Source organism: Aedes aegypti, chromosome 1 (assembly GCF_002204515.2).
Source record: "Aedes aegypti strain LVP_AGWG chromosome 1, AaegL5.0 Primary Assembly, whole genome shotgun sequence".
Taxonomy (NCBI): Eukaryota; Metazoa; Arthropoda; class Insecta; order Diptera; family Culicidae; genus Aedes; species Aedes aegypti.
The window spans coordinates 101321492-101456737 of NC_035107.1; the positions used below are offsets into that span (position 1 = coordinate 101321492).

Below are 135246 nucleotides of genomic sequence, written 5' to 3' on the forward strand. Positions count from 1 at the left end.
CTATCGCGGCGCAAACATCGATTCGGACCACTACCTAGTTAAAGTGCGCCAACGACTCTCCGTTGTGAACAACATTCGGTACCGACGCCCGCCACGATACAATCTGGAACGACTCAAGCTACCCGAAGCCGCAACTGATTACACGCAAAGCCTTGAAGCAGCGTTGCCGGAAGAGGGAGAGCTCACCGAAGCCCCTCTTGAGGACTGCTGGAGTAGTCTCAAAACAGCCATTAACAACGCAGCGGAAGGTGCCATTGGGCTCGTGGAAGGAAATCGACGGATCGTTTGTTTCGACGAGGAGTATCAGACGGTTTTGGACGAGAAAAATGCAGCGCGGGCGATGATGCTACAGCAAGGCACCCGTCAAAACGTGGAACGATACAAACAGAAGCAAAGACAGCAAACCCATCTATTCCGGGATAAAAAGCGCAGCCTGGAATAGTTGGAGTGCGAAGAGATGGAGCAGCTGTATCGTTCTTAAGAAACACGTAAGTTCTACAAGAAACTCAATGCATCCCGCAAAGGCTTTGTGCCGCGAGACAAAATGAGCCAGGATAAGGATAAATCTTTATGTTGCGGCAGATCCTCTAAAAGTGTCACGAATATCAAGTCCCTACGCACCACCTATTCATCGATTTCAAAGCGACCTATGATACCATCGACCGCGAAAAGCTATGGAAGATTGTGGACGAGAATGGTTTTCCCGGGAAACTGACTAGACTGATTAAAGCAACGATGGATAGTGTACAGTGCTGTGTGAAGATATCGTGTGCAATATCGGACCCGTTTGAAACACGCAAAGGACTTCGACAAGGTAATGGTCTTTCCTGCCTCCTGTTCAATATTGCGCTAGAAGGTGTTATGAAACAGGCGGGCTTCAACATGTGGGGCACGATCTTTAATAAATCCAGCTTTGCTGACGACGTGGACATTGTCCGAAGAACGTTCCAGGTGGTTTGTGAACAGTATACCAGGCTGTAACGTGAAGCAGAACGGGTTGGATTGAAGGTAAATGCGTTGAAGACGAAATATCTGCTTGCTGGAGGAATCGAGCGTGATAGAGCTCGCATTGGTAGACGCGTGATAATCGACGGGGATGAGTTCGAGGTGGTGGACGAATTCTTCTACCTCGGATCATTGATAACGTCGGATAACAACTGCAGCAGAGAAATTCGAAGATGTATCATTGCCGGAAGTCTTGCTTACTACGGACTACACAAGACCTTGGGGTCTTGTAAACTTCACTTCCGTACTAAGTGTACCATGTACAAGACGCTGATAAGACCGCTAGTCCTCTACGGGCATTAGACATGGACAATGCTCGAAGAGAACCTGCAAGCGCTAGGAGTTTTTGAACGACGTGTGCTTAGGACGATCTTCGGCGGAGTAAGTGAGAACGGCGTATGGAGGAGAAGAATGAACCACGAGCTTGCGCAACTCCCGCAAAAATGGTGTTCACCTCAAATCCGGCCGGTACAAGGCGAAGGGGAGCGCACCGAGCTAGGTGGTTTGACCAAGTGGAGCAGGATCTTGGAAGTGTGGGGCGATCGAGAAATTGGAGGTTAGCAGCCATGGACCGAGTTAGTTGGCGTAACATTGTGGCGCAGGTCATGTCTTGAAGGACGTACAGCCAGCAAAAGTAGTAATCCGGGGGCAAATTGATCACTATTTTACAACTTTATGTTGTGTTGTCCTTCGGAATACAAATATTGTCAAATAAATTTCGACAAAATCAGTACTCCATTGATCTTTATCAGTTTACGTAATCGAATATTCATGAAATAATATTTGACATATCATAAAAATAGTTTTAATATCAAAAAAATAAAATGTCACTTTGGGGTGAAATTGATCACCATACAAAAAGGCAGGTTTAAAAATAAAAAAAATCCCCCTCTACTAAATTTGGGTCTCCTGAATCAGAAAATGATGTCAAAATTCTTACAAGTCGAGTATTTAATCATTTTATTGCAAAATTAAACTTTGAAAATCTGCCTAAAACGCCTAAATATAGGCAATTTTCATTGAAATGAGCACATTTTTTGAGAATGAACGGTTTAATGAGCAAAAAACTATACTTGTTATGCTGCATGATATCAAAAATGAGTTCAGTATTTCATATTTAAGCTTACACAACATTTTAGACACCTAAAGTTGACATGTAGGCATATCACCAGTGGATTGTTTAGCACCGACATTTCCAACTGTGTTGCTTACAACATCAAAAAGTGTGAATGTTTCTATGCAAAACTCACCCTACTAAAAATGAAATAGTTGAAAATCATCATTAGACGTCTATAAACTAGAAAACGTGGAATGTATGTGGTTCCAACGAAATCTTTAGCATCCTTGGGAGGAATTGTGTTTTTGTACCGACCTGATCAAAATCACCCCAGTGATAAATTTGCCCCCGGTTTACGGTAAGTAAAACCATAACCATTTTTTAATGACATTAAGGTTCGTTCATTAAGAACGTAACGCAAAAATTGACTATTTGCGACCAACTTCACCTATGACACACATTTTATATGAAATTTTTTTATATGGATCGTCACGCTTTGGTGACCGGGGGGCCCTGCCTCCTAAAGCGTGACATATGCAATAGATGACTTCTTATGCTACACAGCTGGTAATTAGAGATGATTGGGTCTCGGGTTTTCAAACCCGAAACCCGACCCGAACCCGAACAATTATCCGGTACGGGTCAGGTTCGGGCTTGAAAAAAGGTCGGGTTTACTCGGGTTTGGGTCGGGTTTTTTTTTCGGAACATAAACCACTGCGACCAATAATTGATCTATTGTAGTATATCCCGTGTCCTTTGTGTAGTGCATGTCGTTTTACTTTGTCACTATCGAGAAGTGATAAAGCATTCGGTTTTCTTACAGTTGTAATTCCTAACTTGATCACAGGAAAGGATTCTAACTGAAAAGATCCTACCCTTCGAAGAGTGTGGTGCATGCACTCCCCACAGGCGCGCCCCTTTATCAGGCAAAATCGGATCCCTCGATAAAGCCAAGAAATTACACCGATATTGTCCATGCATCAGAATCCTAGTTGTTACTTCTTCAAACTAGAGAACGAAATAAATAAATGATTAGAAAACAAATTGTTGAATTCGACTCATGTTTTTCCTTGTCTCAAGATCATTTTAAGGTCGGGTTTGGTGAGAATTGTCGGCCAAAGTAACAACCAGAAAGCTTCCCTATGCATAAGAAACGATGAATTTATCATCTTTTCGAACTCGGGTTCCATTCGGGTTTTTCCTTAGAAAACTTTTTCGAGTTTCTCAATTTTTGTCTCGGGTTCGGGTCAGGTCCGGGATTGAAGGAATAAAATAAGTCAGGTACGGGTCGGGTTCCGGTTTGAAAAATGTGAAACCCGACCATCTCTACTGTTAATATCTTTCATTTCTGTTTAAAATAATCAAACATTTCAGTTCAAGACACGCATGTCATTTATTTGCTCATTTGCTAATATCGAAACATTTCATTTTTTTCTGTATATCAAATGTTTATAATAAATCATATATTTGATGTTTTTTTTGCACAATAACAACTGTCCTACAATATGTCTTGCACTGCTTACTCAACAGTTGGAAGCAATGGATAAAAATGCACTCATAAATATTGAACTAAACTATTCTCATTTGAAGTCTAATGCAGTTTTGCTAACTGTTAATCATGCTTCTACCGAACGGCAATAAATACCATATAGGGGAACTTACGTATTCTCGGCAGCCTAAGCCGATGCCGCGCTTCTTTTATAATTTTCTCGGACATCAGCAGACAAATTCCGTATTTGTTTACATTTATGCGTTGCTCAATCCTCTATCGATTAACACCGACAGGCTTGTCAAAATGCTTTTGGAATCGTTGTTATAACACTGCGAACATCTCTTGTCAGTGTGACTATTGTCGACAGCCTCCACTCTCTTCGGCAACTTTCCCATAACAACTGCTGGTGAATCGCTTTGGCAGCTCCAATTCAGTCGCATTTTGAGGCGTGCTCATTTGAATTGATGACATTTCCGGCGATATCGTTTGTTTAGTCTCGGAAATCTCGCCAGAGGGAAGCGGGCAGAACAAACAATCATCTGAATGTTTCCACTGATGTGTTTCGATAAAAAAAATACTGTGTATTTGGCGTTTGCAATTTGGTTGCCGATAATAGTCGAATGGTGCCGAAGCCGTAAGTCTCCCTACATAAGACATATTTTAAACAGAAATTTACTAATCCCAACCACCTGTGAAACTGTTATAGAACAAGTAAAAAATAATAAGCCTACTCATGGAACACAATAATTGCTTTATTTGACTATCACCTAATTTGTATTAGTACAGGTGTGTCATTAGTTTTTTGTTCAATTGAAGCCGATGTAAAGTTATTTGTAAATTTCGGAGGTATTTCCATCGTTATTTTTTACAGAAAAAGTTGGGAAAACCTTTAGCAATTCTTATATAATAATCTAAGTCACCTGTCAAGTTCAATCGAACTTTTCGACCAAGGACAAATAGAGCTGTAGGTGGATCCGTCAGACTATTCAAATAATTTGTTAATTTGTACTGAACTAATATTTCTCCACTGGCGCATCTATCTCCGAACAGATATCAATCTCTAGTGTTTTCCCCGAGATAATCGAAAAATTGTGTATGGATATGTTCCGGATGAACCACGGGTGGTGGAGGAGGTGGACCATAGGCCTGGTGAAGTGGTGGAGGATGATGAGCACCACCTCCGTTGAACCACTGTCCCATCCAGGGTGGAGCAAAGTACGGCATCAGGGTTCTAACGTTGGACCAGAACAACTCGGACATAAAGTACCGACAGCTGGCATAAACGCTTTGGATGAAATTCATATACATGTGAAAGCTCGATGACATCGTGGTGGACATGAAAGCTAGGTAATGAGAAAGTGGTGTCCATAACGGTGGTGGCGGTGGTGCAATGGGACCGGGAAACTGTGGAGGATAAGGATGGTATGGGTTTGACAGAGGTGGGGCCGGAGGTTGCAGAACAGGACCCTGTCCAGCCGCATTCCATAGGTGATAGAATTGAGGGGCCGGAGTCATCGTCGTTGTTGGTTGCTGGACCACAATTGTGGTCAATGTATGCTCATTTTCGTGGCCGGAAGAAGAGCCGGATAAGCCAAACAAGTTACGCCTAGTTCTACGGTTGGATCTTAACTGCTATTCTACTGGAGGTAAAACGCGAGGTCCATATGCGTAATCACGGTCGTACAGGACCGATTGCGAGTGATGCAGATGGTGAGGTTCTACTGAGTGGAATCCATAATGAACGCCTGCTACCTGCAATGAGAGAAAAGTTATATCTGTAGTCATCTTCACTTTTCCGTACTTCAAAATTACGAAATTAAATGGGCTTCTTCTTCTTCTTGGCATTTACGTCCTCACTGGGACAGAGCCTGCTTCTCAGCGTAGTATTCGTATGAGCACTTCCACAGATATTAACTGAGAGCTTTCTTGCCAAAGTTGCCAATTTCGCATTCGTATATCGTGTGGCAGGTACGATGATACTCTATGCCCAGTGAATTCAAGGAAATTTTCTTTACGAAAAGATCCTGGACCGACCGGGATTCGAACCCAGCATGGCTTTGCTTTGTAGCCGCGGACTCTAACCACTAGGCTAAGGAAGGCGGCTAAGGAATTAAATGGGCATAATACTAATGTAATGCGTATTCCATTTAAGTTACAGTAAGGCTAAGGAAGCGTGGTGCTTGTGTTAAATTTCAAATTGTACACCGAAAGTAAATCGTATGTGTGTCTTAAAATGTTCATCTGAGCCAAGCGTGTCTGATGTGAAAAATAAGAAGCTTGCAATGTCGTATTCATTCATCTGAATGATGTATCACCAAACGTAGGCTCCATTTTGTCGGATATTTGCATACTTATTTTAAATCTCACCATAAGAAGCAGCAGTGAGGAGCTATGACGCACATAGACAGACACTTCTTTCTTCAAACTTGCTGCTTTTTCTGCTGCCAGCTAGGAATGCAATAAAATGTCGCAGATTTCCCATGTACACAGGGCATACTTACGCAAGGCTTACCCTTTTCAGTCCGTTGATTGATGCCAACAGCAGAGCGAGCTTTGCCATCAGGAATGCTTTGCCGCTGAGCGCTGCCAGGAACTGAAATCCCATCGGAATCACAAACATGCCGAACACCGTAACACCGAATATCATCATCGGTATCATCTGCTGTCGATGACGACGGTGGCGTCCTGCGGGAAACGGGATGAGAACAGATGGGATTTTTCATGAGTATTTTCCGACGCAGAACCTATGCCGATCGTCATCTTTGAGGGGTGTAATCTCCGCTTGACGTGTGGGGGGAGTATTCTACAAGCACCAATGACTATTCATAACGGACGGGATTGTCGGCACACGTTTCTAAGGCAAGCCAGTGTTGCATAATCGATGTTGCACATTTTATCTGATTTGCCCACCACACAGTGGAAAAACTGACCAGAAGCAGTAAACAATGCTGATGGAATCTGAAATAATTCAAAACTGATGTTTTTTTTTATTTAGACCAGTAGAATTGCCTTCAGATTTGTTGAAAAGTGGTCGAACGTCCATGGCGGAATCCGAACTGTTCATTGGCAAAAATTGAATTTTCGTTGATGTGGACCATCATTCTGTTCAAAATGACTTTTTCAAAAAGTTTACTGATGGAGGACAGCAAACTGATTTTTGTTCGGTTTTAAAATTGGTACAACCTTTTTTTATTTGTAAAAATATACCAACTGAAAACATTTGTCATATATATATCAACCAATAATGTTTAACAATAGTTCACACTTCAACCAAAGACTGATTTTCAAATTTTCGAGAATGCTCTTTTGATAGAGAATGCTTTCAAAACCCTGAGTAACTTGATTTTCAATTGGACTAGTGAGTCTCAAATTATAATTGTGCGCGCTTCCAAACTGCATAACAAGTTTTTGAGCTTTTTCAAAATTAGTTTCTAAACCTTTTTTCCAACTGTGCACCGCTTTGCGCTTTCAATTATGCGATCCATCTGGATACTTTTCAGCCCAGAAGCCAACCGACAACGATTTGCTGACTTTTAGATACCTAGCCCCGTAATCGATATGACGAACTGTTTCCATCCAAAGCCATCAACGTCATCGTCCGACATCCGATTCATAGCTTGCATAATTGACCGCCCATCGACGACACCGGTTGATAGTATTTAGTGCCATACCGGTGCAATTTCGATCGGCAGGGACAAAATCAAATTAGAAATACATAATAATGATTTGCGCTAATTGCATTTCTATGTCGCTTAAGGTTGTTTGCGCCGGAATGTTGGGCGTCCAAATAGCGCCAAGGCGTAAATAATTTACCGTGTCGGGAACGTGTAAATTTGCCGCCAAAATGGGTCATTTATAGTGCAATAAAATCAATCTAACGTCGAGTGTGTCTCTCTGGACGGATAAGGCAAATCGCAATGAATAAAAAAGGCTTGAACTTCATTGTCGTGTCGGATTGCTAGTAGATCTTGAGCAAAGTTAGTTTGCAATATTGGACAGATTTCTACCACTGCGAAAAATGTCACTCATTTATGTTTTATCCACAAAACAAATTGGAAGCGCCATAAATACGACAAACAAAGGTACCTTCAAGCTTAATAGCACCCAAATCATCCAGCTGAATTTCTAATTTAAATTATTTGCAGGAGTATTGTTCAGTACTATTTTACACGTACCTTAAAATTATTAAAAATGAAAATTCAATGATGGATCACTGCGGCGAACATATTTCTTGAATTTTGAAGAACAAAACGCCGGAAAGTAAACATTAATTTGATATTTTCAAATAAGTTATAATGAATTGCAAATGAGGGATCCAAATTAAATAAAAGTGACAATTAGGTCGATTTTGAGTTAGGTGTATTGAAATATTGTACTATTTTTAAGCTTTCCAATGATATTTTGAAGTGATATTTCCATCTAAAAAATATCATAGTTCGTAGAAGACCAGCTAGTTATGTTGGCTCCCATACAATTTGTACGTCATTCTCAAAAGCACGGTTTTGTTACTTACACCCATTGATCCCAACTTTCACTTTTGAGGGTTTCTAAGCAGTTTCAACCTAACTTCTAGTAATGGATTACCTCCCGGGCAGACGGAAAAATCAAAATCACAACTCGAAACGAACAAATTATGATCGCATATCTCAATTTGATATTGAAAAGATGTTCGAAAAATTTATAAATCTCAGCGCTTTAGCTCAATATCTGAAAATATGTAAACAAGATCAAAATTAGTTCTTTGACATGAAACAAAACACATGCAACAGCAAAATGGCGGGACTGAACAGTGTGACGTCAGGACAATCTCTAGAAGCGAAAGGTAGTCTCAAAAAGCGAAGAAAATCATGCTCTTATTTCTTTGTTCTTCCAACTGATAGGAATAGACGATTGGTTAGCATCCTTGTCCATAGATCTATAGATCGAGGGTTCAATCCTGGTTGTCGACTTTTTGATTATTTTTCGTCATCTCTCAGATCATATTTTGATATTGATTTGTTGGTCAATCAATAAACTGCCAGGTATTGTTTTGATCTTATAATAGCATAAAAAGATATTGTTTAATACTTCTCCATATTAATTTTTGATCTTTTATCTCTTAACTCCAACAAATCAATAGCTGATTATGATCGTCAGTAATTATTTTAGAACAACAAATTATGATCTTGGTCAACATTTTCCACCTGCTCGGGCTGCTTTGCTCTTGTCCACAGTTGATCAGCAGAAATTTTTTCGTTTTATTTTGTATGGGGAAAGGTATCTAACTTCAAATTTCTCGTAAATGAAAGTATTAATCGAAAAAATATTTGGTAGGCGTGATAGTCATTACCATTTCGTACAACCGGTACCAAATATTTATTTCAAAAAAAGTTCCAAATTTTGAGAAATAGGCTCGTCAGATGCATTTCGCCATACACATTCCTTCTTCTTGGCATTAACGTCCTCACTGGGACAGAGCCTGCTTCTCAGCTTGGTGTTCTTATGAGCACTTCCACAGTTATTAACTGAGAGCTTTCTTTGCCAAAGTTGCCATTTTCGCATTCGTATCTCGTGTGGCAGGTACGATGATACTCTATGCCCAGGGAAGTCAAGGAAATTTCCATTACGAAAAGATCCTGGACCGACCGGGAATTGAACCCAGACACCTTCAGCATGGCTTTGCTTTGTAGCCGCGGACTCTAACCACTCGGCTAAGGAAGGCCCCTTAGCCATACACATGGTCGGCGTAAAGTCAGAGGGGACCAAGTACAAAACTTGAGAAAATTGGATTATTCTCTCATTTGATGTGAAATTACCTTACCTTCATTACACTTTGACCAGATTTGTTGAATGCTGTAAACTACGAGATATATGTAATAAATTTACTTTGGATGATCAAAAAAATCGGTAAAAGTGTGCAGTCAGAGTGGACCAAGTGCTTATTACCATAACATCGAAAATTATACACGCGCTGAAGAATGCGAGGAAATGAAAAACATTTCAAGAGATTTGTCAGATTTTTCGACATGGAACGATTCTTCTACTTATCCATCAAAAGAAATTTATAAATATTACTCGATTCAATGCATTTGAATTTGATTTTTGACCATTTAACATATTTGGATGGGTGGTCAGAAATTGCAACAATTTCTGTGCAGACAGAGCGGACCAAGTGTTGAAAAGCAATAAACTGATTGATTATTGCATTTTTTGAGTCAATTTCAGAGTCCGATAGAAGGTTATGGTAGTTATATGGTATATGTAGCAAATGTCCTAGGACCCGCTTATTGGACCAGTATATTTTGGTCGGTACTCAAGATTTTCACTTGGTCCACTCTGACTGAACGCATATTTGAATATTTCTGGTCTTCAATGCCCTGACCCTGCAAAATCTTCATTTTCAAGCTATCGTAATGCCACTGATCTCGGGATTGTAGATATGGATTATTGAAGAATTTGCGAAACTAATGTCGAAGGCTCTTGATAATCTGTTTATTTAGATATATGCACCCAGTTTGACCATGCAAACATTATATGATCGTTATTTTCCTAGAAATTGTTCAGTCAGAGTGGACCAACTCACAGAACGGTGATCTTTAGTTCAATCAGAGTGGACCAAGTACACAGTGTCCATCGAAAAATCGTTTTATCAGAGGTTTGGATTATGATTTTTCATGATTATCACTTCACATTATATTATTTGAAAGTAACACAAAAATGTGTAGGAATATTGAACCCAAAATTTATACACTTTCAAAAATTACAGAGCGTTGTACTTTAAACCCCTTTTTCTCAAAATATGAAAAATGTCACTTGGTCCACTCTGACTTAACGCCGACCACATATTTGTCGTGTTACCTTTTAGTGATTTTTGGTGCATAGACGGTAGCGCATGTGTATTACGGTGCGGTGAGTAGCGAATCAGGTATTGTATGTAAACCATTAAAACCTTATCCAGAACATTAAACATAAAAGTTATAAGAGAAACTACCATTGAATACATACTATAGCATTAAAATTGTTTTCTGGTAAAAAGGCCCCCACAAGACTCTGGTCCCGGGGCCCCCACACTTGTATATCCGGCTCTGTTTTCGCACCATTGCTTCGTTGTAGGTTATATTCATACGCCCACACTGATACTATTGCAAAACTAGTACTACAAGTACAAGCAAACTTGTTAGCTGCAAAAATTAATTAATTTGAAAAATATTTTTTATCAACCAAAAATCAATTATATTTCGGTCTAAAATCAAATACCGTAATCCGGGGTAACATTGATCTTTTTTTTTTTTTTTTGAATATTTCTTAAATATTTTGTTTGAAAATAATGCAAATGCTGCAAATTTTTTATTTTTAAAACAAGTACTGCCACCCATAGGTCGTGGCTATATGCTGTATTTTGTTTTTAGAAATATTTAAGAATGTTTAAAAATATGTTTCAAGCGATTTTTTGATTAAGCTGATATGGGGTAACATTGATCACCTATGTAAACTACATTCGGTAATATTGAAAATGTCGTTACTTACGTAAATCATGGCCCCTGAAGCCGAATATGAAGGCCAAACGCTTACAAGTCATTTACTTTTTGAGTTATTTTAAAATTAAAAACACCTCGAACCACAGAATACGCCTAAAGGTAGGCAATTTCCTAAGGGAATTTTACATTCTTAACGGGAATTCGATAATGTTGCCTGATTGAGTATACTTTTAAAAGTTTTGACAACGGAATCGTTTTCGGCGATGCCATTTTTAGTAAGAATCACATTTTCCTTGCTCATATCGTTTGCAGAACTTATGTGAGACATGAATCTTCGGTAGTGTCATCCTTAACCATTAAAATCATTCTTTCGAAAAGTTGCCAAATTTACGCATGAAGTAAACGTAATTTTCGTAAAAATCTTCACTTTTATTAGCTCATGAATATAAGAAAGAGAAGCACCATTCATAATTTGGAAATGTTCCATCAATAAATGATAATACGAACTTCTTACAAGATGAGTCATCCCGATCAATTTTACCCCGCTGATCAATGATACCCCGGATTACGATACTATTTTTTTCGACATATGGTGAGCATTTCAGTTCTAATTGAATGAGCCACAATGAAAAATATGTGATTTTTATAAAAAAAAAAAATACAGATATATTGGACATGGTACACTAACCCCTACTTTTTAATGGGGCGGGATAAGTGGATCAAGTATTATTATCAGTTATTGGCAGACTGCTTACTAGAATTTTAATAAGTTTTAATATCCAAAAATTTTGTTTTCCTTTTTTTTTCATTCCCAGCTTAAATTTGTCAAATTGACCATAGAAAACTTGAATTAATCCACCTAAAAGTTTGTTTAACCTTTCTGGTATAAAAAAAATATAAAAGAATAATAATTTCAAAATTCACACGAAACTTTGTTGCAAAAAAGCAAGATATACTAATTTTCCAATTGTATGCATAGTATCGTACCTTATTTCACCGTATAAATTGTTCTAGACAGATGATACAAATATATTTATAAATAGAATAGAAGAATTTCAGTTTGTTATTCAAAAGTAAACAATATTTTTAAACTAATTTTTTACAAAAAACATCGTTAGGAATTTTTTTTTTTTTTCAAAGCCAATAAAAGCTCATTATGATATCGTTAGGAATAATTCTACAATACTTCTGTATAACTTATCTGTATAAATGGATGAATTTTCTCCAACTGATTCTAGTCACAATGTGTTTTTTTTTTTGTTCGAATCAGTGTGAAGTAATGTAAACATATTTTTCATTATATTTTGATTAAATAAAGATACTTTTTAATTTTAAAGTATTAAAATGCAACAGTACCAGCACTAATAACAAGAACGAGAGTAATATCATTCTTACTATACATAATTACACCACATTTGTTTTGAGAACAGACTTTTTTTTTTGGCGATCTACTTACTCCACCATGGTGGGGCAAGGGGATCATTTGGCGCAAATTTTTAAGTCCCTCATTCGCAATACATAACAATCAGAAAAATCGAAAGAAAATACAATTCGAAGTATATTAGTCCCTCATTTGTTATCCACAGAAAAAAGTTTGAATAACATTATTCACGTTAGCTGTACATAACAATGAAGTTCACTATTGATATTTCTGTATCCATTTACCTCACGGTACCTTACTGTTAACGCACTTGAAAAGGCATTTTGCGATGCCCGGGTGATTACTTTTCCAAATGGGCATAGAAAACCGTATTTTGACTCAAAGGGAGACTCGGGTGACTTGACCCCCAGTTTTAAATACGACTATACTGTTCATAAAAGCATAACTGTCCCATCCCCAACTGTTTTTCGAGTAAACACCTTTTTTCATCGCAACATTAATGTTTTAATATGTACTTTACTATACAAACTTTTACACTCTTACAACAAGTTAACATACTTGTTATTTGTGATAAGTTACGATATATCAGGGGATTTAGAAATATATATTTATCCTAGTGATGCAAAGGCCTCAAGAACAGTATAGTCATAATCTACACAAATATTTCTACATTATATTTAACTCCTTTTAATGTATTCGAATCCTCTGAGCAGAATCTCAATAGAGAAACTTAAAAGTAGATTGGAGTACCTTGTACCTTTTGATTCCGCCGTGGTAGTGGTAGTCGAGATATGCGTATCTATCAAAGATAAGCATTTAGAGTGGAATTAAAAGGTAGAAGGTACTCCAATATACATTTAATTTATATTTAAGAGACATTTACATTTAATTTATGGCAGAGAGGCTTAAAAGTGGAAAACAGAATCAAGTGAAATATACAGCTACAAAGTACGAGGAAATGGACGGGCTTGGGATTGAACCCATGACCTTCTGCTTATGAAGCAGAAGCGGGAGCCATTGGAGCATCAACCCCGTCTATTGGAAAGTGCAAAAACTTCTCGAAAAAAAATTGTATCTTTTAGTCAAAGTTGATGATACAAAAATCTTCTTATTTTATTATGTTAGCTTAATTCATATATTCGAAGGAAAAAATGTTAGTTTATTATTTTGGTTCACCAAATCCGAACTGCCATGTCTTCAGCTTAAACCCCTTAAAATGTCTTCAGCTTAAACCCCTTCCTTAAAATTTTGTACAGTGGTCCCATCGACCTTATTTGCCGCCGAACACCAGTTTGATTTAAACTGCTGCTCGTTTTCCATGGAGTTATTAGTTTTTTCTTAATTCCATCTGACCAAGACCAAATACCGTTCGATAGGGCGGAGTTCCGGGATGTTGGAAGGGTTTTGGTCTTTGGATACCAAAACCATGATGTTCACATGGTACCATTCGATCGCATTTTTCCTATAGTGGCAGCTCGCCAAGTCTGGCCAGAATAGCATAGGTCTATCAAGTAATAGAAGCAGCCACTTTTTTAGGCACTGCTAGACGTAGATCTCTCGATTGATGGTTCCCATGGTGATGAAAATGTCACTTTTTAGACCACACGTGGATATCACGTTAACATAGAAATACCCATTAGTGGATAAAATAGTACCCCTTTTCAAGAAAAGTGGCTTACCATTAGGCTCAACTCATTAAAAGAGTATAGTCAATTTTCACTCTTGCGCTCTCGTATAAAAATGGGTAATTGAACCCCATTATATTATGAACAATGATTAACAATAAAACTACTTCTGAAAGTACAGAAATCAAAAATAAAAGACTTAATATACAACGTATAACATTGATTTCGTATATTTTATTAAAATCATTCAATCGTTAAATATCTTCCAAAGTTTCCAAACAAATAATGAACAAAATTTTTGCATCAAAGTGACCACCTTAGAGACATCCGAACGCCAGATCCCCGATAAGTTATGTTACTTTATACATCACCCCGAACAGTGATGCGGTTCAAAAATGTCTTTAGCAACGAGATGGTAAGCTTCAAACAACGATAAGCTTTTGATCGGAGATATTGGTCATTTTCGGTTAAACACTTATTGCCAAAAATGCCAAGGTTGGTGAAACTCGAAAGAATTGCTAATCAAGAATTGTGCAAAGCCATAGCAATTTTGAGTACCGTAATTTCGGGTGAAATTGATCTTCTTTCACAGTTTTCCTGGTCTGTTTTCTATAATGTTGACTATGCCAAACAACTGAATGCAGGAAAACAAGTACGACGGTGAGTCTCATTAGCTTATGTACTGAAATTTTTTAACAAATGTGCTTTTATTGCAAAAAATCATCGTTAAAATAAAAAAATCGAAATATCTTTTTTCGGGGTGAAATTGATCACTTATCAATGCGACTTTTTTAGTTTTTTTAAACAAGAATCCGAATATGCTGGCAAAAGTCTTAACAAAACAATATTTATAGAGGCAATAAACAGTAAAATTTCAAGAAAACGCCTAAATGTAGACAGTTTCCTAAGGAATTTCCTGATATATAAAAAAAATCAAAACTTTTTCAACCAAACGAGCAAATTGATACGAATATTGATGATGAAATCTGGGTTGATGATATATTTTAAGAACCCTCAGAAACTTTCACATTGATACCATGTTGAAATCCCTGTTAATTACTAGAAGTTTATGGATGTTTGTCAATACCCTACCCTAAGTGATCAATTTCACCCGAATTTACGGTACCGAAAACTTTTCGGGAAAATGGGCTATTCGGAAAAACGAAGTATTTGGGGGACTTACATTTCGAGAACTGGCTTTCGTGAATGACATTCGGGGAACCGTCATTCGGAGAAAAGTAGCACAACTGAGGGAACAACATTCGATTAAAAGAAGCACTACTTGATATCGTTTGGTGCAAATAGGAATTCTTCATTCTTCAAATATAGGACTTTCTTATAAATTCTAAAACTGTCTTATTTCCTTAAAGGCTACTGAAAGTTGTTATAGTGAATGTTAATTTGGTTTGTGAGTGGATGCATTAATAACTTTATTGAACATATGACAAAAATAGTTGCAAAGTATTTAAATCACGTAAATATCTAAAATCCTTAAAAAGCAACAAAACTTTAAGAACAACTTATGATGAAAAGAAGGTAGAATGTTTTGTGAAAACTTCCAAATCATAATTTCCTAAACAACTTCATTCAAGCTCAACGTTCCCTCCAGATTGAGCGTTGTCTGTTCGATTCATTCATATTTATAAGATGTAGATATTATATTTGGGAGTCATTTGTAGCTATTCCAAGAATTAGATCTAGAACTACAAATTTGAAGCTTACTCCACAGACAAACAGACGGAACACTCACGAAATTTATATCGATCACTTATTTAACGATCATTTCAAATTCGCTATGATACAATACTCACAAACAGAGGTGCGCCCATCGTTTTTCTTGGTGTATGACGTTTCTCACTATCGCCATCTAGAGGTCTTGTTGCATGAAACAGTATTTCGTGCAACATGCTCCACAAGGTGATGATAAAATGAACTAGGAGATTTTGGAAGAAGTGAGAACTATTATCAAAAAATCCAAAAATGTGAAAGCTCCTGGCGACGATGGAATTTTCTACATCCTCATCAAGAAACATCCAGAAAGTAGTTTATCATTCTTAGTTGATACATTTAACAAATGATTTCAATTTGCATATATTCCTGACAATTAGAAAAATGCTAAGGTTGTACCAATTTTAAAACCATACAAAAATCCTGCAGAAGCTTCTAGCTATCGTCCAATCAGTTTGCTTTCCTTCATCAGTAAACTTTTCGAAAAGGTCATTTTGAACAGAATAATGGTCCACATCAACGAAAATTCAATTTTTGCCAATGAACAGTTCGGATTCCGCCATGGACATTCGACCACTCATCAACTTTTACGTGTAACAAATTTGGCCCGTTCCAGCAAATCTGAAGGCTATTCTACTGGTCTTGCTCTTCTAGACATAGAAAAAGCATTCGACAGTGTTTGGCATGAAGGCTTGATCGTAAAATTAAAAAACTTTAATTTTTTACAACATACATTGTTATAATAATTCAAAGTTATCTGTCAAATCGTACACTTCAGGTTAATTATCAGAACTCCAGGTCTGAAAGACTTCGTGTAAGAGCTGGTGTTCTTCAAAGCAGCATTTTATACAGTATTATACAATATTCTCACATCTGACTTACCTGAGTTACCTCAGGGATGTCAAAAATCCTTGTTTGCGGATGACACAGGCCTCTCAGCCAAAGGACGAAGCCTGCGTGTCATCTGTAGTCGATTGCAAAAAAGTTTGGATATTTTTTCTTCATACTTGCAAAAATGGAAGATTTCTCCTAATGCTTCCAAAACTCAACTTATAATATTCCCACATAAACCAAAAGCTCTTTATTTGAAAATTTCATGTAGACATTTGTCACGATGAGAGGAGTTTCAATAAATTGGTCAGATGAAGTTAAGTATCTAGGGCATGAGCCTAGAGCTAGATAAGAATTTAACTTTCAAAAATCACAATGAGGGCATTCAAGCCAAATGTAACAAATATGTAAAATGTCTCTATCCCCTTATTAGTAGAAAATCAAAACTGTGTCTTAAGACCAAGCTTTTGATATTCAAACAAATTTTCAGGCCAGCCATGTTGTATGCTGTACCAATATCGACTAGCTATTGTAATACCAGAAAGAAAGCTCTGCAGAGAATTCAAAATAAAATTTTGAAAATGATTCTGTAGCTTCCTCCCCGGCATAGTACCAATGAGTTACATAGAATATCTAATGTTGTAACATTGGAACAAATGTCAAATAAAATTATTAATAATTTCAGGCAAAAATCGTTACAATCTTCTATTGCCACGATTATTGCGTTATATATTTGGGTTAAGTTAGGTTAAGTAAATTGAATGCGTTTATCCTCTTATAAGCAGGTGAAATCAACCCACAAGTAAAAATTCCTAACTGCTAAGGCAAATGAAATGTAAAATGTTGTCAACAAAATGTTAATAAACGCTTAATCCAGTTTTACCAAATTAAGATGATAGTGTTGACTAACACAGAACACCTAGATATATGAAATGAATGTAATGTTTGGAATGATAGTAATACAAAAAATACTTTCAAGTTCACAAAACCTTCTTAGAGCCAAATACTGGTTGCGCTACTGGGGAGAGATAATGTTTTCCAAATGTTATTTTATCTATCCTATGACCACTGCCAATCCTAATCTCACGTTTTTTTAAATTCAATAAAAACAACGAAAATTTTCAGAAGTAATGTTAGCACTGCGTTTTCTTGAGCTACATATTTCTCACATCGTAAATCTACCACCAGCATTACTCACCTTCAACCACAGACTGATTATTCAATTTCCGATGATACTTCCACAGCCAGTTGTCTTCCTTCTTCTTGGCCCAAGTATTCCTGCCACCGCCAAAGGAATTCAACAAGTCAATCTGTAAAACGTGCGTTTGAAACATGTGATCCAATGCTCTCAAGATGCGTGTTGTCCATGGTGCACTTTTGCTTAAAGGGAGATCATGTACATCGTTTTGTTTTTCATTATGAGTAGGTGATGTTTCCTGATTATTGGATGCATCCACGCTATCCGTTGCACTCGATGCCACTGTTGCAGATCTAGGATAAAATGACATTTAGATGGTGAATTAGCTACATAGAATCCTATATTTCGCGAAATCTGATTTATAATGCCACTATATCGCCAACTTGGAGCGTTAAGTGTTTGGTAGTTACTTGGGAAATGCCACTCACGTTTCATGTTCATTCGTTACGCGAACCAAACTGATACCATCCACCAGGGGGATCTTCTTACGGTTAGCAAACTCGTCGACCGCAGTTAAGCTTTCATCCCACAAACACTGCCACCCAGAGTCGTTTTTCGACGAGCATATTTTCAACAAATCTTTCGCTTCCCAAGCCAACTGCCGGAAAGAACTTTTCCAAACCGAACCACCCAACACTACATCACCAAGCGGGAACAAGAAAATCACCAGAATCCACCAATTTCTCATCTTGACGAACTCCTCCGATCAATAATCGTTCATGATCACCGTTTCAATGCGAACTGATCGCGCCCAACGCCAATCTGGATAGTTTTATATGGATCAATCGTAACGAATTGGTACAGGCTATTCGATTGGATGCATCCGACTGATTGCACTTGACTTGGCGGGCATCCAGCTGAGACAGACAGGGCACATTGCGCACCTGATTACAGTTGTCATCGGACGGCCAAGAACTGGGTAACCCCTTTTTCCCGCTGATCGGAACTTAATGATAGGCGCGTTGGGGGCTGGTCTCAATGTGATTGCAGTTTTGGCACTCTTCTTCACAGCTGTCTTCCGTTTGTAGATCGGTAGAATTTCACATGCACATATGACACATATGAAGTGGGTAGCATATGGAGCAATTCTGTGAAACAGAAAATGCCTATATTGATCTGCACCTATTTATTTTTATGAATTTATCTATTGTAAATGTGTAAAGTTTTCTGAAAAAAAATTCTTTGAGCTAGTCTAATGAGCAATACTTTATATGGCCAATCCAGAGATAGCTGATTCTATTCTCGAACTGTTTGAGCATTTTTATTGTGAGACATTTCACATAGGGAATTATCACATAATTTTTTTAAATGTTATGCAATGACCATCAAAGGAAGACTTCCAACGATAAGAACCGGGTTGTCTCAAATTCCGAACAAGCTCATATTCCGAACACTCTGTTTTTGTATGGCGATTTGGTTGAAATATATCATCAAAATACCAGGATATGGGAGTCAATTGGAGTTCAATTTTAATGACTTCAAAGGTATTCTATACTTCGGGATTAGTGATGATTCCTTAGATCGAGGTCAGTAAAACTAATTCATATAAATTGATTAGCGAAATTAATCATTTGAATATGATTTTTTCGTGCTGTTCGGAATTTGAATCAAGGTTTTCGGAATATGAGACAGAATGAACACAATGTTCATCATTTCAATCAAAATGTTGTTCCATACTTTTACGCGAAAGCAATACAAAAACAAATTAAATAAACATTTTTATCGGCACACCCACCAGTTATACTGAAGATAATAAAACCATCTCAAATATCTGCTAATTTATGCCTATCAGATGCATATGAAGTGACTGTTGGCCTTAAGTGTTCGGAATATGAGTCAAAACAGTACTTTGGAGCATTGAACAATTGACAGGGATTCATGCCAGACATATAGGGTGTCCCAGAAAGTATGGGCACGACTTCACCATACTGGTATTTAAAGACTAGTGAAGATACATATCTGGTTTTTACACATATGTATACTGTACCCAACAAGAGTAGATTGCGGTTTTATAATGAATAATTTATTTATTAATGTTTTGATAACGTATCATTTCTTTAACGCATCTCTTATCGGTCTTGCACAAATCGCGTTATTTTTGAGCGACTTTGTTTTACAATTTTTGTTCTATGTCAGAAAGTTATTATACACAAATCTAAAAAAAATATATTTATCAGTAACGATATGATAATTGATCGGACTATCACTTATTCAAACTGAAATACTTTACCATGCAATATTTGTATTGGAACTAAGAATCCGATACCAGCCGTGGTCGATTTGAAAATGGTCAAAAACAAATCTTTATATATACTTTAAAACATAAATAAATCAAAAATTAAAGTTGCCTATCCAAGAGCATAGGAATTAACCTTTCGTAAATCTGAAATGTATTATTTTTATTACAATTTAAAATATCCGAAGAGTTATAACTAAACATATTTTACTAGTTATTTTTCAACAAAAACAAAATGTAGGGTCTGTGCTGACCAGATAAGCATTGATATTCTAAAATCAAAATTTTCTATGTAAACAATTATTGCATCAAACAAATTTATCACAGATGCTGGTCAAAATAGCCTATAGAAATATAAAAATATTTGAATGTTTGGAAAAGTACTGTGACTTTCATAATCAAAGTCGCGCCCATTCTTTCTGGAACACCCTATAGACTTACTTACTTACTTGATACATGATGAGCAACAGTTCATTGCTGTTGCGTTAAATCTACGCCGAATGAAGAAGCCTTTTCTATTGGACCAGGTCCTGGTCCAATCGGTTCCAGTCGCCTTGAAAGTTAAGCGACCTTAAATCCCCCTCAACCGCAAAAGGCCATCTGGTGCGCGGTCTACCACGGAGGCGACGGTCACTCTCCGGTTCTCTGCAGAGTATTTAGTTCAACTTGACGTTCCTCTGACATACAAGCTACATGCCTAACTCACCACAGCCTTGCCGTGTTTTATACGCTTACCAATATCCATTTCTATGTAGATTTGGTAAAAAGCCTGATTTGCTGCTGAACAAGGATCACCAAAGAAATTTCTCGTCGATTCCTTGCAGAAATTTTCTACAGACATTTTTTTTCAACTGCGTACTGCGACCAAAAAAATGAGCTTTCTTGATCGTTTTCTTGCAGGAATTACCCATACCGTTTTGATTCATATTACGGACACTTAAGGCCTCAATGTAGTATAACCCATCAGGAAGCATATAAAATAAATCAATCTGTATGATTCGTCGGCGCTATCGAGCCTTCAAAACACTTAACTTTCGGATGGTGGGTGAAGATTTTGTTTCTGATACATGAATAATTTTAAATGAACAGAAATGTGTGGACTTTCCATGATTCTTATTCCGGACGCTTCCTTACTTTTGACCCATATTCCGGACACTTTGATTCGATTTCCGGACAGCTCATGAAAATCATAAAAAGACAAGTCGAATCATTATTCGAATTTGGCAAACCACTAAAGAGGCGTCTGAAGCAATTGAGTAATAAAAATTTTCATAGATATCTATGGATAATGTTGATTAAAATGAGCCTCAAAATTGAGAACTTTTGAACGGCAAAAATTGAAACATTTCATGTGAAATGTTTCCCATACAAAGTAGAGTGTCCGGAATAAGAAGCTGTCCGTAATATGAATCAAAACGGTACATCAAGATAGGCCGAGAAATTACTTGTCAGCAGCTAATCAGGCTTAACTCGTGATTCATGCGACACCGCCAGATGCCATTGTCCAATTTACCGCCGAGTATTCTGCCGTTATACGCATAATTGTCCCATGTTCCAAAATATGCAATCGAGAAAAACGCGTTCAAAGATTGTAACACATTTAGGCCTCGTATTGACCAAGTGTGAGGTAAATTAAATTAAAATCTTCACAATAGTATTAAGAATAGCGTGTTTATTAGAGTCAAGAGTTTGTATTATGAGAATAAAGTTAATTTAGCTACGAAATTCAAAGTGGGACTGTTATGCCTAGAAATACTGGGTTTTTGGTGCATTTCTACGCATAACAGTCCCACTGAGAGTAGTGACCAATTATGTGCTAAGTATACTGCTGTAGATGACCGTTCTTACGTATAGATTGCACCAAATGTAGATGACGTATATCCTCAAGACTTTGTTAAGGCACCTTATGAACGCTCAAGTGGCATGTGCCAAACGGAGCCACGTATGGAGAAGTGAAAAAACAAACGATTTTATAGTTTGGGATGGAAAACGAAAGTTTTCTGTATGTGTGATAATGAGAAAATGTATGAGTTAGTGAAAGAAAGAGTGGATGAGTAAGTTAGAGAGTTTATAAGATGTAATAAATTCCTAAATCGACTCTTCCAGTTGCAGGTTTGACAGAAACTCATCTGCGAATTCAAGGTCATTCTGCAGAGTAAATATTTAACTCAAAATTCACGACACAAATCTTCACACGATTTCACATTTCTTTGGACTTGTTTGCAATACATATCGTGATATTTGATACATCGCAAATTAAGTTTTAGAACCACCAACATATTTGCAACTTGCACCGAAGAGCCAACTATGCGGAATAACCCAGTGTGTGACCAGGTCATCCTATTCTTCTTTTGACTTGACTTTGACTTCTTTCTTTCTCTTGACTTCAGCAAGTTTGGTATGTCGCAAGATAGGTCTCAGGACCGCCAATATAATGGCCACTTCCTCTGGGGAACAGGGTATCCAAAACAACCCGGCATGTTATCAAATCATCCAGGAACCTTTGAAATACTTCAGCCTTGATTTGAGTTGCCAGCTAGGTTTCAGAACCGACAGTTTAGAGGCCATTTCCCCGGGAAACCGGGAATTCAGAACAACCCGACATGTGCTCAAGTCATTCAAATACATTTGAACCAACTGTAGACTTGGTTTGCAAATTCATGAAAATTGATAAGGACTGTTCATTAAAGAAAGTGGACACCTGATTGTTAACATTTTGGTGTGAAAATTCCAAGGAAAAAATTCAAATTTTGTTTCAGTGTGTACTCAATTGTTTATTTTGACAGCAGAAGAAAGTTGACATCGAACAGTTGTAAATTCCAAGCGATAGGTCGGTTTAACATGGCGACACGCAGATTTATTCTGCACAAATGGTGTTCAGAAAAGCTGTCGTTCCGAGGTTTGGCTTAAATCGCGAAGTGTCCAAATTCCAATTTTTCAACACTGTAGCGAAAACAGATGCTTATGACGACGTGCAATACATCAGAACAGAAAAAATTGGGAAAAAAGTTTTTTATGGCAAGCAATTTGCTCCTGCGGTATGAAAAGTACTACATTTTTCACAACGGGTTCAATCAACGGCGAAAATTACAGAACTGAATGCATTTAAAAACGTCTTCTGCCCATCTACCGAAAGTATAACAAGCCTCCATTGTTTTGGCCAGGGCTGGCATCGGCTCACTATGCTTCAGCTACTTTGGAGATGTTCGAGAAGGAAAAAGTCGAATTTGTTAAAATATGGCAGATTCTACCGAATTGCCCATAACTATGCCCCATAACTATGCCCCATTTGGAAATATTGGGCAATAATCAAACAACATCTTCAGAAAGATGGAAGATAAGCAAGTTCCATGGATTTTTTCAAGAAAATGTGGTAAGCAACACAAAGAAAAGTTACGAAGAAAGTTGTGCAGAATTCGATGGGAGGCATCAAGAGAAAAGTCAGATCATTATCCAGGAATGCTCAATAAATGTTCAAACTTATGTGAATTTGGTCGAGATTACTTTAATTTCCATATATTTCAAAACAACTCATGAATTTGTTCGAAAATAAACAGTTTGCTTTAAAAAATACGTGTCCACTTTCTTAAATGAACAGTCCTTATGTCGCAAGCCAGGTTTCAGATTCGCCAATATAATGGCCACTTCCTTCAGTGAACCGGTATTCGGACCAACCCAGCATATGACCAAGTCATCCAAAAACGGTCGAACTATTTTTATTTGGACTTGGTTTGCTAAATCATAAAGTTGATTTGTCGCAAGCCATGGACTCGAAATTAAAGTGGTTACTGATTCTTCAAGTGGGATTATTTCAGTACTCCTCGTGATGAATCCAACATTACGGTGACGGCGGTTCAAAAAAATTGAAAGAACTGTGATTGACCCTGAAAATTCAACTGAAAAACATTGAAAAACGAATGGGAAATAATATTTTGATATCGAAAATTTCAATCAAATTTGACGTCAGACTCGCATGAATGACGAATGCATCCCGATAATTCAAACTCATAAAACAGGTTGTGTTCCACATGGGATGTAGAGCCAACGTAAAAAGATGATCAAAACGATTTTCCCAAACACCAGCTAATTCAAAAATGACAACTGAATATTTTGTTCAAGATTAGCGTAGCGAATTGTATAGTGTGACAATTATGCGTAGAAATACAGTAGTGGGACAGTTATGCGTAGAAATTCAACAATGGGACAAATTCACTTGGCTTGCTTTTCATTGAGTTTCTGAACAAAGTTAATTTTTGGTAAGTGTTTTCTAAAATTATACGTAAAAATAAACTGTTTGATGACAAAAAGTCAAAATGCACAAAAAGTAACATGGGACAATTATGCGTATAACGGCAGTATTGTCCATTCAAAACTCTCCGGTCGACCTCTTTCCAAGATTCGTGGCCGTACAGCGCAACCGGGAGAGTTAGAGTCTTGTTCTTCGCCTGTAAGCTACCGGACTTAAGTCCGGAAAAAAGCCCAACTCGCAGCTGCAATACGCCTTTTTAACATCATTTTTGCAAGTCACTTGAGTTTCAAGGTACAAACATTCTTCAACTACTTCAAAAGTATACACCACCTCAATACCAGCATCATCTATGGACCCACGATGTGCGCAAGCATGGGAAAATTCAATCACTCACCCGAACGCTACCGATAAAATATCTACAAAGTATCTGCTGCCCAGGCTTCTGGCACCACAATACTACCCCATGGAAAAAAAACGAGCCACCATCTTCGGTTCCCACTGGGAAGTGGTTCCCCAAGACAGTTTAATGTTAGTAAACAAATAGTCGTTTCAGGACAAACAATCCAGAATGGCGAAAAAATTGTGTGGGGGAAAATGTGTTTGGGACTACTTTATGCAGACACACAGTTGCAAACGCTTGTAATATTTGATTCTGAACGAAAACGATTTTTTATGGTGAGCCTCGAAAACAGTTTGACAAAATGGAAAATTATTATTGGTACGATTTGGCCAAAGTGAGTAATTACTCTTGAGTTTGATGCTCACTACAAAAACATGGCTACTTAGCAGTGGGCTGCTGCTGCCACCGAATGTTCAATGACTGCCGAACACTACTAGGGTGAGCGCAATCCCGATGAATCGTAAACGATTGAGATAAACCGAAAATGAAAAGATATACGGAGCGGAGAGAGCACCTATCCTCTCTTAAATTGGAGACACGAAAGAACGCGTTCGCCATTCGATCACTGAAAGCTTCCTGCGAAATGTACAGATTTTGCGTTCACTGAAACATTTCGCCTTGTGTATTACCAGTCAGTGAACTCTCAAATACGAATGCCACTCGTGCGGAATCGAAATGTAAAGAATCATTCGCTACAGCAATCGGATGTCTTTGGCACAAGGAGTCGGTAGTGAATCATTCTGTTGCCGTTTTTGTATAACTTGTCGCTCGGCGAACAAGAAGAAAGCGCATTGGAAATTGAAACACTCAGCTTGGTCGGAGAAACGGTAATCTCGCTCTTGACCGCTTGTGGATGTGAACGAGAGAAATGCAATATTCGAGTGAATGTTTCCCATGCTTGCTTCCAGCGACCATGTATTTTGGCTTTGGGGTGTTAATAATGAGGAGCATAGGGTGATGTGCTAGTATCCATCGTATTAAGCATTGATCAGTGAAAACTGCAATTTTCCCAGTATTGCAATGAATGATGCTGATACAAACCGATGCCAAACAATTCTTTCTCAAAACGGCTTTAGCATTGTACAATAACATTTTGATAAATCTTGATCTCTTTTCGGAAATAATGCAAAGAAAATGCATCTTACCGTATTCTCAGTCCGTCGTATCGTTTTCAACTCCGTCGTAATCAGTTTCCAGATTCGTCTCACAGCTTACGGCTCACTGTGTGTATTGAATGGTTAAAACACAACATGTCAGCGCTATAATAAAATGTTTTACTAGAATATATAGATCTACTGGCATCTCCCTCCATTCCTTCAGCATGATGGAATATACTAATTTCCTTTAAAATTCATTGTTCGTCATCAAAATTCAGCCCAAACATATGAACATTCATTTTGAATTCATTTTGACCGTACAATTATGGCATTTGCTCACAGTACAGCGAAAACAACACAATCAAAGGAACCGTATTTTTACATCGAGCGTCGCTCACACATTGATGCGCACAAGCTTTTTTTTATCAGTACGACGGATTGAACTTTGTTTACATTCTCAATTATACGCGGCGGTTGAGGAAATTTCGTAAAATTTGGTGATTTATTGAAGTTTTACGGCGTGTGATTGGAATGTAATCCTTCAGTGAAGAAGTACGAAGGTTTTCCATAGTGAAAATAAGTGCCCGGCGAAGTAAGTCACCCACGGGGGCGGGAAGAAACTTGTGTTGAAAAGTGGTGTGGCTCAGTCGATCGCTAAGCATTTTTCTCAAATCGTGTTCGTCCATGCGATTTCGGTGAAAATGTGCAAAATGGATAATTGAACTGAAGTTATTTATCGAAATACAGTAGTTCTATTGCATTTTTGGTGTACAAATGTACAAACCACAACAGCTTTCACAAAATTACACTTGGATAATTAATCTATGTTGCAGGCAAGTTTGAATATCCGCCGTAGTGGAACATTTAAAGTTTGATACGACGAATAGTAGCGCTTACGACGAAGAAGAACAAAACCCTATACGAATGTATGATGATAATGCCGTTCCAATGCACACAAGTTCTGCTTAATGCGCCTTCTAGCGCTATGTTGAACAATAGGTGAACGCTATGTTGAACAAAAAGCGCATCGCCCTGCTTCAAATCGTCTAAGGCTACGAAGAATGCTTGAAGCTCACCCATATAATTGATTTCGATCCTTCCAACGTTTAACGAATCAGTCTAATCAGCTTCACCGGAAAACCATGTTCCATCATAATTTACCCGTTTCTTTTCACTGAGTCGTACGCCAATCAATCAACATATGCACGGTGCTCCCCTGACCGTTATTATCAGAAAAAAATCTCAATCAAATCTGTGCTCACCAATCGTTTTCAATAGCTAAGCTGCATGTCTGGGCAGAATTTGAAAAACATCGTAGGGCCCGTTTTGAAGCTACGCCCTTTTGATTATATAAGTCCACAAATTCAAAGGAAATCTGAGATATTTCAACGGATTGTTATTGGCCGTGATTATCAGACGAAATAAACCAACAAAATTTTGTTCAAAGTAGGTGTTTTTAGTTGTTTGTAACCTCTGGGCGATGCTTTGAATGAGAAAATCGTCGAAGTTTTGAGTTACGCCCTTTTTGAAGTGTAACTATCAAAATCGCCAATTTCAAATGGATGAATTAGGCATTTTGATACCGATAAGTATGTTCAAATGTTTTCAATTACACAATGCACTTACATGGCGTCAAAGTCTTTCACAATTGACTGATTTTTCATAGGCTCAAGCGATATAAGGCATTACGGAGCCAATTTTAGCATGTCACCAAATTTGTTTTTATTCAACAATATTCTGGATAGTTTGGTGAAGCAATGAACTCACGATTCAGATTATTTAACATGCAATTTATGCTGTAAATCGAAACGCAAGTTGATGTCGGACTTGGATTTCCGGTTTTTAGTAGCAGGCAATGGAATAAAATGAAATTAACGATGTAGAAGGCAACGATACAAAATGGAAAAGAAATAATGCAAAGAATAGAAAAAGGGGCAAGACAGTGAGTAATTCAGAGTAATTATGGAGCTATTTAGAGTTACTCCGAGTAGCTATGAGCAATTTTGTGATCGAAAATTCCCACCCTTCAATCATCTTGGCATTTTGACAGATCCGTTGATCAAGAACAATAATACAATATCTAAACAACAACAAACTCCAGTCGAAAATATTATCAACCGATCGCGACCAAGTAATGTTTCTCTTCTAAAAATGAATGGTTTTGAAGAATTACCGAATAAAGTTGTAAGTGATCCCTTATTTATTTATACAATTTTAGTTTGCCTAATTTCAATACAATTTCATTTTCAGTAGGACTTATTTTGGTGTCGCATTCAGCAGAAGGTCGGAGATGTAGCAACCCATCTAAAAAACATCATAAATTTTCAACAGCTATCTGCCACTAAGGCGCTAGGCAATTTAACGGTTGAGGACATCGGAGTGATTGAGGAGCAAATGCGCAATGCAGTTTCAAGAGTGCGGAAAACAGCGGCTCATCATGGGTAATCTTTGAAAGACTATTATGGAAGCTACAGCGACGAGCCGGAAGGTTTCCAGTTTATCATCGGTGATGTAAGGGTCTTGCAGACCGTTGTTGAGGCCGTAAAAACTTGTGGAATTCATAAGCTGTTAAGCTTGAGCCCTATTTCGGGACAACAGGCAGCCTCCACATCGGCTCCAACAGCTTTAATAGATGACCACAAAATGCAGGAGTGGGATGCTCTCAAAACGCGCATCAAATTTCAGCTCTCCAAATCGTAAGTATACAATATATATCCTGCGTTCACTATTTTTTTATATTTTTCAACAAAACGAATTTTAATGCACGGTCAAATTTTTGAAAAATATCCCTTTTTCTTCCCGAATAGACGTGTTTTTTAACATTTCCTAATCTGCCCATTAAAGCATAACTGTACCATATGCATTTTCGAATCAGCGCCTTATTTCGTCGCAACATTCATGTTTGAATATGTACTATGGAAATGAAAATAAATGCTTTGCTTAAAAATGTTGTAGAAAAATATAACTGTCTTTGTATGAACTTTCAACCCAAATAGGAACTGCAAACGTGAATTGCGTTCAAGTTTATATTTTTTACTAATGGATAGAAGAAAAATTAGTTATCTGTGCGGTTGTGTTAAATGAATATTGCGTGTAGAAATGTACTATAAAATTTATGATAATAGTATGAGAAGTCGAACTTCAAACTTCGAGCGTTATTTTCTCAATACTTACTTTTTCCATATGGGACAGTTATGCCTTTATGGGCAGTAATGGTAGTGGTTGAAGTCCTCTTTGGAAATTAAAATTGGAAATTAAAAAGCTCGAAATGAAAAAAATCAAGTTGCTGCTCATGCATGGTCTAATAATAATGTATCAGTAATATAATAGTACTCTTTTAATTCTCACATCTCAGGGATGATGCTGCAGAGTCCACCGAGATTATCCATAAAATAGTTCAATCTTTGGACAAGGCAAACGCAAAACCGCAATTTGAATCAGGATCTGGAGGAAAATAGTGGCCATGGTTGCATGTCCGATTTGTGGCAAAGTAGGGTTTTGTTCTACTTCGTCGTAAGAGCTACTATTCGTCGTATCAAACTTAAAATGTTCCACTACGGCGGGTATTTCAACTTACCTGCAACGTAGATTCATTTTCCGAATGTAATTTTGTGAAAGCTTTTATGATTCGTCCACCTGTACACCAAAAATGCAATAAAACTACTGTATTTCGATAAATAACTTCAGTTCAATTATCCACTTTTCACTTTTTTACCAAAATCGCATGGACGAACACGATTTGAGAGAAATGCTTAGCGATCGACATCAGTCACACCACTTTCGAACACAAGTTTCTTCCCGCCCCCGTGGGTGACTTACTTCGCCGGGCACTTATTTTCACTATGGAAAACCTTCGTACTTCTTCACTGAAGGATCTCATTCAAATCACACGCCGTAAAACTTCAATATATCACCAAATTTTACGAAATTTCCCCAACCGCCGCGTATGATTGAGAATGTAAACAAAGTTCTATCCGTCGTACTGGGAAAAAAGAGCTTGTGCGCATCAAAGTGTGCGCGACGCTCGACGTAAAAATACGATTCCTTTGATTGTGTTGTTTTCGCTGTACTGTGAGCAAATGCCATGATTGTACGGTCAAAAGGAATTGTGTTCATTTGTTTGGGCTGAATTTTAATGACGAACAATGAATTTTAAAGGAAATTAGTATATTCCATCATGCTGAAGGAATGGAGGGAGATGCCCGTAGCTCGATATACTCTAGTAAAACATTTTATTATAGCGTTGATATATTGTGTTTTAACCACTCAATACATCACAGTGAGCCGTAAGTTGTGGGACGAATCTGGAAACTGATTGCGACGGAGTTGAAAACGATACGACGGATTGAGAATAAGATAAGATGCATTTTCTTTGCATTATTTCCAAAAGCAGATCAAGATTTATCAAAAAGTTATTGTACAATGCTAAAGCCGTTTTGAGAAAGAATTGTTTGGCATCGGTTTGTGTCAGCATCATTCACTGCAATACTGGGAAAATTGTAGCTCTCACTGATCAATGCTTAATACGATGGATACTAGTACATCACCCTAATACGGATTGTGCTCGACCCGCCCCGTTCATGGCCACTTTTCAATTATTTGCGACATCTGCACCGACATATACCAGAAAACGAACATCGTCCGAAAAAGAGAAAAGCAAATGACGTTGTAGAAGACATTATTGAGCCAGGTCTCTCGCAGGTTTTCGAGATCGATCCCTTCCAACCGGAAAATAGAACCGATTGACCTGGAAGACGCAGATTTTATTCCTGATGAAGTGAAATCAGTTGACCGTAGCTCATCTTACTGTCAGGTTGAGTATTTAAGCATTCACGACCCGCTAGAACAAGAAATGCTTAACATAAACACCTTAAATGAAACTTAACCTGAACCAACCACACCATCCTTCACGGAAAAAGCTCGTCTAAAGGAAAATGGATGCGAAGAAGGTTCCGACAAACGTTCGAGTATCATCGTTCGTCTCAGCATTGAACCGCTTGATGTTGATGATTTGGGCCCATATCATGGTGATGCTGAAATCAATACGTCATATGAAGATCTTCCTGCCTTCGAACCGATAATTGACATAGTTAATGGAATTCAGGATAATTATTTTGTTCAAAATGATGAACTTGATGGTAAATAACAAGAAATGCATTGCACATACAGAGCCGTAGCGTTGCCTTATGGCGAGCCTTCAAGTGTGTGACTTTGTCAAAGTCAGAACTTACAGTTTGGTTTAGAATAAGCAATGAAGGCCGATTTTCACACAAAACACTCAACTTTGTCATGCTGTAACTTAGTTTCTCTATCACAGGGCTGGTAGCGAGTCATTCTTTTAGTCACAAAACTTCAGTCAAATGTTACTTTTTTCGTAGCTATACTTGTTATTTTTTCAACCCTGTTATAGATCTTGTAACATTTGTGTCCAACATTTCCGTGCAGAATGTTTTTTTTTTCAGGATAATATCAGGTTCATACTCAGGATTCTATGTACATATTTTTCATGATGCTTTTTTAAAAATATCACCAAGTACTCACCCATTTTGGCGCCACGTAGACTGGCGTGTTTGGCGGGGACCAACCGCACGCTACGGCACTGTGCACATATCAACACACATTTGTATAATTCTTCGTTTAAATTTTAGAGAAATCTCAACCTATCGAGCATTCAGATAGTAATGATAATCACCACAATACCGAATGCAATAGTTCTTCGGAGTATTTAAAAATTATGAATGGTTTGCCTTCAAAAACTGAAATAACAAATAAGCAAGCCAGACGATATAATGCAATAGAAAAAGATATGTGTGCCTTCGAGTACCTAACTACAGGAAACGCCCATTATGAGTATTTACGTTCAAACATGGCGACAATGTCCAAGAAAACGATTCAAAGGCACATCAACGAGAAAACCATACACATCAAAGAAGGTATCATAAATGCAGAGGGTTTAAAAGCGTATTTAATTAAATACGGATTTCCATTAGCTGTTGTGTTATGCGAAGATGGAACAAGAATAACCTTTTCTACAGACTATGATTACAACGCAGATTCAATAACCGGACTCGTGGCTCCGATGGATTCGAATGGATTGCCTGTGAGGAATTTGTTTGAAGCGAACACCTCTCACAAAATGGCTAGCGACTTAAAATCCTATCCAGTGGGAAAATATGCCTACGTTCAAATGGAGATCCAATTGAGCAAAGAAGCCACTCCCTATGTTATATACCATGCCTGTTCTAATAATAAATTTAGTTATGATGATGTCCTCAATCGTTGAAATTACACAGAATCTTTTTTAAAAAGTCACGGTATTACTGTTTTGGCCAACGCCTCAGATGGCGACACAAGGCTAATGAAGGCTATGCGAATTAGAGACGGATTTGATAGACCATGCACACCGTCTCCATGGGGACCTTGGTTCCGAGTAGACTGGTTCAGTAAAACTCCGATCAATGTCCAAGACATGACTCACACGATCAATAAGCTTAGAAACCGCATGCTGAACGGCGATATGACGATTGGTAAGCTGATTTTATTTTAAACATCAATCAAAATGTAATACGGTATGCACAGACAAACGAACGTAATACTTAATGTTCATTCACAAATTACATAACCATTTTCGACATCTACCCACCCCCTCTTAATGCATTTTGTATGTTATATTTCAAGAAGAGCGCTGCAATATTATGTCCAGAGCGTTATGGAATTCGTTGTTGAGCCCTTAGTACGATTTCCTTTAAAATCCATATCGCGTTCAGTATCATAAGGGCGTATCTTCAGTGATCGATTTCTCATCGTCGATTTTATCTTTTGCAAATTACTTTCCGGGTGACTGTTTTTGACTGCTTGCTCTGTTTCACTAAAACGTACTTCGACGTGCAGTATCGTAAAATGTTCTGAAAATCTTTTAACATTCGTGATTTTCAACGCAAGATATGAAATGCAAAATGGATGTAAATTTCTTTGGTGTTACGTCCGTTTGTCTGTGCGGTAAAGCTGTACTTGAGCATTTCCTTAGGGATCGTTCAAATATCGCGTAACGCAACAGAAAGAGGGTCTTGCATAATGTTACGGCCCAAAACAAACTCGTGTGAAAGCTGTTGCGTAGGGAAGGCCTATAATTTTCAAATTTTGCGTTATGTAATATTTCAATCATCCCTTATATAATTTTGTTATTTCTCGTAAATGATTATAACTATGCGCTATCGATTAGTAAATTTTTATCTGAATTCTAGAAAACTATAAAATCAAGAAAGAGCATTTGAAACAACTTATCGAAAACCACAGCAAAGACAAGCATGGATTGTGTATGTCGGATATAAATCTTAAAGATAAAATGAAATTTGACTCGACGGAAAAGCTTTTGAAACTGGACTTAGAATACTTCATGACGCATGTGCCGAACAGCAAGGGTACTGTGTTGTTTATAGACCTTATGCGGCGCATGTATCGATCATTCAACAAGACTAAACATTTATTGAGCTGAAATCGAATTCAGGTTAACTTCTGCGTTCATGAGTCCTCTCATGGCGTAGTGGTTAACGCGCCCCAACTAGAGATCGGGGAGTCGTGAGTTCGATTCTCACTGAGAAGACGTGTAACTTTTTCGCAAATCTTCACATCAATTTGTCCATCTAATCCAATTGCAAATTATATGTAATGTTTAGCTTTTCGGTAGTTGTTAAGACTAAACATCCAATTCTCGAACGTATCGAAGATATCTGGTATATTGAATATAATAAAAAAACAACAAAACCAAATTTAAAACATAATATTTTTTCTAGGACCGTAAAACGGGGTAACTTTGATAATGCGAGTAACTTTGATAGTGCGTAACCCATCGCATACTATACCAAATATCATAATTTCTGTTAATCAGTTAAGTAAAACGAATGCAAAACTAAAGAATATTAGTATGACACTTCATGTAAGAGCGGTTTTCATTTAAATCAAGAACATTTTAGGCTATTTATACGAATTCAAAAAAATTACACAATTTTAGCATTTTCGAAACGCTTACAAACAATCTGTTGTACGATCACTATTTGATGTAGTTTTGAATAGTTGGCCACTTATCTTTGATAGCCTAATTATCATAGAACTTGAATACGGTCTCAAATCTCTTAGCGAAAAGCATTTTCACAAACCGGGACCATTTTTGTAATCTAAGTCAGAAATTTCCATATAACGTTAAACGCCTAGAGGTATGCAATGCCCTACAAATGTTCGTTATTCATTCAATTTTGTTCGAATCATACTCCATCATCAAAGTTACCCCAAAACAGAAAACCAACTTTCGATTATATGAAAAATTATATATCCATTCAAAATAAATCTTTTGCCAATTTATCGACTGTAATCGATAGCTAGGATGCCAGTACTTGTTTTAAAAATATAAATTGTAAATCTTTGAAACAGCATGCAAAAATATTCAAGTTTTCTTCGAAAAAACTATCAAAGTTACCCCGTTTTACGGTACCAGTTTATTCATAGTACGTGGATGGAGGAATTTCTGTAAACAAAAATACAACAACCTGGCGGAATGCATAACGCCAAACGCGTATCACTGCCTTGAGTTAGAAGCGCATGCACTAATTTTATTTATTTGCATATGTCGCGACAATAAGGTTCCAGAACAATGTATAATTGACTATCTATCCAGCCACCCATGCGAGAAATTGTTTCGAGAGTTAAGATCTTTGTCGTCAACACATCAAACCTTTCAAACAGTAGTTAACATTTCCATAAAAGAATGAGAAGAGCTAAAGAGAAGAAGCTAAAGAGGATATACATGACACGATGTATTTATGTATGAAAACCGCGATCGCATCAGCTACCCTTATATCGACGCCAAACAGCATAACCAATCTTTTTTTTTTTTCTTAAAAAGACACTGACTCGTTAATGCTTCCAGTGGGAATTTATGCCCTTTGAAGCAAGCACCACACTAGACAACGGACTAGTATGCAACGCCCAGTGGCACAGTCGAAAAACATTCCTCACGAAAAGTTTACCGGCCTGAGGCGGGAATCGAACCCACACTCCCTAGCACGATGCGGCTAAATGCCTGGTGACACTAACCGCACGGCTACGAAGCCTACAATCTTCTCTTGTTCTACCATCTAATGATGACATCATCAGGAAAATTGAAAAATGCAAAACAAATGCTGAACAAAATTTATTGGAAGTTGGAATTGAAAAGGCAATGATTGATCTAAATGATTCAGTTTGTAATCATGCAATAGTTCCAAGAATAGAGTTCGTAGGAATAGAAGAGAGTTTCGAAGAAGAAGAAGAAGAAGAAGAAGAAGAAGAAGAAGAAGAATAAGAAGAGGACGAAGAAGATAATGAAGTAGCAGGAACACTAGCAACACAGTTTGTAGGAGTAAAAGACTGTATCGAAGGTGTCGAGCACGAAGATGTTATTCAAAGTAAGGAACTTGAGGAAGCAAACTGTTGTCATCAAAGTGATGAATTTCAGAATGTTACGTTAACGAACACCTTAAATGAGGATTTAAGACCTGTGTATGATGCGAACAAAGTGTTCACCAACTGCGAGGAATTAAATATTAAGAACTCTGTATCTGGGCAGAAACATAAGTTCAGGATTTCTGATTCTAATGATCAAATTAAAAATGTTAAAAAATCCACATTTTTGTGGATGCTGACCGATGGCCGAAATAGATTACCATCGGACAGAATGAGAAGATTTCAGCAAAAATTATGTTGCTATTGTAAAGGACATATATCAGTGCATTAGTTTTTTGAATGTTTTATTCATCAAATGTTGTTAGTCGATGCTTGCTTAATCGCCAACTTTTATTATGTAAGATTTTAACGTGCAATAATTGATTATTTTATTTTGAAATTCAAATAAAAATTCTGAAAAGTAAACAGCATGTTTCTTGAACAATTAAACATTTCACAATAATCGCTGAAAAAAGAGCAGCTCTGATATGTTAGAAAAGATGTAAATTGCGATATGTCTTTGAAAAGTAAATAAATCGTTTGTTCACACGTCACGGTTTTATCTCTCGGTATATCATCGGCCACAATCAACACGGCCATTTACTGCTGCACTTAATTGGATGTTTTATTCAGGATCAATTCCAATAGCGTATAAATTGTGCCTAGGTCAGCCTTCACGATGACGTCGTCTTCAGCTTCATACTTGGATTGTTTGCAAGCTAACGATCTAGTGTCCAACATCTGCGTTACTGGTTTTACCATGTTGGTGTCCTACTGGAGTGATGTGGTTATCTGCAACAAAAATGATACAAAGTGATATGTAAAACATACAGCTGAATATTTATACATTCATAGGGAAGGTGTATCAGTTTCGCCCACCCTAAGTAAAAATATTGTTTATACATAAATCAAAAGACCATGCTCTGCAGATAAAATATAAAAACTAATCAGAAACTTTGTTTTTATATTGTGAATATTGCACCACTTGCACCAGTATTTGCCACGTTTTTAATTTCTATTCCTGAATTCGCCACCTACGTTGATTTCATATGGAGGGTGGCGGGCGAATGAGGAACACCATGGCGAAACAATGTGCAAAGCAGCAAAAAGTTTAAGGATTTTTTTTTTATAATCCGGGGTGGCGAATACCGGTACACCTTCTCCATATGGTTGTCAATTGTTTAGTGTTCGCTAAATTGCTTTAGCATGATACGAAAACATTCTTAGAAACCTCAAAATTTGCTCAGAAAATAATAGAAAAAAAATATTAGCTGAATCGGCAGTAAACAGGTCTTTTCTATAGGGCGTTTCAATTCTCCCGAGGCGGTTTTCACAGTCACGACTCTGATAACTCCATCAAATCCAGGATGCACTGCAATAATTCTGCCCAGCTTTCAGCGAATCGGATGAGTGTAGTTTTATAGCTATTGCTGGTTTGCAACGTTTAGTTCGCGCTACGCCACCTATTCCAAAAATATAGCAACCTCTGTTGCACAAGGTGAAAACTGCTTAATCGGTTCGATGGAATGGATACTATATCGACGTCTTGTATAGCTTGCAATGACGTACCAACAAGGAAATGCACCGGTGTCAACGGCTCCAAGTCATCTGGATCACCCGATAATGGCGTCTGTCTGCTGCCGAGAGTTGAGACAGGTCTCGACCTGTATAAGAAGCGTGGAAAAATCTCCTGTTGAAACAACGTTTTCACCAATCACTTTCAACAAATGCATTTTGAGGTGCACTTGGATTGTTGAAATGCCATTGAATCCTGTCCACGGCAAGTTGAAGAGTGACCTTTTCGTGGTGTTCATGATTTCTTTGGAATTAATTGGAAGAGTTCAGTTAGCTTGTTTCGGGCACCACGGAAATTTGAGCCGTTGTCGGAAAAAATATCAGATGGTCTTCCACGACCTGCCACGAATCGACGAAGAGCTTGCAGAAACCTTTCTGTTGGAAGGTCAGATACGAGTTCCAGATGCACTGCTTTGGTGCACATGCAAATAAAGACTGCGACATAGGCCTTCACGGCAGTTCGCCTTGGAGTTGGTCGGATATAGACGGGTCCGAAATAGTCTACATCGGTTTTAACAAACAGACGGGAAACAGTAACGCGTGACGAAGGCAGTTCACCCATAAACTGTTGAATAGTAGATGGTTTTGTACGGTAACATCCAACACACTGGTGTACTACCTGCCTAGTTACGTTTCTGCCTTCAAGTATTGTTGTCTAATTAAGAGTAGTTGTGGGCCGGTGTGCAGTAGTTTTTCATGATAGTGCTTCATGATCATCTGGGTTAGTCGATGCCGAGCAGGTATTACTACTGAATGTTTGGTGCCTTCCAGTTCTTCCGGGTTTTCTTAATCTTATCAGTCCATCCTTACGGGTGGTAAAGATTAGTTCATGTAGGGTGGAACCATCTTAATGAGACCTTGTAAAAACGGATCTTTCTTTCCCAGCATTTTTTCACTCTACAGCAAAGATTTCTCTTTGAATTATAGCATATTCTGCCACCCTCAATTCTTCACTTCTCAGGATATCCTTGTCCTGTCACATTTCTTTCGGTTTACGTAGAAGTTACGCAGCTAAAAAGCTGTCCGACGAATGAGGTCTGTGAAGGATCTGTTGCATAGAGAACTTGGATAGGGTAGATGTACCAATAGTGGAGGTACTAAGCGCGATTGAACTTCATTTAACCGCCTTAATTCAAGAAGCGCAATTAATGCACATGTTGATGTTGTAACGGGAAGTAACGACCATTGACTTAATGAGAAAAATGATTTCATCGTAGTAATCCACGGCATGTCAGTGAAAAATAATACCTCCACTATTGGTACACTGTTCCTTTAGTTGCGGTATATTTTTAATTTGTGTTCCTATAGTTGCGGTATCCGTTGTTTTCTTATGGGATCCTCCACTATAGGAACACTTTACCGCAACTATTGGTACAAGCAAGAACAGTTTTAGCAAATTTAGTGAGTTTTCATTAGTTTTCAAGCAATTTGGGCGCTCTTTTCAACTATTCCGCGTATCAACAAGCCAATACGTCGATTGGCAGTGTAGGATCTGTGGCTAATGGAATAGAATCAGTGAAAACGGCACTACCGCAACTATAGGAACACCCACAACTAAGGGAACACTTACCCTACTACTCGGCGTAGGTCCCGGCGGTGAAGCAAGCCTATTCCGATGGAGAGTTTCCCAACAGAGAAATATCTCCTGAAACCGGTAACGTTATGCGATGTTCATACTCACTTCTTCACCGATAGAGTGCCGAAGTCGGCCTAGCAATTTCGGTTGGAGTTTAGCTTCCGATTCACTGGCGCTCCGACGACTCAAGTCAGTGATGCGCTAGGTACTACTCGGAATATTCCTCAGCGGTGAATCTAATCTACTCCGACGAAAATTTTCCCGTCAGTGGAAGATCTTCCGAACTGATGCTATCCATGCAAATGCCGAGGTCGCTCCTGCGATTCCGGCGGAAGGAAACTTCCGGTTCATAGACGTCCCGACGACTTTTTGCCGGTGCTAATTCGCGGTCTTCTTAACTAGTCTCCGACGGCGAACACGATGCTGGTCGGTTTGGTGCCGAGGTAAGCCCTGCGATTCCGGTGGAGGAAGACTTTCGATTAGCAAGTGCCCCGACTTCCCATCACCGTTACTACGTAAGGCTCGAATTACTCCGCCTAGTCCATGACGGTGGATCTAGCCTACTCCGATCGTGGCTTGATACACTCTGGTCTTCTCGCCATTATTGTTGCAGCGACGATTTGCGTTATTGCTCTGTTTACCGGGATTTAGACCTGAGTTGCTGCCTCCGAGCATCTTGTTTCGCACTTCCGCGAATTTCGGGCAGTCAAAAACTACATGTTACGGTCTCTCCTTTATGTTTGGACAGTCTGGGCAGTTTGGTGATTCTGTGTACCCAACCTATGGAGATACTTTTTGAAACATCCATGACCTGATAGGAACTGTGTCAGGTAGAAGTTCAGCTCTTCATAGTTCCTATTCATCTTCGTCAATAGGTTTGAGATAAGCCGGTGGGTCCATCTTCCTTTCTCCGCGTAGTCCCACTCGTGCTGCCACCTCGCCATAGATCTGGCTCTGAAGTTTCTGACGTCTCTTCGTTGGTAGCACTCGATATCCTCCACCAAAGTGATGCGAATGGGGATCATACCGGCTAAATCGCATACAGCATCTGACGATATCGTTCTATACGCACTCGCACTGCCATCAGGCGAAATGCGGTTCTATTCTGTTTTCCGTGCCTTGCCTCAAGCAGGAACTCCATACCTCAGTATGGATTACGCGACATTAGCTAGCAGACGCCTCGTACTGCTGCTTGGACCGCTTAAGTTTGGCATGGCTCTCCCTATTGGAACCATTGCCCTTTCCGACTTTTCGCATGCGTAATCAATGTGGCTGATAAAATTCAGCCAATCGTCAATCATTACTCCCAGGTGCTTCAATACGCACTTCGGTGCAATCACATACCTTCCGACGTTGGCCTCCATCTGCTGAACCGCCTTGCAATTGCTGACTACCAGCACCTCTGTTTTGTACTGAGCTATCTGCAGTTTGATTCCGCTCATCCAGCCTTCGATTGTGTCAATTGTTTCCATCGCCAACATCTCCACTTCTTCCAACGTCTCGCTCATCACCGTTAGTGACACATCATCCGCAAAACCAACAATCTTAACCTTCCTGGGCAGCCGCAGTGGCAAGACTTCAACATACATCCCGTTCCAAAGAGTTGGACCGAGAATGGAACCTTATGGAATGGATAGTCGAGAACCTGCATTCTATGCAGTGCTGCGACAATGGCCTCCCAGCTGGTGCTGTTGAATGCGTTTTTCACATCTATTGTAACCAAGGCGCAGTATCGATCTTCTCTTCAACGCTTCCTCAGCACATTCGAGTGCTATTCGAATTGCGTCTACCGTTGATACTCCTTTGCGGAATCCAAACTGCATTTTCGACAGAGGACTGGCACGGCTGTCGTCCTGCATACATTTCGGCTCTTCCTCACATCGTTTTTGGTACTTCGAGTTTTGGTACCCACTTTCTGGTCGGTTTGCCCTAATTTGCTCCTGATTTCCGAGTATACGGCTCATGTGCTGCTAGTGCTAGTTTCTGGCAATTAAATATATTGCGTTGAATCGTCGTATTTGATGACACCTTTCTTCTTTTCGACATTTTGTTGAATGTTTTACGTATCAGTGAGGTATCATTGATGTCTCCGATCCAAAAAATCATATATTTTGTCAGTCCCAAAAGAATCAAAACAAAGACACAAGACGCCATGTTGAATCAATGTTGGGTAGCAAATTATTGGTTCATTTCACTCCTCTGATTTTCGACCACCTGTGCTCACTCTCCGTGCGCTTTGAGGATTATTCTTTCCAACAGTTTTCCGAGCGTATGCAGCAGGCAAATGGGCCTAAACGAGGCTGGATCTCCCAATGGCCTCCCTGATTTTGGCAGCACTACCAGCTTCTGGATCTTCCATATTCCTGGACAGTTACCTTCGTGAAGACACTTCTGCAAAACCTTCCTGAACATGTCCGGATATGCCAGGATGTCAGCTTTCAGCGCCACGTTCTGTATTCCGTCGTTAGACACTTGCCAGTCCTCGGCAATTGCTTGTGCGTCTTCACCGTACGGCGTTGGTGGCCAGGACATTGGAGCGTGTTTCGTGAAAAGACCTTCCACGATCACCTTCAGCTTGTCTGGGAACATCTCAGCTGGCGTCAAGTGCCCTTGACCCTTTCCATAACGACTTGATACGCATTACCCCACGGATTAGTATCTGAATTTCGGCACAGTTCCTTGTAGGATAGCAATAGGATTTACTGATCTCCCATTTGTGTGCGGTCCTAGCTTCTCGAAGTGCGGTCTTTCTCTTCATTTTCGTCTCTGCTCTCTGAGCCCGCCTTCTGGCTCAGAGGCAAGCAATGCGAAATGTGCGAAGCGTGTCATTCCACCAATTGCCGTCTGTTTCGGCTCCAGTTTTCGCGACATAGTTGCGTAACAAGTCCATACCATCCTTTGTGTTAGCGCGGTGCCGTCTCGACAAAGTACCTCAACGAGTAGTTCCTCACGAAGGCTTGCGTCTTCCACTTTCACTCGCTAGTTATTCTTCCCATTGTTGCAGAAGGGTTCTGTTGACCGATGTAGCAGTGAATCGCTTGATGATCGATCCAATTAATCGTGTGTCTCTAGTTAATTCCAGGTTGCTGAATCTGATACTGCTCTTATAATTGCTCCAGCACGTCACAATTATGAGCTACTGCAGACCAAAGTTGAATCAAATCCTGATTTAATTATTGTCTTCATAAAATTTAGACCAGACATGCAGAGAAGGACTTAATATTTCATGTAGAATGTATTGTAACGACACGACAGTCCGAATCGCGAACGGGGACAAGCAATTGAAATTCACCGATTAAACAATAAAACTTATTTATTTTCACTGATTAAATAGAGAGTCAATAATGGCGATGTTGCTCTCGTGGTTGCTCTACTTATTCTGGCACGTTCGCCGAGTGAAAGCATCGTCGGCGGAAGTGTTCTCATTGCGGTTGGTAGCGTCCAGTGCTGCCAGGTTATAACAGCTCTCCCTCGGGTAAGAAGTTTCTCCACAACGTTAGAGGTCAAGCCGAGTAGGTGGACGAATAGTCCTCCCCGAGCGTCGCAAGCCTTGATCCACCAACAAACCACCTGAACCCACTGGTCTCTGGGTCTCAGCATGATCCGCCGCAATGGATACCGGTGCAGTTGAAGATCGGAAAGGAGTAGCAGGTTTCGCGGTAACGTTGGGTGAAGATAATGGAACGTTTTCGTCATGTATATTGTCAGAGTTATGTTGAGCACTTCCAGTTCCAGAAACTGTAGGCTCAATCGGAGTTATTGCGACAGTATGGTCTTGCACATGTTCAGACCGGTCACCGCGTGCGGAAAATTCGGACGTTGAAGAGCTCGCAATCCCTTGGCCAATGCTTCGTAACTGGTTAATATGGCGTTTCCAAACACGACCGTCATCTAGTAAGATTAGGTAATGCAATTTACCTAGACGTTTCTGGACAATACCGAACTCCCATTTGTTGTCATGGACATACTCACGTGCGGATACCCTAGTACCTACTTCTAGCTCACGGAATCGACCTAGGGCTTCGCGAACATTCGAATTGCTGGACGGAATTATCAGATCTATACGGGAGCGGATTTGACGACCGTACACCATCATTGAAGGGGAAAGTCCTGTAGCAGGATGAATCATTTTTCTGTACGACATCAGTATAGAACACAACTCGCCATGAATTTGGGATCGATCACAGTCGATGGCCTTCAGCTTTAATTTCATTGTTTGAATGAATCTTTCTGCCTGGCCATTTGTGGCTGGATGGTAGGGTGCGCTAAGCTTATGAACGACACCATTCATTTTTAGAAACTTCGCAAATTCACACGATGTGAATTGTGGACCATTATCACTAACAAACACAGAGGGAAGACCGTATGTACTGAAGAATTGTCGACAGGCTCGAATCGTAGTTTCTGTTGTCATGTTCTTGACAATATGGACTTCAGGCCACTTAGAGTAAGCGTCTATGATGATAAGATAGTAGTACCCCATGAAAGGGCCTGCGTAATCCGCGTGTACGCGTTGGAATGGTTCAGACGGAGACTCCCAACAGTGATACGAAATTTTAGGAGGATTTGATCTAGTAGCCTGACATGAAGCACAATTGTTGACAAGATTTTCAACATCTCTGTCGATGCCTTCCCACCAACAATAGCCTCGCGCTAAGGATTTGATCCTGGAAACACCAAAGTGTGTCGAATGTAATTCATTGAGCACTTTCTGCCTGAGGGACGGGGGAACGTATACTCGAATACCTCTCATAATACAGTTTCTTTGCAGATTAAACTCTTCCTGATTGATGCCGAAGCGAAACCTGGCGTCAACCGTTCTACCGGATCTCAAACCGCGAATCAACTCTCGTACACTACTATCAGCAAGAGTAGCAGATCCTAAATCTTCCACAGTTAAGGGCAATGTTTGAATGGAGTTGATCTCGATAGCATCAGGCTCCTCAATTTCGTTTTCGGGATCAGTTGTAGCAACTGGCAGACGTGACATGGCATCAGCATTGCAATGGTCAGATGAACGGCGGTATCGAATACAATAATCGAAGTTTTGGAGAAAAGCAGCGTAATGTTGCATACGCATAGCCGTCATCGTCGGAAGTCCTTTACTTTCAGAAAATATCTGGCTAACTGGCTTATTGTCGGTCACCAAAGTGAACCTACGTCCGAAAAGATATTGATAAAACTTGCGAATGCCAAATACAATGGCATAGGCTTCTTTATCTATCTGCGAGTATTTTTGCTGAGTGCGAGTCAACGTTTGAGAAGCGTACTGCAGTGGTCGCTCAGTTCCATCCGGGAACCGGTGACTCAGTACGGCACCGACGCCGTAGGGGGAAGCATCGGTCGCAAGCACAAGAGGGAGCGTCGTATCAAAATGGACCAGAAACCGATCAGACTGCATTTCCTTCTTTACGAAATTGAAAGATTTATCGCACTCTTTTGACCATGCAAAAGGGACATCATCTTTGAGGAGATTATTCAGTGGATACAAAATGGTACTCAGATTGGGGAAGAATCGACCATAGTAACTAACGAGTCCGACAAACGAGCGCACTTGCTCTTTGTCGGTTGGAACCGGCATGCTTTGAATAGCATCTACCTTCGATTGCAGCTTATGGATGCCACATTTATCCACCGAGTATCCACAGTATTCGATATTACTCGCGAAAAACTCACACTTATCACGATTGGCACGCATTCCATGTGCCTCCAATCGTCTCAGGACTTCCTCCAATCTACGCAAATGAGATTCATCATCAGGCCCTGTAATACGAATGTCATCTATGAATACCGTGACCCCAGGAATGCCCTGCAAGATCTGCTCCATCAGCCTTTGAAACACAGCAGGAGCGGAAGCCACACCATACATCAATCTGGTTGGCCGATAAAGCCCCTTATGTGTGCTGAGAGTAAATAGCTTTCTGTCCTCATTCCGGACTTCAAGCTGTAAATAAGCCTGCGATAAATCAATTTTGGAGAATTTATCTCCCCCCGCAACAGTTGCGAATAATTCCTCAACAGTTGGTAGTGGATGCTCGTCTACGAGCAAATGGGGATTGATGGTAACCTTATAGTCACCACACAACCTCACCTTGCCAGCAGCTTTCCGAACTGGGACAACTGGCGTAGCCCAATCAGAATGATCAACTTTCTCCCAAACACCATCCTTAACGAACTTATCAATTTCGGTTTCAACTGCATTGCGCACAGCAAAAGCAACTGGTCTATGCTTAATGTACACTGGCTGTGTACCAGCACGCAGGTTGAGTGAAGCCTGAACCCCAACAATTTTACCAGTATTTCCGTTGAAAACACGAGAGTATTTGTCCAACAAGCATTTCAAAGTACTGGGAGTCGGTTTGCAAGAAAGATCAGTATGGGAAACAGAATGTACACCGGGTTTGAAAACGCTATTGAAATCGATATTCAATCGAAGCAACCAATCACGACCCATTATTGGATGTCTGTTAGACTCCGCCACATGTAAGGGTAATGTGAGCTCATCACCGTTCGACATTACTTTAACGAAAATTTTACCGGGAACGTTAATATCAGTATCGCAATAACTCACCAGTTTTGTCGCAGTCGTGTGGATAGGGAAGTCCTTAAAGTACCGTCGTTGATCGTGGGAACTGATGAGGGAAACTGGTGAACCGGTATCCACCTCGAAGGTCAGCGTCCTCCCATCAACCTTGAGATCCAGCATGAATTTATCAGCAAACCCCGGCGTGCTTCGCAAGTGGAAAACATCCTTAATCACGGTCGAGTCTTCAATATGGTGCGTAACAGCCTTCTCCTTGTTGCTACGCAGCTTGGATTGGCAAACTTTCTCCAGGTGCCCCTTCCGTTTGCAGAAATTGCACACTGTTGATTGATGCCTGCACTTGTTGGCAAAATGGTCTGCGTCACCACATCGATAGCAAGCCCGCTCCTGGCTCGCAGCCGCCGGCTTTGGTTTCGTCTTCGGTGTAAAAGGCTTCGCACCGGATTTCTTCTTCTTTAGCCTTCCGTGTTCCAGATACTGGATCTCCGTTTTCGTTGAGCCGTGCATTTCATCCGTTCCTCTATGGGACATTTCCATGCCGAACGCAATTTCCTTCGCCTTGACTAGTGTCAAGTCGCGTACCTCCAGTAAGCGGGATTGGATGGTACGATTCCGCAAACCAAACACAAATTGGTTTCGGATGGCAGTATCCAGGTGTGCACCAAAATTACAGGTCTGTGCAAGTTTTTCCAGATCCGTAATGTAGTCACACAGCGCTTCGTGGTCCAGCTGCTTCCGGCAGATGAATTTGTAATTCTCCAAAATCTCCAGTGGAGCCGGACTGTAATGCGACTTCAGCAGGGTAACGATGTCGTCGTACGTTTTGGTGTCCGGCGACTCGTTCTTCAATTTGTTGCATAAAACATCGTACGTTGAACCACCCATGTAGTGCAAGAGGTAGTCCCGTTTGTCCTCCGGAGCAACCTTGTAGATCCGGAACGAAATTTCCAAGCGCTCCAACCAGCGATCAAACTTGGCGGTTGCCGCGTTGAAGGGCTCGAAAGTGAACGATGCCGGCATTGCATTGCCAGCAACAGCAGCAGCATTAGCAGCAATCGATGTAGCTCGCGGATCGGGAGGCGCCATGTTGGCAAAATGAAATTTACTTGCACGCCGAAAATGGTCCTTTCCTCCTTCTCGTCGCCAAAATATTGTAACGACACGACAGTCCGAATCGCGAACGGGGACAAGCAATTGAAATTCACCGATTAAACAATAAAACTTATTTATTTTCACTGATTAAATAGAGAGTCAATAATGGCGATGTTGCTCTCGTGGTTGCTCTACTTATTCTGGCACGTTCGCCGAGTGAAAGCATCGTCGGCGGAAGTGTTCTCATTGCGGTTGGTAGCGTCCAGTGCTGCCAGGTTATAACAGAATGTAGTATGGTTTTAATAGCATGATAAGTGTTTGATTAAATCGATTTTTTCAACATACCTGTAGTCTCCAGAAAAGAATCTTTGTTGTTCTTTTATGGCAAGACACAGTACTTTTCTAAATCATCAAAAAATAACTTTTTAACATCGAATGTGTTATGAACTTTGTTGATAAGTATTCTTTAACACATAAAGCTTGAATGTATTCTGTGATAAATTGAGCAAATAAATTGCCATACAAGCTAGTAACCCAGACAAACAGAATGTACCCACTTATAACAACATCACCTTTTGTGTAATGCGATGCCTGTATGAGCAAAGCTTCACTTATAAGATGATGTGAAAAGGCCTTATACGTACAAAAGTGGAGGCGATATACGTGTATATTTCATATGATGAAAAAAAGCATACAATGCAAGTGTGCAGATTTTATTGCGTACTAATCTGTACCTTTATGCGACTTAATTTATGATAACAAAGTTGATTTGACAGCTAATATGGATTGATCCGACTTACCTTATATAAATATACGGGACGAAACGAAATGGACTCATAAAAGAGCGTTTTATGCGTGGAAACTCATCGATCAAACGAAAGTTATGCAATTTTTTTGAGTAAACGACCAGGGGATTGCTACGAGCACCTCTTTTTGTTGTCTCTTATAAAACGATAGCAGAGCTCACCTACACGAATGTGCATTGTTCACAACATCACCAACTAGCTGGGGTGAATGTGGAGAAATGAACCACGACACACAAATTCAACGCATAACTCGCGTGCCGTTCTGAAGAAAATGATTCACACTTCTTTTTTGTCTTTTGTATGTGGTTTGATTATCCCACGAAAGATTTGGGTTTATTTAACTTATTACCATTTATTAGCTCTAGCATATTTTGTTGTGCCCCATGCGTTTTGTACTGTTCTCCCTCGTATGGAAGGTAAACATTCGAGAAACATACAAGTGTGAGTGGAATTCGATACTGGAGTATAAATTATGCTCCCGATAAGAAGGCACAACTTGATCTGTAAAATCCCATAGTGAAAAAGTAGGACGTCGCCTCTCTGTAAACGACTTTGTTCGTTAACTATTATGCAACTTCTGGTTGTCTGGGAAACTTGAATGCAAGTGGACTGCAATCATTAAATAATGCATTTTCAACAGCCAGTATCTCAAATACTAGACATGCTATGATATTTTTGAAAACGGAAATAGATTTTTTGCAATTTCTCGTCGTAATATGCTGTTTTTCATCATGCCAATCTGTCATGAAACGGCCGACTTTCCTGCACTGAAGTACGCAGTGCGGGAATAGTAGTTTACGGAACAAGTTGCAGAATAATGATTTTTACAGCACGAGTCGTAAGTCGAGTTCTGCAACTAGTTACGTAAACTACTATTCCCGCACTGCATACTTCAGTGCAGGAAAGTAGGCCGTTTCATGACAGATTGGCGTGATGAAAAACATCCTATTACGATGAGAAATTGCAAAATAGTAGTTTACGGAACAAGTTGCAGAATGATGATTTTTACAGCATGAGTCGTACATTTATCCTACGAGGCATGCCGAGTAGGATAATTACGACGAGTGCTGTAAAAATCGAGTTCTGCAACGAGTTACGTACAACATTTTTTGCAATTTGGTAGAACACCACGAAATATCAACAATTACACATCTCTGAATAATTACAGAATATTGGCAAATCTTGTGGAATCGAAATCCGCACAAAAAAAAAAAACAATATAAATCCGTCTACTTCATATAAAACGCCAACTACACTGCGGAACATTTTTTTCATAAGCATAAAAATACCGCAATGTATTAAATTTAGGCTTGCTCTAGTAGTTTATGGAACAAGTTTCAGAATGATGATTTTTACAGCACGAGTCGTAAATATATCCTACGAGGCATGCCGAGTAGGATAATTACGACGAGTGCTGTAAAAATCGAGTTCTGCAACGAGTTACGTACAACATTTTTTGCTATTTGGTAGAACACCACTTGAGGGTATGCATTCACCATTATTTTACAATTTCTGAAAAATGGTTGTGTAATGATTCATTACGCAACTCAAAACAGTTGCGTAATGAGAGAGCGTTGCGTAATGAATCATTACAGCAGTGGTTTCAGTTGCGTAATGATTATTCCCGCACAGCATACTTCAGTACAGGAAAGTAGGCCGTTTCATGACAGATTGACATAATGAAAAACAGCCTATTACGATGAGAAATTGCAAAAAAGTTATTACGCAACTGAAATCAGTGCTGTAATGATTAATTACGCAATGCTTTCTCATTACGCAGCTGTTTTGAGTTGCGTAATGAATCATAACACAACAATTTTTCAGAGACTGTAAAATAATGGTGAATGCATTCCGATATAATTTCTGATACCCTCAAGTGGTCTTCAACGAAATTACAAAAAAGTTGCACGTAACTCGTTGCAGAACTCGATTTTTATAGCACTCGTCGAAATTGTTCTACTCGGCAAGCCTCGTAGGATATATTTACGACTCGTGCTGTAAAAATCATCATTCTGAAACTTGTTCCATAAACTACTAGAGCAAGCCTAAATTTAATACATTGCGGTATTTTTATGCTTACGAGAAAAATGTTCCGCAGTGTAATTGGCGTTTTATATGAAGTAGACGGATTTATATTGTTTTTTTTTTTGTGCGGATTTCGATTCCACAAGATTTGCCAATATTCTGTAATTATTCAGAGATGTGTAATTGTTGATATTTCGTATGGTTTCAAATCAGAAACACTGTAACAAAAATCATTGGTGAACAGTTTTAACAATCGATATTACTCTTCGATTCAACCTCTTTATTCATTACCGCATGATACCCTTAACCTGCCTACTATTGCCTGATGAAGATGAACACAGAGGTATGATTTGTGCACCGACCGTGACACGTCGTCACCGGTCAAACACCATCATCATAGCATACGGTTCGCCTCAACCGACTTTTCCCCGTCATGATGTTTGCTCTGTTTGGCCGTTAGTCGCCGCCGCCATCAGAAGGGAAATTTGCATGCCGAGCGAGATTGATGCTAATTTCTGTTGATCTAACCATCCCAGCGCATCCAAATCAGGAACCCCCGCATGACTGTGCTCGGTCAGGTGGAAACTTTATAATAGCCAACTGGTGAGCTTGTGATCAGCGATGAGTGAGTTTTAACGATTTCTTTGGAGCAATAACAGAAAACACAGAACGATGTTTGTAATACATGATATTTTATTTCCTTTCAATCAAATTTCACCAGCTGATTTCACTTAGATACAATCTTCAGGTTTGGTACATGGTATCAGCGAGATGTGACGATTAAACTTCATATGTACAGAATTTCCGGTCAAAAAATAAAACTGTTCCAGGTAAATATAGATACATCTTTGACTTCCGACAGAGTTTTATATTATAAAAACAGAAAAGTGCATCACAATTCTGTTGAAAATGGCAGATTAGAGCCTTTTATACACAGTTCGGACTAGTATGGTAAAGTGCTTGGCAAAAACGTTCGATAGAGATGACCTCGTATTACTAAGAAAAATCAACAATTGATTTTCACTGAAATTGAGAAGCTCATTGTATCATCATGTCTGTATATTTAGTGTATCGCATATGTGTGTCTTCTTACCAAGTTGTAATTTCAATTGAAAATAATTCCAATGGACAATGGAATGAAATGAGTCTAAAAAAATATATCACGTGAAATTTGAAAAACATTCACATTTTTACATGTTTAGAAAATAATATAAAAAAGCTGCAAAAGTATACAAAACTCAAGTTGCACTGCAGATTGCGTTGGCCAAAGTTACCCAGTTGTTACAGTATGTCGTTTTGTTCTTCTGTCGTTCCTTTTTATTTAGTTATTCGAGTGTTTTTTTATGTTTTTCCTGTTATTCCTGCTGTTCCTGTTATTCCTATTATTTCTGTTATTCATGTAATTCCTGTTATTTTTTGTTATTCTTGTTATCCTGTATTTTTTGTAATTTCTGTTATTCTAGTTATTTCTATTAACCCTGTTTTCCTAGTATTTCTGACACTCCTGTTATTCCTGTTTTTCCTGTTTTATCCTGTTTTTCCTGCTATTTCTATTATTCCCATTATTCCTGATACTTATCATTGTCGTTCCTGTTATTTTTGTTATTCCTTATTCCATGTTATTCTTTCAATTCCTGGTTTTTCCTGCTATTCTTGTTATTTTTATTACTAATGTTATTCCCGATATTTCTGATATTTTGTTATTCCTTTCATTCCTGTTGTTCCTTCTATTCCCAACCAATTAGGAAGTCAATGACCTGAACTGTAAAAACAAATCATCTCAATTCTCAACAAATCTTTAATCCATGTACAAAATGTTTGTTTCCATTAAGAATTACATGATTTATTTCCTGATCTGCCATGCTGCATTCCGTGAGGTAAATTGCGTTAAATACTAAATGCGTTCATCTATTTTTACTGTTCTGTATGTTTGGTGTTCAACTACCTAGATGTTTTAACTATAGTTTTTTTTTCTATCGCGTGCGTTTAAGATTCTAGTTTACATTGTGTCCTTGTCGTATTGCTACTGCTTTAGTTTCGGTCTGAAGTGTGCTATATCGGCTTTTGCTTGTTTAGTTATTTTTGTTCATTTGTATGAAACTGATTGGTTTTGATTCGATACTGATCTGTACTAAGTTCTGACTTATTTTAACTGCATTGTACTTACTGCTGATTAAGGTTTGCATTGATTGGTGTGAAGTTCTACCCGAACATAGGAAGTGTTTTGTAGCGTGCATAAGTGTGTGTTACAATTTTGGCAATTTTCTAGTTTATATGCTGGTAACAATGTGGAGCAATAACGTTCCGTCTTGAGGATTATTGCAGGCATTGGAAGGTTTTTTTAACATACTTTTTGAGTTTTCAGTTTACACAAATAGAGAAAATAAATAAACTTTCAAGGTGGACAATGAATTTTCAAGGGAATTCCAATATCTGCTTACTTAATAGCTTTTTCCACATGGTTGATTCATGTTTAATTACTATTGACCTCCAGTTATGCACTCAGTTCATAACAGAAGAAGTGGTCATAAGAACACTAAGCTGTGAAGGGAGAAGACTTCCAGTAAGTCATATAACAGTTCTAGAATACGATATTTTTATTCATTTTTATCTGAGCATTCGTCCGTCAGAAAGATTTCTAAGCAATCGTTTTCAAAAAACTTCATCCTATATCTTTCTAAGTATTCTTACAGTAGTTTCCTAGAGCAATTTTTCAAGAGTTCAGCTAAAGGAATTTCTTCAAGAGCTCATGAGCTATTTGTCAGAGTTTCAGAAGAAAAGAAGTTCATCGTATCGAAATTTCTGAAGTAAATTTTGCCCCCTTGATCAGTAAATCATAAAAAGTACTGAGATTTCAGCTTCTCTTAATAAAAGTACTGGTTTTTCGGTAACATTTTTCATTATTTACTGAATACAGTAAACTCTGGTGCTGATAGCACCGTAAAATTATAGATTGCCGAAAAATTTGAAAAGTCAATAGAATGTTAGTACTGACTTATCAGCATCAAATGAATTGTACCGAGTTTTCTTTAAACTGCAACGAAAACAATTATCTAACCATGTTTGTTATCTGCCAGCAGAAAATGTTTTTTTAGTAAGAAGCTCCTGCTACAGAATGTCTCTCCATGATTTTTTTTATAAATATTTCCATCCTGCCTTGTCGCTGCTCATGGTAAGTATTGGAATATCTTTCGACAGACCAGAATTGTAACGGTCAGCCGTTGCACATCGAAACCCGCACTGCATTGATCGAACTAGCTGGAGCTTAGATAGCACATCTGTTCTTGCAAAGAATTGTTACCTTTCCGTGTGCCAGCTGTTAGCTACTCTTCACAAGTCTTTTGATTCGTACGTTACGGCGCTGTAAAATCTGAAGCTGGATGTTGTTCGCAAGCGCCTTCTTGCCGATGAGCTCAAGGGCTTCGTGGCCGAGCAGTTAGTGTCGTCAGGCAGTGAGCGCATCGTGTCAGCTTGTGGGTGTGGGTTCGATTCCCTCTTCAACCATTGAAACTTTTCGTCAGGAATGTTTCTCGGCTGTGCCACTGGAGCATGCTTGTCCGTTGTATAGTGTTAAGTTACAGTCTGTGCAGCTAAATAGCTGAAGACGGTGTCCGTGCCTCTTTTTTTACCGACCGGGCGGATTCCTACCAAGAAAAACCTGCAGCATTTTACAGATCGAATCAAAAGCCTGGTAAGTTCACAGGAAAGTGCAACTGCTGCCAGAAGAAGGAGCACAAGGCCAAGTGTGAAATTGTAGACGGATGGGTATGCTGACGCTAACGCTGCTTCTGGAGGCAAGGCGGTGGCTTTAATGACCGGAAGGTACTCCCAAACGCAGGACGAGGAAGTGGTTTCCTTCAAGCTGGATTCCGGAGTATCAGACCACATTGTGAACGTGAACCATTGTTTCGCCGACCTCACAAAGCTGACGCAATCAGTCATCAGCAACGTGGCAAAGGACGATCAGTGCCTGATTTCCTGGCACCAAGGCACTTTCAAAGGTGTCAACAGGGAATGTAACTATGTCAGCCTGAAGGATGTCCTTTCCGTACCTGATCTTCGAACGAACCTGCTTTCTGTGAAGAAGATGACAAAAGCGGACCTAGATGTCACATTCACGAAAAAGGAAGCAATCCTGGAGCACGGTCGTGACCCGATTGCGAGATATCCTAGAGATGTCCTATGCAGAGAGGCTTTTTCGAGCTCGATCTCCACGTCGATACTGTGGCAGCCAACATATGTGGAGCTGTGAACGGTAATTTGAGGCATCGTCGACTGGCCCATTTGAAGAGCAAGAGTTTGCAGGCACTAGGCAAGCATGACATGGTCATTTGATAACGGTTATGCATACATGCGGGGCTTGTTGTTAGTGAAAGTGACTTCTGAATGGACGTGTCTCTCCAGCCATTCTGAAATGCAGCTATCACCTTCTAACTCCCGGACTGAAGCTTTTTGCAAAAATGTACTACATTTTTGCTGAAAACTTTTTTCCATAATACCACTGCCGGACAGTGGGCCAAATTCAAGCTTTCCTGCCTCGGTGAGCTCAAGCAATTCTTGGGAATATGCGTCGAAATGGCTGGTGACCACTACACACTCGATCAAGCCACCTACTTTGACAAGTTGATACAGCGATTCGGATACGACGAAGCCAAGCCATCCAAGGTATCAAACGAACCCGCGTACCTCAAGCAAAAGGAGGAGATGGAACTACCTACAAACGCCTCGTATCGAAGTTTGGTAGGGAGTTGCTCTACGTCGCGGTGAACACACGGCCGAATATCTGCGTCGCCGTTTCACTGCTTGGAAGAAATGTCACAAACACAACTAACCAAGATTGGACGAAAGCTAAATAGGTCCTCTGATACCTCAAGGTCACCAAAACCATCGTTTGCATCTGGGCTTCGGATCCGGCAAAACGGTTTGCTTCGTGTATGTCATGTCTACCTATATCAAGTGATTGTCGTTACACTATGACTCTGGTACCTTTTACTTGTTCGCACCTACTGGATTTCTGAGCTATAAATACTGCCTGCTAATATTATTTTATTCTTTATTTGCAGGATATAAAAGTGGCGACGAAGATCATGGAAACGTACGTTGGCAATTATCGTTTTTCTTTGAGGTGGCGAGTTTGCCAATTTTATTTATTTGAGTATGGCGAAATTGCCAATTTGAGTTGAACTAAATTGTTCTTTAGAGCTGACGAAATTGTCGTATATTGTGAACAGTTGTTCTTTTGCGTAGCGAGATATTGTATTGAGATGAACGGAATTGTTCTTTAGTGTTGACGAATTTGTCAAATGTTATGTTTAGCAGTGTGAATCCAATGGATTGAATGCTTTGTTGCAGTCATGAGCAAATGTGTGATTTGAAGATGAAATTGTGGAATTTTCTGGGCATATTTTCGATTGTTCATCGTATGAGTTATTGTAACGTGTAGGTGTCCTAAAAGGAGTTATTAGAAAGTTTCTAAAGGGAAAAGGACTGTCATGTCTACCTATATCAAGTGATAGTCGTTACACTATGACTCTGGTACCTTTTACTTGTTCGTACCTACTGGATTTCTGAGCTATAGATACTGGCTGCTGTATGGGCAGAAGGGGTAGACTTCCCGGACTGTGGACTGATTGACATATTATTTTATTCTTTATTTGCAGGATATAAAAGTGTACTGGACTGGAGATGAAAGCGACCTGAAGTCACATTCCGGTTTCCTTCTTAAAGTCAGTGGTGGTCTCGTCGACTGGGGAACACAAAAGCTATCCTGTGTCGCTCTGTCCCCAAAAGAGGCTTAGTTCGTCGCTTTGGCGGATGGATGTCAGCAGTTAATGTGGTACCGAAAGTTGCTCAACGACCCCAAGCAATCATCGTCCAATCCTATATATAGATCGTCGACTCAAAGCGTGAACGGCGTTCTAGGTACATCTATACGAATTATGCCCACACCAAGGATCTCCAGCAGCAGAGAGTAATCGAACATATAGGCGGCCCTCATGACGAAGCCGTTGGAACGAGTCAAGCTATAGAGGCAAAGAAATGCCATTGGCGGCAAGGAGCCATGCGAGATGTTGGTTAGCCAACGTTGAAAAAGATTTCGATTTCATTGCCAATCAACTAATGCTTATTTCAGGAGGTTGAGAAGCCGCTCGCACTGCTGCGTTTGATAAGCAATGTGCGAGCCCAACGCCCCTTGGCCCCGTACACGACAGAAAAAGGGGAAGAAGTAGCGAAGGTGACAAACGATGAGCTGGAAGAAACCGTAAAATCATTCGAGTCAAATAAGGCACCGTAACCCGATGGTATCTCAAAAGTTGCTTTAAGGTGAAGATGAATCGAAGCCAAACTTCAAATTTTCAAGAGCACGGATCAGGAGAACCAAGCATCCGTTTAAGCTGAAAACTTCGAATTGAAAAATCGATTGGTCGCTAGCTGGTGGCGGCAATCATCGCGGATCAGGACATGTCCAAAACTGCAATACAACGCTGCATAGACCAAGGAATCGGATGCATGGAAACGACAGAAATTGGTGCTACCAAACGCGAAGAAACCACCAGGTGACCTGTCGGCGTAATGACATATCTGTCTACTAGATACAACGGGAAAGATAATGGACGAATAATCCCAAACATGCTAGTACCATATACGGAAGGTGCAGACAGCCTGTGTGGATTCAGAAAATCAAAATCTACTCTGGACGCTATCTAGTCTGTCGTTCAGCTGAGGTTACAATCGAAAATAAGGGGAGCGGCATCCGTTACTGTGCGGTTGTTACTCTGGATGTTGAATGCGTTCAACAAGGCTCAAGGAGAGCCAGAGAAGCATTCAAATTACTGCTGGAGTTCCTCAAGGTTCAACCATAGGATCAATGTTATGGAATGCGATTTACGATGACGTACTTACTGAAACTGCTCCTTCCGATGGGTGTTAAGATTGATGGCTTCGCCAATGTCATCACTCTAGTGATCTATGACAAATAACATCCTTTATGATCATTTTCGGCGTTGTGAACTAAGTAAGCAAATATCATTCCCCCCAGAGAACTCATTACCAGCCTTCCTGTTCTGCAATATGTGAAAGTGTTCCTAATCAAATAAAAAACCTATCGAAAGCAAATTCTTTGTAAAAATAAAACAAATGCACTTTATTCTCTCTTATATCTTTTTCGTCAATTTTCCGGTGTACAAAATTTAAACTTTAAAAACGATTAATCTCACTCAAATGATTGATAACGAAAATCACTAAATCATTTCGGACGTTGACGTTTTGTGAACTAGTGAATTAAAATAGAACTATCACGCTCTATAACATTTCTAGACTAATAGCATCCGGCGTGCGTCACGCTTTCCTCCATATTGTAACTTCAATTCCTACCGAGCCCGGTAGCTCTCAGCGCACAACACATTCCACACACGTCCATCTCGATAAATACTCTTCGCGCGCTTTTGGCGTTCGTCCAGTCCAGTCACACCTCCAAGTTCACTCCAAGTTCTGTCGCTACCAGAAGAAGTTACTCCAACGTTTGTTACCTCCTCCGCGGCGGCCATCCTCTCCACCGTCGCCCGCAGTTCCCCTAAACCATCCAAGCAGGTTTCAGGAAGCTTGTTTGGCCGAGGGCACCTTCAAAGTCGACGCAAACCGCGGTAAGCTCAAGCCGAACTTGGTCTCGATTCCATTCAGCATCGGTAGGGCCGCCTGGTAACCACCGATGTGGTCCGGGTTCACCTTGGACAGTTCCTGTTTGGCCTGCGCCACATCCGAACCGGCCGGCCTCGAACCGCCAAAGTCGACGTACAGCATTCGCTGCAGGAGTTCATAAGTAACTAGCGTAACACCGAATTGAGGTGATGAGCGGAAGACTCGGGCTGGAAGAAGAGAAATTGAGATCCGTTAGGCGAATGAGTTCAAAGGATCTAGGATCTAGCAATTGACATTACCAACTGTTCCCTTCCAAAAGGCACGGGGTCCCTCTTCGGCCATGATTTTCCGGGCTGCATCGATCACCCCGCTGTAGGTGGTTTGTCCCGTACGGGCCACAACCTGGAGTCGCGTCTTGATCACATCAGCCGGGGTAACCAGGGAAGCAGCTGGAATACCGGCAATAGCACCGGCCGCCAGCAGTGTTAGTGGATGATTGTAGCCCTCTTCATCGGCAAAGGCAGCTTTTGTGTGAGCGTACATTGGGAAATAAATGGCAGAAAATGGCACATCACGAAGCAAACAAGCGCGGGCACCCTTGTACAGGCCAAAGAGACCCAACTCGCGAACCACATTCCAGGCTCGCACCTTGGCTCCGCCGGCGATTTCACCTGCTACCTGCAGGCGAATCTTGACTATTTCCAGCGGATTGGTGAAAATAACCTGGGACCCACCAGCCTGGAAGAGAGCAATCAAAGATTTATTACAGTTAGAAAACAAGCTTCTTCAACGAATAACTTACGCAAGCACCAGCAAGTATTTCCCCCCAACGTGGAATTTGACCCTGCTTGTCGGTTAATTTATCACGCACGAAATCGTTCACGGTCAGCTTGATGGCTTTCTCCGGTGCCACACCCATCAGCTGCGGCACCAGACCTCGGTAAAGCCCGAGAAAGCCTTCATGGCGGATGACCTGTGGGAGATGAAGACTGGTTACAAAATCACCACAGATAGAAACCATCAATACATCTTACCTTTTTACAACAATCCCACGAGTTCCGGTAGGCCACTTCACCGATGAACGATCCCGTTCGCTGGTTCTGCATTCGCGTCTTGACCAAATCGATTGGATAGACAGCAGTAGCACCAACGGCTGCAGAATGGGAATAGATTATTAGATTGCATTGCAATAATGTAGCTTAGCTGCTCGGACATCTGAGGTGTCGTAAAAACGGTTAAAATAGATCAATCGGGCGAAATTAATCAATATGATATCAAGAGCTTAACTTTATTCATTATATCTAGGTGTTAAGAGTTAGGAAAAACTATCATCCTTATGTGGTTAAACTAAAATAAGCTATTATGAACATGAGTCCAAGACTATCAATTTGTGTTATTTGTGCTCACGTAAGAACAACACGACATTCACGAAACGCGACGCGAGACAAGATATAACACTTATAGTTCTTACCTGGGAGGGAGAAACCAATACAAAATTTCTGTACGTCATAGTGAGCCGAGATTCCACTGTCACGAACTGTCACTGTGAGCCCAGATCTCAAACATTGGAGTAACATGGAAAAAGTGCGTAACTGATTAAAACACATTTTCGCATTTCATCAAAAGTGACAAAAATTGAATGAAAATCAATTCATACACATAATGCAAGTAATGTCACGTGAGCACCTTTCAACTGATTGAATAAAGCAATGAAAAACGCATCGTTTTACTTTTTCTAATGAGAATTAATATTTATTGCATAGAAAACTGTGGCGCTTTTTCCATGTTCGTCAGGAAAGATCGAAAGTACACAACAAAAGAAAACTAGCGGTTTTCCCCAAGCCTGCCTTGATTGTTGTTGGCAAGCTGGAGTTATCTTGCAGTTCAAACAAACGTTGTCTATATTTCGTGTGTAGTATCGGTGCCTCCCTCCCAGGTTCTTACTAACGTCAAGAAAGCTTAAAAATTACCTTTCTGTCAGACATAAAGGTAATTTTTAAGCTTTCTTGACGTTAGTAAGAACTATAAGTGTTATGTCTTGTCTCGCGTCGCGTTTCGTGAATGATGAGTTCTAGATACTTAATTTCATCTGATCAATTTATTGGAACCCCTCTCATCATAACAGAATATCTTAGGTTTTAAGGGGTCTATTTTGTAAATCGAGCGGTTTCATGTGATTCATCTGTAGTCATTGTTTATCAAAGTAAGCATGCATATTTCATATATCATCCGTCGACTCCCATAAGGCAATCTGACGTTTAATCACCTTTCTCTTTCCTGCATACGCACGCATATGGATTGTTTTCATAAGGAAACCGTTTCCGTAGAAAACAACAAACAAAAAATCCCATTTGATCTTGTTGCTGGAAAGAGAAGTATGCGGTAGCCTTATAGTAATCAAGTCACATACTGAGACGAGACTCGCGAAGACGGTCTTCTTTTTCTGTGATTGCTGAGTTTTTTTTCTTATTCCACTTTGTGTTTATACCAATTATGCGCATGCTGTTCAAACCCTCACATGAACCTCTCATCAAAAAATGATTGAGTTTGCATCACATCGAATCATAAATAGCCGTTTGAGTGAAACTTCATGCCAGCAAACGTAACAGACCATAGAAATAATTCGTCCCCTTGATGCTACAACTAGATAACTCGAAATTTGAAATTTTTGACTTCAATATGTCAACACATTTTTCTTAATTAGATCTGCAAAATATCCACAGGTCTTAAGCGTGTGATTCAAAATACACAAGTTAAAGATTATTTTTCAATCATAATCTCTGCGATTAACCATCACCTTGTTAAACGGTCATACTTTCAAAGTTGCACATCTCAAAATTTTGATTTTCGAGTTATCTAGTTGTAGCATTAAGGGGACGAATTAATCTTCTGTTTAGATTTATCAGCAACTTTGGAAAAAACTGCTTCGCCGGCTGTGGTTTTTAATAACAGTTTACTTTGAACACAATACTTTTCACTTTTTCAGCCATAAAAACGGTGGGCTGCATTTGACGTTTCGTGAGAGGGGAATCTGGGCTGCATATGACGGTGATATTTTTCCTCTTCGCGAGTTCTCAGGTCACATAGAGTGACAACTGTCAATAAAATCGAGTGACAGAGCCGAGTCGACGAAATTTTTGGTCGACAATGACTCCAGTCGAGTCGTTTTTGATCGACTCGACTTATAAAATAGGGCCCTAAATAAAGAGTATAAATGACACTTCTTCTTCTTTGCATTACATCCTCACTGGGACATAGCCTGCTTCTCAGCTCAGTGTCTTATGAGCACTTCCACAGTTATTAACTGAGAGCTTTCTTTGCCAAAGTTGCCATTTTCGCATTCGTATATCGTGTGGCAGGCACAGCTGTTAAATATCAAAATTTTGTGAAATTTAAAATGCCTATAGCACCCTCCCATGCGAAATATCGCATCAGCAAGTTTTGCTAACCGTTAGTAATTCGAAAAAGTCACCGAGAAAAACATTTTCCGATTACTTTTTCCACGGGAAAGGATAATATTAGCAATAGGGTAGGTGTACCAGTTATGGTCATAGTGGTTCCCTATTTCGCCATACGTGATAACTTGAATGTCTCCACATTTTGAAAAGTTTTGTGTGTTTCAACAGTAAGATATGGGATATATCTTGACGTTAAAACATTCAAAAAGATTAAAAATGTGAAAGTCATCGAAATTTCACATATAGCCAAATAGGGAACCACTATGACCATAATTGGTACATTTTTCCTATTCAATTGTCAAAGTCACGTGAGATTCGTGATATTTAACAGCACTTGTGGCAGGTGTGATGAAACTCTATGCCCAGGGAAGTCAAGGAAATTTCCTTTACGAAATTATCCTGGACCTACCGGGAATGGAACCCAGACACCTTCAGCATGGCTTTGCATTGTAGCCGCGGACTTTAACCACACGGCTAAGGAAGGCCCCCTTAAATGACACAGTGACCGTAAAAAAATATTTTTCACATCCCTGAGGTTGCTCAGGTAAGTCAGAAATGAAAATATTGTATAATAGTTATTGGTCCCAAAATGCTGACTTGAGGAAAAGGAAATCTTTTAGGCTGGTAGTTCTGAAGTGTGCGATTTGACATATAACTTCTAACCTCCAAAAGTAGTGCTTTTCAGCTTCGTAGAGCGTGCGACCGCACTGAGAGCTCAACGCATACTGAATTTCGTGCCGGCAAGCATTCGGCTTATAGGTATGCGGCTGTAGAGCGTAAGAACTCAGTATCCATAAACAATTCGCTCTCACTTGCGATCGGGAGATACAAACGTGAGCGTGTTGGGGGTTTGGCATCTAAGTCCGAAAGAGACATGGATTTGCGAAAAGAGATGTGTTTATAGTTAGTACTCGGATTCAGTTTGGCTTTCTATTCCGCAGAATCATAAGGTGTTCTGTAGCTTAGTTGGTTAAAGCGCCGGTCTAGCGTACACGGAGTCGTGAGTTCGAGCCTCACTAGAACGCGTATTTTTTCGCAAATTCATGTCTCAATTTGTCAAACAAACACACTGTGTCTTCTGATTGCAAGTTTCCAAATACAGTGCTTTTCAGTTCTGTTTTTGGTGTCGTCAATTAGACATCGGAATCTCTTCATATGCGATTCCTTCAATGTCTACAGGTTTCTCATTAACTTAGTACATCAGCTTTAGATTATACTTTCGCTGGGCGATTCGGATCTTACACAGGTCTTTCTGGTATCGAATCAGAACGTTCAACGGACGTAGAGTCAGCTATTTTATTTCCAAACAAGTCGGATGCTTCACGAGACAGTTTGTTTGATCTCTTGGCACATGAAAAGCAACAGTACTTACAATATACTCGGTACGTGGAACTGCAAATATCTCAACTTCATTGAACTCGCATACTCTCCGATGTACTGAAGACCCGCGGTTTCGACATCGTAGCGCTGCAGGAGGTGTGCTGGACAGGAGCATTGGTGCGAACGTTTAGAGGTAACCATACCATCTACCAGAGCTGCGGCAACACACGCGAGCTGGGAACAGCTTTCATAGTGATGGGTGATATGCAAAGGCGCGTGATCGGGTGGTGGCCGATCCACGAAAAAATGTGCAAGTTGAGGCTCAAAGGCCGGTTATTCGACTTCAGTATCATAAACGTGCATAGCCCCCACTCCGGAAGCACTGATGATGACAAGGACGCATTTTACGCGCAGCTCGAACGCGAGTACGACCACTGCCCAAGCCACGACGTCAAGATCATCATAGGAGATTTGAACGCTCAGGTTGGCCAGGAGGAGGAGTTCAGACCGACGATTGGAAAGTTCAGCGCCCACCGGCTGACGAACGAGAACGGCCTACGACTGATAGATTTGGCCGCCTCCAAGAACATGGCCATTCGTAGCACCTATTTCCAGCACAGCCTCCCGTATCGGTACACCTGGAGATCACCTCAGCAGACAGAATCGCAAATCGACCACGTTTTGATCGATGTACGGCACTTCTCCGACGTCAGAACCTATCGTGGCGCCAACATTGACTCCGACCACTACCTGGTGATGGTGAAACTGCGCCCAAAACTATCCGTCATCAACAATGTACGGTACCGACGCCCGCCCCGGTACAATCTTGAGCGGCTGAAACAACCGGATGTCGCCAATGCGTACGCGCAGCATCTTGAGGCAGCGTTGCCGGATGAGGGCGAGCTCGATAGGGCCCCTCTTAAGGACTGCTGGAGGACAGTCAAAGCAGCCATTAACAACGCTGCCGAAAGCGTTGTCGGATATGTGGAACGGAGCTCAAGAAACGATTGGTTCGACGAAGAGTGCCAGGAGGTTTTAGAGGAGAAGAATGCAGCGCAGGCTGCAATGCTGCAGCATGGTACGCGGCAAAACGTGGAACGATACAGACTGAAGCGGAAACAGCAAACCCGCCTATTCCGGGACAAAAGGCGCCGCCTGGAAGAGGTGGAATGCCAAGAGATGGAGTTGCTGTACCGTTCTCAAGAAACGCGAAAGTTCTATAAGAAGCTCAACACATCCCGCAAAGGCTTCGTGCCGCGAGCTGAGATGTGCCGGGATAAGGATGGGAGCATCTTGACGGACGGACGCGAGGTGATCGTAAGGTGGAAGCAGCACTACGATGAACACCTGAATGGCGCAGAGAACACAGGCATAGAAGGTCAGGACAGCGAAGGCGATGGCTACGTCAGCACAGCGGAAATCAACCAGCTCCCGCGATGGGGGAAGTTAAGGATGCCATTCAACAGCTCAAGAACAACAAAGCCGCTGGCAAGGATGGTATCGGAGCCGAACTCATCAAGATGGGCCCGGACAGGTTGGCCGCTTGTCTGCATCGGCTGATAGTCAGAATCTGGGAAACGGAACAGCTACCGGAGGAGTGGAAGCAAGGCGTTATATGCCCTATCTACAAAAAGGGCGACAAACTGGAGTGTGAAAATTATCGTGCAATCACCATCCTAAACGCCGCCTATAAAGTGCTATCCCAGATTCTCTTCCGTCGTCTATCACCTATAGCAAACGAGTTCGTGGGAAGTTATCAAGCAGGTTTCATCGACGGCCTCTCGACAACGGACCAGATCTTTTCCGTGCGGCAAATCCTCCAGAAATGCCGTGAGTACCAGGTCCCTACGCACCATTTGTTCATCGATTTCAAGGCGGCATACGATAGTATCGACCACATAGAGCTATGGAAAATCATGGACGAGAACAGCTTTCCCGGGAAGCTCACAAGATTGATCAGAGCAACGATGGACGGTGTGCAAAACTGCGTGAAGATCTCGGGCGAACACTCCAGTTCGTTCGAGTCTCGGCAGGGACTACGACAGGGCGACGGACTTTCGTGCCTGTTGTTCAATATTGCGCTTGAAGGTGTCATGCGGGGAGCCGGACTTAACAGTCGAGGCACGATTTTCACGAGATCCGGACAATTTGTTTGCTTCGCGGACGACATGGATATTATTGGGAGAAAATTTGAAACGGTGGCAGATTTGTTCACCCGCCTGAAACGCGAAGCAACAAGAGTCGGGCTAATGGTGAATGCGTCGAAAACAAAGTACATGCTGGTTGGCGGAACTGAGCGCGACAGGGCCCGCCTAGGAAGCAGTGTTACGATAGACGGGGATACCTTCGAGGTGGTGGACGAGTTCGTCTACCTCGGATCCTTGTTGACGGCTGACAACAATGTTAGTCGGGAAATACGAAGGCGCATCATCAGCGGAAGTCGTGCCTACTATGGGCTCCAGAAGAAACTGCGGTCAAGAAAGCTTCACCCCCGCACCAAATGCACGATGTACAAAACGCTTATAAGACCGGTAGTCTTCTATGGGCATGAGGCGTGGACTATGCTCGAGGAGGACTTGCAAGCTCTTGGGGTTTTCGAACGCCGAGTGCTAAGGACGATCTTCGGCGGCGTGCAGGAGAACGGCGTGTGGCGGCGGAGGATGAACCACGAGCTCGCTCAACTCTACGGCGAACCCAGTATCGTGAAGGTAGCTAAAGCTGGAAGGATACGCTGGGCAGGGCATGTTGCAAGAATGCCGGACAACAACCCTGTAAAGATGGTGTTCGCCACGAATCCGGTCGGAACAAGAAGGCGTGGGGCGCAGCGAGCTAGGTGGATTGACCAGGTACACCAAGACCTGGAGAGCGTGGGTCACAGTCGAGGATGGAGAGAAGCGGCCATGAACCGAGTGAATTGGCGAAATATTGTTGGCGAGGCTTTATCAAGATAATTGATGTAAAGCCAAATAAGTAAGTAAGTACTTACAATATGATTGAATATTACTTTTGGCTTCCTACCTGGTCAGTCTTCGAATAGCCATAGCGTTTCAATCAATATGGTTTCGCCCTGCTTTTAAAATTTGTGACAGTCATACAACTGCTCTGTATCACAGCCTACGTGATGAAAAAATATTGAGACGATACTACGCAAGGATACCCAGGTGGGTAGTCTTGACTCAGCAAGCCTCGTTGGATAAATGTACGACTCGTGCTGAAAAAATCTTCATTTTGCATCTTGTTGCGTAAATAACTATTTTAGTTGTACAATCGATCATTGCAAAATTTTGGCAAACTTGATTTTCAATTAAACTAGTGAGTCCTAAATTAGAACTGTATAGCAAAAGATCAAGCAATTCTGCAATCCCCATGATCAGCGAACCCCGAGCGTTAGAAGATGGGTTATCCCATTCTATGTGGTGACCACTTGTGTCCCAAAGAATCAGGCTTTGTGTATCCAAGTTTTCTAATATATCCATGAGTTGAGTTTCGAGATTCATTCCATTAGGCAGGTATCCCGAAATAACTGTCAGGGGGAAGGTGTAATCCAGTCTACTATTGGTAAATCGGTATCCAATGGGATAGAAGAGTGGGGGACAGATGACAGAATACCTATACCTCCTGCCCATAATTACATAACAGTAACATTCGCAAACATATCGATTCGAGAAATCGACGACTTAATGTCTAGTTGTATTTATATCAATGTTACAAATGCACCCGATTCTGTTTTTGCACGGATTTTTTTACACCGCCGTGCAGTTTCCATACATATTTTTCGTCATAACCTTATTTTTGTATGAAACGTCGAGAAATGATGTTACTTTTTTTGCACAGTTTTTGAAATTTTGAACTGAAAACTTTTTTTGCGCGGTACGCATCCCCCGTGCAAAAGCAGAATCGGATATATTTTGAAACCTAGAGCATAAACATCATTTCAAGATCATGAAACATTCTCTGTTCTATGATTTCAACTCAATGAAATTAAATTGTGTTGATATTTTCCGATAATATCTTCAATGATACAATTTTGCAGTTATTTTCACGATTTCATGGGATCAATCTTACTACCTGCTGTGATGCTGCAGCATGGTGTTTGCTCGAAGTCCGAACATCACATCAGTTTTCCCGTATTGTCATCCCTGCTCAGTAAAAATTTCTTTTGGTCTCCAGTTGATCCAATCCTATGAAACCGACGAGAATTTCGAGGAAAAAAATTACCGGAAATACAGCTTTTTGCAGGATCCCAAATGTGTAGACAAGGAAAGCTTGCATGCTCCGATCGGAGAAGATGTTGATCGACCATCGGAATCTTTGTTGATCCCGGAAAATTTGTTGAAGTCGTAAATGCACGTGAGAAGGAGATACAACGTTTACTCAAGGCGAAAAAACGTCGTTCTTCCCACAGAGTTAAGCTTCAGAGATGCGGTTGCCTGAAGCAGTGTTCAAAAAAGTTCACGAAGGATGAACGGATAAACGTAAATTCAAAATACTGGAACCTCGATGCTGTCGGACAAACAGGATTTATTCGAGAAAGAGTTCATCGAATAGCAATCGAACGGCGTACGAAAAATCGTCATAAAAAGGGTAAATTCAAAATTCATCGGTACCAATTCAACATGATGAGAAGTATTCCAAGGTTTTGAGGGATTGCCGTATTTTTTCCTAAATACGATCGGCTTCAACAGTTGAGGTCGAAATACATGCGGGTATGTTTATTAAAATTTACTATATATGTGTACTATTCCTTATAACTATTTGAATGAATTGAAAGCAATATTCCATACCGTTGCGTTTCAAATGACAATGACGATAAACCAAGTACAAGCCAACGAGGCAATTATAAAATCAATAAACTTATTATTGTTCAACGTCTATAATATGGCAAACTGCAATGGGCTGGTTATGTCGTGTGAATGTATTGTAATATACATAAACAAATAAATCGATGACATTATCCTTGTATTTTTTTTTTTTTTTTAGATTTCTTATCTTTGTAGAGATCTGATAATAGCTTTTTAAAGTTTCGTCATACCATCGATGGGTGATAATGGGTCTAGGGGGTGAGATTGGATCAAAACGGAAAAATATGATTTATGTAGATGAAAAAACCGAATTTAGTACTATACCATTTAATTCCACTAGAGTTTGTATCCTTTGACAGATACGCGTATTTCGACCTCAACTGTAAGGCCGTCTTCAGTGTCGTCGACTTCGAGTCGAGTCTAGTACACGACACTGAAGACGGCCATACAGTTGAGGTCGAAATACGCGTATCTGTCAAAGGATACAAACTCTAGTGGAATTAAATGGTATAGTACTAAATTCGGTTTTTTTCCCTTTGAGTGATTATCGTTTCAAATCTTTCTCAAAAAGGTATAAAACCTCTTTTTCTTTTCAAACAACGTTATAATAAGACTATACTAAGGCTCAAACGACATCAATCCATGGCAGAGCCAAAATCTTAAAGGTGGATTTTATGCGTATCAAAAGTAGTTACTTATTTAAGGTGATCCCCATCAAAAACGCAATAAAATGTCGGTTGTTACTCTTATGCGGTTACGGGCAGTATAGCAGCCGAGTGATAGACATTCTTGTTATTACGTTACATTTAAGGGTTCGCGTATGTTGCCTCCTAAAAGAGTCCATCGTTGCTGATTCTGTGGGGTTCTCGAATGGCAGACTAATTGGTTGCTGATCTCGGATAAGTAATTCGAGGTCCCCGATGTTGTTGTGAAAGCCATTCATGTTCCGTTGAATGACTAGCGGAGCTTTAGTAGGAAGCCTGTATGAGTTATCTCAAGATGAGTAGGAGAAATTGTTGTCAGGATTGAGATAAGCGAGTACCAACTTCAAGCAAACGTGAAATGCTGAAGAAACTTGGTGCTTCGGACTATTCTGCCTGGTTGACATGACTAGAACGTCCCGCTGTTGGAAAATGAGTCCTCGTATGCTTAAATTGTATTAAGTCATATAATGCCGCATCAGTTGTACCTCTTTCCGCCAAGGCTCGTCTTTGTGGTATCGACCAGATGCCGCTGGAGTAGTACTGGTACAGTGTTTCCAGGATTGTTTCTTAACCGGATTGGATGCTGGTTCTTGAACAGGCTGGGCTTTGATCATTTTCGAAGTCTTGAGTCCCGCGCTGTCCTCAGGGGGATAGAAGTTCCCTCCCTTGTCCATCCCTCCACGAAGGGCGCCACGGAGTGTTGGGAGTTGTCCGCCAGTTCCGGTGTGGTCATGACTTCTGCACTGACGGGGCCTCGACTGCTCGGTTACTCCGCCGGGGAAGTTGAAGTGAATGGTGGAAAGTTGACTGTCGTAGATGAATGCCAAGTCACGGTTGATGTAGTTGGCGTGTGAGTTGACACTAGACTAGTTTCCAGATCTGTATTACAATTGAAGTCTTCAATTGTACTTCGATGGGGTAATATTGAAGTTTTTCATTGGTGGTTCTGTTAATATTGTAAAGAATCGAAGGAAAATAGTCTGATTGTCTACCATTAACGTATCTGATACGTAACCGGATGCGTTTAGAATCGGTTCGTCTTCTGAAGAAAAATCAATGTGGATGTCGTGCAAGGGGGACTCCAAAGCAGGATCTGTACGTTCAGAAGTGGCTGATGGTGTAGGGCGGTTTTTGGTGCGTTTATTATGAGAATCAAAACTACCAGTTTCATACACTTTTTTCTTCGTAGGGGAATTAGGGGCATAATGGACACGTTAAACAAATGTTCTTTTTAGGACCATAAAATGGCAATTTTTTTAGTTTACCCTCGGCTAGTTTTCAAGTTTGATGTTAGTACGACGTGCTATATTCATCCATTTTAATAAAAATTAAATCATATGTCAGAAAAGCGAGATAGAAAATTGGGTCAAAAACAACGCTGGTAAAAAGATATCGGGGCGAAATGAACACTTGCATGAAATTTAGTGATTCCAATATATTTAATGACTGTCAATCGTTCCGATATATAAAGAGGCTCTCCCTCAACCATAATAGCTAAAAATAATCTTTCTGGGTTCGATACTTTGTTCAAAAATCAGATTCTTCCAAGGCCTTGCTTATATGCCAATTTGAAACTGAGAAAAACTTTAAGTCAAATTTCAAAGAACAATGGAAGCAAAAAATAAACTTTTATACCGTCAAATATTTCAAATGCAATATAGATTTCATGCAGTGTGTGAATTTTTGATGAAGTATGCATATTCTCAGAGATTCAGGGGGTGTCCATTTCGCCCCGTGTGTTCGTTATGCCCCTAATCCCCCTACTCTGTTTTGTGGAATTCAACTCTTGTTTTTTTTTCTTTTGTAATTTGCTTCATGGTGGAGCGGTCGATAGAAAGATTATCAGCAGTTCTTTTTGGGATGTATATGTCTCGAATGGTGGCAATTTCTCTGTCTTTTCTAACAGAGTAGACTCAAGGGAACGAGTCTTGTCGACTAGGTCTTGAATCGTACAATGTTCTTTTACCAGATATAGCCTGTCTTGCGGTGTGGCCTTATGCGCTGCTTGAGTTTTTCGATTGAGGCATCTTTATTTCGGACTTCTACAATCAGTGCTTCGATTTTGTTATCCTTGGTTTTCATATTAGGGAGTCGATGCCGGTTATGGACCCTTTACGTATTATGGACCCTCACAGAAAAACATAAAATTAACGCTGAAAGCAACCTTATTCCTATGAAAATCCACCGGGGGAACTTCGATCGCATTGTTAGTCAGCAGTTTCAGACAAAATATTTGGTTTGAGACGCATAAATACAGATATTTGAACAGTTTTGTAAATGAAACCACACAAGAGGGTCCATAATACGCATTTCCAGGTGGGTCCATAATAGGCACGTCGACAGCGAGCCGGATTACATGGGAATCAGATGGAGGGTCCATAATAGGAGGTGCCATTGATTTTGAGCTGTGATTTTTCCGAGCAGAGGACACAAGTCGGTTGGTGAAGGGTAGAAAAGGAGGGTTCGGCTGCGGATTCAACCGATGTGCACAACCGTACCTCAATGTGACTTGCATGGTCAAGATTGTGGTGGGTGTATTGAAGCGAATTTCATCTTGAGATTTGGTGATCCTGCGTATTGCCTTCACGCCTTGTGGTTACAGTTCTTCGAGTAGTTCCTTGTCCGAGTAGTTGCACAACTCACTGCAACTAATGACGCACTTTGATACATTGAAGATTGGGTGCTCCACGATTGTAATCGGGTATCCGTTGGCAAGCTAAGACATTTTTCACTTTCTCGACATGAGAAGTATTCCTTAGCTTCAAAACATATGAAGTGCCTCTCGTTTCAGGATAAGGTCCCTCCACCTTCGCTCCCAAGTAGCTTTCTACTGACTCTCTGAGAAGAATAGGTGCTGGGGGAAGAGTACCTTCCACGGCTTCCATCCTTAAAATTACCATTTGACCTTAACATTTGACTATGGTTACCATCCGGATCTCTCAATTCAAGGGTCCTTCGATGATTAGCTGGAACCGTATTCCAGATTGGAAGATGCTGTCGAGAGCTGGCAGACCACTTATTTCACTGCACGAGATGCCACTCACTAGGTGGTTTTTTTGCTTAGTTACAGACAATGGCAATCAGTTCTATTGTTTGCTTTCCAAACAGCGCTCTGAAATCAGAAGCTTGATCCGAGGTTACAGAACAATTAACGTACAGAGGCTCATTCTGGTATTGCAATGCCTCTTGTTAAGATCCAAAAGATTTGTCAATATTAAGTTTTGTTTGCAGAGAAACGTTAACATCAAGATTACTATCGATGTATTTATGTTTCATATGTATTCCAGTCGGCTCGAAAATAATTGAAAGTGGAGCTGATAGGATTGAGAATCGCTTCATGGGATATTTGAAATGTAACAGGGAAATGATCAGAATCAAAATCAGCATGAGTCAATCGTAGATGGATTTCTAGAAGAGGAAAAACATGTCGGGCTATCAGAGTATTGAATTGAGAAATATCCTGAAGAGAACTCATCAAATAAAATATAATGTAAATAAAATTCTGCCGTTGGAATTACCTTGAGAATTATTCGGTCATGTTTGGCGTTAAAGTCACCAATGACAAAAAAAAAATTGACTTATTGCGAGTAAATTTTTGCAAGTCAGTTTGGAGCAAATTAACTTGCTGTCCAGAGCATTGAAAATGCAAATAGGCAACTATGAAAGTATATTTACCAAGCTGTGTTTCAACAGAAACACCTAAAGTTTCAAAAACTTTAGTTTCAAATGACGAAAACAGTTGATGTTTCATACGCCTACGAATGATGATTGCAATTCCCCCACATGCCCCATCAAGTCGATCATTACGATAAACAAAAAAGTTAGGATCTCTTTTGGATTTAGATCCAGGTTTCAAATACGTTTCAGTAACTGCTATATGTACTGCCCAGGGAAGTCAAGTAAATTTCCATTACGAAATTATCCTGGACCGACTGGGAATTGAACCCAGACACCTTCAGCATGGCTTTGCTTCGTAGCCGTGGGCTCTAACTACTCGGCTAAGTAAGGCCCTAAATTTTCAAACAAATCTATGAAAAATTATTACTAAATTGAGTCTCAAAAATAAGAACTTTTAAACTGCAAAAATTGAGTGTGAAATGTTCCCCATACAAAGCAGAGTGTCCGGAATTTGAAGCTGTCCGAAATATGAATCAAAACGGTATGTACCAACCGTGATAACTATGAAAAATGATCAATCTCACCCGAATTTACGGTAATCCAAATTAAATGCATGAATATACTAACAAACTTACCTCCAGCAACGGAGCCCAGCGTGAAGCGGTAGGTGCTTTCCAGCATCTGGATGAATATCGACCGATCAGCAGGTGATTCCACGGCTTTAATTTCCGTTAGCCTAGTTGTGATATGTTTGGTATAGTGTTCCGGTGCAATACTGCTCAAATCGCCGTACACGATTCGCCTGTTGCAACACAACGGGGTACGGTCGTCGTCGTTGAATCAGATGACATGGTTCAAATTCAAGCAAAATAATTGCCAATGGGAGGATTTGAAATTTGAACAGAAAAAAAACATAAAAGAGAGTAAAAGAAATGAAGACAAAAATAAAGCATTCAAAGTATTAATTAAAGTTAAAATAACAATCATAAGGAACATTAGGATAATATAGCAGTATAGTGTTGATGAATGAAACGAGTTCATAAAAAGCGAAATAGAGGGGAGAAAATTTGAAGAAAATGAAATGAAAAATCTTTTCAATGATTCTAGTGATGACAAGTTTTTGTGCGAAAGATGAGAATCTTTACGAAAAGGCTTCCAATCGATTATCCTACATAGACATAGACGTCAAAACATAAAAATGAAAAACTCACAAACGTCTAGGTAAAAATCTAAATTTCAAATTTTGTGGTGCCTAATCGGAGGGATAATTTAGGTCTATCTGATAAGCAGTCTAATCGCCTAAACAAAATCTGTTCTGTCTCAAAAAGCTCTGAAAATGAATGAGTACTTTTGGTTTCGATTTGCTTTTGCAGGAAATACAGTTATGGGGCGCTTATCTGGTGCAGAGATAACTTGCCTATTCTTCTCAATTACTTTTCTACGCTTCCACCAAACACTTTTTGCCGCGTTCATCATTTATGAACGAAATAGTTTTGCCGAAAGCAAGCACCGGCATGGCAGCGTTTGAAGAGAATGAGAAACACAACGAAGAGTTATCATTTCGATCTTCAGCTTATTTAACTTACGGTGACATCGCTCTATAAGTTTAAATGATCATTTACACATGAAAAATATATACATGCACGACACCCCAAAAAAACGTGAGGCATCATTTGCTTTCCACCTTCTAAGTCACGAAGGGATTGCCTTGTCAGTCAACTTACCCCGTTTGATGGATTGCTCCCGTCAGCTGGAAAAGAATATCGATTTCCAGCGGAGTGATTTGGCTCATGGTTTGTGCCGACTGGAGAAGTTCGTCTTTGGTAATGGGCTCCGTTCGATTTCCTCCCGTTGCGTTCAGATAGATCCGCTTGATGAGCTCCATATTGTTTAGCAGCGAGTTAAATGCCATGAAGTAGGGAAAGCTGACCTTGTGTCCTTCTGTGACCTGCGGAAAATGAAGTTTAAATTTCTACCGATGTCTATACCGAGGGATATTTGGGATGCGACATAGCATGAAAACCTCCAAATCAGACCTCATGAGTTCGAAGCATAAGAAGAGTTTACATTTCCATTGTTCGAAGTGGACATAAATTATACCATCTAGGGTTCATTCACAAATTTCATAACGCTGAAGGGGGTGGGTGGGTGTCCTCGTGCTGTTACGGCTCATACAAAATTCGTAAAATGTTCATACAAAAAGTGTTACCAGGGGGTGGATGGGTGTCGAAAATGGCCGTTTTTGGCGTTATGAAATTTGTGAATAAACCCCAGATTTTTGTTTCATATTCCGGTGATTCAAGTATGATTTACTTCCAGTGCGAGTGATTCAGGCCTGACTAACATCATATTCAAACTCTTCAAGTCAGAACCACTTCATATCCTAGTGATTCAGGATTGATTGACTTAATATTTAAGTAATTCATATTTGATTCACTTCATACCCAAGTAATTCATGTCTGATTTCCTTCATATTTATGTGTTTCAGGTTTGATTCTCTCCACATAAAAAAAACATGTCAGATTCACTCTATGTTCAAGTAACTTAGAACTGATTCACTTAGTGTTCAAGTGATTCAGGTTTGGTTTGCTCCATATTCAAGTAGTTCACGTCAGATTCAATCATTTTCAAATTATTCAGGATTGTTTCACCTCATATTCAAGTGATTCATGCTTAATTCGCTCCATATCCAAGTGATTCATATCTTATGCATTTCATATTTAACTGTTTCAGGTTTGATTTACTTTATGTTCAAGTGATTCAGGTCTAATTCACTGTATATTCAAGTGATTTAGGATTAATTCACTTAATATTCCAGTGAATAAGGATTAATTCACTTCATATGTCCGTGATTCACATTTGATTCGTTCCATATCCATGTGATTTATGTTAGATTTGCTCCATATCCAAGTCAGACTCACTGCATATTCTTAAGGTATGAATTACTCGATATTCAAAAGGTTCAGGTTTGACTCGCCTCAAATTTAAGTCATTCAGGTTTGTTTCACTGCATTTCCAGTGCTTCAGGTCTGAATCACTTCATTTTTAAACAGTTTTGGACTGGTTCACTTCATTTTCAAGTGATTCATGTTTCAGGTAGGATTAACTCCATTCTCTAGAGATTCAGGGCTGATTTACTTTATACTTGAGTAACTCATTACTCATTCACTTCATATTGAAGTGATTCAGGTATGTTTCACTTAATTTACAAGTGATTCATGTCTGATTTACTCCATATTCATGTATTTCAAGATTAATTCAAATTATTTAAGTGATTCGGGTCTGATTTGCTTCAAATTTAAGTAATTCAGGATTAATTTACTTTATTTTCATGTGATTCTGGTCTGGTTTACTGCATTTTCAAGTAATTAGGCTATGCTTTAATTCTTGTTCAAGTGACTCAGGTTTGATGATTTTAATTTTCTAATTATTTAGATTGTAATCTCTTTATGATCGAGACTGAATCACTCTATATTCAAGTGTTTCAGGTCTGTTATACTTCATATTTAAGTGATTCAGGTCAGATTCACTTCATATACAAATAATTAAAGTCTGATTCGCTCTATATTCAAGTGATTCAGGACTGATTTACTACAGATTTAAGTGATTCAGGACTCGGATTAATTACGTATTCAAATGCATTCGGTCTGCTTTACTTTATATTCAAGTAATGCATGTCAGAATTGCTTCTTATTCACGAGATTCAGGTCTACATAACTTCATATTCAAGTAATTGAAGTCTGATTCATTTTGACTTTAAGTTGTTCTTGTTTTACTGCATTTTCCAGTGATTCATGTTAGATTCCTACCATTTCCAAGCAGTTTAAGGCTAATTCACTTTATTTTCTAATGATTTAGGTCTAATTCGCTCCACGTTCAAAAAATTTAGTACTAATTTACTTAACCTTCCGTTTTTCGTGCGGATGTTTATAACGACTACTCGGCGCGTTTTACTTTGTACAACATCCTTGGTTTAACATGTTTAGCATGAAATACCCCGCGATCTAGATTAAATGTAGAAAAACCATGTTCGACAAAGTTGTGTAGGATATCAAGGGCTGACATGCGGTGGTAATTTACGGAATTCCGCCACCAGGCGGTGATAGTGTGCATAAAAGTTTTGTTTGGCATATATCTCTGGAGAGTGACCAAGTTGTTCAGTAGCTCAATGGATATCATTATTTGAGCCAAAAATATTAGCCGTATAATAGCCTTAAGACCGAAAAGGCAAATTAGCGGGCTTGGCGGCATAAACAAATTACGTAACGCTGTAGGGGGAGGGGTGAGTAGGCTCAAGCGTTACGACTTATACAAAAATTTGAAATTTTTCGTACAAAAAGCGTTACGGAGGGGTGAAAGGGGACAAAAATTTCCAATTTTAGCGTTACGTGATAAATGGACACTGCCCTAATGGTTACTTGGGTAGTGAGGATTCAAAAGTTTCTGTTTTGCGGATATCTCAGGATTCTGACCATTTAGAAAGATGGGACCTTCGGTAAATTTGTTCAGTAACTCAAGAACTATCATTGTTCCCGGTAGTTGATTTAAAATTTTGCAACCATGCGGCACCAATGAACCTGAAACTTTTGTTTTGCAGATAGCTCAGGAGCCTGTCCATTTAGAAAGATGCCGTCTTGGGCAAAGTTGATTCGTAACTAAAAGGCTATCTCTATTAGTGCCTTGAAATTAGAGATTGGCTAAAATAATTATAGCCACCGAAGAACTTTGTCAAAGACACTATCTATTTAAATGGTCAGGATCTTGAGATATCCGCAAAACAAAAGTTTTATGCACACCGCCTTGTGGCAAAATCTCGAATAATAGCCTTTGAGCTGCTGAACATCTTTACCGAAAACGCCATCTTTCTAAGTGGCCAGGTTTCTGAAATATCTGCAAAACAAAAGTGTGTGACCAATGAAAGCCCTTGAGTTACTGAACAACTTTTCCGAAGACGCCATCTGCAAAATAAAAATAAGTAAAAGTTTCATGCCAACTAACGCCACGTATCGGCCAAATTCCGAATTAAATGAGGTACCATCGGATAGCGCGTCTGATTTGGATACTAAAATAAACCGATTTCAAATTTTAGTCTACTCGAACCGTATATAGTGCGTTCATTATGCGACTTCTATGTACATTTGTTGATTTTACCGCATTATAAAAACTGTCGAGTATTGCTATTAAGAAGGTTCTTGAGAAATACATTTAGGTTTGGTGTCAATAGATACCCCTGAAAGTTAGGAGACTAGGTATACTATGTGGTCGTTTTCCATAGAACATTAGAAGCCTTAATTCAAAAAAAAATCCATCTATTGACTTGGTCTTATACGACTCTAATCATTTTTGTAGCTAATTAGTTACTCATGCTGATTTTGATTCTGATCATGTCCCTGTTTCATTTCAAATATCCCATGAAGCGATTCTCAATCCTATCAGCTCCACTTTCAATTATTTTCGAGCCGACTGGAATATACATAAAACGTATGTTGACTCTAATCTTGATGTTAACATTTCTTTAGAAACTAAACTTGATATTGACAATGCTCTTGAAACTTTAACAAATTTCATTGTCGAAGCCAGGAGCATTGCAATTTCAAAATGTGAAGTAAAATTTGAATCCGTGATTATAGACGATGATCTTAAACTCTTGATCCGTCTTAAAAACGTGAGGAGAAGGCAATTTCAACGCACTCGCGATCCTGCTATGAAAATTATATGGCAGGATTTGCAGAAAGAAATCAAGAAACGTTTTGCACAATTAAGACACAAAACATTTGAAAATAAAATTTCTCAATTGGATCCTGGCTCTAAGCCCTTTTGGAAATTATCTAAAATTTAAAAAAAAACCTCAGAAGCCAATACCGGCATTGAAAGAGGAAAACAAATTATTACTAACTAATTGCAAAAAAGCTCAAAACTTGCTATGCAGTTTGGAAGCGCACACAATTTTAATTTAGGACTTACTAGTCCAATTGAAAATCAAGTTACTCAGGACTTCGAAAATATTCTAAATCAAGAAAACGTTTTCGAAAATGCCTAGGAGACATATTTGGAAGAAGTGAGAACTATTAGGCCGGAACAAATCTTAAAATCTTCTTTTGTTTCTTTAGAATAAAATGTGACGAGGGGGGGGGGTCAATAAATAATAAAATGGAAATACAGGTAAATTTATCATATTTTTTTGCATATGCTGCATAACAATGTTTTTACAACATGTATCCGCCAATCAAAATGTTTTGAACTGTTATCACGTCATTTTTTTTAATAACATTCATCGTACATATAACATTTTTTATAATTAGAATTTTCGTAACAACAATCTCCAGGTTTCTTGCCCATAATTTTGGATTTTGGTGGGAGAAAATACTAAATTGATAAAATCAACAAGAGCAACCTTCGGATTGTGTTTAAACTAGTTACAATATTAAGAACACTGCGAAATTGAACTTAGATTGTTTAAATTTTAATATAACATGTACGTAATATTCTTCAGGTTCTAAAAATATTTTCCTAGTTTTGAAGGAAAATTAAAAAAATTGGCAATGTGAGAAATATTGCCCTTCTACGCTCACTTGTGCAATGTTCTTTGCAAACCTTAGCGAATTTGAGATAATGTGTTCTGAAAAGCAGCATGGATGTCCTTATTCTACATTCAGTTTTTATATTTATGGAGCAATTTTCCCCATAAATATAGTTATATTTTTTAACGAACAATAGATTGAAAACGTTTACACATCACAATAAAGACAAAATATAGTAACACATTTGATACGCAGCTTGTGGATGATGATTACGCTTTCAATATTTCTATATCCCGAAGAAGAAGAATCCCCTAGGAAAACATGTATTCAAATAAATGTTAAGAACCACTGTATTCAACCAAACTCAAAACAGGAGCAGTTGAAGCGTCGTTCTTATTCTTGGAATTACGCCACAACCCAAGTTCTTAGCTTAGTGTTGTAGGAGCACTTCCACAGTTTTTAATAAAAAGTTTGCTTTGCCGAAGTGACCATTTTGTATTCTTATTTGTGCACGATACATGAGCACGGTGATACTTCATGGCCAAGGATCCTGGATCGACTTGGAACTGAACTAAAATACCTTCAGCATGGCTTTACTCTATGGTCATGAAAGTTACCACATAGCTAATGAAAGCAATTTACAGCATTTTCATGCTAATCATTCAATCAAGTTTTGTCCTAGAAATTTACCTCAATGGATTCACAACTATGGGACGACTGCAAAGCAATCTCATTTCAAAGGACACACTTTTGATCTTTGAAGCCCTACACAATTACCAAAAAAGTCAGCTCACTTTTCACACAAACAATTTCTATTTTCATTTTGGAAATTATGCCTATCGTCCATTATGCCTATCGTCCATTATGCCTATCGTCCATTATGCCTATCGTATTTATGCCTATCGTGCTTATAAAAAAAGACAATTTACACCGTCTTCAGCTATAGGCTGCACAGACTGAACATAACTAACAACGAACAACGGACACACAGAACGACCAGTGGACCAGTGAAGAATTTTTCGTTTGACGAAAAGTTTTCTCGGACTGGGGCGGGAATCGAACCCACACTCCGTAGCACAATACGCCTAAACGACTGACGCCGCTAACCGCACGGCTTCGAAGCCTCTAAATAACTCTAGGAATTGATCAATGCTTCTTCCCAGAAACATCTTTCATGAATTCAAACTGGTGTTCACCACTTACTTGGACAGATACCCGTCCAGCATATTTGCAAGACAGTTCATTAAGTAACAGAACATTCGTAAACCTTTTCTACGAATTTCAACGTTTATAAATTTTAACAATTTTTTCAATACATATTCCTTCTTTTTTCAATCCACTCGAGATAATTATATTAATATACAGTCGCATCCCTCCATCATATAACGACTTTACTATAACTATAACTAGACTATAACAGACGAGTTACTTTTAAAAATATTAGTATCACTTTTATATCATATTCTGATTTAAGCGTTAAATAATAGTAAGCAGTAGTGTATCGGCAGTTTGTCCGATAAAAGGCCTCAAAATAACACGTCTGTTTCAATGCATTAACTCTATTTTCCAGAAACCACTCACCGCCACTAGATTATCCTTGACGTCGGCCGTCAGCAGGTGTTTCTTCACATTAACCATAATATCCTGAAAATCGAGTGCCGAGATGAACCCGGACCCGGAGGTGTCCTTCATTCGGAACGCTTCCAACGCGCATTCCTCGTGAAAGTCATGCAAAAACTGTGAAAACTCCGCATAGTTGATCGTTCGCTGCCGGTCCTTGCCGAAGTAGAGCTGTATGAATGGACCGTCCAGTTTGAACGGGATTTTAGCGTGCAGATCTGTCTTTTTGAAAACATCGACAAACTCACTGTACGTCACCGAACCGTTACCATTGCGATCGAACAGCTGGAAGGCGGTTTTGTACAGGGCGTCCGGTGTGCAGAGCAGACCTTCGAACGCTTGGAACTCGGCAAACGAGATCAGCCCATCCTTGCTGGTGTCTGCGATACCGGCCAACAGTGTGACCGATTCCTAGATGAAAGGGAGGAAGTAATGCAAATCAATCACTGACCAAGTTCGAATCGAAGGTCACCTGACTTACCTCATTATATGATTGTCCGAGGAAACCCCTCACGAAGTCATCGCTGGTCATGTACAGTTCACCGTTGACTTCCTGTGTGGCATATTTGGTGAATATTTCACGAAGCTTCTCCGTCGAGCAACGCTTCAAATGCATTGGGCCCTGAAAAACAAACAAAACACGAAATGTTAGAGAAATTGATCGAATTGAAAGATTGCATCATCAGAACCGTTCTCGTTCGCGGCATTTTTTGGTGATTGCTAGACTGCACGATTGCTACTAATCGCTGCGCTGCGACAAACGCAACGTAAACCTAAGCGGCTAAATAAAACCTGGGCCAAAGTTTTCAACCGAAAAAAAAGCAAGATAAGACCAAACACGAAGATTTGCTTAGTCAGTAGGTTGGTATATGGGTGAACAAGACCCACAGCCGAATGCGTGATTCGCTTGCGTTCGAGATGATAAGAAACACGGATTGACTCTCGGTGGACGCTATCTATGTGATCCATCGCACAGCACAAGCCAGGGTTGTAGACTTGGGAAACGGTGATAGTATTCGGAAATAATCGTGAATTCTAGTGATGCTTCAAAAGTGAGTTAAAAAAATTGGAGTTTTCTTTATACAGTCGACTCTCCACATGTCGATGTTCTACATCTCGATATCTCTCCCTATGTCGATGATTTCGCAGGTCCCTTCATTCTGCATATGATTTCTCTCTATATATCTCGATATCCTCCTTATCTCGATCACGGCAGACACAACAAGGTAGGCAATTCCCACGTGTAAACAACGATTTTCCATCAAAACTTGACTTTCCATCGTCAAGCATGAGGCCTTGGGGATAGTAAAGGAGAGCAGGCTTTGCTTTCTTTTGCACTCGTTCGAGTTTGCGATAGGAATGACGTCACTGCCAAATGTCATTTTTCGGAGTATAATACCTTGCTTCTTTTTACCGTGATCTCGATATCTCCATGAGCCTGTGCATCCTATAAAACGTTTGACTTTTACTGTGCGCTCTGTTTTCAAGTTGCCCGTGAGAGAGAGCGAGACAGCACCAACACACGGCGCACAGTAAAAGTCATGAGAACAAAAGAATTTATGGCACGTACAAAGGCTCATTTCTCGATGTGCTCGTGTTGATTTTTCGTTCCTGATTTTCTCTCCGTATGTCGATATGATGAATATCATAGGTTACTAAACCAAATTAGGCATTCAAAACAAATTTGAAACGTGGGATGACTTCGAATTTGTTTTTCTAGTTACGGAGTTATTTTCAATCTAGTATCCATTAAAACATTGTTCATTGTCTCGATCTCTCCCTATCTCGATGGTCCCTTCGATATCGAGATGTGGAGAGGCGACTGTAGTGATAGGGAGAGATAAAACAAGCTATTCGACATTTGATTATTAACTGAGAAATTGAATGAATTGATTGATGCATTGATGATTATTTTTTTACTAATAAAATTGTTATTGGATTACGTATTTCTTATGGATCCAAAAATTTTTCCAAATATTTTGAATTGGTAAAAAACGAGCTGTTTATTTTTCTAATAGCTAATAACATACTATAAAAGTAATAACTGAAGCTTATTCGATATCTGGTTCCAAACTCAAAAGAGATCCAAACAGTTTCAATCATCATTCATAGACAACTGTTTCGTTATTTGAAACCAAAGTTTTTGAAGTTGTTTGTTTTGTTGAAACACAGCTTGGTAAATATACTTTCATAGCTGCTTATTTGCCATTTCATTTCACTGGGCAGCAAGATAATTTGATTCAAACTGGCTTGCGAAAATTGATTCGTAATAAGTCGAAAATGTCTGCCATTGGTGAATTTAATGCAAAACATCACTCACAGGATAATTTTCAAAGCAATTCCAACGGCGGAATTTGATCTGATGAGTGCTCTTCAGGATATTTCTCAATTCATTACATTAAGGGCTATCTTGCTATCTTATTGTTCCTCTTCTAGAAATCCTTCTACGATTGATTTGATCTTAACCGACTCTAGCCAACTGGTTACTCACACTGATTTTGATTCTGATCATGCCCTATTTTTTTGACTTAAACGGTTTCGGAAAGCCATCAACGGAAGTCGAGAATCTACCATGCTGATTATGAAAAATAATGTAAATTACTTTTGTTTAGGAAAATGTGATTCATTCGCGTGTGTCCCAAATTCCGGATTCGATAGCAGTTCCAGTGATGACTTAGCTAATTCCGATCAACACCTGCATGGAAGTAGCTAGCGGAGTAAATCTTTTCAGGAAAAAAAACTCACATTCCGCATGAAATTAAAAAAAGCTATTTGTAAAAAATGTAAACATTTTTGCCGCAAGTACAATGCATTAGTAAGTACAGTCGCCTCTCCACATCTCGATATCGAAGGGACCATCGACATAGGGAGAGATCGAGACATAGAACAAATTTTTAACGAATACTAGATTGAAAATCCCTCCGTTGCCAGGAAAATCAAAAACAAACAGATGTCATTTCGTCTTCGCAAATTGTTTTGAATCTCTAAAATCTAGTCTAGTAACCTTTGATAATGGGCATATCTACATACGGAGAGAAAATTGAGAACGAAAATCACATCGAGATAGGGAGATATCGAGATAAGGAGGATATCAAGATATGGAGAGTGAAAATGTATGCAGAATGAAGGGACCGAAAAAATCATCGACATAGGGAGAGATATCGAGATGTAGAACATCGAGATGTGGAGAGTCGACTGTATAATGAAACATAATTTAGAGACATTTATTATGTATGTGCGCTGCACATAAATCCCAATATGAACAACGTTTCCAAATTTATGTGCAAGACTTGTACAAGTGCGAAGTTTGATTGCAAAAATATTTGTGCAATTCACATATGTATATTCGACAAGGAAATTCATCTCAGTCTATAGAAGTTAGTTTTAGAAACCAGTTATCGAACGAATCTGTCGACCATCGACCTTCTGAGTATAGATGGAAAGTTTCCCAAAGACAGTCTGAACAGCTGTGTCTGAGCATTTATGCGCTAACTAACGATAGGTTCGAAAACACGATAGATGAGTTCTACGACAACCAAGATAAGGCCTACGAGATCAAGATGTCAAGATAGCCATCGCCGTCGGCATTGAAAATTATCGTTCGATGAAGAATACTTCGTCTGACCTGTTTTTAAAGTTGAAAGCCTTAACTTGTTACACACTGTATCAGAAGGCCGGCTCGAAAGCCACTTTCCCCGCCAATGGGGAGATTCGTGCCAAGTGAATAAAGGTTTGGACATTGAATTCAAGCTATAAGAAGCGCCCGTATGCTGGAAAAACGACATATAACATTCAACAGAGAACACGAATAAGGCTGTATAGAAGATGTTTTTTACAGTGGAAGAGGATTTTTTTTTATTTTTTGTTTTTTATAAGGGGGAAATCTGCAGACAGATCCCCTGAGAAGGTAACTCAGGGAATGCGGGGATGACGCACCAACGACGACCCGCTAAAACCAGCCTATGCACTGTGCTTGAGCAATTCTTTTAGAACTGCTGGAGAGGACTTAAAAACTCCTAACATACATAGCTACTGGAAGCGGTAGATAGAGCCAACGAGTCCTATTACGATACGGATCCCAAAATCTCGTCACTTCCAAACATGATTACATTCCCTAACACCAAATTTTTACGGTTCCTCTAAACTGATATACCAATAACAATAAGATAAGAAGATTATTATACTTGGGGTTTATTCACAAATTTAATAACGCCAAAAATGGCCATTTTCAACACCCACCCACCCCATCATAGCGCATTTTGTAAGAATATTTTCCGAATTTTGTATGACCTGTAACATCTTGAAGACACCCACCCACCCCCTTCAGCGTTATGAAATATGTTTTTAATTAACTATGAATCGTGGTTGACGGCTAACCAGCCGGGTGGAAGTTTAACAACTACCGAAAAGCTAAACATTACATATACTTCGCAATTGAATTAAATGGACAAATTGATGTGAAGTTTGAGAACGTCGCGACCCATTGGAAGCCCACACAATAGAAATTTTTGTGGTACTTTCACTACCTAAAAATTAATGCGCTCTCGGGCTAAGCATTGGATACATATAGGAAGCGTTGTGTTTGGATGGGCATCTAATTCTACCGAAAGAGGTACACTTTGCGAAAAAGGACCACGTGATTATTGAGCTGAAATCGAATTCAGGTTAACTTCTGCGTCCATGAGTCCTCTCGTGGTGTAGGGGTAACGCGCCCAAACTAGAGATCAGGGAATCGTGAGTTCGATTCTCACCGAGAAGACGTGTAACTTTTTCGCAAAACTTCACATCTATTTGTCCATTTAATTCAATTGCAAAGTATATATAATGTTTAGCTTTTCGGTAGTTGATAAAAAAAATGTCTTGCTGCATCATTATTTATTTTTATGTTGTTAATATATTGTTTTGTAACACTAATCAGTCGATTTCGGCTCCGTAATACCTAATGGCGTTTGAGCCTGCAACAATTGGATAAAACAAACACAGTGATAAACGCACAGCTACCCAGCAAAAAAATCGAATCTTTTCGGGTTGAAAATCTTATCGACGAGCACGACTGTAGAAGTGCTCATGCTGTTCCAGCAGGGACATTTCGCCAGAATTTCGGAATTTGGAAAAAACTACTATTTTCACAAATTTGCGTGACATTAAGGGAATTACATTATTTGAAAATATGATTTCTTTTCTGTTATCTCCAATTGTATAGCATGATTACAATCACATTTTTAGTATGGATAATTTTTGGGACATATTTGACAATCGCCCTTTAACACAAACTACAAATCTTCACAAATTTGAGTGTTGTTACGGAAATTCAATACAGGTCGGACTCGATTATCCGATGCCTCAATTATCCGGGATTCGATTATCCGGATTTTAGACTCGATTATCCGTAATATATTTTTTTATATTCTTGTTTTTCAGTTTTATGCATAATTTTGAGATAATTTAGTGTTGCAATATACAATATACTAATTTGACGTTTGAGCGGTGCCGTGTTATTTACGTGACCATGGAAACTGATGAACTTGGCACTGCTCAAACGTCAAATTAGTGAACTCGTGCATTTGTCCATGGACCGATGTACGGGTTCACTATTTGACGTTTGAGCGGTGCAGTGTTATTTACGTGACCATAGCAACGAGTGAATTCGGCACCGCTTAAAAACATTGGTCCATTTGCGTGTCATTTAAGCAATTTGATGTATTTATTTGAAAACACATTTTTTCTGTAACTGCGGTTAAGGTGTTCGTTTTCACGTTTCTCTTGAATGCCACTGACGACATCGAGCCTATTTTTTTTTAAATGATGGTTTATTCAATCATCTCTTAGATAAACTATGGCATAAAACTATTCATTGATTACCGACAGTGGAGAAAATATTGCATATACAGTAATGTCCCGATTTTGTCAGCCACATGCTGCATTTAGGGTTGACAAAATCGGGATAGAGCTAAAATCGGGAAAAACTTTTTGGACAAATTTCATGTTTTATTTTAACTTAAGGAATTAGTTCTATGATTTCATTAAAATAAACATTGTTTTTTACTTCCATTTTCTATGCGCCGTAATCCAAGGTAACATTGATGAGTTTCTTGGCTAATTATTGAAAATTTCAATTTTCAAAATTTCGGCCTTTAGATGATTGTATTGACGTGGTCAAAGGTCATAATTGACTTTATGCACCCAATATTGTCAGTATAGACGTGTTTACTCTGATTAAAATAAATATAAATTTTAGGCTGACAAAATCGGAAAAGAAGGATGCTAAAATCGGGGGTAGACAAAATCGGGTCAAAAAGGGTGCTAAATCGGGGGTAGATAAAATCTGGGGTAGACAAAATCTTGGGCTGACAAAATCGGATCATTACTGTAGTATATAACTTTTTACCAAGAAATTCTTTCAAGTATTAGTTATTCTTTTGAGTTGCGCTATCGAAATAAATTTTGGCACTGAAGCTTTTGATAGATTTATGACAAATTTAACCTTCTTTCAAATATTCGTTGTTGTTACGAAATTTGATGTAACAACAATTATAGTTATAACAACTGTTAATTCAAATAAATTTTACCTTCTTTCAAAGTAGGCTAGTATTGAAGTTGGTATGGATCAATGCACGAGTTTACTAATTTGACGTTTGAGCGGTGCCGAATTCACTTGTTGCCATGGTCACGTAAATAACACGGCACCACTCAAACGTCAAATAGTGAACGCGTGCATCGGTCCATTGGGCTTCCTTTTGAAATGATATAAAAGTGAAATCGATTGTTGCAGTTACTCCGATGATATTTAAAGCAATTTGTACTATTCTTCCATTTTCTCACGTTACAATTGATTTTGGCGTCGAATCTTCTATTGTTTTTTTTTTATTAATTTTGCCTTCTTTTAAATATAGGCCGTTCTGGTATAAGACAATATATTGTAAAGTCATAATAAATACATTTTCTTATTTTGCTGTTTGAGATTGATTCTTACAAGCCTTGCAAGAAGAATAATCATTGTTTTGAATTCTGCTAATAATTCAACACACATTTATTTAAAACTAAAAAAACAGAATCATATTTCGAGATATACCCGAAAAATGATTATTTCAATTACTAATTTTCGCGATTTGGCGATTTTTTTATTAACACTTCCAAATTTAAAATTATTGTTGGATCGTTTCAAAACTGCAATAATAGGTTCGTGAATATTTCAGTCAAGCATCAGCTTGCTTTCGTTCGAATTGTTTTTCATCAAAATGTGATGTTAAACAATTCTTTGTCATCACAGTTGATAAATCAATCGAAAACTCTACAGGGAACTTCTTTTTTTTTAGTTGGCTGTTTCCAGGACTTTTTCTAGTTTGGTTGGGTTAAAACATTACAATGTAAACACAACCTAAGTTACGTTCAGTATTCGTTGTCACTTCCTTGTGCTCTAGGAGAATACCGCGTTTGAACTAATCAGACATTTTTGTCATGCGCTCGGTGGTGCTCATGTCGGTAAAAAGTTTCGAAAAATGCCGATACTGAAGAAAAAAATCATTGTGTCAATTTTCAAAGGTACAGAAGACATCACTAATTATATATGATATAATGTGTTTTAAATTGCTTATTTCAAATCACTCATTATGCCAAACAAACATTAAGCGAAATGGCCATTATGCAAAATGACGTTATGTCAAACGACTTCATGCCAAACGGGGTACAATCTAATTGGCATGTCCCGAAAAATAGCCCTTTTTTACCCGAGCTGACCCAGCGACCCAACGGAATAACTCCGGCCAAAGGAATATTCTTGAGTGCCCACTTTTAGAAACTAGATACCTATGTGTCCCGGTACACTAACAAAAAAAAAATGAATTCGTTATGCAGTGAGGGTTTCAATACTTTTTTCAATAAAATAACTTACGGAGCATATTCGATGGTTTCTTATTGAAACAAACTACAAATCTTAAAAATTTTGCGTGTAATTCAGAAAATTTAGTACGTTTATTAAAAAATATGTTTTTTTCTCTGTAATTTCCAATTTAATTGCATAATAACAATCACGCTTTCAATAAAGATAATGTTTGGGGAATATTTGACGTTGCCCATTGAAACAAACTACAAATATTCACATATTGTCCAGCTTACGCTAAACATTTGATCAACCATCAGCGAGTAACGAATTTAATCAGCTTTTATCATAAACGAACTTATGATTCACAATAGGTATTTCAAGCTTCTTGAAAATTCAAAGTGTGACTATGGTTCATCTTTACCTTAAAATATATGATTGACTCCTTGCGTATCCAAACAGACAAATGTGGCCATTATTTTTTTTTTTTTTATTTATTTCAAAAGAAATTGCATGTTAGCACACAGAAAACACACAAATTAAATTCTATTGCTGCTAGTAATGATGTTGATGACGCATATAGATTTGTTAAAATAATTATGTATGTTGTTGCTGCAAAAGTTACGAACAAAATCCAATAATTACCAATCCATCAAAAAGTTGCCATCTAAATTCTAAATGCATATGTCGATGATTTATGAAACCATTCGCAGCTGATCAACCGGTGCATTTCCGCTCGTAAAACTGGAATATGCGCTCAAGTATTTCGCATTCCGTAGCAAATTGATAACAACCTCCAAGTTGGAACACAAACGCGCACATCGGAGACGAAAACATTCAAACAAACGTCTATAACAAATGTCGTCGATGGCTGTCGGCTATAGAACTTATGGCAGTTTGAGGGGTCCCTAATGATTGTAGCACAGACAAACAGACGTAGCACTGTCAAAATTTCCATCGACCATACTTTGAATGGTCATTTCGAATTTCTCATCTAACGTACCCCTCACAACCAGAGGCACGCACATCGCTTTTGTTCGTGTTTGACGTTTCACACTAGTGCCTTCTGCAGGCATTATTACACATAATCGTACTTTGTGTTACATGGCCACACGACAATGACGGTGTAAAATGGGCAATAGATTTAAAAAAAAAAATTGTTCCAAGTGTAACCACTGTTTGTCTGTGTTTGTAACGTAGCTGGCGGAGCACGTGCTTTCCATTCCTATCTTCTCATTTTTCGAACGGCGATGATCAGCTGGCGTGCCGTGTTCCGCAAATTTTCAACATTTGCAAACAAAATTGAATCACGCCCGAAGCAAGTGATCCGTGGCGGGTTTATTTTTAAAGATACGCCTAAGAACCTTCATCCCGTTGTTGGTTGCTTTGTATACCATTAGCAGCAGCAGCAGCAGGTTTGCGTGTCAAGTGCTCCGTGGTCCCATTGAACCAAATTTCGCGTGGGAAGATATACCTACGTCAAAGGAGAGAATAATTTAAGACACGAAGATGCCCATTGAAGTTTGGAAAAGTTTAACGAATTGAACAAAATGGGAAAACTTTGATCCGCTTAGCATGTAGCGTTTGTTTTTGGAGAATCAGCTGATCGTTTAATGAACAAAACAAAGTTGTTAATTTGGTTAACATTGAAAAGCACAATCAACTATGGATACTTTTTCCAGGCACAAGTTCCATAATCCGATTTACAACTAGGTACGTATGCTTCAATGATTCAACACAATGAATATTTGCCATATTATATGTTAGATCAGGCCTGCCCAACCTTTTTGGCTCTTTTTCGACATAAATGGTTGGTGCGTTCGCAAGAATAGGCCGATATGAGCAACTTACTTTTACTTACTTTTGCTACGTCCTTCAAGACATGACCTGCGCCACAATGTTACGCCAGCTAACTCGGTCCATGGCTGCTATCCTCCAATTTCTCGATCGCCCCACACTTCCAAGATCCTGCTCCACTTGGTCAAACCACCTAGCTCGCCTTATACCGGCCGGATTTGAGGTGAACACCATTTTTGCGGGATTGTTGTCCGGCATTCTCATAACGTGTCCCGCCCATCGTACCCTTCCAGCTTTGGCGAATTTCTGGATACTGGGTTCACCGTAGAGTTGCGCAAGCTCGTGGTTCATTCTTCTCCTCCATATGCCGTTCTCACATACTCCGCCGAAGATCGTCCTAAGCACACGTCGTTCAAAAACTCCTAGCGCTTGCAGGTCCTCTTCGAGCATTGTCCACGTCTCATGCCCGTAGAGGACTAACGTTCTTATTAGCGTTTTATACATGGTACACTTAGTACGGAAGTAAACTGCTCCTGTGCTGAATTCTTATTCTTTTTCTAACATTCAGAGCTGATTGACAACATCGAACATCCTCGTGTTGGCTGTGTAAGCATGAATGTAATAAACGAACACTTAGCCGTTTCATTACACCTTCTAGCGCAATATTGAACATGAGGCAGGAAAGACCATAGCCTTGTCGAAGTCCTTTGCGTGTTTCAAACGGGTCCGATAATGCACCCGATATCTTCACACAGCACTGTACACTATCCATCGTTGCTTTGATCAGTCTAGTCAGTTTCCCGGGAAAACCATTCTCGTCCATAATCTTGCATAGCTCTTTGCGGTCGATGGTATCATAAGCCGCTTTGAAATCGATGAATAGGTGGTGCGTAGGGACTTGATATTCGCGACACTTTTGGAGGATCTGCCGCAACATAAAGATTTGGTCTGTCGTCGATCGCCCGTCCACAAAACCGGCTTGATAACTTCCCACAAATCTGCTTGCCAGTGGCGATAGACGGCGGAAGATGATCTGGGAAAGCACTTTATAGGCTGCGTTAAGAATGGTGATCGCTCGATAGTTCTCACATTCTAACTTGTCACCCTTTTTGTATATTGGGTATATTATTCCCTCCTTCCACTCCTCCGGTAGCTGTTCTGTATCCCAGATCCTGGCTATCAATCGGTGCAGACAAGTGGCCAACCTGTCCGGGCCCATTTTAATAAGTTCCGCTCCAATACCATCCTTTCCAGCTGCTTTTTTGTTCTTGAGCTGTTTGATAGCATCCTTAACTTCGCCTATTGTGGGAGTTGGCACGTCTCCCTCATCCGCCGTACTGATGAAGCCATTCCTCCTACTGTCCTGATCTTCCTCCTCTGCGCCGTTTAGGTGTTCATCATAGTGCTGCTTCCACCTTTCGATCACCTCACATTTGTCCGCCAAGATACCTCCATCCTTATCCCGGCACATTTCGGCTCGCGGCACAAAGCCTTTACGGGATGCATTGAGTTTCTTGTAGAACTTACGTGTTTCTTGAGAACGATACAGCTGCTCCATCTCTTCGCACTCCAACTCTTCCAGGCGGCGCTTTTTATCCCGGAATAGATGGGTTTGCTGTCTTCACTTCTGTTTGTATCGTTCCACGTTTTGACGGGTGCCTTGCTGCAGCATCATCGCCCGATATGAGCAAAATTAGTCTTAAATAAAATCTTGGTAGCATATTTGTCAAATCCAAGCAGCAAATTTTATATTTATATCAACCTCTTTGCTACCAATTCAGTTAAGTTCAAAAAATGATCCGGCCCGCGAGCCGGATTGATTTTTACCTTTGCTGGCATCGCTAGCGAAGAGTTTGATATAAATTTAATATTTTCAGCATGTATTAGACAGATATACTACCAAGCTTACCAAGTTAGATGGTATCATAGTGAAATTTCATTATGTTCATAAGATCAGAACAGAAACAGAAGCAGATACATTGAGTTAACAAATGATGTAACATTTTAGGGGAAAAAATCAGCTAACTCCAAAAATCAAAATTAACAGAAAAAAAATAATAGGGAACGGACCTGGTGTAGTGGTTAGAACACATGCCTCTCACGGACCAGGACCTGGGATCGAATTCCATCCCCGAGATAGTCACTAAAAATTTCAGTGACGACTTGAAGGGAAGTAAAGCCGTTGGTCCCGAGATGAACAAGCCCAGGGCTAAAATTCTCGTTAATAAAGATAAAAAAAAAAGAAAAAATAATAGAAACAAGTAACTTTCCTTAAAGTTAATGGCCCATTGTACCTAATTTTGCCATGGTATTCCCAAATTCACCTCCAATAAAAAATCAATGTATGCGGCGAATACTGGTGCTGATGATACAGTATTCGCCACTCAAGTTACTAAAACAAAGTTTCTGAGCAGTTCTTATATTTTTCCGGCTCATATTAGGTTTGAAAAAAAACTTTAAACATTAGTTTTCTTTAGGGTGGCGAATACTGGTATACCCACTATAGAATCGTAAGGTATACTACCCCATCTAACTATATCATTCCCACGGTCAAGTTAGCTGGGGAAAATGGAGGAGGTTCTTACGTTAGGTGCAAGGCACCCTTTTGTCCAGAATAACCAAACAATGTTCTGGCTTACGTTGTAGTATTTCATATCTTGCATTTAAAGCTATCACTTTTTGTAACGCCGTCTCTGAAATCGTTAGATTATAAATGATGGGTCATTCAATCTAAACTAGCCGCAATGCATCCATTCCGCAACTTAATTATTTCGGCCTGCTATAAATTTGAAAAAAAAAATCTCATATCTGACCCGTTGATTGTTATGCCGGCATGAAATAATAATTATATGAACCATTCAATTGCACATTTCATTCAATTTCATAATAATATTCAAGTTTGCTTATGCATTACTTGACTTGTTTCTTTACCTGAATTTTATATATCCGTTAGAATTATTTTGTCGGCCATAATGCTAACCGTACAAACTTTTTTTGGTACACTTTCGATTCTTACCAAACTATCCCAGGATACTCAATGGTCAAACGAAGTAATCCAACGTAGCGGTATAAGGTTTTTTTTAATTATTCCTTGTTATCATAACTTAAGATGTTTTGCAAATTGCTTCTTGTATTTCTTTTTGAGATTTTGCCTTGAACAACTCCATGAACTGACTAATCCGTCCAATAATTTCTGCTTTTAAAAATGTCTCACGAAAATTGTGAATGGTCAACTAAATGGTCGACTAATCGACTAACTAAATTAAATGACTTTACATACAGTTATTTCGGTTGTTCTAGCAAATGTCTATTTTTTCGCTTTGTTTACAATATAAATTCCGGTTTATGATGAATATATATAGCGTTGATTTGTTATAAATACTTTCAGAACTTTCAATTTTGCACAATTTTTGCTGAAGCCATTGAAAAGCTATCTCGATTATTTTCCAAGTTATGGGCGGTTTTCGTTTAAGAACATATTATTTTCAAAATTTTGTTTATCCTCTCAAACAAAAAAGTCTTCATAGTTTTTTCACCATGGACAGCGAAAAATATTATCTTTCTAATGGCAATAAAAAATTGAATCCGTTTGCGACTTTCAGAGATATCGGAATTTGAAAACAACCACTTTTTCGAAGAAAATCTCTTATAACTCTATAACCATAGGAGATAGAACAGTAATTTCTTCGACAAAAAGTAATCAAAAGTTCTAAAAGCGCTCGGAGCAAAGTTTTTCCGAGAAATAATCGTATAAAAAGTTAAGGTACAGCGGGGGAAGTGTAGCAGTGGGGTAAGTGGATCATTCGTCAATATTAAGTATAAATACTTGAATATGTTTAATGTTTTTGCATCATTGCTTTGTTTTAGGTTATATACTTACGCCCACACTGATACTATTGCAAAACTGGTACTACACGTACACCAACACAAGCAAACTTGTTTGCTGCAAAAATTAATTTATTTGAAAATTGTTTTCCATCAATCAAAAATCCACTGTATCTCTGTCTAAAGTCGAAGACTATTAGTTTTTTCGACACGTGGTGAGCATTTCTGTTCTAATTGAATGAATCACAATGAAAAATATGTGATTTTTATAAATAAATACAGATATATTGTATATGGTACACTTACCCCTACTTTTTAATGGGGTGGGGTAAGTGGATCAAGTATTATTATTATTTATTGGCAGACTGCTTACGATAATTTTAATAAGTTTCTGTATCCGCAAATGTTGTTTTCCCTTAACTTTATTCATTCCTAGCTTAAATTTGTCAAACTGAACAAAGAAAATTTGAATTAATCCACCCAAAAATTTATTTTAACCTTTCTGGTATAAAAGAGTAATAATTTTCAAATATATACGAAATTTTTCGTGGTTTATCTAAGCTAAGTTGTAGAAGAGAAAAATATACAAATTTTCCACTTGATAGCATATTATCGTACCTTATTTGAGCATATAAATTGTGCTAGACAGATGATACAAATATATTCATAAATAGAATAAAAGGATTTCAGTTTGTTATTGAAAAGTAAATGTAGCTAATATTTTTAAACTACGAGTGTTTTTATGAAACATCGTTAGGAATAATCTTACAATACTTCTATATAACTTATGAGTATAAATGGATGAATTTTCTTCAAATTATTCTAGCTCCAATTTTTTTTTGTACGAATTAGTGTGAACTAATGTATAAAATATGTATATACATATATTTTGGTTAAATAAAGATACTTTTTAATTTCAAAGTATTAAAATGCAAATTACTAGCACTAATAACAAGAACGAGAGTAATAGCATTCATACTATACATAATTACACCACATTTGTTTTGAGAACAGATGTTTGTTATTGGTGATCCACTTACTCCACCATGGTGGGGCAAGTGGATCATTTGGCGCAAATTTTCAAGTCCCTCATACTCAATACATAACAATCAGAAAAATCGAAATAAATGACGATTTGAAGAATATTAGTCCCTCATTTGTAATCCACAGAAAAAAGTTTGAATTACATTATTCACGTTAGCTGTACATAACAATGAAGATGACTATTGATTTTTCTGTATCCACTTACCCCACGGTACCTTATCAAGAAAAAACTGATTTTTCAATACCACCCTAACTTATTTGTATGAAAAAATCATAACTCGCGAACCAAACGCTTGTTGCTCCAAATTTGTTGTTAATAACATTGTACAGATCTAAATGCGTCAACAGAAAAAGTTTATATTCTGAACTCGTAAACCATGTAGGCCACCCTAATTTCGCATCACTGAAAAAAATGACTGAAAAATAGGGAGAAACTTTGCCGAAGGCATCATATATCTAAAATTGACTGTTTAGGCGCAATCATTTTCGTCTTCCTAGATATGGCTTTGGGACCAATAGCAATGGTGTAATGGGTATGCGAGGCCTGGAGGAGTGCAATCTGTTAATAATTGATAATCGGGAACACCAGTACAAAAAAGTTAGTTTTGTTATTTGTTTTCGAGTTAGTCTTTCATAAAAAAAACATGTGGTCAAAGGGGGGATGGGGGAGATGGTATTCCCAAAACCATGCAAAGCTACGAAGGGGAGGGAAGTGTTGGAAAGTCAAAAAAAAATAATCACTTGGTTTATGGATGGCCCCATATCCGAGTTACTGCTGCAGTCATTAAAGAGTTCGAAAAAACAATTCTGAAAAACTGAAGAAAAATAAAGTGGACGTCACATAGTGTATGAGCTGCTTGCTTCAGTTAATTGTACCGAACACTACTGAAAGATCATGACGTCAGTCGAATGTTTCTTCACAAACATATTGTAATTTCATATCAATTTTCATCACTTTTGTACTACCGTCTCGCGCACAAGGACGACGAACAAATAGCTCTCCCATGGCAATTGATAATCCGGAATAAAAAAAAACAACAGCCAACAGTATAAACACCATCGCGTGAATAAACATTCATGTGGTGAATGTCCGAACGAACTTACCTCTTCGCCTTCTTTAGTGGCCATTGCACAAATTGAAAATTTTCTTCTGCTCACAAAGGTCAATATCACCTAACTCCAAAATTCAATTCAGATCAGATACCGTGCGTCTCCTTTTCTTGTATCGATAAAACGTTGGGGCAAACACTTTTCACAGATGGCAAGAGCACGAACTCTCTGGCAAAGTTATGGCACGAAGAATCAAGGGTATTACAAGTGTCACGCGAAGAATCTCAGAAATTTGCACTCACTGCCACGGTGGCATCCACCGAAAACTACAACGAAGGCGACGACCTTGGTCACCGCAAGACGCGCGCCACTGCGGCTCCGTCTGCCGCCAAAACTATTACTAATAGTGCCGGGAAAAGGTTCAGCAGATACTGTTGGTAGATCGTCGAACGTGCGAATTCACATTGCAAACACTTTGCGAGTCTACGCGAAGATTCACGTGCAATTGCTGACTAACGCGTGGCCAACTGGCTGCTCGGGCAGGATGTAACTAATTTGATACTACGGTATCACCGCTGTGGCACTACTGGAGCTAGTTATAGTTCGTGAACTGCAAGCTAGACAACAGCTCGGGAATGGAAAATATACGAGTAAACAATATGAGAAATGATTAGAAACAGCTCGTGTTGGAATCTGGTGCTTCGGAACACACCGGCAGCCACCTTTGACTGCTAGCGACTGGTGTGCTCGCCAAGATGGATACAATCCGTACCGTATACGTAATACCGGTCGATGTCTCTCTTTTCGCACCGGTGATTCTCAATTTCCCAAGACTATAAAATGATCAGTGAGATCATTTCATATTCGCGCGGGATAATTAGCTCAAAGCAAGTGAGTGCTAGGGTTTCTAGTCGAGGCATATGAAGAAATGAAATGAATTCATGATTTCGTGAGTAGATGGCAATGAGTAATTTATGCAGTATGTTATGAACATTTCAACATATTGTAGACTAAGAACTTTCTTTGTCATTCAAAGATTGACTATTTTTTCATTCGTATATCGTGACAACACAAAGATACTCTATTGGTGGGAATCGAGCCGACAACCCCAGCGCACATTTACTGCTGAAGCAGTTTTGCCGATCTCAACTTGAAGGCTCAAGCAATGCGAAAGTTCTACCTAGGCTCAATGGAATCCACAATGGCTTCATGATGCGAGCCGAGATGTGCAGGGATAGGGTTGAGAGCATCTTGACGGACAAACGTGAGGTGATCGAAAGATGTAAGCAGCACCTTGATGAACACCTGAGTGGTGCTGAGACCGCAAGAAATGAGAACGAAATCAACGGAGGTAATGTCTACCTCAGTCCCCAGTACTGTAGACGTAGACGATGGAAATTAATCAGCTCCACTTTAAGGGAGGTGCAGGATGCCACTCTACAAGTCTAGCACAATAAAGTAACAGTCGCTGCTGTAGGCAAAATACTTTGAAAATTGCAAAACACCCGTTGCTAAGGGCAACCCAAAATTACTGTAGAAAAATGTTCTATTTCCCGCTGCATTTTCCGCATTTAGAGCCTTCAATGACACTCATGATTTAGAAAATTCGTGCACCCAACAGAGGCTACTTGATGAGATTCACGTTTTTGAACTATAGTTCAGTATACTGTATACTGTACTGGGAGAGCCACGTGATTTTCGCGAAAATTCAAGCCTACTACTATTACCATTCCCAGCACTAACTTAGATTATAATTCCAATATTACATGCATTTTGGGTTGGGTGGCACCGATTGAAGCGACATGGATACGGAGAGCAAAACTGTCAATTTTCTATCGCTAACATTTGGTGGAAAAAGGGCGGGCTCTTCTCCCCATCTATTGGGTCTTTCTGACAAGCAAGGGCTTGATTGAACTTACTTCTGGAAGGAGATTCTTTTTCCCTTGCGAGTTTCGCGTAAGTGTCTCTGCTTACAGGTCTGCCATTCGTTTTTGGCCCTTCAGACAGGAGTACGATTGCATCAGGGATGGGAAATGTACTGTAGCAAACATTTACCACCTCGACATTCACATTTTTCTACACGACCATCAAAATCCAAAGCAAACCATGACCGTTCAAAACAAAAAAATGTCACGGCTCTTTAAACTGTAATCTTCTTCTTCGAAACGTTTTTTCAAACCCGAATGCGAAATGACTCGAGCACAGTAGTGACACGATATTTCCGGTTTTCACGGTTTTGCATTTTTGCTCGATAAAGGCAGCATGAAATTGAACTTGTTTATATGTATCGCAACGGAATGATTGTGCTCTTGCTGTTAGCGCTAATAGATTTTAATTAGTTGAAAACACAAGCGAAATATTAGCGATTGAATTATTTAACATTTTTTTCAGTCATTCACCTCGAGAAGGCTGCCCGAAAACGGTCATAGTGGAGAGACAAAAACAGTCAAACAGTGTGTGAACCGTTGGCAGCGCAACACCTGATGGTGTTGATGCTGCTGCTGCTTTGTGTTTTTGTTGACTGGCAGTGTTACGACCCCTCGGTCGGCGCGTCTCCATCACACACAACAACAGCAAGTTACGGTCTGCTGCACAGTGGGACGAAATCAAAAAAAGTGGGACATGTGTGTTTGCGCTGAAACTATTGGTTTTAGCGTTTCGACATGTTCTACAAAGTTTCATCATTTGTTGAGTACTTAATTTAAACACTGAAAAAAATTTCACTTAAAGTAATATACACTGAGAAAAAAAAATTAACTTTTTTAATTATTGTAAAAATTGAAAACTGTCTAAGGAAGTATTGTAGGCGACATCATTTCATGAAAGTTTGTCGAAGACGGAAAAGTTCTATTTCCTACACTGACGAAGTTAGGGGGTAAAAAGGATGGGTACCCCCTTAAAACTCATATTTTCTCCATAACTTCTAACTTTGAATTTTTGCATTTTTACAATGTTCTACAATGTTTAAGGTGCTGTGAAAATACACATTTTTGCCAAAGACACTGAAGCGCTAGCTCTTCATCTCGAAGATTTACGAACGGTTTTCTGATTTTTTCACATCAAATTTAAGTGTGCATATCTTGTAAAGTTGCAAGTAGTAGCAGCTAATTTTAGCATCATGCTGTTCCTCAACCTATACCCTTTTAATATATGTACGAATAATTGCGGGGTCAGGCGGGGCTCATCGCAGTTTGCCTAATTGAAACTTCTATTTCTTATAAATAAATGTATGTTTTCTAAATTTAAATTATTGTTTTTTTTTTATCTGTTATTTTTTCATGTTTTGTTATGATATTTAACTCTTGGCCCATTTTACGAACGGCACATTTATAATGTTTACTGTTTAAGTTTCAATTTGACACGGTTGACAGTTGTTGTTTCCGTGAAAATTACTGGATTTTTTTTTCAAGTGTATCAGGCTTATTAATTATTAAACACAGTTTTATTAATCCTTAAATATTCAATTTTGTCCCTATACTAGATACCGTCTGTTGCTTTTTGTAATTTTGCAAAGCTAGAAAATCAATACATATACAAATATACAGCGCTATAATAGACATCTAAGCGATGTCATTAATAGCTATCAAAACAAATTTGTATCTTTCTATGTTTTAATGTTCTTAGGAGTGAAATTCAATTATTTTTTATTACTAAGATTGTAGTATAAACAATCAAATTATACATTTGAATCAGTTGAACAGTTGATTTCAACTTTATAGCGGTATTTAGCGCTTTGATATACTTATAAAAATGTAGTCAGATACATGGAAAAATAAATATTATTTTAAAAAATATAACTGTTCAAATTTTGACAAAAACTGTTAAACATAACATTTTATCATCGTTTCAAATGGGCAAACATTAAAAATTCCATAGCAAAATGAAAGCCATACTTAAAAACTATACCACATAAATAAAAACTACAAAAAACATATGTTTAATTATAGGAAATACAATTTTCAATTAAACAAAGTGAGATGAGCCCCGCTTGACCCCGCAATTATTCGTACATATATAAAAAGGGAATGGGTTGAGGAACAGCATGATGCTTAAATTAGCTGCTACTACTTGCAACTTTACAAGATATGCACACTTAAATTTGATGTGAAAAAATCAGAAAACCGTTCGTAAATCTTCGAGATGAAGAGCTAGCGCTTCAGTGTCTTTGGCAAAAACGTGTATTTTCACAGCACCTTAAACATTGTAGAACATTGTAAAAATGCAAAAATTCAAAGTTAGAAGTTATGGAGAAAATATGAGTTTTAAGGGGGTACCCATCCTTTTTACCCCCTAACTTCGTCAGTGTAGGAAATAGAACTTTTCCGTCTTGGACAAACTTTCATGAAATGATGTCGCCTACAATACTTCCTTAGACAGTTTTCAATTTTTACAATAATTAAAAAAGTTAATTTTTTTTTCTCAGTGTATATTACTTTAAGTGAAATTTTTTTCAGTGTTTAAATTAAGTACTCAACAAATGATGAAACTTTGTAGAACATGTCGAAACGCTAAACCCAATAGTTTCAGCGCAAACACACATGTCCCACTTTTTTTGATTTCGTCCCACTGTGTGCTGTGGCAATCCATCGCATTGATACGACGTTGGTCATGCTCTTCACAAGGGGACAATAGAAACGGAGATACCAGATGAAAAGTGATTTGCGAGCAGATAATTGTTATTGAACTATTAGATTATATTGCATTTTCTCTAAATAGTGTTTAACGCCGAATGCGGCTACGTAGTGAGTTTAATATGAATTTTCAATTATTTTCTTATTTCCTGAATTATTGAACCTAATGATTGAATTGTTTAACAACATTTTCCCTAAGATAACCTAAATAGTACGGATATTGATAATTTATTACTAAGGAAGCCTGTCTACTTAACTTAACTACACAACTACTGATCAAGGCGTAAGTTGTCAAAAGGTTTAATTGAACTAGGTAAAATAAAATCATTATTCTGATTAGACAGGTGGGCACATACGTCGGTACAAGATTTCGCTAATGCTAATGCAGTGCTGTATCCAGGGGTAGTACAGGTAAATCTCTTATGGAACCAATTAGAAGCAATGCTTACATGACTCTATTTCAGAATTAATTCATTAAAATAATAACTATAAGAGCACGCCGACCAGAACTAAATAAGAAAACTAAACGTAAGTTCCAATAGTATTTAGGTTTCATCACATAGTTCTATGTTAATTCAAACGTTGTAATTAATTGCAGGATTTTTTTAATACATTTTCATTAAAAACACGGAACTCTTGTTTCTGGCCGATTGCCGATAACATGCAGAATCGATGAACTGTGACAAATTGTGATCACAGTTCCCAAGCCTGAATTGCATACAAATAGTCATACAATCTTGAACAAATTGTTTTGTTGGAACAGGCCATTGCTACCGGTGGAAACCTTGCTACAATAAGATGGCAGCTTATAACTTTTTCAGTAGTTTTGTTATTTTATGTTATACAACAAAATTCGGTAAACCTCGCTAGTCATACACAGCATCAGCGTGGTGATTCTGACTTCGATGAATCGCGCGACAACCGACTGTCGCTCAAATGGTTACCGCTAGAACTAGTTTGTTGTTATGTGCGATAACCACAATTTTTCGACACCCCCATTGCAAAGAATACCGTGGTAGGAAAAAAAGTCAATATCTCGGAAATTCGATTCTCAAAATTTAGTTTCGTATTTTCTGAATAATGCAAACAATACTGTTTCAATTCTTTTAGCATAAAGTAGCATATTCGCTGCATTATGATTTCCCATGTTTTTGGAGGATGCCCTACTCGAGGGGTCCGGTGGTTCCGGTGGATTTCCCTTATAAAAAATCACTAATGAAATCCATTCATTAACTACAACTCATAACACTTCCGACAAAATGTATTGGAAAAAAAGATCACATTACTAAGCGTTAATTGATCATTAAGCTGAGAAGCAGTCCCTGTCCCAGTCGGAACATAATGCCAAGAATTAGAAGAAGAAGCAGGAAATAAAACTACTAAAGGAATATCTTACTTAGACCATAGGAATTTTTGGTGAAAAATACGGTTTAATTCATAACATCAAGGAATTTCAACTTGGCTAAGTTTTTTTTTTTCAGATGGATGGCAAAAATTTGGCCTATTGTAAAGCATTCCAACAAAATCGACTCTACCGTTTTACTCCAGCAATAAGTTTTTTCTTCGATTTTGATTCACCTTTGTAAGAAATTTTGCATAAATAAACTTATTTTTTAAACTATTTTTTCCAAGAAATTATTTTGTTTCAAATTTTCAATAAATTCCTAAAACAGATTTAAAGACAAAAAAGCCAACCTTTAGTATTTTAGTATAGTTAAATTACTCAAGGAATATCGAATGGTGGCTTTAAAACTTTTGCTAGAAATTTCTTAGAATTTAGTCGAATAATATTGAGATTAGTTCATACTTTCAATGTGGATTCTGGAGGATAACCATTCCTTCTATTTCTACTTTTTATCCACAAATTGATTTGGATTGTTCATCGATTGATTTCAAGGATAATTTCTAAAGAAGATTTTGATAAAACTTCTAGAGTTTTTATATATTGATGAGGTTTTCATTATTCTGGAATCATTCACCTCTAGAGATGAAATTATAAATAATCACTTTTTATTCGTTGTTCTGTTGTCCATCTGTTTTTCAACCCGCTTAAATATTATGTTAATTCTCCTCCCATGACGCTTTATTGAGAAACTTCGCACAAAAATATGTCCATACTCCAAAAGTCAAATCTAATAAATAATAAAATCTAAGATAAAATAAATTGACGGTTATATTGAGCTGTTCGGTAATCCAACCCACATGGTTATTACATTAATTAACTCATTACGCGTGATAAAGATGGATGAGTTATGGGTGAAATCATGAAAAAAAATCCACGTGCTCGACTAGGTTGTGAAAGGGGTCTGCGTGATCTGTGGGGATTTGAATTCAAACTTGTAACCTTCTAACTGGTGACCCAATACCAAGTGGCTCGGTAGCTTAGTTGGTAAAGCGCTCGTCTAGCATACAAGAGTCCTGGATTCAAATCCCAGCCGAGCACATGGATTTTTATCATAATTTCACCCATAATTTATCCATCTTTACCACGCATAATGAGTTAATTATTTTAAATTCTAAGAGTTTTGAAAAGTTATAGAATTTGTATACGTATGGTTTCTGATTTCTGAAATTCCAACAGCAATTCCACAACAAATTTCCTGCAAGATTTAAATTTAGTGAAATCTTACATTACCAATTTAACCAAAAGACATCTTTGTCAATGTTCTTATTTTCACGTTAAACTTCTAGAGTTCTACTATAATGATTAAAAATATTCCCTCCAAAAATGGTTTCTACATCAATCTGTTCGCCATAGTATCATGAAACTTAGGAGCAAAACATTTTCTACGATGTTAGAAACAAATACTTTAAGTAAAAATCCATTCGTTCTAATGCCAATCATTGTCCTTTTAAAGTGACAAAGAACAATGATTTTTGTAGTAAGTACTGAAAACAAAAACACTTAAGCTTTTCTATAAGGTATATAGAGTAAAGTGGGGCAAAAGTTCGAGTGGGGCAAGAGTTTCTTTTTAAGATTTCTAGCTCAAATCAAATCAAAACTTAGTGATTCCATGGTGGTTCGAATGCTATTCAAGTAAAAGACTTTCACTCCAAATATCATAAAAATCGATTGAGATTTGGAAAAGTTATGGCTATTTGTTGATATTCGACGTAAATATTGTAATACTTGGTCAAACTTTCGATGCATGGAACCAAATGAAGATACAATATTTTTCAATATTTTATGTAAGGGCGTTTCTAGGCCTATCATAAGGATGCTTTGACGTGAATTAGTTTTTCCATAAATAGTTGCCCCACCGGTGGGGCAAAAGTTCGTTTAAGACAATCAATTTTGAAACTGTTATAACTAAAAATGGGTAAATATTTTGACACAAGTTTGTTCAGCAAAGTTATAGCCAATATGTTGAAGGTTCGCTGTATGGTATTTGTTTTGTTTCATCTGCTATTATTTTCCTGGAAACTTTGATTATACCACTAAGGTCGAACTTTTGCCCCACCTTACTCTATTCAGGAATTTCGTCAAACACTTTCAGAAATTCTACGGTATATGCTTGAATTTTCCAACAGGAATTTAGATTTTTTTCTAAATTTAATTTAAGCTGATATTATCCAACAAATTTTCTTAAAAGTTCTTCAAAAACTTTGTTTTTTGACACATGTCAAATATTATCGTCTAGACAGTTTTATGTGAGGATTTATAGAAATATCTAAAAAACACTTATAAAATTTTCCGTAGAACAATGCAGACAGATCTGCGAGGAACTTCTCTGAGAAATTGCTAAGTTTGTCTTCTTCTTCTTCTTGGCATTAACGTTCTCACTGGGACAGAGCCTGCTTCTCAGCTTAGTGTTCTTATGAGCACTTCCACAATTATTAACTTAGAGCTTTCTTTACCAAAGTTCCCAAGTAACAATTTCAGTGCTTTTTGATCTTAGATGTTATTTATGGAGGTTTTATTAGAGATGCATTCATTCTTAACAGATTTAACAAAGCATTGAAAAGTGCTAAACGTTCTTTTGGGTAAACCATACTTTAAAGTACTTTGTAGATACCTATAAGTGCTCCCGTAAAACTTATTTGCCGGTCACTCTTGTTGATAATAAATTTTATTTTGAAGGAGCTGTTTAGTATCTATTAAAACCTATGCTTAAAACCTCAGCTTGTTGGTCTTGCAACAACATCGATAAAACTCTTAGGACTGCACTAAGTCATGTTAAAGTCTTTATAAATCTCAACTGTCTGATGCATGTTACTGGAATGCAGTCTGCGAGTGATTATCAAAATCATTATGTCGATAATGATAATCATGTAGAGAATTATGAGCTTAACAAAACGCGAACATAAAATGGCAAATATTCCTCTCGTAGAATTATTTCACTACCGTATAGAGCATATTTCTCCCATGCTTGCCTGAACTTCCCGTTTTAGTGGTACAATTATGCTGCACATAACAGCTGAGCTTCACGACGAAAGCTTTCATTTTTCAGGCACCTATCACTTACCGTTTTCTGCATCAATACAATCGATCAACCACGGGCTTTGTCACAACAAAGTATTCCAGTAAAAACATAATTAGATACGTAACAACTGAATTTAGTTCATTATATTACATCACAAAATTAAATCTTCCGATTTGTTTACTCTTTTGACAGCACTAGTTTTCCTGAGCGCATTAAGTTTAACCCAAGGCTCCCAAAAAACCTATTTGTCTTAGTGCAGAACAAATAATCTTATTTAAGAACATTTTAGCTAGTAAAGGGTTTTGCGAAAGGATTCTTAAGATGAAAAGCTCTCATCAATGATTATGTTGTGCGGAATAGTTACCAATTGATCTTAAACCATCCCAGATAATACCAGCAAGATTTAAATGGATGGAATCCATTTTTATTGTCGCCATTTCGGGTTAATAATTACAATATGCGTGGGAAATTTCGATTAATGATTGAGATGAGCATGAAATTATTCTGAAAATGTAATGTAGTAAAATATTAGATAGTTAATAATGATATCGTAAGTGCGGCGCGTTGTTGTAAATCGAAAAATTGTATGTCATTTCACCAGTAAATTTTCATTGGCATGAATTTCATGCGATTGTAAGGAAATTTTCTACAAGACAAAAAATGATTATTTTAAATGATTATTATGAGTCGGCAAACATCATGATGGTTTCAATATTTTAAAAAAGTTTATGGTTTATAAACAACTTGTTGGCAGGTGTTCGTTCAATCATAAGCTCTTAACATTGGTTTTATTCCGTGTTTTAGGATATCGCAAAATATTTAATACCACTAGATGAGCTCAATAAGACTATACAATAGCTCTTGTGAATGTCTTATAGCATACTACAAGAGTAGATGTATTCATACGAAACATAACTAAGAAGTTTAAAAGCGGTTTTAAGGTATAGGCTTAACAACCTCCTGTAGTGTGGGCCTTTTCGGGTTTAACGGGGTTTTATCAAAGGTTTATTAAGGTTGTTAAGATTTATAAGTTCTATAATGAGTTTTAACGATATGGTGGTAACAACAGCTTGTAGTAAATGAAAAAACTAAAAATGTTACTTGGGTTGCCATTTTCGCATTCGTATATCATGTGGCAAGTACGGTGATGCCTATGTCCTGGGAAGTCAAGGAAATTTTCATTACGAAAAGATCCTGGACCGACCGGGAATCGAACTCGACTTAACTCTAGTACAAACTCTAGCGGAATTGAATGGTATAGTACTAAACTCGGTTTTTCGTTTTTAGTTTGTAGGTTTGTTGATTTGTTGGTTTGTTGGTTTGCTGGTTTGCGTGTTGACTACTTTGTTTGTTGTTTTGTTGGTTTTCAGTTTGTTGATATGTAGGAATGTTGGTTTGTTTTCTGGTGATGTTGGCTAGTTGTTTTTTTTCTGGTTTTGTTGGTCTGTTGTTGTTCTGGTTTTCTTGGCTGATTGGTTTGTAGGTTTCTAGGTTAGTTAGTTTACTTAATTGCCATCTTGTTTTTTTTTTACTTGACATGAGTTTTAACACGATTGGCTAGATCTTTACTCTTTGTTGATTTGTTTGTTTTTCAATTTGCTACCATTTTAGTAATTTTTATATACATATCTTTAGATAAGTAGGTTTGATAATGGGTTGTCCATTGATAACCCAATGAACTAAGCAGTTTTTTCAACCCTCTCTCGCTTAATTAGTTTTGTAATTTGCGCGCAAAAAATCTCAAACCCCCTCCATAATATTTTCCCTAATTATTGAACGACTTGTAAGATAATTACCCAGACTACCAGAAGTCGCATAACAGTTTACGCGTCGTTTATTTATACAAAATGCATAACATATAAAACTTTTGAACGAATAGTTTTCACACAACTTTTTCAATAGTTTTTGAAAATTGAGGTAATTTGTAGTTCGTCACAGGAAAAATGAAAAGAATCGGTTGAGAAACGGCGGGAATATAGCTCTCTGAAGTTGACCATTTTGTATGGGAAAACGGCTTTGGTGCATTTTATATGTCCGATACTGCATAAATGACTGAAAAAGTATCGGAATTATAATCCGGTTCGGTTATCCCTATCCTTCGAAATCAGTAATCATCATGAGAAACGGCAATCCCACTCACGTTCACTAAGGTTTTAATTCAACATCTCACTCTCGCTCTCGAATTGATGTGTGCAAAAATATGTAGTCATACGCACCCTATATTCTAGCGAAAGTAAAATCTCCTACATCTCTTCTCGGTCGCATATTTCTGCTAGGAGGATTACGCGTGCGCATTACTCCCAAGGTCACCGAAAGAGAAAATAGGTTAATTTTCAATGTGAGCCGGTGGTTTTCTAATCAGACACTGAACCGATGACAAAATCCAGTTCTTGAACCGGGAGTTTTCATATAATTTTAATTGCTACTTGAAAATTGATCCCATGGTTCGCTAGCAAAGTGCACTCAGACACGTAAGTTGCCCTTTATTTCGAGGAAGAATGTTGACAATTACGTCACAAAGGTTACGGTCACTGACGAGTGAGATTGCGTAACAAATGAAAGTAAAATATCATTATTATATTCCAAAACGGTTTTCTTTATAGTTAAAGCAATTACAAGTATAATCAACCAAAATTTAATTAACAAATTTTGAAATATAAACTGAATCCGATGGAGAGTAATAATGAGAAGAATTTAAAATTATCAAAGCAACAATATGTTGCAAATCTGAGGGCATAATTAGAACCAATAACGTCTTTCGAACGTAGCAAAGACTCGAAATGTTTGTTCATCTGGTGAAAATTTCTTGACTGTGAATGAGTTTTACATCATTTCCTCCTAATCAATACGTCCAACAAACATGATAACTGTATAAAAGCAACACAACAACGCGTCATCATTAGGTATCCCGTCACTACATTCTACATCATCATCTTCATCGCAACCAGTGCGTCCTATCGCAAACTGTGCACTTTTCTTCGGTAAACAACCTGTACCAACTCGACAAGTAATCAGTAGACGAAGGTCTTTCCTCGCCTTCAAAAGTAAACTTTATTCGTTATATGTTTGTCCCTGCTCGCTCATCAGGCACCGTACGGCGCACGCCGCAAACATATGTGTAGAGTTCGTCGCTGTCATTAATTTCCTGAACATTGCAATTTTGGACGAATTCAGCCATACCCCAGGTCAGGAAAGCTACGCTGCCGTATGCGAATGATTATTTTCAATTTGTGCAAATTGTATGCTCCCGAGCCGCATTCGCGTGAGCACAAAATTGAGAAACCGGTACGTACCGAACACCGACTCGACTGGGTCAATCAGCTGTTTGACACCGGGGGGGATTTTTTTTTATTGAACTTGACACGTGACTTCGAACGATAGGATAGTTTGCTGTTTGGCGTATATCAATTTAACGACTCAATTTCGATGGAGTTATTCGCTGAAAAGTGATAATTGTCATGAATGGATTATAAGTGGGATTGTAAAAAGTGTGAAATGGTTCAATGTTGACTTGGCTATTTTCGAATTAGAAGCTTGGTCAGCGAGTGTATCAATATGTATGTATATACTTTGATTGGCAAAAAACAGTTTATCTATTCCTTTAGATATAATTATTGTGTGAGAAGATAACGCAAAATTTTCTGGTAAAAACCGGTTTGGTTTGGTTCTTTGGTTTGGTTGGGTTCTCACTCCCTAACTCCCCACTGTACTAAAGTAAATATAACTACCACTTTCCTTCGTCCCTGTGTCCACTGTTCATTTCATGCATTAATTAACCTTCCCTAACAAAAAGTTTCAAATTGTGACTATGAATCGTTTTCGACCCGAAAATTCAAACAGCAAACAGCACACATGTCTAGTTTTAGAAACCTGTTACATCTGAAAAAAGTCCCTTCAGAGACCCTTACTTTGACAACCTTTAGTTTCGTAACTAAACAAGTAATCTAAACCGATCTCATATTGTTGAATAGGTATTCACGTGGAGTGTACATAGAGATTTTCAAATCATTTAGTTATTCATACCAGGTTCTGGAAAACCGGAACATCCGAGTAGTAAGATTCCATTGCAGTTTTGTACATGTAATTCACATCGGTACTATTAGGTTGAGGGATATTGTGGTATACAATTTTTCTGTAATAAGGAACCAATTACAAGCACGCATCCACTGAAAAATTTGGTCCAGCATGGTCCATGCGGAACCGGTTCCTGGAGTTCCGGAAGGTGGCCAATCTGGACAATAAGATAAAATTACTCGGATTTACCTATGTCCCAAAACCAGATGATTTGTGTCCAATTCTTTACGATTTTTTTTATGTTTGGATGTATTTTTCCAAAAGGATGAATGGATGGTTATTCTGGTCCTTTCAAAGCACTGGAATGGAAAACCATGCGACGGCTGAATCTTCATGATTTTCAATATCTGTGGCTCTTCTAGTTCAATTATAGCTGAATGAGTACTAAGCATCACATCTGGAAGCTGCTGATTATTTTAAACGACTTAATACTGAGCTTCTTTAGAATCAATTAACGTCGTTGTAAAGAATTTATTAATAACTAGTGGTCCCGACAAACTTCGTCTTGTCATCAAGTAGGCTGTTGAAAAACGCCATGTATCGTCCCATACAAAATGAAAGTTCCTTTCACGCTCGTTTTTCCGACTTTCCCGGTGAATATGCTGGGATTTTTATACACACAAACACGTCGGAACCCTTGACGAAGAAAACGGAGAAAGAATCATTCATATCCGTTGGCCCGTTCGTAAATCATTTCGTGACATACAAACACCACTCCATTTTTATTTATATAGATTTTAATAGGAACTCTCCGAGAGCATTGTTAGATATCTGTTAGGAATGCTCGCAGAAATCACAACGCCGTATATCAGTCGAAACTCTCATAGAAATCCTGAGAATTTGAGTTAAAAAACAGGTTATAATTTTATTTTGTTTTCAACCCTGTCAATAATTACCAAGAAATTCTTCGAATATCTCGCCAGTAAGGTAGAAAAATCTGCCAAGATTATTTATTTATTTATTTCGTCAAGCATAGGTAGACTACATACAATAATTACAATACTTTCTTACATGCTATGGATTACTTCTATTGTTCTTTAGTTGTGTTTTAAGCTGCTCTTTGGACATAGTAATGCCAATGAATTCGCAATGTACATTATACTGACGCATCATTAAGCTGCAATCATGCCAAAAATTACCTATAGATAACTCCAGGAACGATCTTAGGATCATTTTCAAGCTCACATCTAATCAAATTAGAATGAATGCGCATCCTTATTGACAAAATGACATTGGAAATATTTTATCAGTATTTGTGTAGTATATTAACAAAAGGTGTTACAATTTTCAAAGACTTAAAACATCAAATATCGACAGCACAGTAGTAATTCTCTCTTGCAAACCAAAGCTAGGTAAGAGATTCCTGACCTTTATTCATCAATCAAGAAAAAACTAGAAGTGGTCACGGCATCCTCAGGGTCCGCGGACCACCGGTTGGGAAGCCCTGGTCTATGACAACAAAAGAATAGGCCTCTGCATTGTTTTTATTTTGTATCGGATTTTGACGTTTACTGGCCTTGTTGTTTACTAATTTCATGGAAGAGTGAAAGAGAGAGAATTATTTGTGTGCAGAGCCCCATTGTCTATATTGGTGTCAGCTAACGACCGCTCTTCAAGAACATTATCTGAAGATGCTGCGCTAAGGTGGCCCATTTTTATATAAATAAAATCTAGCTATAAAAATGCTTGTTGTTTGGACCTTGGTTTGGACCCCAAGAGGATACAGAAATATAAGAAGAAATCCTGAGTAAAACGAGTTTGAAGAGTTTTATTTTTTGAGAAAGTACTCAGGAAATCTCTGGTATCCTAACATAACTTCTGAAAGAGTTCCCAATAAATTGACTGGACTAATTCCTGAAGAAATGTCTCAAGCAATTCCTGGTAGCAATCATGTAGGATTTTTTTAAGGAATCCCTGTTAAAATGTCTGGCAACATTATTGGAAAATCGGCGCAAAAAGAGATTTTTGTAGAATTTTTCAGAATAAAATCACAAAAAAATACCTTCATGGGATTTTGTGGAATAATTTCTATTGGATTTTTTCATTTCTTGAAATAACTACTGGAGATATAAGCTTAAAAATCTCTGGGGCAATCGCTTTGGAAATCAATGTTGTGCTAAAGGATGTCCTAGATCAAATTCTGGGAAAAAAAACCTTCAAGCACCGCTTGAAAAATCTCTAGAGGTATTTCTGGATAAATCTTTGTGATTTTTTTTAAAGAATCTTCAGAAGAGTTCTTGAATGTGTTTCAGAGCAAATCATTGCATGAATCACAAGTTGACTCCTAAGTCTCTTCTTCGAGGAACCTGTAAAAGTTGTATAATGATCTCTAGAGCTTCTAGGATTTACACAAAGATTGACTGCAAGAATTCTCCCACGATTTTTGTAGAAATTCTACCTTGGATTGCTCAAAAGCTTTTTTTCTTTTGTGATATTTTGAGTTGTTTTTCTTAACGTGTTCTAAGGAATTTAACAAAAAACTCTCTTGGTACGAAACATTTCGAAAGGATTTTTTTAATGATGGCCTGAAAAGTTGGAGCTTTCTTTTCAACACGTTAGAATAGTGCAATTTCATTATCGCAAACGCTTGGGTCGGCATCTGATTCTTTCAAAATAGCTGTGCTTGTCTAAGAGCACCACCGCGTTTTAGTTAAAACAGGTTGCCTTCTGCGTTCTCAGGGCTACTCGTGGCTTGCAAACGCACTCAACAAGCGAATTGTGAGTAACAAGTTCGTTCCTTACAGAGATATTTGTAACTTTTGAACAAATTACACTTCAATTTGTGCATTTAATCGAACAGTAAAGTATATGCAATGTCAATATTTTCAGTAGGGTCGATGTACCAATAGCCGCATAGCTAAGAACAAAAATTCGTATAAAATCGAAAAATAATGCTAGCGTCATTATTTTTACATCATCTGATAGCTTTTTATCTTGGTTTTGTGGGAAAAATATAAAACATACGAAAACTCAAATGTTTGTATTTATTATCGCGTGTGCCACTATAGGAATACATGTGCCTATAGTAGCACTATTTCTAATTTCTGTTCCTATAGTAGCACTAGCATCACGGCGTCGGCAAAATGCTTATCAAAACCATATTTTTACAAAACTTTTATATTTTTCCTACAAAGTGTGGATCTTAAGCTTTCGTTTGATGTAAAAAAAGTTATAATTTAATCAATTATTTCGTATAATAAAAAATAGTTTCTCTCAGTAGTGCTACTATAGGAACAATAGGTTTACTATAGGCGCAAGGGAGCTCAAATTTTAAGCTAAAATATTTTTTTCGATCATTTTTTGAGCAAAATCAAGATGTACATCAATAGTACTTAGATAAATAGGTCCTGACCTTCATGTCAAAAAATGTTTTGAAAAGATTTATAGCAAAACGGCCGTGAAAAGTCACTAGTGCGACTATAGGGGACTGTCCACTAAGGGAACACCGACCCTAGTTGTGAAAATCAAATGATTCACAATTTATTCAAGTGTGGAAAAATATTTGTTTAAACCAAAACAGTTGGGATTACATAATGCAATAATTACTAGGCGTGGCTTTGAAATAAATGGGAATAACTATCTGACTTTAAATGCAGAACTGAATCCAAATTGTAAGAAAGCTATCTACTTAAAATATTCAATGCCAGTTTGATATCCAACTATAACTAACCTTTCGAAAATTCATGGCGACTTCTTAAACATACTGTCAAACGAACAAAACATTTTTTTTTAAAGCACCTCGGGGAGTTAAGTGTAATCGATTGTTATGTCTGACAAGAGCGAAAAAATAGGAACTTTCGAAATAACACATATTCGACGACACTGAAATCAATTCAAAGATTGTTTTCAGGGACTATTCCAGAAACACTTGCAGGCATTTGAACTGGAGTTTCAGCTATTTTTCTAGAGCTATGTGGAAGAATAAATACATCCCACAAGAATTGTGTCCAAGAAATCTTTAGGGATTTTTTAGCATTTTTAAGTTATGAATTAGCTGTGGTCGAGAAACCACTTTTATATAACTAGTAATACCTTATCGTCCAGGAGAGCTTTTTTTCTTTATGAACAACTGTTCAATTCCGAGAACTTTTCCAAGAAATTGCTCTATACATTTCGCAACTTTCTTCGAAAATTTTATCAATTAATCGATCGATGATTCTGCATGAGATTCTACATAAGGCGTTACAAAATTTTGCAATAATTCGACCACGACTTTTATTAAATACACCTCCTAGTACAGTTCCACAAGAATACAGTGCCCGAAATTCCTATAAGCGCATGACCATTTTTCACCGGCACATGTAGTATGAAAGTCCAATACTTCAATAAATCATCTCTGCTTTTAGGTATTCGGATAATATGATATTTCTACCAACTACTAAGACTTTTCTTTCAAACAGTTTGGAATGAAGAGGAAAAAACGGGATTTGAGTATGGAAATTCTTATAAGCGCACCTTTATTTTCAGATCATAAAAAATCATATCACAAGAACACAACAACTTTAGTACTTGGTTTGTTTACCATTTTTCAGAATTGTTTCATAAATTCGTTTCGGCATTGAATCGACGAGGTTCTGCAGCATTGTCAAAGGAATTTTACGCCACTCCTCTCTAACAGCTGCTTCCAGCTCTCGAACTGATACGAACTGCCGTCCTCCACTGTAAACCCGTCTTGCGAGGATTCCCCAAAGATTTTCGATTGGGTTTAGGTCCGGACTCCGCGCTGGCCAATCCACAACTGGGATGTCCCGCTCCAAAAACCATTGTTTGGAGGCCTTGCTGACATGGATCGCAGCGTTATCTTGTTGAAAAACAAATTCGTTTTCCATCACATCCTCCGTAAATGGGATCAAAACACTGTCCAGAAGCTCAACATAGGTTTCGGACTTCATTCTGGTAGTAATTGTTGCAATCGGGGTTTTACCTCTACGTGAAAATGCAGCCCAGACCATCAAACTTCCTCCACCGAAATTTCTGCTCAGCTTCACTTGCGGATCCTTCCGAAGATCGTGCCAATAATACGCGCAGCAGTCAGGACCATCAAGATTAAACTTCTTCTCGTCGGAAAAAATCACGTTGTTCCATTCCCGCTTCCAAGACATATGGTTTCTGGCAAAATCCAGTCTTGCCTGAACATGCCTCGGAGTAAGGTTGGGTTTTTTGGCCTTTTTCGTGTACACCATGTGTCCACGTAGTATTTGAGATACTCGCCTTGTTGTGATGGAAAGACCCAATTCCTTCTTAATACCGGATGTATCCAGCTCCCCGGCTTCACCAAGCTGGATAATTCGGTTCCTCTCACGGTTGGTGATCTTGGAGTTGCCCTTGTTTTTCTTCCGGATGCCGTAATTCTCACCTTTCTTCAGGAAATTTCGCACGACCGTCTCTCCTCTACCGATCCTCTTGGCGATTGCACGGTTACTTTGGCCAACATCCTTCAATTCAAGGATTAATCTTCGCTCCGTTTCGTCCAAGAACTTTCCTTTCGGCATCTTGAAAACTGTCAACAAACAACACTGTGCACGAATCGCAAAACTTTCCGCACGCATCCGTTTACATCGGCAGCAAAAGAAAATGACAAGTTTTTGTAGTGTGAGTGAAGCAAACACAAATGGCGTTAGCTTGGACACTGTGCGCTTATAGGAATTTCCTGGCCAAAAAATGATATTTTTATTTCACAAAATCGAAAAATTATTAATTTTGACTGTCTTTCATACAACCAAGTGGAAATATAGTAAATATCATTTTAGTAACAGATCGTCAATGTTTTATGTAATAACTAGTCGCAAATGTTGAAAAATGCGTGTGCGCTTATAGGAATTTCGGCCACTGTACTTTAAACTTGCTACGACCGACCCACTATTTATCCTTGCTGGTCTTTAAAAATGTTCAAATGTGTGCTCGTTCTAAAGCTCCTATCGAGTAATTAATGAAACTACATCCGGATGGTCAAATTGATGGACTCTTCGATGGTTATGTATGATTCAATCCGTTTTTGAGGACCAATATTGATTCCACTTTTGACAATTTTTGGCTAAATAAAACTGTTATAACTCATAAATTTCATGAACAACCCCTTCAGAATAACAAGTTTTTGGAATGATAAAACATAGAAGCTCATATGCAGAAATAAAAATATGTGAAAAAAATTTTTCATATAGGATTTTATCGTGAAACCTGAATTTTCAAGGTGTTTAGAGGATTGAAGAAATTCTTACAGAGGTTCATATGAAGCAATTATAAGGATTTTTTTGAGTTTTCTCTATGGCTTCAACAGGCAATTCATTCATTCAAGACATTCTTGATGGAGCGATTCCTCCAGGAACTCCTCCAAGAATTCTCCTTGAGAGTTATTGATGTGACATCTACTACGATCACTTAACGAAATCCTCCAAAGATTTCTTTAGTGTTTTCTCCGGAATCATTCATGAAATCTTCATGAATTCCTGCTATAATTGTCTGCAAATTTCATTCAATTCTTAATGAATCAAGTTTTCCAAAGCTTTTTGCTAAATATTCCTTTTAACAGTTATCAATGAAGTCTTCTAATAGTTCCTTCATAAATTCCTCCTAAAATTTCCTAAATCGCGAACTCTTCCAAGAACTATTACACGGATTCCTTAAGGTGAAACATCTCGGAATCCAAAGATGGCCGTCTTGTGACCTTAAGGTGTGGCCCACTTAGAATTGGAACAAACATCGTTGGTTCTTACAACGACTCTAGTGGTCCAATTTAGAAGTTGAACCCTCCATGTGTGCTCTATAACAATTATAACATCACATGATTTTTTTTTTCACAGCTCAATTCAAACGCATTCAACACAAAGAGAAGAAAAATAATTGCGCACAAAAATTCGAAAAAAAAAAAACCGTCTTGATCAGGAATATAAATTTCAAAAGTGTTAGGTTTTTCAATAAATACTGTGTGGCTCGTACTGAATAAGTACAAAGTGACTATTTCGACAGATTACAAGTCACAAAGGAAGCGTCGGGCAGTTACTGTGCACCGTCAGCTGTGGATAAAATCAGGTCCATTGATTTCAATCCAAACATTTTAGACCACGATTTGTCCAAAACCGAACTTTTTGCCGTGCAGTACCATGTAATGGATTCGACTTCGGATATTGAAGCCTCAGATCATACCATGTGTGCAGACAAACAAATAGGGAACAAAATTAGAGAAATGTGGCCAAATTCCGTACCATGAAGTTGTTTGATCAAGTGTTGACGAAATTTAAGGATTTTTTCGTGATAAGTGATACCCACGTAACTGACCCCAACTCAGCCTAATTAAGAGATTTTGAGCTATTATGAAGCGAAAGCCTAGAGCAAATCAAAGTATCGCCAGAGTTTAGACGAACTGTAAACTAAATGGGATGAACTTTTCAAAAATATGGGTGTAAATAGTGTGCGCAAATTAATTAGCCATATTCTGGGAAAAGTCCGACCATTTTTTATAAAAGGGGATGATTTTTTTTTCCTTAGAAGCTTACAAGCAATGCAACATTTGAGTTAAAACATTATTCATTTTTGTTGAGTTATATCCAAATTATTCCAATTTGTGTATGTTCCAATTCTAAATGGGCCAAATTCTAAATGCTTTTGAAGTTTGAGTGAAATCTTAGAAGTTAGATTCCAAACTGTTTCACCTTAACGAGCACTCAATGGCTTAAAAATGCAAATAAGAAATCCTTCAGAAATTAAACCAGTGATTCTCCAGGAATTCTAAATTGCTTCAGATTTCCTCAAGAAGTATTTCGATGTTTTTCTCCAGGAATTTTGTATTAAATCATGTAGAATTTTATTTCCAAGATTTTCTATAGATCGCAATTGGACATCTATCATGGTTCTTCTCTTGGAATTATTCATTGGGTGTTTAGCAATTTCCCCAGAAATTCCATACTAATTTTTGAGGAATCAATTTGTTTTATTTCTATAGTTGATTTTTTAAACAAAATATCAGAAAAAACTGTAACAATTGAGTCCCCGAGGAAGGTCCCAAATGGAACGAAACGTTAGACAAAAAAAATAACAATATTAAATTTTGTCAAGACTGAAAAGCCATTCTTAAAAAAAAACCTGCAGGCATTTCTTGGAGGCTACTCTGTGTAGTAATGATAGTAAGTAGTATCATACACTTTGGATGATTTATTGATGAAATTCTGGACATATTTTATGATAAATAGAAGCATCTTTGAAGCAATCCTTCGAAGAAGCTTTGTAGAAATCTCCGAATGAATTTCTTACAGAATTCCCTTCAGAAATAAATTATTGAAATATTCCTGATGAAATCCCAGGTGAAATTCTTGAAGAATATCTGAAAAAATGTTAGAGAAATTGAGAAACGTATGGAGAAATTCATGCGGAAATTCTTGGAGGAATCTCTTAAGAAATCTCTCTGGAGGAATTCCAGAAATACCTTGAGGAACACCGGGAGGCGTCTCTAAAAGAACTCTCACAAAATTCCCAGAATTAGGTTTTGGCCCATAAAAACCATTCTGGAGGGATTCCTCGAAAAATTTATCCATTGATTTATTTATTTTCGTATGATCTCCGGAGGAGAAATTTCTGAAAGACATCCCTGAAATTATTCCTGAAGCAATCAAGAAAAGGATTCCTACAATTTGTAAAATGGAAAATGTTCAAAGCTTGTTTGCAATTACCGATTTCAAAAGTTTTTGCATCATCTCAAATCCAAGCTAGTTTTCATAAATTGCACCAGGACAATCAGAAATGTTTCATAAAATTGCAAATAACTGTTGTTTGAAAAAAAAAACATACACGTCTTATTTTTATACATTTTACGTGAAACTAACATAATTTTCCAATGGTTCAAAAACTTGCTAAATCGGTGGTTGCGAACACCATGAAAATTCAGATTGTCCAATAAAATCCCATATAACGGACGCGAATTTTCATTTTTTACATATGAAGCACCTTTGTTTTCTCTTTCCGGAAACATGTTATTGTGAAAGGATTGACTAAGACATTTCGGAGAGGTCTTTTAAAATAGTTTCAATCATGACCACCGAGGGATCTATCAATTAGACCATCCTAATGCATTTTTTTTCTGTCGAGTAAGTAGACAGGTTTGAACAGTTATAAGACCTAGTGTAAATAGCAGTTATTTCAGGTGTATTTCTCATGCCCCTTCACACTTTTTTCTAGATTTCCTCCAGAACTTTGTGCGAATTCTTCCTTATTTTGTTTCCTTCTTGGATTCGTCCAGTGGGAATTGCTTCCGAAATTTCTTAGCAAAAAAACAAGACATGTTTGCAAAAATTTTTCTAAAACTATGGTATTCCCGGGGTTCTTTATACTTTCAAATTCAAATTCCATATGATTGGAATTAAGATTAAGATGATTTTTTTTTTTCATTTCCTTAATCTATAAAAAATCTAGAAGAGTTATCTTCGAAACCATATGAGTTTGTGAAAGTTCAACAAAAACAATAAGGTCGATAGGGACAGTATGGGCCAGCCAAAGAGAAGATCTTGAAATGCAGTGAAATACATGACAAATTAATCGTCCCATGAGATTGATGTGTACTTTGAAGTGTCTCCTTCAATGTCACTTTTGTATTTCATAAAAAAAAAAGTTAACCCGTATAGGCCTGAGTGAAAGCAAAAATTCTAAAACCCTCACCGCTCAGTGAATTCTTAATGGATTCAAATTATTTTTTGTCAGTTTACTGGCACACATATCTAGTTTCTAGAAGTGGACAGAGGAACGCGGAAGTAATCCTGTAGCCAGAGCTATTCCGATGGGTCACTGGGTCAGGTCGGGTGAAAATGGTACTGGGCGTTTGTGCCCCTGAAGGAAGACAAATTTCAAGTCACAGATAATTTCCGGAATCGGCTATAATGTGGCTACTATATGACGGAATTTTAAAAAAATTGTATCAGAGTAAATTTTTTTGAGAAACGATTTTTTGAGAAATCGATTTTTTGAGATACGGGTCCCGAGACGCCTCAAACTTACGATAATGTGCCCATTCGTATATGAACATCTATGCCAAGCTTACGCATTTTAGAGCACAATTATGTTTGATTGTACTCTTCGAGAATTGAAAGGGTTTAGTATCCAACAATTCTATAGCCGGTTCTTCCGGGCATTACGTCCGAATGGCCTCATCCGATATCTTTTAATTGCACCATTTCTCTTCATTTATAATGTTAAATATCAGATCTTAATGATTTCTGCAAATTCAAATGATTGTAATTGCAAATAAATAAAGATAACTTGAAATGTACCAAAAAATAGCCCTTTTTTACCCGACTTGACCCACCGGAATAACTACGGCCACAGGAATATTTCCGAGTTTCTCAGGTCACTTCTAGAAACTAGATATGTGGGCCAGTAAACTGACAAAAAAATCATTTGAAACCGCTTAGAATTCGCTGAGCGGTGAGGGTCTTAATATTTTTTTTTCACTCCGGCCTATACGGGTTAAAAAGGTTAGGTACTTAGAATTTTCTTGCAACTTTTTCGTTAAACATGTTTTTATGTAGTTTTGCACTATATGGGGCACTTTATGCGCCACCATACTAAATCTGATGATTTTGATAGGAAAAACGCTTGTAAGACATATTGTAAAAAAAGGAAATATTAATGTGAGTTTTGTACAAAAATCGTGCAAAGTCTAATTTGAGACGGGGTTGGTGGTCTGATGGCTACCGCTTCTGCTTCATATGCAGAAGGTCATGGGTTCAATCCCAGGCCCGTCCCTTTCCTCGTACTTTGTAGTTGTATATCTCTCACTTGCTTCTATCTTCCATTCTAAATATATCACTCCCAAACTATTCGTTCATAGCAAACGCTAGAACCAGAGACGGACAAGAAACCGTTTCCCTAACGCTTCCTACTTCCACGCGCACGCCTTTCTTACGCCTGATACATAGGCAGTCTGCTAACCACAAAAGCAAACCTCTCTCTGCCATGCCTTTCCCCCAATCCATACACTCCCGCATGAACTGGCGTGGATGCAGTGGAATATACGGTCTACGTGGGAGCCAGTTCAAGGCATCATCAATTCCTCCCCCTTCCCCTCATTGGTCTGCATTCTGACGTGGCAGGTGCCATTGTTGCCTAAAAATAGAAGATCACCAGCACTTATACACTGAGGATGCCTGTTAGTCCCAAGCAGTCATTCGGTTGGTTCCTTGTGTAAGTGCAGCTGATCTGGCGATACTGGAGTGCATCCACGGGCGGCCAATCAAGCTCAAGCTCGTTTAAAGTCTAATTTGAATCGTGAAATGGTATGTTTTCATAACAGTTCAATAAATCATAATCCTCAGAGTTTCACTTTTCGAACATTGGCATTCTAATTACTTTATTTAACAACCTATAAAATTATGTTATTTCTCAGAATCATGCGCGGCGACAATATTGCAATTTAACTGCACAAATGACATGTATTGATTATCTATTCTCGTGATAAGGCAGCTATGACTACGGCTATGACAGGCTGTGACCATATCGCCCAGAATGCTCATCCATAGTGATAGAACGAACTGGCTAGTTGTGGCATCCTTGATGAGACACTAAGGTAGTTGGGATCAAAATTCAGAGGACAAAATAACAGGAGTGGCGACATTAGCATGCTTAGATTTAAGTTTTTCCTTTATTTTCCCGCCTACTTCTACTTATTACTTTAAAAAAGCCCATTATAAATTTAAAAATTGCCGTCTTGCTTGTTTTTAATTTACAAAGGAACAAGAATCGCAGGGTTTTCAATGAACAGTTTTAGAAGAGCGGTAACATAAATGTTTATGTTAATTTCTACGAGATTTTTCCATATATTTAGCCAACCACTTGTTGATATTTTGTGATATATTACCATGTACATTGCCTTTTGAACAAAAATATGTTGAAAAAATCAAGAAAATGTCATGTATTTTTGGGATGCCTTAACTGTATTTTTTTCTGTTTGAAAAAAAAAATAACGTGTTCCATTGAGAAATAAGATTAATTTGAACCTTTCAAATCGATAGCATTTTGTTATCACACTGAACTGAACATAAACGGTACTTCAGTTCGCGAAGGGTTGTGCAAATTACAACCACTGCTACACTAGTTAGTAACACGTGTCTTTTGAATTGCTCTCAAACAACTAGCGAAACCCGGCTTCACTGTGTTCGTGACCGTCGTTCTCGCAATGGATATTCCAGTTACATGTTGCTGTACAAGTGCCACCGTCCACCACCCCATGGAACACGGAACTGTCACAACATAAGTAGATATCCGCACCGAAAGCTGTGACTACCGTGGCACCGACCGGATAGGACCAAAACAAATAACGATATACACCATGAATGCCACAGAAGGGTGGCCCACAATTATCAAACTACAAAAACCTGTCCTATTCCACCAATTTATAAAGCCAATCTAGCTAGGTAGCAATAATTTATACAGGTTGCTCTATAAGACTTCTCCTATACGTTAAACAATAACTTTGTAGGGGTTCAATTCATAAGTTCATCTCACATTACGTTTTTCTGCTCTCACTGTTCACCACCATTTTCATTTTTATGAACTTGACAATCAATTGAAAATCATTTTCAATGTCTTGCCACCATCTGCAAGAATTTTTTTTTTTCCAAAATCGGGGGTAGACAAAAGCTTTGAATGGTACTATTAAAATACGTTTTATTGTATGTTTTATTCGGGTCACGCTATCAAAGCTAAGCGTTTTTTCTGGGTACGTCACTGGAGGGTGTAACTTAAGATTTTTACGTTTCGATTTTTCCCATAAAAAATGGGCCACCCAAATGCCACCAGCAATCATGTATTCGCAACGTGCACTGACTGGAGGACGGTATGCGTCGTTCTTCGTTTGTCTGCTCTACCTGGAGCCTCTGGTAACCCCATGAAGGTCTATGAAGGTTAGAGACGTCATCCAGAGTAGGAAAGAAGAAAAAATAGACAAACATTACTGCATAATGGAAAATTTGGGCCCCTTCTGGGTAAGGGCACCTTCTCTATAGCATAACACTGTAGCTTCGTGGCCTTCAATCTATTTTACCCCAAAATTATGAGATCACTTACCTCCTGGCAGTAGGCCACCATGCCGCAAAGATTCAACACTTCCTCCAAGGTCAACGATTTCATTTTGTCACGACCGATTCTCCGGTTATCAATCTTATCAGGGATTCTAATGCACTGCTCTTTATTGGGGCACTTTTTCGTGACTTATCTTTCTTCTTTTCTCGCACCAATCGGAAATCACTCGCGTGCCACCGCCCGACACAATGGATCGATTATAATTCAATCAATTTTTCGTTCGGCAACTTCGGTGTACACTTCCTCCCAACAGACAGACAGATCTGGCGTTTGGATCTTTGCGTAATCTTTCACTCTTCTGGGGACTGTAATCTTCCTATATGCACACCGCACCTTTTACAGCTCACGCAGAATGATGGACGACCGACTGAAACTAAAGAGGCTATTTTCGACCACGACACACTGTAGTCAATAATATCGTCGCGGAGTTTAAGCAAGCGTTTTTGGCGATATTCAACTTCACCTCTGCTGTATCTTGAACTTGCTTTCTCGAAGCCGAGCTGATCTGTATGGTCTATAGAACGAAAGTCGCGTGCTGATTGCTTGCACTATACATGTAGGATGTACGAAAGCTGAGATTGTTCTGTCAAACTAGTGGAGATAGAGTGCCTTCATTCTTTCTGCGGGACGAACAAAACTGTAAAGGCGGTCACTACCACATTCAAAAGGTGCATTACGCTCTGATATGCGCTGGAGCGCCCGCAGATGCAAAACCGAGCGGTACAGTGTGTATCCGCGGAGATAACGATTTAGGGGCAGCAGAAGTTGGCGGGATGTTTAAATTTAAATATTGATGTCGTTGGCGATGCGTTGATTTACCGTTATGAATCAAAATCCGGACGGTACCAATATCCGGACACTCCAATATTATTCATAAATTGAAGGTTTAATTGAATATTAAACTGCTAGGATAAATTCATAATTTCAACTTATAATAATGCTGATCATTTTACAATCGATTATAATCTAATTAGCATTGCAAAATAAATAATAGGAAATAAATACAAAAATTTTCCTCCAGTTGAACGTCATTCTTCTACAGTGCAAGTTTATGTGCCTATCACTCGCGCAAAAGTGCTATATCGTACTATAAATAAAATAAAAACGAACAAAGTGATAATTTAACAATCTGGCAATACAACTGCCGTGAAATATTTTGTGAATATACATTAATTGACGATAAAAACTACTGTCCGGAATTATGTGCAAGTGACTTCAAATCTGCCTGCGTTTATGAATATTTGTAAAATTTATCTATGTGGATGGACGGGGTTGGTGGTCTGATGGCTACCGCTTCTGCTTCATATGCAGAAGGTTATGGGTTCAATCCCAGGCCCGTCCCTTTCCTCGTACTTTGTAGTTGTATATCTCTCACATGCTTCTATCTTCCATTCTAAATATATCACACTCAAACTATTCGTTCATAGCAAACGCTAGAACCGGAGACGGACAAGAAACCGTTTCCCTAACGCTTCCTACTTTCACGCGCACGCCTTTCTTACGCCTGATACATAGGCAGTCTGCTAACCACAAAAGCAAACCTCTCTGCCATGCCTTTCCCCCAATCCATACACTCCCGCATGAACTGACGTGGATGCAGTGGAATATACGGTCTACGTGGGAGTCAGTTCAATGCATCATCAATTCCTCCCCTTTCCCCTCATTGGTCTGCATTCTGACGTGGCAGGTGCCATTGTTGCCTAAAAATAGAAGATCACCAGCGCTTATACACTGAGGATGCCTGTTAGTTAGCAGTCATTCGGTTGGTTCCTTGTGTAAGCGCAGCTGATCTGGCGATACTGCAGTGCATCCACGTGGCCGCCCGTGCTCAAGCTCATTTGTAAAATTTATCTATGTGGAAGCTTGGAAAATAGTTAAGGTACCGTGGGGCAAGTGGGTAATGGAATTCGCATAGTTGAGATTCTTCCAATTCTAGAGACTTTAAATTGAAACAAATGAGATTGTGTATATTTTTTAGCTTGAAATTGGTTTTTATAAAGAATTGAAGAAAAAAATACAGAAAAAGTTTTTGAAAAATGTCTCCTTACTTTTCACTTGCCCCAAAAGTGGGGCAAGTGAAAAGTTTACCGTTTTGAACAATAAATTCAAAAACAAACAGTTATATTCACGATTCCTATTAGCTTTAACACTTGTTAAGGCTTCTCAATGAACAATAACATAAGTAACATGTAAACAAAGAAAATGTTATTCTTATCACTTCAATTTTCTTCTGTTCAGTTATGTTAGTTGAAATGATTCGACAACATTATAACTGCAACATTTCCAATGTTAGTTCTTACATTATAGGACAGCAATTGCATTTCTGCTTTGTAGAATTTCCACCGCTCGTTATTTGTTTTTGAGAAAGTCGGATATGACGTCGGATAACTCTTCGGGAGAAATCAAACGGAATCCTTCAATAACGTATTTAGGGTCTTTTTTATGTGGATAGACCTATATCCCATTTTTATGTTTTGAACTAGCTTTACATAGACATTCCACAAGATTTCCGTGTGTTCTCTAATATTGCAACTTTTCAGTCAACGTCTTCCTTTTAATTGGCTGCCCGAAGTAGACATATTGATATTGTAATGTTTGGCAACATCTTTTAGAGAATTTCCATGATTTCTAATAGCTTTTAACGCTTGAGTATAGTGTTTCTTGAATTATCAGCACGTTATGTTTTTCTATGATAATTGCGAACCATGTTTACTTATGGCTGCTTGAAGAGAAAACACAAATTCAATCTCTAACGATAAACTTTTCACTTGCCCCACCTGATAAGAAAATTGACGGTGTTTAAATTTAGTTATTTTTAGGTCTACATCGAATTAATACTAAAACTTTTTTTATTGCGGTTTGAAACTGTCACAGAGGACAACTAAGAAGTGGTACAGGAAATTATTTTCCGCAACTTTTTTCCACTGAAAATATTAAAATAAGATTGTACGCCGCCAACTTGTTACGGAGTAACAGTTGACAGGTTAACAATTTTTCACTCTATTATGCAATAATGGCTGACAAATCTCAGAAATCTCTTACCTATCGTAATGCTCTCAATGACCTCAAAGGTTTACGCATGAGTTTAAAACGTTAATTCACATATTCAGTAAAATATATCAATTGTTTTCACTTACCCCATTTACCCACTTGCCCCGCGGTACCTTATTCAAAGTGTTATGAGTTATCAGAATCATTGACGTAAATAGGGAGGGGCCAGGGGGACCTTTATACTCCTGTATAAAATCTGATTGCTTTTTCAAGGATAAGCTTATGTATTGTACAGTAAATATGTATTTCTAAGTCGTACGTTTGTATTTTGAAAACGGCCGGATTTATTTTTCGATTTTTAGTAGCCCAAAACTGAACAATAGAGTAAAGTGGGACAAGAGCATCTTTTTAAGATTTCTAGCTCAATTCGAATCAAAGCTTAGAAATGCCATGGTGATTCGAATGTTATTCAAGTAAGCGACTTTCTCTACAAATATCATTCGATTGATAGAGTAAGGTGGGGCAAAAGTTCGACCTTAGTGGTATAATCAAAGTTTCCAGGGAAACAATAGCAGTTGAAACAAAACAAATACCAAACAGTGAACCTTCAACATATTGGCTATAATTTTGCTGAACAAACTTGTGTCAAAATATTTACCCATTTTTAATTATAACAGTCTCAAAATTGATTGTCTTAAACGAACTTTTGCCCCACCGGTGGGGCAAGAGTTCGAATCTAGTGTGGGGCAAAAGTTCGCTGGCTAAAACACAAAATATCGATACTTTTATGACAGGCATACTTTACACCAGCCGTAATCTTAAGTTTGCCGAAAAATACACACTAAATTTCCATCAAAAAATTACCCAAAACCGGGTTAATTGTAATATAATCAAAAATAGCAGTTTTTCGCAAAACTAAGAGGAAATGTAAAATATTGGTGACAGTTTTCGCACAATCAGACAAATTTTGCTAAATTTGAAGATAATATGTAGAATTTAGACAATTTGCAAATTTTTCCGTAAGTTTATACATGGGTCGAACTTTTGCCCCGCTGATTCGAACTTTTGCCCCACTATGGGCCAAAAATTGTTTCCGAGCATTTATGCAAAAACTAATACACCTCAAAGTAACCTTATGATAGGCCTAGAAACGCCCTTACATAAAATATTGAAAAAGGTTTTATCTTCAATTGGTTCCATGCAACGAAAGTATGACCAAAAATTACAATATTCACGTCAAAAAACAACAAATAGCCATAACTTTTCCAAATCTCCATCGATTTTTATGATTTTTGGAGTGAAAGTCTCTTACTTGACTAGCATTTGAACCACCTGACATTTATAAGTTTTGCTTTGAATTGAGCTAGAAATCTTAAAAAGAAACTCTTACCCCACTAGAACTTTTGCCCCACTTTACTCTATTTGGAAAAGTTATGGCTATTTGTTGTTTTTTGACGTAAAAATTGTAATTTTTGGTCAAACTTTCATTGCATGGAAACAAATAAGGATGACATCGTTCGTTTAAGACAATCAATTTTGAAACTGTTTTAGAGTAGGACCGCGACGAAATGACGTGCAACACGGACAAATTATTTATTTTTATTGTAATTATTTTTTACAATGGTTTCTAGATTGAAAATAAAAGTAAAATGATTATCAATGTTAATAATAAAGGGAGTGAATAAAATCCAAACATATTTTCACCTAATTTAACTCTAATTTACTTCTATAATCAGAGTGTCCGGATATTTGTACTGTCCGAATTTTAATTCACCACGGTACTATTTGCAACGATGATAATAAATTTTAGAGCTGGTAGTGGAATAGGTACCACTACGTGACAGATACGCGTATTTCGACCTCAACTGTAAGGTCGTCTTCAATTGAGGTGGAAATACGCTAAGGATACAAATTCTAGTGGAATTAAATGGTCGGTTTTTCATTTATTTACTATTTGCAATTTCTTAAAAGGCCGCTTAAGAAATGCTATTAAGATGCCTTCACCATTCTCCTCGTGATGGCTCTTACGACACTGCATGATTTAGTGCAGGAAAGTATTCCGTTTCATGACAGATTGACATGTTCAAAAGATATCAAAGATTGAACTCGAAAGACTTGTGAGGATCTGCACAACTAATCTGAAAAATTAGTCGGAAGAAATGATTGCAACTATTCAAAAAAATTCAAATTTTCAATGAATCATTTTACCTTGTAAAATATATGGTGGGTGAGTTAAAATAGGTTTTTGAGGATAAATTCTCTCGCAAATGTATGATAAGGCAAACTATCTATGGTTATGGAAGAAAAACGTCGCTAGTTTTATCGCTAGAGCAACTGTAAATGGACAAGTTAACAACAAAATGTGTCTTTGAAATAAAATGGTTTCATTCATTGAATCGTACAAAGGTCTCATGAAGTTCTGACCAGCTACTATTATAATCGCGATGTCATAGAATGGTTTCAGAAGAATAATGCCAATTTTAGTGAAAACAATATCCACAAAAAGAAATGAGAAATGATAAATATTGTTTCTTATATTTTTCTCTGAAAGCTTAATAGATATTCTACCAAGATTTTTAGTACGTTTTTCCTCTTGAAGAAATCACTCGTTTTGTGCGACTAAATTTAAAGTGGAACAGATTTCACGATGAAAAATTGCAAAAATACATTTACCATTCTAAAATGTTTTCTTTTTTCAATTTCTCTTCGTAATAAGTTGTTTTTTATCATACAAATCTGTCTTGAAGTTGACAACTTTATTGCAAGGTCGCCGAATAGCTATAGCTAAGCTGCATGCCTGGGCAAAATTTAAAAAAAAAAATCAGAGACATTTAAACTGGGTTTCTTTTTTCGTGATTAACAGAAGCACCATCAAATCTTGGGTCAAAGATGTTGTGTTTAGTTATTTGTAATCTTTGGTTGAATTTTCGAATGAGAAAAGAACTCAATTTTGAACTACGCCCTTTTTTAAGCGTAACCATCAAAAGCATCAATTTCAAATATTATTATGAGGGATTCTAATACCATTAATCATGTTCTAATGTTTTCATGGACCCATTGCAAAAGTATTTAACAATAACCGTTTTCTCATAGTCTAAAGCGGTAGCAAAATAACTATGAATCGGATCAACTTGATGTCATTAGCATATTAGTCCATTGAGTTATGAGAAATAAACGTGCTGACGACACCATGTTGATTCGACATGTAGTTTTTCTGCTAGAACACTTTGTGTCTTGTGCCAAAATTCTTTGGGACGCTTCTATCAACAGATATCAAAAGATTCAGATAAGGTGTAAGGTTATCTACATTAAATTCAATTCCATCAAAATAAAGCACTAGATAATTTACAAGATAATTTACCGAAGACATCGAATCTCTATGATACATCCTCAGAGAGCTAGAGGTTTTAGCCAACCAAAGTAGATTTTTGCCGCATAATGCGACAGTGATATCTACTGTTTTTATGTTTTAAGGCAGGTTTGCTACTGACAAGAAAAGGAATCGCCTATCTCGATGCGTCGAAAATTTCTTCCCAGAAATGGTCCAGAAAATCACATTTTTCTGATCGCAGTACGCAGTTGAGAAGAAATGTCATTTCAAATGAAGCTCTCTGTAGGAAATTTATTGACCCATTCAATCAAGGAATTTCTTTACTTTTCTTGAGCGAAACAGCATACTTAGCTTTAAGCCTGATTCGCTACTGAAAAGGAATCGCTAAAGAAATTTCTCGCCGATTCCTTGCAGAAATTTTCTACAGCGACTCCCATTTGAACTGACAGTTCTTTTCAACTGCGTACTGCGATCAGAAAAAAAGCGCATTCTTGATCGATTCCTTGCAGAAATTTCCCATGCATCAAGATAGGCCGAGAAATTACTTGTCAGCAGCGAATCAGGCTTTATACAAAAAAAATCTTTATATTGGACTTTTTACAAAAATGTCCCGTCTTTGGTCTTCATTTGTCCCAATTTCAACAAATGAAGATCTTCTCAGCCTCAGTAAAAACGAACATGAACATGAAAAACTTGGCAAAATTATCAATTTCACACAAACTTACGTTTCAGTAAATATCTGTGAAAAATTTCAAGGAAAATTGTAATTTCAGTTGAAAACCCAGCAATTTCTTCAGTTATTGTTTGCGGTGAGATGAACAAAAGCCCTACTTCAAATCTTCAATAGCACAATCTTATAGAACCAGTTAGGCATTCGAGTTGAAATCAAATTTCCAGTTTGAACAACTGATTCTTCAAGTTTGTGCATCGACAAATTCAAAGATTAAACTCATTCCATGATGGCCTTTAGTTATTTTTTTCCCCTTGAAATCCGTTTCTAAACCTTTCATAAGTTTTCTTTTCTCTTTCGTGACTGATTATTTCAAGCTAGGACTTGATTCAAATCTCAAGAAGGCGAAGGGCTTCCCGGTCATCAGAGATACTGTTGGTTCACAGCCAATTGTTAATTTTCTTCAACAAATAAAACGCAAATATTGAATAGCTTTTCATTTAATAAATAGATTTTGTTTGTGTTCGTAGTTTAGATAGTAAATGCTCATATAAGTGATTTTAGGTTTATCTGTTTTAAAAAACAAAACATCGTTGAGTAGTAAGAAAGAATGTGTTTTATCAGATGGTTTGAATACTTTGTTAGCCATCGAGCCTAGCAATATTGTTCTGCAACTGACTAAACTAACAAAACTTATGCAAGTTTCATATTTCATTATTTAAAACACGCCTAATACTCGATATAAACATAGTTAACACATTTTTACCATTGTTGGTATTCTTCTGCAATAAGAAGCTAGGAAATTGTATTTCGATTTCCGTGGTCAACGAGTACGAACTAATATATTTTGTTCCTTCTAACGATTATTTAGAGTCTAACAGAACGAAGTGTTGGCAACATGAAAACAGAATAACATCTCATGCTTAGAACAACCTCTTCTGCACAATATAGAACACACAAGCTAGAAAGAAGGAAAATGCAAAGAACAGCAGGATTTTGTCCGTACACTCTCGCCGGCCGTACTTTTTAAGCAGTTTCCCAGACTGCGAGATGGTACCGGCCGTGTTCAGAAGCTCATCGCGCGTTCCCTCCACACTGCTGCTAGAGGAAATGAGCGTCTCCAAGGTGGTGGCGCTCTTGTGGGTGGTTTCCGACAGCTGTTGCGATATCGAACGCATCCGATCGGTTACGCTTTCCTGCTGGGACAACAACGCGGAACGGTTTTGCTTACTGTTGTTGGTTCCCCCAGCCGCCGCCGGATGTCGCTGGCGAAGTTCGCTGTCTGGACTGATGGCGAAGAGTTCGTCCTTCTGTTGCTTCTCGATTTCTAGCATGGTTGATATGTTTGCTTTGCGGAATGCTTGAAGTGTTCTGAAAGAAATGATCAATTGAAGCAATTAATAATTTTGTGTAAGATTTTCACGGCTGGTAGCGACCGAATGTCTTAAAAAAGTAACTTTAGAAACCTTGCTTCTGATAAAGAGACCAAAAAGGCGTTTACCAGGAATCACCAAAACAAAAATAAATCAAATATGAACCAGAAGATATGTGTTTTTATACACTTTCCTTGGAGAATCCGACATTTCTTAAAGAATTTTTCCAAGAGCCTTTTTTTGTTTCTCATGACCGTGACATTACAACAAGTATATTGCTCTATGTCAAAAATCAAACTTCACACTTTGGTTAACCCATTTTTGGACGCGAAGCAGTATATTAGGGTAAAGAACTACTTGGGGGTTTTTCTCGCCCATATTGTCAAGTATAAAAGGGTGGCCATCGAATTTCTATTATGAATTTTTGCGCTTTTTCTCGGTGATCCCGATGCAATCACCATTTTTCCGATTTTTATTCGTGCCAATAGTAGACTCTATTTTGATTCTAAGTATTTTTTCTCGTTTTCACGCAATAGTCAAGAGTTCTCAAAAGCAATAGAATTTCAATTACAGTTAAAATTTATTTTATTTTAGTTCGCTTATTTAATTAATGCAATATTTCATTTGCATTTTGAAGCGTTTGGTTTGGCAATTAGAACGCAGGTCAGTCCAAAGCCGAGATCAGTAAAAGGTGATGGCCGTAATAGTCTTGTTGCAGCAAGTGCCATTGGATGTTCATTTGTCGACGCTTACAGCAGAGCACGACAAGGATTTTGTCATTCATCAGCTAAAAAACTAAAATAATATATTTATTTCTAAAACTATTCCTTCTGAATACAGCCTATTTACTATTTTGGTGCCTTATTTAGATTTATCCAAGGAAAGATATCTTGTAAAGAGTGACTAGCAGTGATTAGAACACGTCTAGTTAGAATGAATGAACAAACATGAATGAGGTATATTTCTAAATCAAACTAACATTAAACATTAGCAGTCTACTCTGACCATTTCCGGCAATTGCCAGTCCAATCATCTTGACCGATATTCTGGCAATGGTTTCGTCAATAAGTCTGCAAATCTGCAGTAGATACACACCATGTCTTGTTTTTGAATGAGATCTTTTGTGAAGCGTAACTTTGTTGCAATGTGCTTCATTTTTCTCTTTAGTTTCTCTCCTTCTATTATTTTCAGGCAACTTTGGATATCTTTTTTGGCGACTACTCTCTGTCCATCGTTCAACTCCTACAATAGGAGTTTCAACCATAGAGTTTCCTGTGCCGCCTCAGCCAATGCGAGTGTTCACAGCAATGCACAAGACTTTCCTGATCAACTTCTCATACTCGTCGCTGCTTGCTGGAGGGGTTCCGTCGCATATTTTCTTGATATATCCGGGATCAAATGGAGTCTTCGAAACTTTGGCATCTGTCAAACCGCTTGTTTCAATCACCTCTCGATTGTACTTTCGGTGACTCAAGAAGTAATCACAATGACGATCCTTTTCGACTTCCATTCCCAAGTAATATCGGATAAATATCGCTGAAATTGCTGCCGTTCTTTGACCAGACATTGTTCTTAGTATGAGAATTCAGAATACTGCTTGACCGGTAGATTTCCAGACATTTTTCAAATTTGAACAGGTCTACTGTAGAAGTATTGCTGATGTCTTCATTTTCAGCTTCCTCTTCGTCGTTTTCGCACACGGCTTCATCAATTTATTTGAAACTGTGGCAGGAACACTTTCGAAGTCCCCTGGAACCACCGTTAGTGGCTTCTGGTTGAAAGAGCACACTTACGGTCAATACACACGGTCTTGATTTCGAATCCCACTTCCGTCGCTTTTGTTAGGGCACTTGCACCATGGCCTTCGTTCCAAGCACCCTGATGTGGGAGATATCGGACTTCCTTTTGCTCCAGGTCCAGACCTCTTCTGGAGTCAATCCATGACTGCGAGTAGGAGAGGTACTCCGCTGCTGCCGTTGCCTTTGCCCAGAACTATTTTGGAAGGTCAACTTTAAATAACATGCAGCGTTCTCGCTTTCCTGTTTGCGCGCATCGGCAGACCATTTCGTTGGTGGTTTGATGTCGTATTCCCATCTGTCTCAAGAAGTTTTGAAATCCTTTATGCATATACTCCTGAACATTATCCGTGCCGAATTATTGCAGCAGATTTCATTCAATGTACCTCAGCAGCCGTTAATCACACATTTATTATAATACTGGGCATAGAACAAACTACGGGTTTAACAGTCCACTTAGTTCATGCATTAGGGCTTTCAATACTGTGTAAGTGATAACTTTGATTTTAATTTGACGAAGCAGTACTTCAAAGCTAGGTTAAGATATTCACACTTAGAATAATCTGCCGAATCTCGGCTTTCGAAAACCGAGATCCGCACAGCCGAGCGCTCGGCAGTCATCTCGGTTTAATATTTTAACTGATTAACTCGGTTTATGTGAGAGGTTTTAGCTGCCGTATTTAACTGAAAATCTCGGCATCACACAAACTGAAATCTCAGAAAAAATATAAAACAATCTTTATTGAGGCTCTTTTAGGCACAGGAAGTATTTTTAATTTAATAAACTTAAGTACTGGCAACTTTGGGGCTGCTCATAAATCATTTACGGATATGATAATTGATGTGTCTTTGAAATTCGTCTTATTATTCCGTAATTACTTCCTGGCCGAAAAAGCACGTAATACTCGACACTCACACTTAAATTTTTGGCGCGGGCTCGGCATTTGAAATTACTGAATTGACTCGGTTTTCGCACATTTTGCTGAATACTCAGCTAAAAAATATTTATAACCGAGATTCAGCATCTCCTAAACTGAAATCTCGGTTGATTCTACTTTTTACCCGTATCTCGGCAGCATTGTATGCCGAGCACCAACGTTAACAATGCTTTCACCGAACTCAGTTTTCTTGAGTACTGATATATCGGTTTTCCATGCAAGTTTACCGAGATTCTCAGTATTTTGTTTGACCATCTGCCATCTTGTTTTCATTCACATTCAGAAAAGTTTGGTTGGGTTTTGTGTATATGTGGAAAGTAGTGAAAGTATCGTGAAAAAGATTCTGAAATAAACCAAGTGCTTGAAATGATGGAGCCCGAAGAAGTTAGATTGCACAAAATCTTCAGTAAGTACGCTCAATGTGATTTTTTAGCATTTTTCTAATGCTCATTATGGGTACGAGTTCACTGGGTGAATTTAGAATGCAGAGCACTGCAGTAATTTGAAATATAGTTATCTGTCGGGATAAGACTTGATTGTCATAAATGGTCAAAACGGCGATTCGGAGATTCAATTCATTATATTACAAGAAGAACATTACCTTAATATTTCAGATCCAGTCGAAAAAATAAAATAAAAAATGAACAGAAAAATCATATACATAAATAAACTCTAGAAAACAAACTCGTGATAAAATATTTAGCAAAATTTAGCAAACTCCAGAACATAATTGATTATCGATGAACTTTATTATCGACAAACAATGTTCAAACAATCATTAAAAAAAGTGTTTCATGAAAAAAAATAATTTACAAAAGTCGTGTAAAAAACCAATGTTAAGGGTTAACACAATGAAAAAATGAATACCGGGTACCCACGTTGGTTTGACCACATTTAATCTGAACACTTTTTAATTTGTAGCCCGCTAATTTGCACATCATTCAGATTAAAAATGGTTCAAACGTCATTCAGCTCATGGAACGGAGTAAAGTGAAATGGAACGCGGTAGAACGGAACGCAGAATCAAAACAAAACAGTCAAAAGGGTAACCAGAAGTACGATAGGCAAACAGTTTCAACACTAAATAAATCGCACTCGCTGTTCTCGCGTGCGTAGTTAACATGAGATGGATGGATATGGGTTATGAAAGGGGTCCGCGTGGTCTGTAGGGATTTGAATTCTTAACTTGTAACCAACTCAGTTATTGGGTCACCAAGTGGCTCGGTAGCTTAGTTGGGAAAGCGCTCGTCTAGCATACAAGAGTCCTGGGTTCCCAGCCGAGCACGTAGATTTTTTTTTCATAATTTCACCCATAATTTGTCCATCTTTACCACGCGTAATGAGTTAATTAATTTACGATTTTCTGTTGTTCTTAGGGTGACTAGAAGTTCAAATTAAAAATGAACCCCGATGGTTTGCACGAGGTACCGTTTAAATTAGCGGGGTTGCACGGTAGTTTATTTGTTGGAATTTCTGACGTAATTTCCGAAATGGTTTCTAGCGAAACAAGTACTGGATTTTAAAGTCCTGGACGAGTTTCTGACAAACTTTTTGAATGTTTTTTGTTGTTTTTCCTAACCGTCTTTGGCACTCTTCCGAAAGAGTTTGGATGCTTTCAGTCGGCAGGTTTGATAATCTTTCTATAGACATAGATTACTACAAAAATTTCACTAGTAATTTACTCAGCAGGTCTGTCAAATATAGGTCCTGGTTTTTGCCAAAATTTATTAAAATATTTCGACCAAAAAAACTCATCCCGAATTCGCTTTTCAAGTTTTGCCAGAGTCTACAAAACTTTTCTAAGAAAATTGTAACATTTTCCGTTGGAAATGTCTACACAATATTCACCTGGATTCTTCTTTTTCTTAAGTCAAGAATCTTGACACTTTTGTCAAGTTTAATTTCATTATCATCAGATAAAAAAAGTGACTTTAGTGACCATTTTTCTGAAAAAAAATGACTTCAGTGATTTTTTGTTGGAAATAATTACTTTTTCGTGACCAGGTCGAAAAAAAGTGACTTGCTACCAGCCCTGCAGGAGGAATTCCTGGTAAAATTTGCAGCCTATGGTACATGCCCTATATCAACTGCAGAGATTTGCAGTAGACAGGATGTCGCGGGCCCGATCCATCTGAGTAGTTTTCAACATTATTTTTACCTAAAGTTTTTTCCAAGAATTCCATCAAAAATTTATTCAGGAATTTATTTTGTTTTTCTTTCACTACTGGACTGCGAAGTGCGGCCTCACTCCATAAATTAGAAACATTTACCAAGGATGATCTCACAGAATTTATACATGAATTTTCCCAGATATACTTCCAGAGAGTTGTCTATAAAAAGGATGTTTTAAATAATTTTTGGAGGCATTTCTGAAAAAAATCTGGGATATATCTTCTTCTATATAAATGAAAATAGAATGATGTTTGTATGTCACGAGTTGGCATGAGAACGGTTCAACACATTTACATATTTCTTTAACCGCTGCATTCATCTTGGTCTACGACATGTTTGTGTTAAGAAAAAGTCCAGGAAAATCTTTGAAATGGTCGGCAAAATGGGAGAAAATGAATCTGTCATTTTGTTCGGGAGATTTCATGACATTTTAAACAGCCTACTTGATGACAATACGAAGTTTACCAGGCTCACTAGTTTTTAATACAAATCCTATAATAATCTCTGATGAAACTTCTAAAGAAATTCTTCATAAACTCTTGTATGTATAACTGCTGAGAATGGCTTGATGTCGTTTGCTAAAAATTGTTTAGTAGATGTCTTGATGGAAGTTGCTAAGATAATTATTTGAAAAATAATCAATCTAATCGCTAGATAACATTCTGTAGTATTTTCGGAAGGAATTCTTTAACAAACATCAAACGGAATCCCTTAAGAATTTTGTATAGGAATAGTCGGAATAATGGCAGTAGTATTTGCTGACGCGAAACCTTAGATTGAATTATGAAGAATTCATGAATGTTCTGCTTACGAAATTACTTCATGTTATGAAGCTCATAATTCTATTGAAGAGCTGCCGACGTAATTCGTGGATGATTTGACGGAGAAATACCTAGAAAAAATACGGGAAAAACTTAATAAGGAAACCCTGATCGAATGAATTGCGGAATTGGTGGAAGAGTTCTTAATAGATTTCCTGGAACAAACGGAATTCCTTGATTAATTCACCAAGAATAAAAATGGTTGGAAGAATTATTGGAAAATTGGTGAAGGAGCTCCTACAGGAAACAGGAATTAATGTAGGGTTTCCTGAAAAAAATCCCTAACCAAATTTCTTCAAAAACTCTAAAACTTTGAAGACTTTCTTTGTAGAACTACTGTAGGAAATTTTGGAAGATCTGCTAGGGTGAATTATTTGGTGAAAAAATCTTTTGTGGAAATAATCAAATAGTTTCTGGGAAAATTTCTCAGAGCAATCTTTGTTGAAATTAATGGTTTCATTAGATTTCCAAATTCTAAAGAATATTCGCGAGAAATTTGTTGAGGGTTTGCCTGGAAGAGTTCCTGAAAGTATTCCAAGGATTCGCTTATTTCTGGAGGATAATCGCGTAAGAGTCTCTGGAGTTATGTTCCAAGCTTTAAGACTATTTAGCAGTATTCACTTCAGCTAAAAGGAAATGATAAAAAGTGACTTCAGAGACCATTTTGATTTCAAACGCGATTTGAGACCTATCATTATAAATTGAAACTTTTGAGACTTGCATTAAAATAGTTAACAAGTTTGTAAGAACTAACACCTGCTACCACCCTGGGATACAGCTAATCGACTTACTTTGAAAACTGTTCCCGATGCTGGTCCACTTCCTTGAAAACGTCCGGATCTCCTTCATCCCGAGCCCAATCGTCGAGCCTTTCGATGCACTTTCTCAGGGCCGCT

The 135246-nt window shown here is 38.4% G+C and overlaps 3 protein-coding genes across 6 annotated transcripts in view; all 3 read right to left on the reverse strand.

Moving 5' to 3' along the window:
• Positions 1–4143: 4143 nt before the first annotated feature.
• Positions 4144–18577, reverse strand: LOC110674467. Its single transcript, XM_021838676.1, has 4 exons — positions 18203–18577; positions 17775–18067; positions 6067–6239; positions 4144–5306 (listed from the first exon to the last, which is right to left on the reverse strand). Exons 1-4 carry the CDS (start codon positions 18460–18462, stop codon positions 5187–5189), a joined length of 846 nt encoding a protein of 281 aa, XP_021694368.1. The 5' UTR covers positions 18463–18577; the 3' UTR covers positions 4144–5186.
• A 37390-nt stretch (positions 18578–55967) lies between these two features.
• Positions 55968–120855, reverse strand: LOC5567930 (calcium-binding mitochondrial carrier protein Aralar1). 4 transcript variants are annotated; one of them, XM_021843854.1, is made up of 10 exons: positions 120244–120855; positions 79014–79154; positions 78494–78943; positions 72116–72339; positions 71809–71847; positions 71027–71193; positions 57524–57642; positions 57292–57462; positions 56789–57227; positions 55968–56716 (listed from the first exon to the last, which is right to left on the reverse strand). In XM_021843854.1, the coding sequence occupies exons 1-10, from the start codon at positions 120304–120306 to the stop codon at positions 56445–56447; spliced, it is 2085 nt and encodes a 694-aa protein (XP_021699546.1). In that variant the 5' UTR covers positions 120307–120855; the 3' UTR covers positions 55968–56444. The 4 variants fall into 4 exon arrangements, with proteins under 4 accessions (XP_021699546.1, XP_021699559.1, XP_021699560.1 ...); XM_021843867.1 differs by lacking the exon at positions 120244–120855 and adding an exon at positions 94122–94795; XM_021843868.1 differs by lacking the exon at positions 120244–120855 and adding an exon at positions 79222–79342.
• Positions 120856–127734: 6879 nt separating this feature from the next.
• The window catches only part of LOC5567931 (vesicle transport protein SEC20), a 7917-nt gene continuing 405 nt past the window's right edge, over positions 127735–135246 (reverse strand). The window contains exons 2-3 of the mRNA XM_001651913.2: positions 135142–135246; positions 127735–128621 (exon numbers count right to left, since the gene is read on the reverse strand). The exon at positions 135142–135246 is cut by the window's right edge and continues 68 nt beyond it. Coding sequence (XP_001651963.2) covers positions 128174–128621; positions 135142–135246 — 553 coding nt within the window. The 3' untranslated portion in view covers positions 127735–128173. The remainder of the gene's footprint in view (positions 128622–135141) is intronic.

What these genes read in the sequence shown, in the direction of transcription:
- LOC110674467 (XM_021838676.1), bottom strand. Translation starts at nt 18,462, where the DNA reads ATGAGAAATTGGTGGATTCTGGTGATTTTCTTGTTCCCGCTTGGTGAT. An exon ending in TAATCAGTCTGTGGTTGAAG is followed by an intron (nt 6,240 to 17,774) that starts GTGAGTAATGCT and finishes CGTTTCCCGCAG; the next exon opens with GACGCCACCGTCGTCATCGA. An exon ending in CAATCAACGGACTGAAAAGG is followed by an intron (nt 5,307 to 6,066) that starts GTAAGCCTTGCG and finishes CTCTCATTGCAG; the next exon opens with GTAGCAGGCGTTCATTATGG.
- LOC5567930 (XM_021843854.1), bottom strand. Translation starts at nt 120,306, where the DNA reads ATGAAATCGTTGACCTTGGAGGAAGTGTTGAATCTTTGCGGCATGGTG. An exon ending in TCGGACAATCATATAATGAG is followed by an intron (nt 78,944 to 79,013) that starts GTAAGTCAGGTG and finishes CCTTTCATCTAG; the next exon opens with GAATCGGTCACACTGTTGGC. An exon ending in TCAAGGATAATCTAGTGGCG is followed by an intron (nt 72,340 to 78,493) that starts GTGAGTGGTTTC and finishes CATTTTCCGCAG; the next exon opens with GTCACAGAAGGACACAAGGT.